General features: G+C 31.3%; 10 protein-coding genes, 1 non-coding gene and 1 pseudogene across 12 annotated transcripts; 9 read left to right on the top strand and 3 right to left on the bottom strand.

Moving 5' to 3' along the window:
• Positions 1 to 1,641: 1,641 nt before the first annotated feature.
• On the top strand, positions 1,642 to 6,594 carry LOC124822731 (protein-tyrosine-phosphatase PTP1-like). The gene is made up of 9 exons (XM_088095827.1): positions 1,642 to 1,990; positions 2,072 to 2,168; positions 2,250 to 2,332; positions 2,463 to 2,603; positions 2,705 to 2,839; positions 4,014 to 4,162; positions 4,264 to 4,405; positions 5,959 to 6,028; positions 6,214 to 6,594. The coding sequence occupies exons 1-8, from the start codon at positions 1,802 to 1,804 to the stop codon at positions 6,022 to 6,024; spliced, it is 1,002 nt and encodes a 333-aa protein (XP_087951953.1). The 5' UTR covers positions 1,642 to 1,801; the 3' UTR covers positions 6,025 to 6,028; positions 6,214 to 6,594.
• Positions 6,595 to 7,603: 1,009 nt separating this feature from the next.
• LOC148194676 (oil body-associated protein 2B-like) lies at positions 7,604 to 8,777 on the top strand. The gene is made up of 4 exons (XM_088096156.1): positions 7,604 to 7,945; positions 8,031 to 8,113; positions 8,211 to 8,325; positions 8,399 to 8,777. Exons 1-4 carry the CDS (start codon positions 7,663 to 7,665, stop codon positions 8,653 to 8,655), a joined length of 738 nt encoding a protein of 245 aa, XP_087952282.1. The 5' UTR covers positions 7,604 to 7,662; the 3' UTR covers positions 8,656 to 8,777.
• Positions 8,778 to 23,130: 14,353 nt separating this feature from the next.
• LOC124847484 (protein PSK SIMULATOR 1) lies at positions 23,131 to 35,117 on the top strand. Its single transcript, XM_047324992.2, has 13 exons — positions 23,131 to 23,554; positions 23,756 to 24,287; positions 26,822 to 27,147; positions 27,251 to 27,343; positions 27,484 to 27,574; positions 29,451 to 29,544; positions 30,351 to 30,448; positions 30,758 to 30,827; positions 31,374 to 31,477; positions 33,059 to 33,175; positions 33,879 to 33,955; positions 34,217 to 34,261; positions 34,338 to 35,117. The coding sequence occupies exons 2-13, from the start codon at positions 23,955 to 23,957 to the stop codon at positions 34,849 to 34,851; spliced, it is 1,962 nt and encodes a 653-aa protein (XP_047180948.1). The 5' UTR covers positions 23,131 to 23,554; positions 23,756 to 23,954; the 3' UTR covers positions 34,852 to 35,117.
• A 21,595-nt stretch (positions 35,118 to 56,712) lies between these two features.
• On the top strand, positions 56,713 to 59,446 carry LOC148194674 (uncharacterized; annotated as a pseudogene).
• On the bottom strand, positions 57,247 to 57,353 carry LOC148194675 (small nucleolar RNA R71). Its single transcript, XR_015781811.1, has one exon. It is a non-coding gene; the product is annotated as a small nucleolar RNA R71 (small nucleolar RNA).
• Positions 59,447 to 64,592: 5,146 nt separating the features above from the next.
• LOC124849185 (sucrose transport protein-like) lies at positions 64,593 to 67,585 on the top strand. The gene is made up of 4 exons (XM_047327075.2): positions 64,593 to 65,915; positions 66,735 to 66,798; positions 66,886 to 66,929; positions 67,019 to 67,585. The coding sequence occupies exons 1-4, from the start codon at positions 64,638 to 64,640 to the stop codon at positions 67,196 to 67,198; spliced, it is 1,566 nt and encodes a 521-aa protein (XP_047183031.1). The 5' UTR covers positions 64,593 to 64,637; the 3' UTR covers positions 67,199 to 67,585.
• Positions 67,586 to 74,172: 6,587 nt separating this feature from the next.
• FUT13 (fucosyltransferase 13) lies at positions 74,173 to 77,789 on the top strand. Its single transcript, XM_088095721.1, has 3 exons — positions 74,173 to 74,787; positions 76,787 to 76,960; positions 77,047 to 77,789. The coding sequence occupies exons 1-3, from the start codon at positions 74,323 to 74,325 to the stop codon at positions 77,611 to 77,613; spliced, it is 1,206 nt and encodes a 401-aa protein (XP_087951847.1). The 5' UTR covers positions 74,173 to 74,322; the 3' UTR covers positions 77,614 to 77,789.
• Positions 77,790 to 78,431: 642 nt separating this feature from the next.
• On the top strand, positions 78,432 to 86,504 carry LOC124835371 (Polynucleotide adenylyltransferase family protein). 2 transcript variants are annotated; one of them, XM_088097483.1, is made up of 15 exons: positions 78,432 to 78,816; positions 78,898 to 79,028; positions 79,566 to 79,683; positions 80,063 to 80,118; positions 80,368 to 80,417; positions 80,499 to 80,597; positions 80,714 to 80,823; positions 80,985 to 81,112; positions 82,621 to 82,687; positions 83,113 to 83,196; positions 84,019 to 84,081; positions 84,217 to 84,361; positions 85,121 to 85,270; positions 85,830 to 85,930; positions 86,004 to 86,504. In XM_088097483.1, the coding sequence occupies exons 1-15, from the start codon at positions 78,484 to 78,486 to the stop codon at positions 86,106 to 86,108; spliced, it is 1,740 nt and encodes a 579-aa protein (XP_087953609.1). In that variant the 5' UTR covers positions 78,432 to 78,483; the 3' UTR covers positions 86,109 to 86,504. The 2 variants fall into 2 exon arrangements, with proteins under 2 accessions (XP_087953609.1, XP_087953608.1); XM_088097482.1 differs by having other exon boundaries at positions 78,447 to 78,816; positions 85,833 to 85,930.
• Positions 86,505 to 90,102: 3,598 nt separating this feature from the next.
• PDIL5-2 (PDI-like 5-2) lies at positions 90,103 to 94,881 on the top strand. The gene is made up of 5 exons (XM_088095665.1): positions 90,103 to 90,490; positions 91,138 to 91,241; positions 91,399 to 91,769; positions 92,476 to 92,777; positions 94,346 to 94,881. Exons 1-5 carry the CDS (start codon positions 90,290 to 90,292, stop codon positions 94,661 to 94,663), a joined length of 1,296 nt encoding a protein of 431 aa, XP_087951791.1. The 5' UTR covers positions 90,103 to 90,289; the 3' UTR covers positions 94,664 to 94,881.
• Positions 94,882 to 97,758: 2,877 nt separating this feature from the next.
• LOC124832502 (Protease-associated (PA) RING/U-box zinc finger family protein) lies at positions 97,759 to 102,531 on the top strand. Its single transcript, XM_047306722.2, has 4 exons — positions 97,759 to 98,135; positions 98,740 to 98,970; positions 99,654 to 100,058; positions 101,499 to 102,531. The coding sequence occupies exons 1-4, from the start codon at positions 98,012 to 98,014 to the stop codon at positions 102,074 to 102,076; spliced, it is 1,338 nt and encodes a 445-aa protein (XP_047162678.1). The 5' UTR covers positions 97,759 to 98,011; the 3' UTR covers positions 102,077 to 102,531.
• Positions 102,532 to 111,990: 9,459 nt separating this feature from the next.
• Positions 111,991 to 112,988, bottom strand: LOC124832491 (uncharacterized). The gene has a single exon (XM_047306710.2). The coding sequence runs from the start codon at positions 112,833 to 112,835 to the stop codon at positions 112,221 to 112,223; it is 615 nt and encodes a 204-aa protein (XP_047162666.1). The 5' UTR covers positions 112,836 to 112,988; the 3' UTR covers positions 111,991 to 112,220.
• A 5,790-nt stretch (positions 112,989 to 118,778) lies between these two features.
• Positions 118,779 to 125,536, bottom strand: ABCG25 (ATP-binding cassette family G25). The gene is made up of 3 exons (XM_047306720.2): positions 125,313 to 125,536; positions 124,307 to 125,156; positions 118,779 to 120,157 (listed from the first exon to the last, which is right to left on the bottom strand). Exons 1-3 carry the CDS (start codon positions 125,421 to 125,423, stop codon positions 119,145 to 119,147), a joined length of 1,974 nt encoding a protein of 657 aa, XP_047162676.1. The 5' UTR covers positions 125,424 to 125,536; the 3' UTR covers positions 118,779 to 119,144.
• Positions 125,537 to 136,419: the final 10,883 nt, after the last annotated feature.

Genomic DNA, 136,419 nt, shown 5'->3' with positions numbered 1-136,419 from the left:
TAAGCAAAATGTGAATTTTAGGTTTGATTAGATATGACGTTAGACGAAGGATTATTTTGTCTCGTTATTAAAAAAGAAATAGAAAAAAATTAAAATTTAAGTTGAATTAATTTTAAGTTTTAGATTATTTTTAAAAAAAATAAAATTATAACACATTTATATGTTTCATTGAAATAATATTTTTAAAAAATTTAAAAATATAATTATTACTTTAAAAAGTAGATAAGTTCATTAGCTTGGTCTAATCATAGAAGCTACAACAAGTAAGCGAAGTTAAACATGCTCAGACAAAATTTAAGCTATATTGTTTTTCTTTGATGGTGTTTATTTTGTAAAAGTTTTAAACTGATTTATTAGATAATATTTATAATTAGGTTTAATCATTCACTAAGTCCCTATTTTCGCATGAAATCTCAATTTAGTCACTTTCTTTCTGGAAATATCAATTGGGTCCCAAATTTATGAAAATTGCAACAAATGGATCCTTTCCGTTAAATTGTGTCCAACGACGTTAGGGTGTGTTTGACGTGGCACGCTGTTGTGAACTTCTTATCTGACATGGTTGATTCAAGCAGTAGCAGTGAAACACGTAGATATTTACAATTTTTTAAGTAAAAAGAAAAGAATTGTTTTAAAAGGGGATTCAAGTTTTGTGTGGATCGAATTAGGGATCACTTTCAAAACTGCAGCAAACAAGAGAAAGGCTTAAACTTTGCAACAATGGAAGCTTACGAGAACGAATCGAAGAAGGGGTTCTAGAATGCGGAGGAAGACTCGTTTAATTTGTTCTGATTTTGATTGTAGGGTTGAAGAGAAGCGGCAAAAGTTGCAGACTGAGATGGATGAATTATCTGAGGGTGATTGCAAAAGCGGCAAAAGCGGCAAGAAGCTTGGTGTTGATAAGAAGGGAAAGAGAAAAGCTTGTGTGACTGCAAAATATATCCCTGGAGTTGAAGCTAAGGGTGATTGCAACAGTGCATCATCAATGGAGAGGAGTGGCGAAGGTGAGAAGCTTGTCCATGAATAATCCCAATCCCTAATTCCTAATAGTGTGTTTAATCTGTGCACTTCTCCTTACTGCACTCAGAATAATCCCATTTTGGTTTAAAACAATTATTTTCTTTTTATTTAAAAAATTTAAATATCCATGTGCTTCACTGCTATTGCTTGAATCAACCACGTCAGATAAGAAGTTCACAACAGCGTGCCACGTCAAATACACCCTAACGCCGTTGGACACAATTTAACGGAAAGGATCCATTTGTTGCAATTTTCATAAATTTGGGACCCAATTGATATTTCCAGAAAGAAAGGGACTAAATTGAGATTCCATACGAAAATAGAGACTTAGTGAATGATTAAACCTTATAATTACAGTTCTTATCACATACATTTGGTCTCGGACAAAGAAGCTGTTTATAATTAAATTTACGTAATTCAATAATTTATTTAATTATTCGACGGATGGCTTCCTAATCCAGCTTCTAGACAGGAATATGTGAGACATGAAAACAAAGATTATCTAGAAACTAACACGAAATACATATGTTAAAGTTTCAAGATTTTTTTCTCTCTTAATTTAGTCTTTTTCAGAAATCAAATTAGAGAGGCAATATAAATTCAATAACGGCATTAACTTTTCAGTCTAATAAAAATGAAAAAACGAATCGCAAAGTGCGCATTCTGTTATTGCGTCAGGTCAACTCCACTGCACTGATAGCAACAGTGAAGTGAGAATCCACCGTAGCTGGAGCTGGGGAACCTCGTCGGTACTCGCTCTCGTCCCCGCCGGAGAGCCACCATGGACGGCAACCCCACCACCACTTCCTCCTCCGCACCACCTCCCGAGAATTTCAATTTCTCGCCCGATAGCCCCTCCCCGATCACGCTCACTGCGGATCAGGTCAGCCACTGCACCCAAGCCATCAACCTTTTGAAGGACAAACTCCAGGCTCCTCACACCATCAGTCGGGAGTTTGCACACTTGCAGGTTCGCACCTTAACCTAATCCATTATTCTCATATCTCAAACACACAAAGATTCACCGTACCGGGTTGTGTTGCGGTTTCAGGCAAACAGAATAACGCCGAGTGAGATGAGGAGAAGATGCACCGTCGCTCTTGACGGCGTCAATTTGAACAAAAACCGATACACGGACGTTTTGCCATGTAAATTTGTTGCCGAGGGTTTATTGGATTGTTGTGTTATTTCCGGGAAAAGAAATTGAATTTTGTCACTTCTTGTTTCAGTTGACAATAACAGGGTTGTTCTCAGATCGAGTTCGGATTATAGACCTGCAGCACAGGGGTATATCAATGCAAGCTTGGTCTCGGTATAAACTTACTTCTTCTGTTTGTTTATTTAATTTGCTTTTAATTAAATAACTGTTGTGCAAGGAGATTTGGTGGGAATAGATAGATTGTTAAATTGGCTTGCATGTGCCTCTTCAATGTATTATGTAGACCTCCTCCTCTGGAAACGTGTCACAGTTTGTTGCCACACAAGGTCCACTTCCGCATACTTATGAAGATTTCTGGGAGATGATTATCCAATATCGCTGCCCTGCAATTATCATGCTAACAAGGTTGGTGGATAATTATAAGGTACTTGTCACTTGGCCCTTTCGAGCCTACTCACTAACATATTGAGTTTTTTCTTCCTTGTTGTATTTTTTTTATCACGTTTTCTTTTACTTTCTTTATAGATGGTAAAGTGTGGAGATTATTTTCAAGCGGAGGATGGACCTAGGGAAGTTGGTAATATTTCTGTTATTGGTAAATGGGTGAACACTACTGAAACTTCACTGGTGCTGCGCCTTTTAGAGGTGAACCATAGAGAGGTCAGATTATTTTCCTCTTGTAATGGTTGTGACGTTCAGGCTTTATATCTTTCTTTACAGACTGTCATGTGTAATAGTTTGTAGATGGGAGGATGTGAGATTCGGGAAGAGGTCCCCTTCTCTTGAAAACCATTCATTTAACTCTTGGCCTTTTGTAGTTGTAATGCTTAAACTGAATTCTTTCCTTAATGATAATATATCTCTCAACTATGTTAACACTAGAACCCGAGAGGCCACTCCAAATTTAACTATGGAAGCTTAATGAAATGATGGAATGTGCTCATGCTTTCCCGGGGGTGGTGGTTCTAGAACTAGTCATGGCTAAAATATAGCAGTTGATTCTTAGTCTTGTTTTTTGAAGTTTGGGGGGTTCTTTTGTATACTCTTCAAATATTATAAGAAAAATAACGATGGGAACTTTTATCAACATGAAATAAATGACACCCTTCAAAGTGATTACTTCTAACTATAATAACACATAGCTTTGGAAAGTTTTCTGGATGAGTTCCTAGTTATTCCGCTAATATAATCTTCCATATATAGGTGATTTGAATTAAACGTTGAGGAAGGAGAAATAACATAACTATAAAAAATAAACCTTCCTTGATTTGTTAGTTTCTTTTAATTTGGAGTTTTTTTTCCTGTCCTTGGTTGTATATTCTTCTATTTTTTTCAAATTAAATTTCTTTTGCACCAAGATAAAAATTCCATATAATAACCTTTCATCTTTTTGCTTTTTAAATGTTCTGCATATCAAGCAAAGTTGTGTGGAGGGTATCTATTTTGTTTTATTAATATTTTATTTTCGTGGTCTTAAGATGGCAATTTGTTGTTGAGTTAGATAGACACAAGAAACTTGAAACAAACCATTGATGGAAACCCAACTGGCATTGATTGATGGAAAACTATTTTTTAGTTAAGTTGGTGTTTAGGTTGATGGGGACAATTGCATCTATGCATACTAACCTGAAATATTATTCATCCCAAGCTATATATCTGGGGTTTACCTTATTGCAATATATCATATTTTCCCCCTTGTAAACTTTCCTTTTCTATAAAAAGGAGAAAAAAACATAACAATTTTTTTGTTATAATTTTGAAATGCACTCAATTTCTCTTTATCATCAAGGTGTATTGCATCCTGTTTCATGCTAATCTTTATCTATTGTTTCAGGTAGAAGATGCTCCAATATCTGTTTTGCATATTCAGTATCCGGAATGGCCTGACCACGGAGTTCCCAAAGATACATTAGCTGTGCGTGAAATTTTGAAAAGATTATACCATTTACCACCAAACCTTGGTCCAATAGTGGTCCACTGCAGGTTCATCTTGTTCCTTCCTTTTTTGTGTTTATTCACTTTATAGCAGTGATGATGACAATATATCACGTGTACGTATGTCTGAGACAAACTCTATCACTCAGTGCAGGTATTGGTAGAACTGGAACATATTGCACAATTCACAACACAATTCAGAGAATACTTGCTGGTGATATGTCTGCTGTAGATATTGCTAACACAGTAGCTGTGTTCAGGGCCCAGCGTGTTGGAATGGTTCAGACCCAGGTATCAAGATTTGTTGATTTAATATTTAAGTACGATTAATGAATATACGGATTTTTTTATGAAATGGCAAGATTTAGGTGGGCTGCTTGTTTGTCAAGTTCCATTTCTTAACTAAATAAAAAGACAAGAGCTTTTGAAATATAAAATAGTGATGATATGGTATATTATTTTGTTTGATGGTAAAGAAGGCAGATTGTTGCGACGAACTAGGCTGGCTGGTTAGGCAAGGATGTATAAATTAGAAGTTTCAAAGAACATCATTCCTTCAGTGGAGAATCTATGAATTCCTTTATGTTGAGAAAAAAAGGAATATTGTGTTGCCCAGATTGGAACTCCTAATAATAATAACATTTTGATGACAATGAAGGCAGATTATTGCGAGGAACTAGGCCAGATAGGATGTAATCAAACTCTCTGTTGAGGAACCGTGTCCTCCTTTGAAAGTATCCATCCCTGTTTTTTTAATTACACGAGAAGTGTGTTCTATCAACTAGTTTATTACTGGGATCATGCTCCTATTACTACTTTTCACGTGGAATATAGAGGTAATTAAGGTAAAAAATAAATAAACATGTGGAGGCTCTACCAATCGACATAAGTACTCTAAGAAATAAGATGGGGTACGACTTGCTCTCAAACTAAAAATAAAAAGAAGGGAAATAAACTTGGAAAATTAATTTCCATGGTCTTGCACACACTGAGCAAAAACATGTTTTCATCAAATAAAAAAACTAGTGTTGAATGGACAATCGAGATAGAAGCACTCGACAATTAAGATACGGTTGACACTATCAGCAACTGATGTACTGTCTTTGAGTTCAAGTTATGACAATTAATCCACCAAAAAGTGCCATTGAACTTATGGAATTGAGACTATCTTTTTGAGCCTAATCACCCAACACTATTGTGATTCTTCATACACAATTGTATTCAGTACTTCTAGCACAAATTTTTGTGCAAAGTTTTTTTTTTTAATCTTGAGCTTAGGGGCATTGGAAATCTTTTTGAGCCTAATCACCCAACACTATTGTGATTCTTCATACACAATTGTATTCAGTACTTCTAGCACAAATATTTTGTGCAATTATTTTTTTAATCTTTGAGCTTAGGGGCATTGGAAATTCATTTCTAGCTTTCTGTCAGAAATTAAATGACCTGTTTCAAATTCTTATCAGATAAATACCCTCCGACTAAAGTTTTGTATAGACATGTACCCTCCTAACAGACCAAAAATCAAAGATAAGGAAAATTTCTATAATTTTTAAGAACAAGAAAGGAGGTTAATGTAATTGAGGAAAATCTTAAGGAAGATGACATGGTAGTCTTCCGTCCAGTAGGCTTTTTGGCTGAGGTAACCTCAGTTTACCAGACACTTGGGAATCGGTCCTAGTTGGGAGCTTATTGTACAGATCTGGCTCCTTATCTTAACCTGATATTCCTTCTCTCCATCCCCGTAATTTGTAATCATAAACCATTAGTATTGTTATTATTGTCTGGGCCTTTTCTTCTATATGCTTACTAGTTGACCCTTTTGGTGACTCTGCAATTATCAGGATCAGTACATTTTCTGCTATAAAGCTATCATAGATGAACTGGAAGACCTTGTATCTCAGCAGTAGAAGGGTACGTACTTCTGCTTCCTTTTCTAGTTTTTCATATAGTATAAATATTTTACCTCCTCAAATTCTTTTTATACTGGATAGGATTTGTTTGAGTTTTCCTTTATTATGTAATTCTGCTATACCCTTTTCAAAGTTTTTATCTTGCTAGCTTGACGAATTGCTGTGTTTTGTGTGATGTAAATCCAGAGCTCGAAGGATGTTAGGCTGTTTGCCTCATTTTGAAGCTAACTTCCCATTCTTCGACCTTTTGTTTGGTTCATGCAATGCTCATGTCTCCCGGCAGCTGACACTGAAACATTAGCATTCTGGATATTTTATGAATTTGACTCTGTTATTCTCTAGCTTTTCATGTATAATGGCAGGAGGGGAAAGCTCACTGATATTAGCATCCTTTTGGTTATATTGTTAGAATTACATTGGGGAACAGAATGGCATAATTATTAATGGCTGCAATAATCAAATGTCCATTGCCCTACTGAAGTTATGTAATCCCATTTTATGTGCTTAGGTCTCAAGGTTAATCAACTTGGGCCAAGATCAAAGAATATTATCAAATTTATCGCGTTATTTATTGGTGCATATTTTATATTTAGTTAACCTTTAAGAAAACAAAAATATTAGAAAAATAAAGCATGCGTTGACCGCATAAAGAAGTCGTACAATTATTCTATTGTAAAAAGTTAAATATATTTTTAATCCATTTTATTATGAAATTGAAATTATTTTGAAATTTTAATCTATTTTTGTTCTTAAGCTTTAAAAATAAATATATATTTTTTAATCTAATTACGTCAAATGATATTGAAGTGAAAACGTATTAAGTAGTATAAATAATTTAAATACTAATTTGAAATGTGTTTTACATATAAAAAATATAAAAAATTTGAATGTAATTAGGTTGTAAAAATTATATTTATTTATTTTTTAAATTTAAAAATTAAAATATATTAATTTCAATTTTATATAAAAATTAAGGGTTACAAACATATTTAATTTTATTATATATTATAACTTTATTTTTTAACAAGTATTGTCTTAGAATTCTTATTAAAGATGATTAGTGATTAATTGGCCGTGTAAAGACAAGTTGCAGTGAATTTAGGGTTAGGATTCTTTTTGTTAGAGTTTAAGGTTAGGATTTATGATTGGGTTTTATTGTTTAGTATATCCTAGTATCAAATCAAACTCAATGAAAGAAAGTAGCGGAGAGTTTGTGAATTCAGACCACTATTTTGAAAAATCCACTTACAGTGAATCCAGTTTCGAGATGATATAGCGAGGAAAGTGGGACTTTAGTAATCCCCTTAACAAAATATACTCAATAACATATTAATGTTTTAGAATGCCATATTTTTGTGATAGTAAATGTTTTCGCGAGTCTCTCTAAATTCAGCCACGTAATCATCGCAGCAGGTCTACGTGAAACCAAAACCTCGACTATCAGCCACGCATTCATCGCTGCATGTCCACGTGGAACCAAAACCTCTACAATCAGCCACGTTACCATCGCTGCATGTCTGCGTGGAACCAAAGCCTCAACCCACGTTTTCCATCTTCGGCTTATATATACGAGTCACGAGGGTATGATATTCCACACGCTCTAGAGAGGAGACTGAGTTAAACTTGCAATAGTTAATGGCCTCCACGGACAAGTCATCCGAACCAACTTCGGCGAAGGGTCCGGAACCAACTCCGGGAAAGGCGATGGGAGTGGGACAGCACATGATCGACAAGGGTGCAATGATGATACAGTCACTGGAACCCATAAAGCAGATTAGTCACCACGCGTGTTCCTTCGCCATCTATAGCCACGACATGTCTCGCCAGATAGAGACTCACCACTACTGCTCCAGACTCCACCAAAATTTCATCCAATGCGCCGTCTACGATTCCGACGAATCCGATGCTCGTCTTCTTGGTCTTCTTGTTTTCTCTCTTTTTGTTTCAACTTTCTCAAAACTCAATATCTGATTTGTTTAATGTTTTGGTTGTGTGCTGGATAGGTGTGGAGTATATTGTGTCTGATGATATCTTTGAAACTATGCCACCGGAGGAACAGAAACTTTGGCATTCTCATGCTTATGAGGTTTTTATTCTGATCTTTTGCTTTGCTTGTCATGTGTTTTGTTTTTTTTTTTCTATTTGGAATTGAAAATTTCTGAATGATGATTTGGACCGTGCAGGTCAAATCGGGTCTCTGGGTGAACCCTAGAGTTCCAGAGCTTATTGGGAAACCGGAGCTCGAAAACCTAGCCAAAACCTACGGCAAATTCTGGTGTACGTGGCAGGCTGACAGAGGTACGCATAGATGGAAAGAATTTGATCCTCTTTTGAGTTTCTTTTTTTGTAAAGTATTTAATTACAAATGCAGGGGACAGGCTTCCTATGGGTGCACCTGCGCTGATGATGTCTCCACAAGCAGTAAGTCCTGGTTTGGTGAGGGGAGAGCTGGTGCATGAGAGGGATGCCAAGTACAGTATTTCCTCAGAGAGCCTGAAAAGCTCAAGGGTGGAGATTCCTGAACCAGAGATGATCAACCCCTTGGCTGACTACTGGAAGCAGCATGGCAAAGGATTTGCCATTGACATCCACGAGACTCAGATCAAGTTGAGGGCACCTTTTCCTTGATTCACTCAATATCCCAACTCTTTCTCTCATTTTCTCAGCTAATAAATGAATTGTATCTAAAGCTTAATGACATAAGCTGTTTTTAAGGATAAATTATAATTTATTATAACCATTTCACTGGCCATCAATCTTCGTATTACAAGCAATCCAATCAATCGTCGTTCTTCATTTTTCTTTCTTTCTGGTTTAAGGTTGGAAATTAATCCAATTAATTTTCGTCGTTCTTTCTTGTTGTTCTTTCTTTACGGACAATTAATCTTCATTATTTGTTCTTTGCTTGCTCTTTCTTTAAAGTCTTTCCTTACGGGTTTAGGGTTGACAATTAATCTTCATTATTTCTTGTTCTTTGCTTACTCTTTCTTTAATTTCTTTCTTTCTTTCTTTAATTTAAGTCTTTCTTTCTTTCTTTCTTTAATTTAAGTCAGTCTTTCTCTTTCTTTCTTTAATTTAAGTCAGTCTTTCTTTCTTTTTAATTTAAGTCTTTCTTTCTTTCTTTTTAATTTAAGTCTTTCTTTCTTTCTTTCTTTAATTTAAGTCTTTCTTTCTTTCTTTAATTTAAGTCTTTCTTTCTTTCTTTAATTTAAGTCTTTCTTAATTTAAGTCTTTCTTTCTTTAATTTAAGTCAGTCTTTCTTTCTTTTTAATTTAAGTCAGTCTTTCTTTCTTTTTAATTTAAGTCTTTCTTTCTTTCTTTCTTTAATTTAAGTCTTTCTTTCTTTCTTTAATTTAAGTCTTTCTTTCTTTCTTTCTTTAATTTAAGTCTTTCTTAATTTAAGTCTTTCTTAATTTAAGTCTTTCTTAATTTAAGTCTTTCTTAATTTAAGTCTTTCTTTTTCTTAATTTAAGTCCTTTTTCTTAATTTAAGTCTTTCTTTTAGGGTTTAGGGTTTAGGGTTTAGGGTTTAGGGGTTTAGGGTTTAGGGTTTAGGGTTTAGGGTTTAGGGTTTAGGGTTTAGGGTTTAGGGTTTAGGGTTTAGGGTTTAGGGTTTAGGGTTTAGGGTTTAGGGTTTAGGGTTTAGGGTTTAGGGTTTAGGGTTTAGGGTTTAGGGTTTAGGGTTTAGGGTTTAGGGTTTAGGGTTTAGGGTTTAGGGTTTAGGGTTTAGGGTTTAGGGTTTAGGGTTTAGGGTTTAGGGTTTAGGGTTTAGGGTTTAGGGTTTAGGGTTTAGGGTTTAGGGTTTAGGGTTTAGGGTTTAGGGTTTAGGGTTTAGGGTTTAGGGTTTAGGGTTTAGGGTTTAGGGTTTAGGGTTTAGGGTTTAGGGTTTAGGGTTTAGGGTTTAGGGTTTAGGGTTTAGGGTTTAGGGTTTAGGGTTTAGGGTTTAGGGTTTAGGGTTTAGGGTTTAGGGTTTAGGGTTTAGGGTTTAGGGTTTAGGGTTTAGGGTTTAGGGTTTAGGGTTTAGGGTTTAGGGTTTAGGGTTTAGGTTTAGGGTTTAGGGTTTAGGGTTTAGGGTTTAGGGTTTAGGGTTTAGGGTTTAGGGTTTAGGGTTTAGGGTTTAGGGTTTAGGGTTTAGGGTTTAGGGTTTAGGGTTTAGGGTTTAGGGTTTAGGGTTTAGGGTTTAGGGTTTAGGGTTTAGGGTTTAGGGTTTAGGGTTTAGGTTTAGGGTTTAGGGTTTAGGGTTTAGGGTTTAGGGTTTAGGTTTAGGGTTTAGGGTTTAGGGTTTAGGGTTTAGGGTTTAGGGTTTAGGGTTTAGGGTTTAGGGTTTAGGGTTTAGGGTTTAGGGTTTAGGGTTTAGGGTTTAGGGTTTAGGTTTAGGGTTTAGGGTTTAGGGTTTAGGGTTTAGGGTTTAGGGTTTAGGGTTTAGGGTTTAGGGTTTAGGGTTTAGGGTTTAGGGTTTAGGGTTAGGGTTTAGGGTTTAGGGTTTAGGGTTTAGGGTTTAGGGTTTAGGGTTTAGGGTTTAGGGTTTAGGGTTTAGGGTTTAGGGTTTAGGGTTTAGGGTTTAGGGTTTAGGGTTTAGGGTTTAGGGTTTAGGGTTTAGGTTTAGGGTTTAGGGTTTAGGGTTTAGGGTTTAGGGTTTAGGGTTTAGGGTTTAGGGTTTAGGGTTTAGGGTTTAGGGTTTAGATTCATGGTGGTGTCCTTAGTATTTAGAATGATTTGCATGCTAGCTCAGTCTTGGGGTTATCCTGAAATTACTGAAATTACAATGATCAATTATTCTCAAGTACCAGGAGGTCCTAGTCTTGGTGGGTGCTTTCAGTATGGTCCAAGTGCATGGTGAGTGATAACGGTCAAACCTCGTGAGTGTGGTAGGGTGAAACTGCAATAGCTTTGCAAAGCAGTAGAAGCCACCACGAGTGCATGACCTGCCATATAGCTCGGCAATCATTCTAAGTCCGGACGAGTCAAGTTTAAGTGCAACAAGTCATGTTTGTGTAGTGTGTAGTGTATCGGTCCTTACTTGCATGTTTCGTGTGACTATTATAACATGATTTTTACATCTAGTTCACCTTTGCTTTGCTTGGGTATGTTTTTTTCTTTTGCAATGATCATTCACTTGGATGTGAGGAGAGATGGATGAGGTGCCTCTAGAGCAGGCTTTGGAGGAAGACAAATGTTGCTGCTGCTACTTAGTTTTGTTAGGATTCTCAGTTATCCATATTATTTTGAAATACTTTAAGTTTTAAATTATAAGTCAAATTTAGGATGACTGTATGCTGAACCACACTTTATTTAAAATCTACTCTAACTGTTCTCTTTTATTAAAATATAAACTTACTATATTATATGTTTCTCTATAATCTGGGATATTATTACATTTATGATCTTGATCTTTTGGGTCTCTCGAGTTTTTGGTCTCTCGAGTCTAGGGAAGAAAGATAATGTAAAAAAAAAGGAAAAAGAAGGAAACAAAGGCGAGAGAAGAAATAAAAAACAAAAAACTATGGGAAGAAAGATAATGTAAAAAAAAGGAAAAAGAAGGAAACAAAAGCGAGAGAAGAAATAAAAAACAAAAAACTATGAATATATATATATAAACAAGAATCAACTATGAAAGAAAATGAAAAAAATCAGAAAAGGGAATATATAAAAAAGAAAGAAAAAGAATAAATAAACAAAACAGTATATCAAGAAAGAAAAGAGGAATGAAAGAAAGAAACGAAAAAAACAAAGAAGAAAGAAAGACAGAAACTATGATAGAAAAAAGAATACAGGAATGAACACTTGTGACAGCATTGATTGATCCTCTTTGGTCTGTGTAAGAATGCAAGACCTTCTCCACTCTCTCCCTTTTGCTATCCTTCTTGTTCATTGTCTCCTCTGTTTTTTCTACCATGAAAAACACACAATTTCTATGTAATCTACTGAGAATAAGGAAATCCAGTACAACAAAAAGAAAGAAGTTTACCTCCAACTCATGCTTCAGTTTTCTTTTTGAGTGAAAGTATGGAAGAAAATCTAAATTGGGTAAAAGAAGGAGATTTGGTGCTTTTTCACAAGGGAGAAGAAACCATGAAAGAAGAATGAAAGTGATAAAGGTCTATGTTCAGATTGACATAAAAGAAGATTTCGCATTACATATCCCTCTTTCCTCTAAGTTTCATTTTCTTTTTTATTATTTTTTTAAACCAATAACTGATTTAGCTCACATAAAGCCCAATTAATATTATAAAGACTCACTCTATATGCTAACTACACCCTTCTTTTCACACATACAACTGAATGAATTAAAAATCACTTTTAAAACAAATTTAATTTAAACAAATCTTATTTAAACTCACCCGCTTATTAATCATATAAAAAAAAATTAGATACATATGTAATTATAAATGTCATCTTATATAGAATATTTCATTACTTAAAAATTATTAGATACAACAAACTTTTAAAAAATGTAATTGTTTAAATATTTATACTTTTTAAACATTTTACATTACTATACACGTGTTATTGTCTATTTTATTTTATTAATATAGCTCATTTTATTATTTTATCTTTTAAAATTTATAGTTAATCTTTTAAAACTCAATTATTTATAATAAAAATTATCCATGGCAAAAATATTTATTTTATAATTATTTTTTTGAACATATTTCATTTAAAATCTAATACTATTTTTATTTTAATAATATGAAAAATAAATTTTGTTATCATAATGAAAAAATGAATATACATATACACATATATTTTTCCACCACTTATATAGATAATGATAGTGAAAACCTTAGTAATTAATGTTAGGTGACCAATTTAAAATCCAATTAGTCACTGATTATAATTTTTTTATTCATAATAATAAATATCTTAGAAACCAATAATCTCTATTTTATAAATTAGTGCGTGACAAATTATTTTTTATAATTTTTTATTCATACTAATGATCTTTATTTTATAAATTAGTGTGACAAATTATGTTTTATAATTTTTTATTCATACCAATGATCTTTATTTTATAAATTAGTGTGACAAATTATTTTTTATCTCTAAATCTAATTGTTATTTAAAAAATTTCTTGTAATGACATTGCAGTCAAAATTAGCTCAATGTATCCCAAAAAGATAGAAGAGAATAATTTTTTTATGTACTTCAAAAAATACCAAAACAATACAATCACATAAAATACCACAATTAACAATTATCAGTAATGAAAATATAAGGTTTTTTTTTAAAGGGAAAATATCACCAACAAAGTTAATAAAACAAGAAACAACAAATTTTTCAATGGTAAGGCGAAAGTAATCCAAAAAGTTAAAACAGATGATAGTGTTTAGAGAACAACGAAAGAAGATTTCGACTCAAAGAGCTCAATGGAATGCAACATAAAATTTACACCTATACTAGACCAATACGAATAAACCTATTTGGCAAAAAAGAAATTTTGACGATAAATACATTTAAATAAGACAATAAATAAATAAATTGTATTTTTACTCTAATACTCTATAGTAATTTTCAAAATTTCCTTTTATTGAAAAAAATTATTTACAAAAAATAGACAGGTTCACCAATTAGTCATGAAATGATCATATATACTACATCGCTGATGCTTCCACTAAAATTAAAATTGATAATCTCAGAATTAGCTATGCAATTTTTTTATAAATTTGAAAACATATTATTAATTAAAATTAAGAACTTAAATGAAAAATAGAAAATATTTTGAAAATATCAATTTATTTGTTCTTAATTTAACATTTAAATATTTACTTAATTCTTATTAGAATTTTTCACCTGCATTTGATTTAATTTAATGGACAAAGATTAATTGCTAATTAGATACTTAAAGTAAAAGAAAACTACAAATAAAGATAGAAAGTAACTTTTTTAAGTTGTTCTTAAAATAGCTTCATCTTTTCTCTTTTCTATATCATTATAATTAGTGGTAACTAATGATAGTAATTTTTATAATGATTCCTTCCTTCGTAAAAATATAAAATATTTTAATGAAATTTTATTATGACGTTATTTTTATTGTTTCTTACATTTAAAGTTTCACATAACTTAAAAATTGAGATAAATAGTAATTTAAATATATTTTTCTCTTTTAATATTTTCGAGGTGTTTAACGAATGTGTAACATAACTTTAAATTACAAAATTTTAATGAATTTTGAGTCGAACTATTTGTAATGTATATGAAGACAAACTTGAGGTTCAAAATGTGAATCCTTATTAAAAATGAATGAAAAAATGGTTTCAAGATGATTTTTTTTTTTCATTATTACTCCATTGGAGGATGAATCCTGTTTCCCTTAGACATTAACAGTAGAGTTTGTTTCCTTACATCCAAAAGTTATACATTGATTAATGACAATTTAAATATATTTTTTTCCTTCAACACCCTAAAACACCTTTTTAGAAAACAAAATCATAACTGAGCTACAAAGTTTAAAATAAATAATACCTCAAATACTATATTTTAACTATGCTATCTCAGTATACTTGAATTAAAAACATAATCTATATTTTTACTTTAATTTTAATATATTGTATTAAAAATGTTCAATAAATAAAATAGTCTTATATGATGTATAGATTATTCGTTATGAATTTAAAATATAACTTATACGTTAAATTTTTTTATTACAAATATAATTTATATCTTTAAAATATTTATTTATAATTAGTTTTAATTATAAAAATATTTATCTAATACGTTGCTAGTACCAAAAATCTATTTTCCCTTCTAAGCAAATTGGAAAACCTCTTGAATTCTCCTTATAATAATTGTATTTCTTTTTTTTTCAAAAGTTACTATTATCTTTTTGATTTTAGATCCTTCAAAGGTGCCAAGACTAATCCATCAACGCATTCCAGTCAAACACAAACAATCCATGCTAGAATTAGGGTTCATACTTAATACACGAACTTCGATCATTTTATGGCTTAAAGTAATGTGCCATTAAAATAACTTTGTTATTTTATACTAAATCGATTTTAAGGTTTAGAATTTAAAAATTTGCAAATAAAAATTTGATTAAAAAAACAGATTCTATTAAAAATATTCAGTCAATTTTTCAATAAAAAAATCTATAGATAAAAAGAAAAACATTTTTTAACGTATTTCTTTACATTTTTATCTTCTCTAAATACACGTTAGGGTTAGAAGGTGGTTTCAAAACGTCTAATCCATTTGCACGGTATTTTCTTTGTTTCACAATTTCAAATAACTTATTATAGTTTTTTGTCATATGCAACATTACCACGAAGTTTCCTTTTATAATAGATTTTTCAGGTTCGTCATTTATACAATTCCACAATTTTTTTTAGTAAATTTGGATTTAAGCTATTTTAAGTTAAGTGTAACTGGAATTTTGTACCCGATAAAAAAAATATAAACTAAGTAAAAAATATTATTACAAGTGATTGATTTTATATTCTTAAGACAGATTGATAAATAATTCATATTGTAATATGATTATGGAAAAATTGAAAACTAGTTATTTTTTTTCTGTTGATTTTTCCTACCAAAACGTGTTCCCTTTATTATCATCATACATTGACCAATTTTTCTGTAGGAAATTTCATTGAAAGTTGAAAGAGAAGAAAAATTTTGGTTTGGTAACTATGAAACAGAAGTTATATATTAATTGGGCTTAGGTTTCTGCATTGAACAGACATAAATTGAGGATGACTAGGACAACTATTTCTTTTAAGTCTTTGTCTTTCTGTATTCTCTTCATGATCACCTTCACTTTGTTCATCCAACCAATTCCAGTTAAAGCAGGTTTATCTTTATCATTAAATCATCCAATTTACAATTTAATATCATGTGTCATTTATATCAGGTTTTTTCCTTTATATTTTTAGTCTTATGAAAGTAGAAATTAAGTAATAAAACTATCATATTAATTATATATTATTATTTGATCACCCATCCTCATTTACCATGATAGTTATAAATGCATAGTGTAATATAAAAGGATTTGTAAGTGTAGTAATTAAATTTGGTTGAAATATATCGAGATGATGAAAAATTGTTTTAATTTGTAGATTTGAAGATGAGAAAGTTGGGTGTTCGACCAAGCCCACCTCCTCCACCCCGTTCAGGCCCACAAACACATGTTAAACCAGTTTTTCCTTCACCTCCACCTCCAATTTCCATGGCATAAGATCTACTTTCTTTCTATCATTTCTTTCACTGCTTTATTTTATACACTATCGAGTTTAATGTTAAAATAACATTATTATGTCAAAATTTCATTCCAAACATTCAGAAGAGAAAAGACACTATTTAGTGTATACATTTCCTGCCAGTTGATAAACTGTACTTCCTCCTCGTTCAAATAAAAGTATAATTATTTAATTTAAAAATACTTAATATTTTTAATTTTATCGTCTCCATCCGATAATAAGTACACACACACACATATATATATATATATATATATATATATATATATATATATATATGTTTCGATATCAAGTATTATCAAATATTTTTAAAAAATTATAAATTTATAAATTTATAAATTTCGAATTAAAATATGAAATAATAATTAGATAAAATGAAATAATTATAAAATACTACACATTAATATCATTTTATGACAATTGTTAATTATGCAACTATTAATAAAAGAAAGTCGATGAAGTTAAAAAATAATTTTGAAAAATTATAAAAAAAATATTCAAGTTTAAAAATACTTCAAATATGTTTTTTTAAAATTCAAATAAAATATATATTTTTTTTATACACTAATAAAGAAATCAACGTTTACCTATCTCATTAATATATTATCTGAGTATTCTCTATATGATTTTTATTATGCAATGAATATTATATCTCAAAAGTTAATTTAAATTAACTCTTTACATCATGAAATTTTGAGGTTCTATTTAAACAAATGATTTTTAAAACTATATATCAAAATATAATTTTTCCTTGAGTTTGTTTCAATTAATCATTTTAAAGATATTGTTTAGAGATATTGGATTGTTTTGATCCAAAACAAATTTAGAAAATGTTTTCAATTGAAAATCAAGATGTGTTCTAGTGAAAAGAAAAATGTAACAATACGCCCATCTTAATATGCCATTTTATTTTGTTACAAGAACAAACAAATATCTATGCATTGAATGAGTATGAGATAATTCAAAAAAATTAAAATAAAATGTACATAGCCTAATTAAACATTTATAGGATAAATAGTTAATTATAAACAATTACCGAATACCTGTTTATTTATAAGCACCTATATGAGTTGTATTTTAATAGACGGAAAAATAAGGCTAAATTGTGAGTTATGAGCCATTTTTATAGTGTCTTAAAGTGGCTATTAAAATAGGTTGAGAATAGCATTTGAAAGAGTTATTGAAAATAACTTTAGAATCTGTCAGAGTTATTTTTTATTTTAAATTTATCGTAATAAGGTTTCTACAATGATTTATAAAAGTAGTAAATAATTATATTTTGATTATAAAAAACTTGGTAGTTTTAGCTGAGTCTGAAGCATTAGCATTTTTTATTATATTTATGAATTTGGCAGAACTCAATGCTATTCTTAAACTTTAATCTACAGTGCTTGGGTTCTTTTATTGCTCAATATTAATAGGTAAGCAATCAGCTCTATATATTGTCACTGTCTTCTTTTCATATAATTATACCTTACAATAACTATGTTAAAATTTAATAACAATTACGTACCTAACTTTTTAATATTTAATGAATTTTTAATTTTATATTATGTTTCATCTTCTCATTTCTATTTAATCTGAAACTTAAACTCATATATAAAATTCTAACAATGTTTTCCTAGCAGATAAGTCTATTCCTCGTTGTGAAAACATTATATCCATTTTTGTAGTGTTCATTTTAACTGGACCACTTTTTTGGAATCCTTTGCTAATGTTTCCGCTGTACTATTTCTCTAAACTGAATTTTCCAAGAAAAAGAAATTGTTAAAATTTTAAGTGAATTTAAGTCTCACGTTAAATAAAAATAGATATCATATAAGGTTGAAGATTCATTACTTTTTATTTTAAAATTTTAGATAAAGAGTAATGTCAATCTCTTATAAAGTTAAACTCAAATCAAATTGATATTTTTTATTGACGTTGTCTACCTAAACCTCCTTCTCCGTTCAAACAAGATGTGATACATGGTTAATCAGCTATCTAACTTCTTTGCAACCCTTAATTTATTGTTTGTGAACTCTTCTCCTATTCAGATGTGCTTGCACTGTGCGTGAGGGTAATGATTATACGCATGTGAAAGCTTAATAGCTTAATCAATGAATCCTTGTTTGTTTGCATTTCCTAAGTTGGCCAACCGCAATTTATAGGATCGATTCCTTAGGCAACGATGCTTTCAGGGGTTTCCCAGTTTTTTTAACTATATAAAGAACTACAAACCATTTTGGAAAACTTCTTTTATGGAAAAACTGCCATATTATTTAAAAGAATCTGTTTGAATAAGTAGTTCAAACAAGTTTTGAAACTTCTAAATCAATGATATTCATGTACCTCTTGGGTGTTTGTCAATGGCTATGTATGAAAATAAACAAATATTAGCACCCATCAGTCAAGACTAAAGTAGCATGTAAGCCCTGACAAGGAAAAATCTGAAGCCATTTGGGATTTTACAAACTGACAAAAAATAATTGAGAAATAGTTTTTCTTTGTTGTGTTTTTCATTGATGCTTAAGAAATTTCCTTGAAATTTCAGCAAGCTTTCTCACAAAAAAGTATCGAACATGTTGCTTTAATACGTTGGAATATCAGTAGTTATAGTTTTCAGAAAATTTAACGTGTTTGTTTAAGACAACTGAGAGCTTAACCAGCCGAAAGTTTAACCGTGCATTTGGATTGTCCTTTGTTTTGTACGGAAAACCAAACCAAACCAAACCAAACGTAGGCTCATTGTTTCAGCAGGTGGAGCCAAACACTTTTTAGAATCCAAGGATCCAAAAGTGAGTTCAAAGAGCCAGGTTGAGAAAAATGAAAAAAAAAAATCCACAAATTCATGATTGTGCCAAGATTAAGTTGCACTGTACCTTCTGTACATGTTTGTGTGTTTTAGATGTGAGTTAGGTTAAAAAAAGTTTAGCTGTTTTTCTATTTAGATCAAATTATTTACCCTATTTTATCATACAACAATAAATTAAACTTATATTTAACAACAATAACATTTGAAGATTTATTTAAAATGAAGGAAAGGTAGAAGATGAAAACTAAAGTAAAGACTATTATTTTTTTAATTATTCATATTTAGTGACTTGCTTGAAATGGAGTATTTATGTGTTGTTGTTAATGTAATAAAATATAATATAAATGTTTTGATGTTTTTTTTTGTATAAGTTGTTTTAATTTATTTTATAGAAGTTTGTTTTCTTTTAGTGTATGTTTGATGATTTATTGTGCAACGAGGTGAATTTGCGGGTGACGAGGTTACTATGTTATATCAAGATTTGCAAGAAGTGTCGTCAAAATGGGTTGAAATCCGTGAGTCAACCGGGCTCATCAAAGGGTTTGAGCCGGGTTGGGTTGGAAAAATATGTAAAATTTTTATGCGAGTCAATTTTGACTCAGCTCACTAAAAACCCGGCTCACATGGGTTGAACCCGTGGTGGGTCAGGTTGGCTCACCAACCCACCTATTTTTTTTAATTAAATTAAATTAATTATTCAAATATTATTTTTTTATTGAAATCAAATTAATTAAATTAATTATTCAAAATGCACAACCTGATAAGGAAGGAGATACTTTTCAAGAGAGTTTAGGGTTTAGGGTTTTGTGGATTTATCCATTCAGGACTCCAACTTAATAGATGGATAATATTATAAATTGGATAATTCAGGAATATATGATTTGTTTTATCTTGTTTTTAGACCTATCTATAAGCATGACAGTTTTATCTTGTGCTATATATTTTTGTTAACGGCTATATGTAATTTCTTGGTCAAACGGTTGTGTATGTCTCATTAAATTAAATTGGCAAAATTGTATGTTTGATAGCTTAGAATATATATAACAATATATTTCTTTTGTTTCGTTTTCTTTTATATCAATTGGTCCAATTATTACTGTTTCAATTTGATCGATCAAAATAACATGTTATAAGAATCTCACGAAAAAAAAGTTAATTAAGTGAGCTAACCCGTTTAACCCACCAACTCGTGTGGGTCGGGTCGGGTTCGAATTTTTTTGGCTCCCTAATAAATGAGCCGGGTTGGATTGGCTCACTAAGTGGCCAACCCGTGGTGGGTCGGGTCAGACCGGGCCGGATTACCCGTTTTGACAACTCTATTTGCAAGTATTTACTCTATATATAACGTGAAATGACTATTCTACCCTTGGGAATTGATTCCTCACTCGTTTAATTCATTCTTTCATAGATTCGATTCCCCCATAATTCCATATGTAAGAACATACGGCTGTGAAAGGCTCACAACATAATATTATTTATTTTATTTACCTTAATTATAAATAACAACTTCATTTCATTTTAATATAATTTCCATAATTTACGTTAAATTTATATCATATTTATTTTCAATGATAATATAATAATCTAATTTTATCAATTAAAACATTTTTAATTTATCATAGTCATCATATCACACAAAGTTTGTGAAACTTTCTTTACAAATTCACTTAAATCACATAATCTTCTCTTTAAAACAAACAATATTATAATTCTTTTTCTATTTCTTCGAATCTATCTACTCATCTTCTTTCAAATCCTTTCTTCAATTTAAACATATCATTGAAATGTGTTTTCTTAAGATGATGAATTTAAGAAAAAGTGAAAAAAATAATTTGAAGATAAATTGTTTTGTTTTTTTAAGGAATTTGAGAGTGTAAGTAAATAGATTTGAATGTAAAATTTAGAAATGATTGTGAAAAATTTGATGAATGTGATCGAATAAAAAAATATTTTAATAAAGTAAAATGTAAAATTACTATTTTGCAACCTATTTCCCAATTTTATAATTATTTATACATGTATGGAATAGACATGCAATCGATTTTCACCTCCGTGGAATTGATTCTCATCTTATAAAATTATTTCACATCATCCATATTGCGTATTATTTAACCATTTAACCAAAGACGTTATTGTAAAAACATATTTCACACTTACCAATTTCCTCCTCCCTCAAACGAGATTGCATATTATTATAATTCCGCAAATATGCATTTCTAATTCCTTGGATAAACACAACACGTTTTACTCGTATATTCATTTTTATTAATAGCTAATGACATACATTGTCATAAAAAACAGTGATATAAATTTCAGCCATCAATAAATATTTATATATAATCATTATAAATTATATAGATACATTATTAACGTACAGGTTACGGAAGACAAATACCACTACATAATATGATTTTTTTTTCATGAAAACATATTAAGATTTGTAACTAAATTATATACTTGCATAACGTATAAATGAATATTTAACATGTAACTAATTAATATCTGTTGTAAAAAAAACGGTCATAGTATAACCATGGAAATATTTCAAAACTGTATGAACATGTAACATTAAAAAGAAAACACGAATAGAACATGAATAATTAATGTAAAAATCTCCTATGGTCTTACTTAACTTGCCAATATTGGTATCTAATATATCTGCTTACTTTTATAATTATTTTTAAAATCAGATCTGTTTCGGATGTGTAGGGCTGTGCTATTCCTGATCTCCCAATTCTCCTGCGCTCTTGTCTTGGTTGCTGATCTTCCTTCCAAGTCTTAGCTCTCCCTTTAATCCTAGGGGGCGGAGACCTGCAAAAGACTCTCCGATGCCAAAGTCAGTTTCGGAACAATGGCTTTTCTTAAGGACAGCAATAAATGTGCATTCAATGTAACCTATCTACCACTCACCATGGACCTGTATTTATAGTTTTCGCTATGGGCTTGGGATTAGTGAAAAGTTAATCACAGCCCAAAGTAGCCCAATAGCTTTTAATCCCCACTTACCTCTAAGCCAGGTTAATTTACCTAAGCCACGATGATTAGTGATTTGGGCGGTCAATGACGTGTGGGCGTCCGCCCATGTGATATGGGCGTCTGCCTCCAATGTCACGGAAGGCGGACGGTGGTTGGTCCTTCGGCATTAAAATGCGCTAACGGTCATTCCTGGTACAAGATCAAAAGTAATCTTCTATCAATAGACAATATATACAAACTTTTTTTCGCTGACAGTGCATGCTTCTTAAATTTAGAAACATGCTAATAATTAGTAAATTTTATAAATATTTAAATTATAAAATATAACTATACCATTTTTCAAGATTGAATATTTTATATAAAAACATAATAATACATAAAGTCGCTATAACTATTCAGATGGAAAATCCACATTAATATAATTATTTAAACAGTTAAATTTATATCTTTATTAGAATTATTTATTTCTATATAAAAAATTATATACTCATTTTTTAATTAAATTTTGAAAAGTTATTTAATTTTCGTACCTTTTATATTCGTAACCTACATAAGTTAATATAACACGTGGAGACAGGCTTTAACATTATATAGAATTAAATTAAAAATAACTGAACATTTTAATAGCACATTGATATAATTTTGATGCAGAATTAATAAATATTTTAGTATATTTTTCTTTTTTGTTAGTATCTTTTATTTCAATTAATAGAGTAAATTTTAACTATTAGGAGTTGATCTGATATTGTTTCATCGATAGTTTCTATGTAATGAAATATGATTTCCATCACAATATGTATACATGCAATAAAGTCAACATTTAAATACCGTTTCCTATCGCTTCATGACCCTCAACATCACTAGCTAGTAACATTTGACATGTTTTTTCTTTTTCTGTAAAAAACATGTTTTTTCTTTCTGAAAGATTTTTTATTCAAACTTGTGACACGTGTAATGTAATTTGATCTGGGAAGTGGAGAATGTTATGTTTTCTGAATCTTGGAACGAAATAAGAAATTTCAGGTTTGACAAGAAAAATGTTTTTATTACACAAAGGTGATTGTTGTCATTAAGAGATAGGAAGGCAGTGAAAAAGACGAAGGCAACCCCATGAATGGATGCGTTTCATTGGTAGTTGGGAGAACATTTTGATCTTCATTTTCACCCACGGTCAAAATAAAACAAAACAACAGTTAGTGGGGTTGTGCTGTGTTGTGATGCGTGTGTGAACTCTGCGTTTTGACCATCGCTGAAAATGGAACAACACAGCAGAGTGGAGAGAGAAAGATAGAGAGAGAATAGCTGATTCACTGAGTCTGCCTCTGTGCCTTTGTGTTGCGTGTGCCAGCTGCTCCTGTTTCACTTCGGGGGCAGAGGACTCTGTGTATGTGAAACAGAGGGAGGGAGAGAGAGAGAGAGAGGGCAAAAAAAAGCTCACTCAACTTCTCTTTGCTTCTCTTGGATCCCTTTGACCCTCCATTGCCATTCACCTTCTCTTGCACCCCTTTTGCTTCTCTTCCTCTCAGAATGGCACACTTGCTACTTCTCACAGATCTCTTCTTCTGGTATCTCTCTACCCTGTCGATTACCTTTATTTGATCCACTACTCTATTGGGTTTCTGTAGAATAGCTTTGATTCATGGGTTGGGGTGTTCCGTTTTTCTCTCTTTAATTAGTTAATTGGGTCTCTCCTGTTTTCCTCTGGATTTTTTTTTTACTATGTTAGATTTTATGGATTTTTAATTTATTTTTCTAATTTAGAAAAGATTTTGTGACTTGAACAGAGTTGATGGAGTGGAGCAGTAAGGGTGATCAAAACTGGTATCATCAAATTTTGTGCCTTGATTATACCATTCCTGTGAATTGAAGGCTCTGTGTTGAGGTTTTGTTTGAGTTATAGGGTGTTTTGTATGGGCATTGTGTACAGAGAGTAAAACTATAGAGTCACGAGCAATTAGACATAATATGGGTGGTATTTGCTCGAGGTCATGGAAAGGCACTGTTGATGGTGTAGCTGTGGATAATGCACTCAGTGGAAGCTCGAGGCATGCTAATGGTCATGCTAATAGTGAGGCTGGAATGGCTTATCAGTCTATTGGACCTCCCAGAAGTATAGATAGCAATTCAAACGCGCTTCCTGATGATGATGACTTGGATAAACATCAACGGGAGTCGTTTTCTTTTACTGGATTGGAAAATGTTTCCTATGGGTCAATGGCAGATGATATCAATGATGGGATTCCTCGCCTGTCCAGGGCTTTATCGCATAAATCTAAGTCCAAACAAGCTGCTGTTAAGTTGAGTTACCTTTCTCATGTTTGATCTTTTTATTCTTCTAGGTTGGATTAGCTTATTTTGTATTTGGAAGTTCTTATAATCAATATGCTGCAAAGATGCCCCTGGCTGGAAAGCTGTTTTTTTTGTGTGAATATGAAGGAAAACCAAGAAGTTTTATAATAGAAAAAGCTATTTCATTAGAGAGAAAAGAGGGGAGGTACAGTTGAGGGGACAAGATACTATTCAGAGAAAGAAAACAAACTGTCTTCAGATTAGAAACGGAAACTCTCTTGAAAAAGCCATGGGTAGAGAGCACTTAGGTGGAGCCATGAACCAAAATCTCAAAGCATATTTAGCTAAAATGGTATACCCTTAAAAATTTACGTACTTCACTCTGACAAAGATAAAAGTCTCCCAAAAGCTTAACCTATTCTGTGGGAACTCAGGCATTTTTTTTGCCTTGCTAACACGCCAATTCACATTTATTTAGAATAGTGGCATCAAGCATCAAACTTGTGAGCTCTTGTATATTGACGCTTTGATACAATATCAAGATTATCTCTCCAAAAAGCTTAAGCTATTAGGTCAGAGCTCCTGATAGTATACACTGATGAAATTCACTAAAGAGCCGCCAAATTTGCATAGAGTGACAACATATTATTTTTGGGCAGACTGCATCTCCAATTTCTACCACATAAAGCAGTTTCATGCTTGGAATTCCTGTAAAACCAACCTTATAGCTTTTAATCCAACTGACATGGGGAAATTTTTCCAGTGATCCCAAGTCATCTGTACCATTGTTATTAAAATCGTGATTTACCTCATAGGATCATATGATCTGCCAATCGAACATGCCTTGGCAAGCTGAATTGTTGTTGGGATTGCCAAGGAGTAAGGTTGGAGCTGGATTGCGACATTCCATGTGCAATTGTGGGATCGTTGGTCCCCAGCAAGGCAGAGCAAGTAAAAAAAGCTGGTTTGTGTTTGACCAGGTTCCAAAATCCCTAAAATCTCTTCTCATTTACCAAATCCTTGCCTACCCATTTGCAATCTTCTTTGTTCCGTACCCATTTGCAATCTTCTTTGTTCCGTACCCATTTGCAAATCTCTTTATGCAAACACCACTGGACCTCTCCTTTATTCACAATGGTCACCATGCGCTATTTGCACTGCTGCCCTGGGCTATGGCCTTCTATGTCATTGCATGACCGATTCTGCATCTTGTTATATCATCATGGGAACGAAGGTCACTCTTAGTATCTACCACTTCTCTCAATCTCACTCCAGTTATCTCCTCTTGTAGTTTCATACTCAATCTATGTGATTTAATTTTTCTCTCATGTCTCATACGTATAGTTTGTGCCAGGTTGCACTCCTCACCCTGCATTGACAAGACTGCTGCTGGGCAATGGGAGCGTATTCCACATTTTTTGCAATTTTTCACGAAGTATAGTGTGTATTTATGTAAAACAATAGCCATAAAAAATTCCAATATTTACAAAACTATGCTAATTTTAATTATTAACGGGATATTTCTCATTATTTTGTGTATTTAATTATCTAAATTGGTTCAATGAATCTTCTTCAGAGTTAAGAGAATACTCTTCTCTTTTGTATTTTGTATTGAGCAGTATCTGTTAGGAGTTTTGACTGACTCCTGATAGGCCTGTAAATTAGAGACTCGGTCACTTTTGTATTCATTTAACATTAATACAAATTCTCTTTTATCTTTCTCTGGAAATGTGATTAAAATTCATCACTAGCTAAGGCCAATACAACAAAATTTAGTGTATCAAAGCGAAGGTAAAACCAAATCACATTTGAACCTACAGTGAGCATTGAAGATACTTATGAAATGATTTCATGCATTCTCATTGCAGAAAAGATCGGTACAAGGTGCTGTATAGAAAACTGTACCTAACCAACAAGAAAGAGAATAACAAGGATGTTTGCCAAGTGTCCTAACAAACAAGGGAGAGAATGGGAGGGATGTGTGACAAGTGTCTCACTACAAATAATGCATAAGCAATCTATGAATTGGAGAAAATAATAACAAATTTCAGCTGCCATATTCCCCTTCATGCTGGACTGTGGATGTGCAAGAGTCCCAGCTTGGCAACACATTGTGAGGTTTATAGGGAGGAGAGTTATAGTGAATGTCAGCCAATTGATTGGAAGGTGCAACAGGAAGGTCCTTCCTTTTTTTCTTTCTAATCGATATCGTGTGGTTAGATGTCTAGATAATTTCTGTTCTTTGTCATAAGAAGGCTGGAGTTTGTACTACAAGATATGTGAGTTTACAGAGAAGTGCTTACATATGTTGTGCTTTTAATTATATTAGTTAGACTTCATTTTTCTAATGAGCTAATACCTCCATGGTGCCAAACATTGGTCTTAAAGAAGAACTTGTTCTTGATCTCATGGGTTAGATTGGATCTATATTCTTTACCATTTCCTTTCTCTCCCCCTTCCCCATTTTCAGGTCTTTAAGGCTTCCCATATATGCAAACAAGGGATTAGATTGGCTTGTTGTCTTATCTTTTGCTGTATTACAGGTATCAGAAGTGAGTTCACTTTTAGGAAGAGCTGGTACAGCTGGGCTTGGCAAGGCAGTAGAAGTTTTGGACACACTAGGTAGTAGTATGACAAATTTGAATCTCAGTAGTGGTTTTACATCGGGTGTGTCAACAAAAGGAAATAAAATTTCAATTTTGGCCTTCGAAGTTGCAAACACAATTGTTAAGGGTGCCAATCTGATGCAATCTCTTTCAAAAGAGAACATCAGACATTTAAAAGAGGTGGTTCTGCCATCTGAAGGAGTGAAAAATTTGATATCCAGAGATATGGATGAACTCCTAAGAATTGCTGCAGCAGACAAGAGGTAGACTATAATGGATATTTTCATGATCAACATAGTAGAACTCTTATTCTAGTTTTGGAGCTTATTTTCTTAAAGTTTTCACTTTCTTATTCTTTTTTGACAGAGAAGAGTTGAAAATATTTTCGGGAGAAGTTGTGCGTTTTGGAAATCGTTGTAAAGATCCTCAGTGGCACAATCTAGATCGCTATTTTGAGAAGTAATTGTAGTTGAATTGATTTAATCTTATATTTCTTAAGAACAAATATAGCTGAATGGATTTAGTCTTTATTTATATATTTTCTTGTAACATCTAACATTGTGTTTGTTATGGTTTTCTTTGCCTTTGTTGATGTTTAGGTTATGTTCAGAGCTTACACCACAAAAACAATTGAAAGAGGAGGCAGAAATTGTGGTGCAACAACTAATGACCTTTGTTCAATATACAGCTGTGAGTAAGCCTGTTAAAAGGCACAGTGCATATCCCTGTCATCTTCGGATTTGTATGCTGAACTCATAACACTTTATATCTTTGTCAAAGTGTGTATTTGAGTATTGTATCTAAGGAATGTGTTCAACATACAGTTTGCACAAAACTAATGGGAAACTGTGTTTTGGGGTCTCTTTGAGTAAACTTCTCTATTAACACTTTTAGGAGAAGAAAGCAAGAAAAAAAAAAGGAAATAAACTTCTCCATAAACTTAAATTAACTTATGCAAGAGTATAAAAACATATTTTGGAGAAGCTATTATATAATAGCTCGCAGAGAGATTTGTTTCACTTTTTAATTTATTTTTTTCTTTTAAAAGTGTTTATGAAGAATTTTATTCAAACAAACCTCTGTTGTAGTTTGAAATTCTTTTATCACCCTCATTCCCTTTGCCAAGAATATCACTTAAAACACAACTACATTCATATGAAGAAAATAAAGCTGTCTCAATTGCTTGGTAATTGCATGTTCTTAGTTGAATTCACTTTTGTTTTATGCTGCAGCCATGTTGTGTAAAGGTATCTTATTTAAGAGATTCACTGTCACCGTCCATTTTTAATTAGATATAAACTTTCATTTCAGAGATTGATAATTTACTGTCTAGTATATTTCCACTTTATATCTGAAACTTTAATCTTAGCTATCTATGTTATTGCACTTATTATAAGAAAGAATGTGTATTAACAGGTTATACATTTGCACATTTAGATTGAGAGATACTTAGATGGACCTTTCTCCTGTGCTTTCTGGGTTTACTGTCTTGAATTTACGGATTGTTTCTCAATGAAATTGCCACTTTCTTTCATCTGTCATGTTATGCATATTAAGAATCCTATGAACAATTTTTTAACACTTGTATAATTTAAGTTAAGCTTGATTTCCAAACATTCTTGTTTAATTATGAAAAAAAAGTTTGATATGGGTAATCATGAATAATTAAATTATATAGTGGTTAAGTAGTCTGAGATAAATATTCCCCCGTTTTATTTTGTCCATTATTTAAGGTTCTTTTGTAGAAATCAAGAAACACAATAATTTTGTAGATCTTAATAAAATAGTTATGAACTTTTTTATTTCACATTACAATAAAAGCTTATAATTAAAGATTAGGTGAAGAGTAAGGTTATAATTGACAGAAGAGTAATTAATGTTATATTAGACTTTTTTTGTAAGAAATTATCCTTACAAACTAAGCTTTGACAATTTTACGTACCTTTACAATTTTACATACCTTTAGCTAGATTAATGTGGCATTTATTACCTTTTCATTTTAATTTTCAACTTTGAACTCAACAAACACAAGCAACATCTGTGCTACTAATTGGATATCAAATTTTCATTTGTGGGTAAATAGCTTGTCAATTTAATATTTTTGAATTATTTGCATTCCTTTTTTATCATACACACGCATATACACATACATATATTACATATATTTTAGTTATATGCATGTGAGACATCAGAGTCAATAATAAAGGAATGTAAGCTTCTTGAAGATCATTTTTATTATATTCTTTTGAGAAGGAAAGAAATTCACAAGACCAAGAGAAAAATTATGAAGGGGAGGGTTGAATTCATCAACTAAAGAACAAAACAGAAAACAATAAAGCAAAGCAGAACGATAATAACTTGGAGAGCAAAGAAGGGTTCGAAGTTTCTTCTTTTTTTAATTGAAAAATGAGTCATGATCTGATTCCAATTCATCTCCTCCCTTTACTTTGTGAAATAAGAGAAAAAATAGACATCCGAAAGGAAAGTTGGTTCTTATTTCTTTATGCTGCACAGCTGATTTTGTTAACTTGACATAATTTAGTTAGACCTTTTTCTTTGAGTGCAGGAATTATATCATGAATTGCATGCTTTAGATAGATTTGATCAAGATTATCGGCGCAAGCTTCAAGAAGAGGACAATTCAAATGCCACACAAAGAGGTACATGTTGGCCTGGATTTACTTGTCCAATTGTCATTAAATACTCTTGAGACATGAGGAAAAATCAATATTATTTCTGATAATTGAAAACTGTACAATGCAAGTTACGATGTATACAGATTTGGTTATAAAGGCTATCCCAGAACCATGATTACTTCAAGTACAAATAAGGAAAACTGTAGTAGTTACATTACATATAGTGAGGAAGCATGTGTAATTAAATCTGAAAAAAATAAATAAAATAAATAATGAATAATAACATACGAGCTACAACAGATTCCATGTTCTTGTATTGAGCATTTGAAAATTTATTTGTTTCTGAGTCAATGTCTTGTTTACAGTAGTTTTGACCAAAATATATGTCGATTCATCCTCTAGTGGCATTCTTTGCCTGTATTCAAACTAACTCAACCAATTTTCTCCATTTCTTTCTCAATTGGTATCCGGCCAATATATCCTTATATATAATATTAAAATTATTTTGTGTTGTCTTTTGTGTGGCTACACATTCATCTTAACATATTCATTTGTGCGGCTCTCACCTTTTTCTCGTGATATCTATTTAAACATTCACTACCATATAACAATATGAGAAAGCTTTCTTTTTAGTTTGGTTGGTACTTTGTTGTCACAAATAACCTCTGATGCTCTTCTCCATCTTAACTACTGAGCTTGTATGCTGTGTGTGACATCTTAGTTCATTTACCTCCAAGTCATATTTCTCTTGTTGTTATATAACTATGTTTGTCTTTGTTATCACAATAATACTCATATTTTTAAGTGATCAATGATTACAAACTGTGTAGGAGACAGCCTTGCAATTTTAAGAGCAGAACTGAAGAGTCAAAAGAAGCATGTAAGAAATCTGAAGAAAAAATCATTATGGTCCAAGATTTTAGAAGAGGTAAACAGTGTTATTTCTACAAATATTTTAGGTTAAATCGATTATTATAATAGAAGGTTATCTTAGATTTAGTATTTTGTATTTGTTTAGTTTTGTAGTATTGATGATTTGGCATCTGAAATGTGCTTTCTCTGAAATCCTTGAATTATTTTTACTGAATTTTGTTGTTGTTTCAGTTTAACTACATTCATTTCCCCCTTTTGTTCCTCTTTTTCCCTAATAAAATTTACTTTTCCAATTCTTTCAGCCTCCTTTTCTTGAGCATTTTTCTTATCATACAAGTATAAATTCTAATTGTTGTATTTGCAGGTGATGGAAAAGCTTGTAGACATCGTCCATTTTCTATACTTGGAGATCCATGAAGCATTTGGTAGTTCTGGTACGCTTTCAAGAATTCCCAGTATTTTTTATTGTGTTTAGCAAGTTTGTGATATTCTTTATTTTTGTTCCGAGTATGGACCAATTAGTTACGGTGGACCTGACATCTATTTATTTCCCAGTCATTATTTGTCAAACTTGCTGGAGTTTTATTTGTAGGAAGAGTATTTGATTTATTGACGAAAGAAACTCTTTGCTATAGCATTGACCTATAGTCTGGATATGGTATTCAACAAGGGCAAAAGGGCCCATTCATTTGTATGGTTATAGTTGCAAAGCTTATGTGCTTTCAATGGTTTGATGTGAAGTTGTGTGCATCAATTTGATGCAATAATAATGTTTCTCATAATTTCTTTTTAACTTGTCCCATGTTTTTTGTGAATGAATTTTCTGATCTGTTGACCTTGTCCTGACCTATTTTGTTCTTAATCCCGCTCAATTTAGTTTCTCCTCCTTTCATTTTACTGACAAAATGTAGACTATCCATTGCCATTGCTAAAATACCAGGTAAATAAAACATTTGTTTTATACCTCTTCCTCCTTGCAGATACTGATAAGCAAGCCAATGATTCTCAAAGTAACCACAAGAAGTTGGGATCTGCGGGTCTTGCTCTGCATTATGCGAACATTATCACTCAAATTGACACTCTTGTGAGTTTAGGATTCTACTTAAATTACATAATCTCTACTATTTGCCATGGTCTTGGAAGTTCAATTATCTTTCTTTGTCTTTTTTGGCTGTAAAATATTATTTTAATAACAAAATTGGAGAAGGAAAGAATAGAAGGGAAGTAATGCATTTACACAGGTCTCAAACAAGCATAATAGTGTGTTAAAAAAAAATCACCTCAAACTCAGCTTCCTATTCATGATAATGTTGGGATATGGTGATAGCATTGGTTCTTTCAACTTATCTTTTTATATTATTTTCATGAAATGAAACAGTTCTCTCGTTTTCTCCTCTCTCCATATTTGTCACAATGGTATGAATGACTGTTAGTATAATTAGTATTAGACTATTCTTAACATTGAGCCACCTGTAGTTCTAGTAGGACAGCTGGAGTTTGTTGTAGACAGTTAGAACTTAATTGACAATCTTGCAGCTCAAGGTATCTGATTTTATAAATACTTTAGTATAACTCAATCATTATTAATACAAGAAATTTTATATATTGCAAAATTCCTATTTTCTGAATTCTTTAATGACTTTCTGTTATTTGGCCTAATCTGTTATTGTGTTCACTTTATTTAAAAAAATGTTACCAAAAGGAAGACCACTACCCCTCTAATGTAAAAAGAAACAGATCAGTTGGATACTGTAGGAACATTTTGGGTTTTCCTACCTCATTTTAAAGTCAGTTTGATTCTATGGCTATCTGGGTTCTGATAATTTGTCTATCCAAGTGAAGTTTTAATAACTAAAAGCAGTTAATAAAATGGGTGATATTTTTTGTTTGTTTTGAATATTTTAAGTTAAGCTTGTCCATTATTAGGAAACTTTGAAAGTTAATCAAAATTGATGGGCCACTTCTAGTTTCTTTTGATACACACACCAGGAAGCAAAGCCTGTCAAACAGGAGATGCAATTCTTTTTCATTTCTTGTTTTGCGTATTACGTACTTCTCTTGAGAAGTAAGATGAACACAGAAGTTCTTTCTTATATTTTTGCACGAATAAGATGATGATTTACTTAATGAGTAACCATGCTCCAATAAACGAGTGACATCTGACATGCAAGGAAAAAAATAAAGCAAAAATAAAATGCTTGAGATTTTCTGTCCAAATCTTGAGGTTCTGGAGTCCGTTTGCTGTCTTCTTTTTTGCCTGTTCTGTCTGCTGGTCCTTTGTTCATTAAGCTTGATCCAGTCTAAAACTTGTCTAGTGAAGTGACAATGTAGTACAAGTGTATCTTCATTTTTGGGCTGGCTTAAATTTTTTGGGCATTATGATTCTGACTACTGTGATTCTGATATTATTAGGACTGATCAGGATAAAGAACATACATCATGGAAAGATTATGGCCATCTTTTTAATCGTTTCATATATTTTATTGAATAGAAAAATGGCACCAACTCTATAAGGCGAAAAGGATGTGTTATAGTTTTATATATAATGCTACTCAAGCTGTTAGAGACACAAATGGTCACAACTGCCCTATTATTTGTTTCTAAAAAAAAATGATAGCACGACTATTAGGAAGGTAGCCCTGAGTTTACATTTTAATTTAACCAGGTGTCTCGATCAAGTTCTGTGCCTCCTAATACAAGGGATGCCTTATATCAAGGGCTTCCGCCTAATGTAAAATCAGCATTGCGCTCAAGGTTACAGTCATTTCAGGTTAAAGAAGAGGTGCATATTCCATTCCCATCATACATTTTATTAGCTGGGTATCCATACCATAAATACTTGATTAATTATTGATGTGCCCCTTTAATTTTTCATTTAGAAAGTTTGAATCTAATTGGAATTTTTATCTCACTTTCTTCCAAGTAAGATCATTTAATTTATTAAGATTATAAAATGCACTATTCTCGCATGTATTCCGGTTAATATATTTTGAATATATAAATCCATTCTCCCTCTTTTTATATTAGTCGTATGCATGGAAGAATTTAATTGACTTAAGCAAGGGGAAGAACTCAATACTGATTTTTGTTGTATGTGTCAAGCAATGTTTTCTTGTTATATGTACTTCAAACTTACATGCTGGTCTATGCTTTTGCAACAGTGAGCACTTATTAAATTAATATTTAGTTTTTCTTTCTAATATTCTCTTAATATATTCCACATAATGATTTACTCAGAAAATTTTTGCCTTTAAAAAATTTAACGTTTACTTCAGAATTTTCAATTTTCTTGTAACCCATACTTGACGAGAAAGGTTTTATTTTAAATTTATTAAATGCTTGTTAATGACTTTACCAGTTCCATCTTTTAATGATTTTTATTGAATTTATCTCTGCCGAAAGAGTTGTACTAATAAAGCTTATACTACATTCCCAATATTGATTGTGACCAAATCTTTGAATCTAAATCTAAAACATTCTTGCAGCTTACTGTCCCACAAATCAAAGCTGAAATGGAGAAAATATTGCAGTGGCTTGTCCCTATTGCTGCAAACACAACGAAGTATATTTGCTAATCCCTACTAAGCAATTACTAGATGTCCTAGTACTGCATTTGGTACAACAAATCTGTTTAAATTTTTTTCCATTGTGATCATTAAATAACAATGCTCATCATTCTATTTTTGAATAGCAATTTGGGATGCCCAAAAGACACTATTGCTTTAACCGTGTTACTATTAGGCATCAGCTTTAATAAATTATGTTCTACTACATGTTCTGCTCTCAAATTTAACTATCTCCTTTTCACCTTGGATTAATTCAGAGCTCATCATGGCTTTGGATGGGTTGGAGAATGGGCAAATACTGGGTGAGGACAGATGGCTGAATTCTATTCCTTTATGTTTGTATGTTCTACCTATTTTTTCTAATGTCAGCTTGTATAGGTCTGAGATCAACCGGAAACCAGCTGGTCAGACCGATTTATTGAGAATTGAAACACTACACCATGCTGATAAAGACAAAACAGAAGCTTATATACTTGAACTTGTTATCTGGCTTCATCATCTTGTCAGCCAAGTAAGAGTTGGAAATGGAGGAATAAGGTCCCCAGTTAAATCACCAATCCGTTCTCCTACCCAAAAGACAGGGCAGTTATTTACACAGAAAACCTGTTCTTCCCCCATGCTAACAGTTGAAGATCAACAAATGCTCCGAGATGTCAGCAAGAGGAAGCTAACACCGGGCATTAGTAAGAGCCAAGAATTTGACACTACCAAGACCAGGTTGAGCAAACAGAATAGGCTAAGCAAGAGTAGCAGTCACTCCCCAATCAGTGAAAGCAAAAATGATATATTCTCAACAAGGAGGCTACCTTCTGTTCCTGTCATTGACTTTGATAATCATCGAATGAAGGCCTTGGATGTCATTGATAGGGTGGATAACATTGGAAGTTCATAGTTGTGTGTCATATCTTGGTCTTTAAGCCAGAGGGGATGCTTGAATTAAATGAGCCTGTTTCCCTTCTTCAAGTTAAGTGGTCCCCTATGTTTCTTGTGAGCCATGAGAAATGTTTGTTGATTTCCTTGGCAAGAGTGCTATGATGTGAGCCATAGTCTTTTTGAGATTGTTGTAGATGATTATGGAGCGGGGACAAAGGGGGTCACCGTTTTTCATTAGATGTATATGTACAGATTACATGATCATATAATAATTGTTCTTCTATATATTTTCTCTTCTGTCAATCTTTTGTCTGTGTATATATACACATATAAGAAACAACACAGAATGAACTAACTTAAGAATATAGAGAAGGTAATAGCAGATGAAGGGAAGGGAGCTTTCTAAGCAAATTTTTATAGATAGCGTTATAGATGTTTCTTGCATAAACAGAACGCAAAAATGATATATCGTTTTTTTTTATCTAATTAAATACTGATACATAACATGTTTCCTATTGACACCCCACTCATTCTTATCTCCACTTGCAACTAAATAAAGGGTTTTCCATATTTTCTTCTTTACTCTCATACAATGTAGAAAATTATTAATATATCTTTGCAATAACATTCGAAACTACATTCTTTAAAACATATAATAATGGAGAAAATATGTCACTGATAAATTTAAAGCTACATAATCATGCTTTAGATTCCACAATTTTATGTGACTGATAAATTCAAAAATCATATTTTAAGCTTAATTCAATCTTACAAATTTAAATATTGTAATATATTATCTCTTTTCATTATATATTTTTTCTCTAGATTATAAGTCTTAATTATTTTTGTTGATAAAATAAGATTTATATTCACTTAGGATGACTTTGATAAAGCCTTAAGAGGTGAATTATAAGTTTATTTCAACCTCACAAAATAAATATAAGATTTGTATCCATTTATATATTATAAAATCGTCTTATTTTTAATCAATGTGAGACTTTCAACTATTTTGAAATCTACCATCTAAAATTATATTTTAACTTACATAACCTAACTTTTTATGTTATGGAGATATGAAAAGAAGGTATGGAAGTTGAAGAAGAAATAGCCAAAAATAAATTGCATCCAATCCAAGAATGCTCCAAGAACCTAATAAGAACATAAGAACCTGATGCCAAACAAGCTAATGCCCAGACATAATTCCAGTCATAGTTGGGACATGGCAGAGATTCTTCTCTTCTGTACGTATAAAATGCTCACTAATATATATATATATATATATATATATATATATATATATATATATATATATATATATATATATATATATATGTATATAGATTCCATTTGCAAGAAATCGCAGATGCTATACGATTTCATCTAAGCCATAGTATATACATAGATCCTATATGGCGACAACTGGATGAGCATAAAGGATGTAATAATGGTATATATCATCCTTGCATCGCAGCCCATGTTTCCTCTCCAAAAAAATTTATTCTATTATCTATATATGAACATTTTAAATAATGCTTCTATTTTTAAACTTAGCTAGATTATTCTTGCAATTGATAAAACAAACAAAAAAATTTGCTAGCTTGTTGTGGGACTGAGTGACTATCAAGTGAGAGAGGGTCCACAATTCCCATAATCGTTCTTGGACAAATAGAAGAAATTTTGGAAACCTTAACCCAAGATATTTGAACCTATTGGATAGAATTACGAGTCATAAATTATAAGGTCCGTATTTTTTATATACTAATTTTCATGAAGATAATCTAAACAAATATATAAAAATGGCATTTATATGCATGCTATATAACATTATGGTGAAAGTTTGCCTCTATATATGGTTTGCCTAATAAAGATTATGATAAAGTTAATCCATAGAAGGTGTGAGATTAAGTTTTATGAAATTGAAAGAGATGATGATAAAATGTTAAAAGATGCGTGTTGTTGGTGTGTAGGTATATAGAAACAAATTCATAGCATGAGAGTAACATTAGCCAAAGTGATGAAAAGCATATTATGTAATGAAGTTAACTATCCACCTAATTCGCAAGACATTATTCCCACGTAATTTTTTTCTGTTTTTGTGGCTTTGACAGCATATCAAGCGTAATTTCAGGTTCTGTGGCATTCTCAACATAAACACATTGAATTTTTTTTAGATGCCATGCTCCGCAAGCAAGATATTCTGTTACTGTATTTTCTTAAATGTTAATTACTATGATACCTTTGACATTAAAAATATAACTGAAGGATTAACAATTATAATCAAAATAGAGAACTGTTTAGGTGGCTTCATTTATGAAAATTTATTGACTTAACATGAACAATAATGGTGCACTTAGAAATTGTTCTCCTTTGACTTTTAGATGCTACTACTTTTAGAAGAAATCAGGATGAATATGTGGGATAATTTTTTCATACGGCTAGGAAGTTAAACACACGTTTAATAAAACAATAATAAGAAGAAAAATGTTGGGGTTTTTAATTCACCAAACGTATACCTCTCATGCACTCACTCTATAACCTATAATACTAGCATTTCATCCCTTTTCTCGAGAAATTAATTAAGTACTTTGTATAAAGATTAGAGGTTAAAGATGGTAATAAACCAAGCTTTTATCTATAGATACATTAGATTTATTGGGAATTTAACTTCAGTTTTAGGTTTATAACGACCCAAGGCCTTTAAAAACCCTAAAGGGAGGCCCAAACCAATCACACTTTGGACCTCAAACTCCTATCCACACCTACCTTCCATCACTACTCTTGTTTCTTTTTATTTTACTTCCTTTCTCATACATAAAATTTCATTTTTTCTTTTTGTTCAATTTGATTCCACTTCTATTAATAAAAGCTTTAAGTAGTTTTTTATTTTAATTTTAAACTTGTAATAATGAGATGAATTTTAATAAAATCATTTAATAAATATTGACCATATTAATTTGCAAATAATATATTTCATAACTGACGCATATGAAATCGTAAAATTATAATATTCTTACATTTTTCAAATTGATAAAAAAATACAAAAAGAAATTATTATTGGAAACGTGATACAGTGTTATTATTATAGGTAAAAATGGAAATGCATTTAAAAAAACGCGAATTTTATTAAATAAGAAAAATCTGAAGTTGGATTCGTATCCTTCAATACAACAGAAGATGAGTCATCTCCAAACTATGCCTAACGCCTGACAAAGGGGAATCAAATAACAAAGATCAAACAAAAATATATCAGACCAAACCAAGAATAACAAAATATTAAGACAGTTAATGTCAACAAATCAGAATAGTTAATTACTAACATTATGGTATGGTGTTTTTTTTAATACACACAAAGATATATATTTTTTCATGGAGGGATCTATTCTCGAATATTAGCTGTTGACTTAACCCTGAGTTTTTTTTTTAAATTATGAAGACTATATTACTGGTCTATGAAATCTGAATGATAGCCTGGGATCTAGGTTTTGAAAATAGAGTGTCGATGTCATAAATTGCATTTATTGTTAGTTTTAGCGTTTTTTCTTGATAATAAATAATGGAAAATTTGTAAGGTTAATAATTATGGAGACATAAGTAAAGAGAAAGAAGAGAAGCTGAAGCGGAAGAGGTTCCATGTAGATTTTAAAGGTTGCTTGTTTGAATCGGTGTATATATCTAGCTAGACGTTATTCCCTTGTCACATGCATTTGAGAAGCAGAATAGGAAAGTTTCGTAGAAGTGGTTAATCAAATAGAATTTATTTTATGTTACGGTAGGGAATCAAATAATCTGTATACTATTTTTTCACGAAGAAGCAGAGGGAATAGATATTAAATGACAGAGGAAAGAAGAAAACGATAGATTACTAAAAGGATCACTCATTCTATTTCTGCCATTCACTCTAATAGAAAACCAATAAAGTTCAATGGATGTATTTCATATATATAATTCTTCATTCATTTTCTTCCACTCGTCTCCCCTTTTCAACTCTCAGTATATATCATAATGTGGATCGCTCTCTCATTTATCTTACTTTATATTCAACCCGTACAAAAATGGAGACTCATTTTTTTTAATTCGTTGCGTATAACATTTGGCCTATAGGTTTCTGAGTTGGTCCACAGCTCAAATAAAAAATTATTTATTTTTTGTAATTTTTTTCTTTTATAAATATTAGGGTATGAGATTTTAATATTTTTATTTTTATTTAATTAAATTACTAGAAATTATAAATTCTATAAGTCTATTTTTTAAAATATAATATTTATAATTTGTTAATTTTTAATTTTTATGTATAAGCGTTGATAATAGAAATCACTTTAAACTAAACTGAAACAATGGTAAAAATGTGAATGAAGGAACTATTTTTAGATGGATAAAAGAATACAAATGAACGAGTTACTTAAAAAAACACACACGATTTACTATTATAGTATGGTTAAATTTTAGAATTAAACAAGGACAATGTGAACCAAATATGGGTTAAGTCATTATTAGCCGGTATAAACTACAAGTTATGTGGGACAAGTTCAAGCAATTGACTAAAATACTCAATCCATCACGGACAATGTGGACCAAATATGGATTAACTCATTATTGGCCTATACAGACTACAAGTTATGTGAAACAAGTTCAAGCAGTTAGTTGACTAAAATACTCAATCCATCTCAAATTTTATTGCACGCATAAATCAACCCACATGACCCATCCCACATTGTCATTCGTAATGGTAAGCCATGAAAAATTTATATATTCAATCTATATATTCATTTAAATGAACATAACAAACTTTTTGTCCTTGAAAAGAAAAAAGTTATATCAAAATTGATCAATTATTAAGTTTTCCAATTTTAATGCAAACTTCATTTGATTTATTGACAAAATTTTTAACACACATTACCCTAAGGAGTGAAATTAGAAAACCTTCTTCATAATATTAGTTTATACTTTTTATCTAGTTATTTAATGATAATTTATTACTTATCAGGAAATTTTAAACATAACTCAAACTTATAAAATTATCACGACCAATTCAATGACTTTTTTTTTTTAGAAAAAGGCACGTAAATTTAGTTAACTTTTATATATTGAATGGTCAACTTAAATTTTCCAAAATAAAAAAAAAAACAGTTAAAAATTGTGCAAAAAATTAACTAAAATTTAGTGGTTTTAATAAAACTGCATCTTCTTATTAAAACGAGATTTGATTCACTGCAAATTAATCTCATTTTTTATTTATGTGAGTTTTCGATACAATCTCTCTCTTATGAATATCTATGTCACATAAATGATATCAAATATAAAAATTGAGAGAAATCCAATTACAAATAACAAATAAATTCAAATATTGAAATTATGATGTTGTAAATAGAAATTGATGTATGTATACATATATATTCATATATTTAACCGTATTTCCTCGTTAATAAAAAATGTTTTTATTAAAATAGTTATTCAAAATTTTGGAGGACTATAAATATATAAATTTACACTTTTATAATGAATATTATTATTTAGTAATAACTTGTTGGATCTTAAATCTAAACCCTCACCATGATCAATTCTACTTATCCTTCATTCTAGGTAAAATTGACTTTACCTTCAATTTTAAAGGTTGAGTTAAACATATTTGAGTAAAAAAGTTGAGCCAAATCAAGAGAAAGGTTAAGCCAAGTTAAAGTTATATATATCTAAGTAAAAAAGTTGAGCCAAATCAAGAAAAAGGTTAAGTAAAGTTAACTCAGATGAAAGTTATACATATCTGAATAAAAAATTGAGCCAAATCAAAAGAAAAATTAAGCCAAATGAAAGTTATAGTCAAGTAGTCGTGGCCAATGATTTCTCTTGATCATAGGCCTACTGCATTATGACTATCCATTATAACATTATCAGTTACCTTACTGTACTTTACTGTGACTTATCAATAAGGTAAATGATATAAATATATCTGATACACAATAGCAGGTATCTGAAGAAACGTGCAGTGGTAGAGTTAGCGGTGGTTGTTAGTGTTTCTAATGTTTATATATAAGGTTGTTTATGTCCTGTAATAATTCATTGACGTAATAATACATGAAAAATTATCTTCTCTCTTGTTTCTTTTACTATGACAAAAGTGGCCATGGGAAGGGAGATGAGATAAGTGATACAGAGTGGCCCAAGTCATCCTTCAAAAATACCTCACTTACATCTTAAGATATCAATGCTGAACCCTTCATATAGAAGCCACATAGGTTGGCAACAGTGCGCTGTGACCACTCCTGACTCAGAACCTGATACCAAACAAACAAAATAAACCCCACAAACCCATTCTCTTCTATGTTCTTAATCACCTGTCAACGTAAGACAGATTCTTAATTGCCTACCACGTATACCACACATGAAGGCCCTATGTATAAATGTTCTGTCACAAGATCAGATATGCTACCATTTCGTCTCCACGATAGACATGCAGTATATACAAGTATTGTACCAAAATTAATGTCATGTCAACGTGGAAACTACGTGCACCACCTTCTCCTGCCTTCTCAATTTCACTACTTGATCGCATCAGATCTGTAATGGCATCTATATGCATATCTTCCTGCAATTTGCAATTTGCAGATCATCCACGTCTCTCTCATCCTCTCTAAGATCATTTTATTCCATCCCTTCATTATGAACATATACGATACCAAAAGGGCTCCGTACCTCACAAATGTCACCTATATGTTATATATTTTCACCATACTTTTCACATGCAATTTCTGTAAGAGCACTTCAACGTATATAACTCAATTTGCAATGTCAAAAATCTGCCTCAGACTTTTCAGATCTATTTGAATACACTCTATATCGAGAAATAACCCACCATTGTTAGTAATATACGCACAGAGAGACCCTTTTACACAAATATTAAGTTTCACCGTGTTATTTGATTAAGTTTAGTTTACTATATTATTTGGTTATGTTTGAAAATTTATTAATTAATGAGATATTATTTAGTTATGTTATTAAAGATTATTGTATATGTTTTTATTAATTTTGTTTAGTTATAAAGCTGGTGAAATCCTTCATGAAAAGTTTGTTTATGTTATTAGTTGAACTTTATTCATGTATATCTCATGAAAGAAAATACTCAATTATATGTATTATTTTTCACAAAAAATAAAATATAAAGAAATTTCAAGAAATCTAACAAAACAATGTTACACCCATAAATTTGTTTCAAGAATATATGTTTTGTTTTAGAAAAAAAAATAGGAGAAAAGAAAGGAAAAAAAAAATCTTCTCTGGGAAATTATTGCTCCACACATCTTATCATAAATGAAAGTTGACGATTTTCACAAATTAAATATTAGGGATCATATATAAAGGGATTCAATATAAAATTGTAAGTTCATTATTAGTTTATTTTTGAAGTTATAAGTTTTTATGATATATTATTATTAATTTTAAACATTTTTTGTTTATAAGATATGATTAAAGCTCACAAACATATTTTTTCTGTTGTGGTTTCAAGACATATTGACTGTGCATTATTGTCTCGCGATGAAACTTCATCTATGTTTTAATTTACGTATATACATAGAAATAGATTTTATGTGTATATATTTTGTTTTAATTTAAGTTTTAGTATTTTTTAAATTAAAATAATTATTTAAGTTATCTTTTTAAAATTTAACTGTTTTTTTCAATTTGATTATTTTATTCTAAAATTTTAAATATTCTTTCAAATTAAAATAACTCTTTAAAATAAAAAATTTATTTACAATAAAATTATAAAAAATCATTTACTTTAAAATATTAAATATTTTTATAAAAGTTCAAAATTGAAAATGTAATCATCTAATAAACAAGAAGAGAAATATATGAAAAATGCACCTTTGGTCTTTTTATCATAGAAGGGTTGTCTCTGTTCAACAAACATATAAGAAATCCATCTCTCAGAAAGAATTAATCAACACGTAAGGTGTTTGCTTATGTAAAATTTCATTTAAAGACAAAATTCTACTTATATAAGTTTATGTATACGATGGGTTAAACTTAAACTCAATTTACTGGTTCCAAAGGATCTACGAGAAGACGAGATCGACCAATTATTTATCATGCAGAGGTTGCTAGCATAAATGATTCGATTACAATTTACAAAGTTGTTGAGATGTGACTTAGAGCAATTCTCGTCATCTAATAACGTTGATATATGATCTGATCCTATCGGTAAATAAGATAATAAAGTTGTGGTGACAACCCATGATATGTCAACGTTTTATTATTCATAGTTCGGTTTATTCCTTAATATAATAATTACGCAGGTTAAGTGGGTATGTGAGTGTTGAACCATAATTGGATTAATGCAAATATTATTGATAATGAGTCAATGTCAATTTAAGATCCACAAAATATTTAGGGTGTTACTCCCTCCACCACCACAACTTGCTTCCTCCACCACCTCATTCCCCTTTTACCATTTTCTTTATTTTTTCATTCCTATTTTACCCTTACTAAAATTTTAGGGTTAATATTATTTAAAATTTCATGTGGACATTCATTCTCTTTATCATTCTTTCCCCTTTCTCTTTATTATTTTTCCCAATTTGTCTCTTACCTTTCACTATCCTTGGGTTGTCTCTCATGTTCCACTTCTTCTTCTCTTTTATAGAATTGTGACGTAAGAGTATGGTGGACTTTGTGTTTAGTAAGATTGAAAGTGAGGAAAACAATTCATCTTCAGTCGTGAGTGTGGTGGTGCTTCAAGGTGCTGGTTCAGAGGCGTGAGAGGTTTAGAGGCGTGAAGGTGCGTAATAAAACCCTAAAATATAAACCCTATAATCTTTAAACGGATGTGAGCATCCGTCAACGGATGTCAACATCCGTTTAAGGGGAAACGAATGTCGACATCCGTTTTCCCTTAAACGGATGTTGACATCTGTTGACGGATGCTCACATCCGTTTAAAGATTATACGGTTTATATTTTACAGTTTTTTTATATTAATTTTGAAGATATTTAAATAATATAATTTATATTTTTTGATATATTATTTTTGAATATATTTTGATGTATTTTAATAATGTATTTTTGAGGAGGAGGCATATCAGGCCTATGGAGGAAAAATGGAAGATGAGAAACGAATGTGATGGAGTTTGGGTGAGAATCTGAGAAGGTTGGGAGGTGGGTGAGAAGGGGTAGAAAGATAGATTTTAGGGTTAAAGTAAATAATTAGGATTAAAAAGTAAAAAGGTTATTTTTGTAATTATAGAAGGTTAGTTTTGTAATTCAAAAAATATGTAATAGAATTAGGGAGGTGGATGGAGAAAATGTGGTAATGGATGGAGTAACACCCAAATATTTAAGTTGTTGAACCAATATTAATTTAAGGTCTACCAAATACATATAATTGGACTAATGCGATTATTACTGATAATGGGCCAATGTCCGTTTTGGACTAAGTCCTCACGGATTTGTTTTTGATACCATTTCAAAAAGTCTCTTATTAAAAAAAGTATGTTATGTGTATATAAATCCACTCATGTGTATTTTGTATTTTATTGAACGTGGGACTTTGTTTAAACCCAACATTATACTCATTTTTCATTAAAAACAATACTGTTCCCAACACGGTTCCCTCATGCTTAATCTTTCTAAACTTAACTTCACGGGAGTACTAACCATAATAAACGTGCATTTATACGCTTTCTTGCAAGATAAGATTATTTTTCTGGGGCTTTCGTCACTAACATACTTTAATTATAGGCATAGAAGGTTTCGAATTAGATATAAAATTTACCGACAATAGGTTAACTACAATTAATTATCCATCGTACTTTTCAAGAACCAAACATTCAAAGCAAAAGGATAAGTTTATTATACCAAGGCGAAATTACGTAAAGCACTGCTCTTACAATGAATGTTGTGTGATGATAGTGCAATAAACTACGTTATCTCCGACACAGTCTTCGACTCCTCATAATTAATAGCCGTTGACAATAAAAAGTATTCATTGACTCCATCTTCCACGTATGTATAGTATTAATTTCTTCATTCATAGATTAAAGTAAAGTACGTATAGCATTGTAGGACCATATGTTGGTATAGATTCTGAGTTTTCTTCTTCTTCTATTAAAGTCTGCCTAATGAATATGAGTGTCACCAAAACTCAGAAAACTTGTGAGATTAATCTCTTATCCCCTTTCCACCGACCATTATCATAATCTGGCCAAAAGATGGTGGTGACGAGCTTCTCATTCTCCACATCAATTTTCATGATGAATTGTTTGGGAGATTACCAGATTGAGGAATCACCTTGAAAACAAGGTATAACTGTCATCAACAGCAGACATTAATTAACTTTCCAAGACCCTTCCAGATAAACCATAATCACACGTAACTAACAACTTTTTAATTATGTGCCATTCACCACACTTATACCTTATTATACACATCATTCCTCATTCATATGTACGTGATTATTCACTCTGTCTGATACCTAAATGCTTTATTTAACGAGTTTAAACCTTAGTTTAAATCTTATCAATCCTTGAGAAAATATAAATTTTGGTAAGGAAGGTATAACTAATTAAACGCGTATGAACCTACTTACGGAGAACAAAATTTCAATTTGAAATTCATCGTATACATACAGGTTCTGGTTGTTCGATTGTTCAGCAGTTTCTTTGTTTGGTAAATTTTATCTGATAAGGATATGTGCTGAGTTTCAAAACACACGATTGTAGCATGACATTAGAGCGATTTAATTCAAATTGAGAAGGAATATATAAGTTGTTAATTGCCTGAACCTTTTTAAAAGTGGATTGTTATATATATATATATATATACCTATGCTTCTGTAGGAAGAAGATATTCTTCCCTATCACGTCTTTCTCGCATCCATACAAAAAGTGGCTTAGCAATACCATTTTGTTTTCCAACACATAGGAATCGGATTCATAAATTATATATTTATATCGCACAAAATTAACTAAATTTCATATAAATAAATAAAAAATTATTAACACTCCAAGCGTTTTTCATTTTTTGTTTGGAATAAAAATACAACACGAATTGTTGTTTCTACATAAATATTAAAAAATGGGTTGTTATGTTTCTTTAATTTAATAATTAAATAAAATATATTATTGAAGTATATTTTTCAAGTTAAACTGATCAAAAGTTAAAATTTATTATACGAACGGTACTTAATTTGTCCAAATCTAAATTAGGAAAGTCATAAATTCACGCAGCTACAGTAGCGCTTTTAGTAATGTTCGCGGAGGTATTCGATATCCATCTCAAAATCAATGTTAAAAGAGGTGAAGTTGAAAGTAAACCTTTTTAAAATTTATTTTCCTTGTATGTATAGATTTCAATTCGTAACACAAATTGAAAGTAGTACGTACCTCAGTTAAATAATAATTTTAAAATTTTAAAATATGTGTAAACAACAATTTTATATTAATTTATGATAATAAATTAAGTGAACAATTTTTTATATTGATTATTGCAATAATCAATTAATATATATATATATATATATATATATATATATATATATATATATATATATATATATATATATATATATATATATATATATATATATATATATATATATAAAGAGAGACTGCTTTCAGATAACCTTAATCTATAAAAGTAAAAACAATCTTGTGAAGACATTATACTTAATAACATGAAAAAATAAATATGTAATTATATTATTTAAAATACATAGAAACTAAAATCTGTTTCTAAAATTACAAGGAAACAAGTTATAATATTTATATATTTCTAACTTATAGGAATTGTTTTCATGAATAATGATTTTTTTTCTAAATATCTAAAACATAATAATTGCCCGATGTACATATTACTTAAGATTATACATGTAAGTTGTTAAACTGTTAAAGTATTAATAAAAATCTCATAATTTAATTTTAATATTAAGTTGATGAAAATAATATATTCTAAAAAAATGTCACATATTACTTAAGATTACACATTTAAGTTGTTAAAGTATTAATAAAAATCTCCTCATTTAATATATAATATTGAGTTCATGAAAATAATATATCTTAAAAAAAATGTCACATGAGATAAAAATAAAGTAAAATTAGATGATAATAGTTATATAATAAATTTAAAGTTAATAATATTTTCACATCCCAGTAAAAACCATTCATTATATAAAGGACACAAGTCCTTCTTGCCTGTAACGTAGACATATGCGATCTAAACTAAATCTATTTGTTTATTTTATTGCAGCATATGATAAAATATTACGTATAAAATTTAAATCAAATGAAAAAGTTATCCTCATATTTTCTTTACCTTTTTTTCCTGTTTGCATGCTCAACATCAGAGTTTAGATAGAGAAATTACTTTTACGATTTGTTCCATGATTTATCTTCGTGATATACGCAAGGCTAAATACATTTAAATGAGGTGAAGATATTCTAGAATTAATAATTTCCTTATTTTAAGTAAATTCATCAATTTCTTAATGTTAACTTTAGTAGAGTAATTTAATATAAAAATTATGATTAAAGCATAAAACATTTCAATATTAAGTAAATATATGTATGAATATTAACTTCTAAACACAAACTTAAATGTGATCGTATTAACTAACGTATTTATATATATTATCATGAATAAAATTTTATATTCAATTATTCTAATTATTAGTTAGATAAAATCTTAAATACATAATATTTTAAAAAATTTAATGCGTTGAATATTTTACTTTCGTTAATATTAAAATACATTTGTCTGAAAACTTTTGAACGTCTAATTTTCAGTGATTTGAGCTTTTATCGTAACAATTTTTAATTTTTTTTATTAAAAAAATTTGTTGGTTTAGGTTTCTTTCCTTAGGTAGGTATGAAACATTTTTTTTTATTTCAATTTCATCACATTTTCCAGCTTACATTAAAAAAATTAAATGGTGTGATCAATTCATATACTTTAACTGTTGTTTTCAACTACCAAAAAAAATCCATATAACTTAATTCGGTAAGATATCATGGTTTCAACCGGCCAAAACTTTATCTATTCCCACCCAGAAAATAAAATAAATTCACTCCGGTTGCAAACATTTTTGAGCAACTGATTTTTGTTAATAAAAAATTTAACAAATAAATAAATATAGTTAACTAATATTCAAACAATAGTTCAAATTAATTTTTATAGTGAAAAGCTAATTGGGTGTGCCTAATTGCACCCACCAACCACCTTTATATAGTTAAGTAATAACTATTATTTATGTTAATATATAGCAATTATTAAAACCAGTGATTTTGTAACACGTGAGTGATCCGGTCACCACAATTCATATTCATGAACACACTCAAGCTTCTATATGAGCTTTTTTGATGTTGGCACTCGCGCCACGTGTGAGCCTACTCAAAAGTTTATGTATAGGAGCCATCAATTTCAAACCAAAGTTTTGATTTTTTCTTTTTCTTTTTTTTAACTTTCCTTTTTTTCTTCCTTTTCCACACTTTTCTATGGGAAACAAAAATGTCTATCTTTTGGTCCCACGAAGCTTCGATCCTAATTACGATTTCTCATAACTTCTCAGTGCAAATGTGACTTCATGTCATTCTTGTCTGGTTTTGCAGGTCAATTTCTTCTAGAACATGAAGCTGTAGTTATGGAAGTGCTTAGCGAATAATTAGTACTAATTGATAGAATATCACTTTAGTGCTTGTATATTAATTTTTTAAATATAAAACTTCTGATTTGAAGTTAAATATACATATAATAATGTTACATTATTGTGCTCGTATCATTTCTAGTAGGATTGGGATTTTGTTGTCTCGTATAAACGAAAAGTGAGAATCATATTGTTAAAGTAATTAACTTTTTTATTATTACCTTAACGTGTGTGCACCTCTTCTATCTCAAACATGTCACAGCAAATTAACCCTCTGCATATGTATAACGGCATGCTTTTAGACGAATATACTGTAAAATCAACTTTAAACCCTAAACCTAATTCTCAATTGAGTGACAAAGCAGCACGTAGTTTCTTTAAGTGAATTTGAGTTTAGTTTTTCAAGTAATGTTTTATATTCCAATTTTTAAGATGGAAAAAAATGTTATTACTTAAGAAAGATGAATTCGTCAAAGATAATAAACCAAATTTTCTGCAAAAATTATTAATTCACAAGTTGATTAATGTTTCAAATAAATAGCACAGTGATAATGTGTCAATTCCTAGAATCACTATAAAATGATGAAGTCTAAATGAACATAAGTACATAGAATACAAGGAGGAGAGTTCACAAAAAAGTAACTTCCATATAAAAATAATAGGAAAAATATATAACTATATACATGTTTTAGTTAATAATCTCTTCCTTTGCTTATATATTTATTATGTTTCACTTTAATTCTGAATTATTATGCATTGTTTATGATCCTTGTTCTATACTTTTATTTAAATTTACATTAAAACATTATTTGTTGAAATACATTTAAGTCAATTTTAATTAATTTTAATTCCAGCACGTACACAAAATAGTATTTATCAGAATTAAATCAATTTATCAATCTCCTAGTTTTTAATATAAAACAACTAAACAAGCAAGTGTACATTATCTTTCCTATTTATATTTACAGTTTTTATTGATTTCGAAAATACTAATTACATCGTCTATAAATCCGGTACATCAAGATCTAGCATATAGTATCTAGCGACAACATACTGTAGCCGTACGTACCTTAGAAATATACTAGTAATTGTCAAAAATAAAGAGATCCTAAATAATCAACAACTATTTGTGGAATTAAACTAATATAACTAAATTCTGGATTCCAAATTATTTTCCGGGGTTGATTAGGTTACAAAATGACACGTTATTAGGTTATCGAATTTGGTCATTTGGTCGTGTCGTTGCTAAATGCCAATACACAGTTCTGAAGCTTTGATGTGTGAGATATGGAGTCCCCTTCCCAACCCTAACACCTTCACCAGTTACAACCTTTTCTATTTAATTACTCACCCTAAAAACAAAACGTAAATTCCCACCAACTTTCTCAAATTTCATGCACATTTTCCTAACTTATCATTTATTACACAAAACTTGTAAAAAGTTCAAAAGGAATAAGATTGACTCAGTGAGATTTCTTACTTGGTGATGACCCAAATTCTCCAATTCCATTGTTTGCTGTGTTTCAAAGTAGAAATTAACGACTGGTTATAACTGCTGTTCATTTTAATTCAATGGTCTAATTTTATGCATATGGAAAAAAGTTTTTTTTTAATTGATGTGAAAAGGGGATGTGACACATCTAAAACAAACGTATAAATGAATAAAAAGTAATTTGAATGATTGATAAGAAGATTAAACATTTGAAGACATTTCAAATTTATATATATATGTACTATCCATATTTTTATTAATGATTGAGTTTACTAATTTATCTTAAAAAGTAATGTCCATTATGGAGGAAGATATATATTATTTGTGAATGGTATATTAGGAATAAATAAGAGAAAGAATATTAAAGATTATTTAAAATTGTGAGGAAGCATCTTAATTATTTTGTTTTAAGCGAATTATGAGTGGAATTTTGCATAGAGAATATAGAATCGAGCAGGAGTCATTTTCTGGCAACAAGTTGGAGTTATTGTTGATATTGCAGAAGTGGGTCACTCTTATTTGTCGTTATCCAAAACCTGACTAGGGCACATATGCCTTACTTCATTCATGTATTCTCTGTCCAAAAAGTGAAAAGGACTCCATGTTGGGTGACCCTGACCTTCTGGGATATAGTTTCTTTAATCACATCTGTATCCACAAGCACACCATTTTCTCTCTCAATCTACCTTGCAAAATAAATAAATAAATATATATTATCATTATTATTATAATGTATACCAGTGGATTTTTTAGTGAGGATTTGAGGGACAGAATAATAATATTAATGAGATATGACATGAATCTATAAATAAACTATTGATACTATCTCTTAATGTGAGATTGAAATTTATACCATTTCCTCTTCAAGCAAGGACGGACCTTACGTGTGTTCTATTCTACTGATTTACTGTGCAAGAGGATGGTGCTATTTACAAAAGGAGGCCTTGTCCCTTTTCCTTTCTCTGATTTTTTTTTTATATTTTAGTATAAATATATTTTTTAAGACTAATGTATAACTATTTTATCTTATTTATATTTGTATTTTTTATTTTATAGTATGATTGATATTATAATATTAGAGAATGATTAAAATTTTTTATTATATGGCCATCATGCAAGTCAGGGAACAGAGATTACATTACAAAAATATGAATAAATGTTATAAATTAACTTCATAAACAGCCAACTTTAGTTTAGCGGTCGGATGGAAATGAACAATCAAACAGAGAATAATGTAACAATTATACAAAAACAAATAATTTATCTGATTATTAAAAAGCTGTTAGATTCCATTAATGTACCTATACTCATTTCAAATTGATGATTAATTACTATTATAGTTTGAATATTTAATAAAGTGACAGAATTTAAGGAAGGAAAGTCAATCCTGCCAAAAAAAAGAGGCCAAAAGACATGTCGTATTTATTTTGCTTGCTACGGTGTGTTTGGTCCATCACTCCAATTATTACCATTATGTACCATTGGTCCCGCTGAGAGAAGAGAAGTTATGTATGATCGAAAAAATTGAAAAAACAAAAATAAAATGTTTTTTTTTTCTGTTGGTATATTTTTTTTCAACAGAAATACATGAACTAATGAAATAAAAATCATGTTTGGAAAATCTTATTTTAATTTTTTTTTTATGATTTTGGGACTTAGAGTATAATTTACTTGAGCTAAATTAAGAAAAGAAATTCCCAATTCAATCCTGAATTCTTTAAAACAATATATTTATATGTGATTGAATACTTTTATTTTTATTTATTATGAGACTCATGTTCACTATAATTTTTAATACTAGACATGGAGTATAAGAGATTTTACATTAATTAAAAATAAGAATAAATTTATAATATATAAATGGATAAAAGAATATTTTACAAATTTATAAAGTTAAATTAAATTTAAAGTTTAATTCTTAATATAATATAAAAATTATTTAAAATATATCTGAACAATAATTATTATTTGATTATTATTATCAAATAATTATTAAATCACTTATTATTTGATTTCACATTCTCTCTATATATATATATTAATTATACGAGTTGTTGTAAAATTTATATAAAATAAAAATAAGATAAAATTTATATTATATAACTAAATACAAATCTTATTTACAAATCGTTTAGAAACTTAATCCGAAGAGTTAAAGTGGGTATATTAACCTTAGGTGTAGAAGAAGCAAATCTAATTAAGCAAGTGTGTGTAGCAGCTTAGAGTTGTAGCACATTGAAAGAGAATGATGAAGCAAAATTGGGGAAGAAAAGGTGAAGGTGGGCATAATTGTATGTGCAAGAGGAAAACCTTAAGTTGGTATATGGAAAAGCATTGCAGGCAGAGAGAATCAAGCTCCATAGAATTTGCACTGTGGACCTGAGATTTGTTCTCGTGGCTCGAGGTTGCTGTTACAAAATGGAATTGGAAGGTAAACACCCGTGACGGATACGGCTAAAGTCTTTGCTTATTTGTCCACACTGCATTTGTTTTTAACAACAATGTACCGATATTCTTCTATCTCAAAAGAATATTGAAAACACCTTGTTAAGCCATATGTAGATGGTTATTATTATTATAAAAGATACAACTTTCAAAAGGAGGACACATGCATAATAACAGGTTAAGGTAACAGTAGGTTCCTATAGTTTACTTCAAATGCTGCTATTGCTACTATTTAGGATCACTTGATTAGCACCAATCATGACCCAACAAAAGGGTAACTTGATCTAAAATTATACTGTCAGAATAATCTGTTTTCTCTTTTAGCTTCGAATTAGATACTATAAATGCGTGTATGAGGTGAAAAGTCAGATCAAAATATGCACTTAATGGGATACAAGTAATTGCAATGGCAGAGGTACAGACAGAAAAGGTCAAATAGAACATTAATTGAGTACCGAAAAGATTGAGAATTTATAGATATTTCCCTCTCTAATCTATTTCGTTCTTTTGAGTCATTCTGCACATTGTAACGAAATAGAAATCTAAGAAATAGCCGATGGTGTGACCACGAAAAAATATTCTATAAATTTTAATGGGAACCGAGAGGTGTGGCAGCAATATATAGAGGATATATATTTATATTTAGTTATATGGCAAAGAACATATCTTATCTACCTGTGTGGATAGAAAAGAGTGGCACAAAGAGTTTTTTTAAATATATCTGTGGCTTGAATTCTAATGCGAATATAATGGTTTGGCGCATGATGAAATGCATGCCGATACAAAGGTGAAAACAGTGAAGAAAACAGAAAGAAAGATTTTTAGAAGGAGTGAAAATTTGTGTATGGAATAGGTAGAACAATGAAACGGATCGATGTGGAATGGAGAACATTAAAAGCCTGAAAGAATGTGAATTAAGTTCTTCTCTCCCGGGATCTATTGTCTTTAATATTTTTATGTCATTTCACTTTTGGTATTTCCACTAACATGACTAAAACCTTATCATTTCGCATAAAGCGCTGGATTCTGCGGTAGTTTATTTAACATACATATTCTTCTTCCACTTTCTTAATTCCTTTTTTTGAATTATGGGTTTACTTAAATTAACTTCATTTGTCCTATCTATGTATTCCTCACTGTCAGAATGGATGCTTCTTTGTTTTTCTTATGAAAAATATTAAAGTATGTTCTGTTTTGAAAACAAATTAGGTGATTAATAATTAATTACGTCCAGAAGTGAATTACAACATGATAAAAATGGTCCCAAATGAAAAATAGTTAACACTGTGAAGTGAAAGAGAAATAGAGAATCGGATTTGTGTTTGCGTTGCACTTTGTCCCACTTCAGACAAGGGTTTTCTCTAGTCAACACACATGCCAATTCTGAATAATTAGATCAACTAGAAAAGGCACGTCCTTTCACAATGGGTCACAAGCACTACCCTTGTATCTCTCTAATATTGACCTCGCATGGCTTCCCTAGCTAGCTGGTCCCCATTAACAGTTAGGTTATGTTTCGTTTCGACTCCTGTGTCTTCCAGTTCTTTCCATTTGGCTCTTTCTCGGCTTCATATAGTGCACATCACAAAATCAACACTATAATTACTGTTCCAAAATATCCAATCTAAGAAACTTTTCTTTTTAAAATCATAAGCAAAGTTAATTCAGTACTGTGTCTCAACAAAGGAATGGTGCATGTGTCATGCATCGAGAAGGGTGATGTTTCGGTTTACGTACGGTGAAAACAAAAACGTTAACCAAACATGCTGTAGTTTGTATTGAGTTTCCTTATTTTAATTCGAAAAGACTGACATCTTTTTCACTTGTATTCTAAGTGTTGTTAACGTGAAAATACGAAGAGGAAATATAAAATAAAGGCTGCTTGGTGGAATATGACACCGCTAATTCCAACATCAATATCATAATGTTTGCGACACTCATCAGCTACCTTAAACCTAATCATGGTTGTTTCCCTCCACCCCATTCTCCCTTCTCTTGTAGCCATATATTCTTCTCGCAATCATCAGCTTCATCATTGTTCAAATTCTCATTTCATAATGCCACCACATGTCATACATAATTCCGTCGCAATATAATATCCATTCATTCCTTATTCGCATAAACTAATTAAAATAAAATTATTTTCATCTTCAATATGAAATTCAGTGAGAACTTTGTTGTCTATAACTTTGTACGAATATTGAACTAAAGAAAGATTTGTCAGTCATACATATTTATTTTGAATACAAGCAGTACTCTGTGAACTGTCAGAATCATAGTTTAAACTGACGCAAATTCTGATAGTTTCTCTTTACATAATCACGTGTAGGGGAATGTAAATGTCTGAATTCGATTTATTTACATAAATGTACTCCGTATTGTAGGTCTGATGTTTTGGTTGGGTAATCTATTTCATGTCTGCTTAACGAGTCCATTAATTCTTGAGAGTTTCATTCTATATAGTGGGTGTAAACCATGAGTTCCTATAACTCTTATTCTCTTGTCACTTAGTGCTACCATGAGCTGTTCTTGTTTGCCCGAATGTGATCATGCCAGGCAGCAGTATTAGTTTTTATATCATCAAATTTGTTCAAGAAAAAAATTGTTTAATTTTATTGAACATTCAAGTATAATTTAAAGTCTTATAATAAATAAATGTAAAAAATTTAAACATTGAGATAAAAAAAATTATAAACACATTATTTTAAGATTTTATATTGAAACTAATGTTAATCTTTTATAAATTAAACTCGGATGTTATTAGGATTCTCTCTCTCGTATCACATAACCTAATAAGTTTTAGACAATCTTTCTGTAAATAAATTATCTGTGCCATTTTTATAAACAAAAGTAAACTTTTTATATGAATTTAGGATGAATTTTTTTTATATTACTTTATAATATGTTAATATTTAAGATTTGAACTAAAAAGTTTACATTGGAGTGTAACTAAATCTACCACCCTAGCAACTCTCAATAATAACAAAATTAACTAGAATAAGATCTCGTTTTTTTATGGATGCAAGTTTGTCTGTGAGCGATCCATTCACTTTCAAATAATAATAAGAATCACTGTCATAGAAAACACTATTTTACATGAGTTGTATTACTAATCTAGACAGCATAAAAATGAAAGACTATTTTACTTTGATTCATAGCAACTAGGGTAAAAAAAATCACTTTTCCATTTTAGTTAATTTTCTTCCTTCAATAATAGACACGAGTAATCTGTGGATTCACGAAAGAAAACAAATTAAAGCAAGAAGAACACAAGCAGAGTGGGGAATTTTCCATGGGCTGTGAAAGTTTCCAGGAGCAGTTATTGAGCAGTTAGTGATCTCTTTTATGACTGATTTAAAGAGATTAAATTAAAGAAAAATTGGAGGAAGTTAGGGAAAAGGAAAACCACTCTCCTAAAAAAGAGGAATTTGTGGAAATGATGGGGGAGGATGAAAACACGTGGAAGGGTGAGACAAAAAGGGGGAATTCACGCACAACAGAGGACTTCTGGCTGCTTCGTCTTCTTCTGTAGCTTTTTGAGACTTTTGCTTTTAGGATTTCTCTTACATTATGCAGAACTAATTTTCCATTTTGTTAGTGGATTGATGTAGTGCTTTGGATTATATTTTCTGAACCTTTTTCAATTGATGTTAAGTTCATTATAATTATCCCAGTGTTCTATTTATGTTTTAATGTCTATTCTATGAGCAGTTTCACAGTTGGGAGATTGGGAATTGCTTGCGTTTATAAATAGAACAGATTAGATGCTGTCTCAATTGGGAAATTGGGCAGGACTAGTTAGTTTGAATTGAGATATGATTGTTCTTCATGATCTTGTTGAATTTGTAATTGGCCTAAGGGATTGGGGATTCAAATTCAAGGGATACGTTTGCCTACTAAGGGATTAGGGGTAAACAAGCTCTAAATAAACTCAAGTGGATAATTATAATTTACACATCGATTGAAAAGGGGAGGAAATTATATGAAAAGGTATGAAATCAATTCTCTAACATTGTTTATACTATTTGAATTTCCATCACTTGTTTATGTTCATCATTCTACTTGACAATCTTTGTTGCTTAAAATTAAGTAAATTAGTAAACTAGTACTCAACTCATTCAATCCCAGAGGACGATATTTTGTTACTACAATTACGATTGGTACACTTGCCAAACGTACATCAAGTTTCTGGCGCCGTTGCCGGGGATTGATTTTAGTTGATATTAGTGATCTAATTAGCTTAAGATTTGAGTTGTTATTTGTTTTTAGTAACGTATAATTTTTGTGCAGTGTTTTTGTGTCTTTAAGTTGTTTATGCGAGGTACTGTTGCTCCGGAAGATCTACTTTTTGATTCAGAAATTGAACGCACAGCACGAAGCAACAGAAGTAGTGCAAGAAGAAGAAAGCGAGAAAGAAGAAAGGAACAGAGACGAATTGAGCAAGAAGAGGAGACATCAACAATGGCAGAAGAACAAAATCCGAGAAAGACTATACGTGATTATTCTATGCCAGATCCTAATGGTTATCAAGGAAGCATTGTGAGACCTCCTATTCAAGCCAATAATTTTGAAATCAAGCCTGCCTTGTTACAAGTCATTCAACAGAATCAATTTGGAGGTGCAGTTTCAGAAGATCCTAATTCTCACCTGGAGAATTTTCTGGCAATCTGTGATACTTTGAAGTATAATGGAGTTTCAGATGATGCAATTCGTTTGAGGCTTTTTCCGTTTTCACTACGGGATAAAGCTAAAAGCTGGCTTCAATCACTACCTCAAGGAAGTATTTCTACATGGGAGGATATGGCTACAAAATTTGTAATCAAATACTTCCCTCCTTCCAAATCAGCGAAAATGAGGAATGAGATCACCTCCTTCGTGCAGCAAGACAATGAATCCTTATATGAGGCATGGGAAAGATATAAGGAACTAATGAGGAAATGTCCACATCATGCTCTACCGGAATGGTTGCAAGTGCAGATTTTCTATAATGGTCTTTCACCATCTTTTAAGGCAATTTTGGATGCAGCAAGTGGAGGATCATTTAATCTGAAAACACCAGAGGAAGCTTTGGAGACTCTTGAATTAATGGCAAACAACACAGTGAATATGCAGTTTGATCGTCAAAATAGAAAGCTGGAGTGTTGGAGGTTAATACTTTGGATGCTATCCTAGCCAAAACAAGTTATTAACACAACAGATCACTGATTTGACTCAGAAGTTGGGAAATATGCAAGCAAATAATGTGAATACAAGATCTCCAGGGTGTGATTTTTGCGAAGGAATGCATCAAAATGGTGAATGTCAGGCCACTCACCAAGAGGTACAAGTAAATGCAGTGGGACAACAACAAAATCAATTTTCTACCAACTTTAATGCAAATTGGAGGCCCCAACAACCTAGACCTTGGAGTAATCCAATCCAATCTAACCTGCCAAGGCCTCCATATCAATATCAAGCTCAACCCAGCAATCAAGGGAACAAGATGTCTACGTTGGAAAATGCATTAGAGAAGTTAACAATGCAAACTTCTACCTTTGTGGACCAGACTTCAAATTTCATGAATGAGACAAGGACTAATTTCAAGAACCAGGAAGCTTCAATCAGAAATTTGGAGAACCAGATTGGACAACTTTCAAGACAACTCTCAGAGAGATCTCCTGGCACATTCCCTAGTGACACAATACCAAACCCAAGGGAACAATGCAAGGCAATTCAATTGAGGAGTGGAAGAGTGTTAGAGAATGAAAAAAGGAGTGAGATGGAGAGAGAGAAAAAGAAAAGAGTTGATGAAATAGTAGAAGAGAGTGTTGAAAAAGAAATTGAGAGAAAATGTGAGGAGAAGGAAGAGGGAGAAAAAAATCAAGAGAGTGAGAAAAAGATGCGTGAGTATGTCCCTACAATTCCATTCCCTCAAAGGTTGAAGAAGCAAGAACAAGCCAAGCAATTTGCAAGATTTCTTGATGTTTTTAAGAAGCTCCACATTAATATTCCATTTGCCGAAGCATTAGAGCAAATGCCAAGTTATGCTAAATTCATGAAAGACTTGCTGTTAAAGAAAAGGAAGCTTCAAGAAGATGAAACAATTATGCTCACAGAGGAGTGCAGTGCAATAATTCAACAAAAATTGCCTCCAAAGTTGAAAGACCCAGGAAGCTTTGTCATTCCATGTGAGATTGGAAACATAACTGTGGGTAAAGCATTATGTGACCTTGGAGCAAGTATCAATTTGATGCCTTTGTCCATTTTTAAAAGGCTGGGTATTGGTGAAGTAAAGCCCACTATGATAACTTTACAATTGGCAGACCGATCAATGACTTATCCTTATGGAATTGTGGAAGATGTTCTAGTGAAGGTGGATAAATTCTATTTCCCAGCTGATTTTGTGGTTCTTGACATGGAAGAAGATGCTAAAGTCCCAATTATATTGGGAAGACCATTCTTAGCAACAGGAAGAGCATTGATAGATGTAGAACAAGGACAATTGATGTTAAGAGTGGCAGATGAAAAAGTCACATTTTCTATGACTGAAGCAGTGAAGCACAAACTTGACAGAGAGGACTGTTTCAAAGCTGAAATACTTGAGTCTCTTGTGTTGGAGGAGATAAATTTCCATGTAAAGCAGAATCCATTAGAGAGAACACTACTGTCAGGAATGGAAGCAAAGGAGTTGAAAAGAGAAATTAATGAAGAGGTGGTGAAGTGTGCTCATCAATTGGAAGTGCTGGAGCCAATATTCAATTCCACTAGAGGAATAGAAGATTTACACAAGAGTGAAGATGGAGGACCAGTGTCTCATTCATGGCATCACAGTGTGCCGATGAAACTAAATTTCCTTGATTTATTCTTCCAAAACAAAAAAAAAAAAAAAAAAAAAAGAGCGGTTGACATTAATGCTCATATCCAGCAGTCCCTTACTGAACTCGAAGCACAACAACTCCTACATTATCAGGAGTTCATCCAACTTAGGGACAATCAAATTCTTCATCAGCAGAAGGTGGAACAACTCTTACAAGAAGTTCTCACCAAGCTCAACTCTAGTCATCACTAATCTTGTGAGTTCTAACCCCCTGTATTTTTTTTTTACTTTCCATACATTGGGGACTTTGTAAATATGTGGGCTTAGGGTGTTTGTATGTATGACATCTTACATTTTGTATTTGCATGTGCATTTAACGTTTATATGGAAATGTATCATTTTAGCTTTGAGTTCTATGTTTTGAACAATGATATTTTCTAAGCACATTGTGAATAGATTTCTGATTGCTTGTTGGGGAACTTCACACACTACACAGTGCGATTTGACACTAAGATACTAATGGAAGATACTATTTGGGGAAAAGATAGAAAATATTTTCTGTTAGGTTTCTATGGTGACACTCACTACACTTGGTTACTGGAGAATTGTCTGTCAAAGTTTATATATATAAAAAAAATAAAAAAAAAATAAAAAAAAAACAAAAAAAAAACAAAAACAAAAACAAAACAATAAATTGAAGGAATAAATTGACACCCCTTTGAGACTATATGTTACTGGGGAAGAGACACTCCTTTGAGACTGAGTGTGGCAAGTGGAAGACCCATGCTTAGTTGACAGGTAAGTGTTTTCTAAGTGAGGAACCTAATAGAAAATCTTTTTCAGGACACTTCAATGTCAAATATTATCTGCCTTAATGTCTTGTGTCATACCTCAATTCAGTGATTGCACTTAGGGTCCCAATAAGTTACTTTGAAGATTTAAAAGTTCAAAATAGCAAATGAAATAAAATTAAAACTTAAAATAACAAACCAAATTCAATTTATGTTTTTAAAAACAAATAAAATAAACTAAATGAAGTATTAATCTAACTTATTGAAAATTGCATTATATTATCCCTTTTCATAAATCCATAATGTCTATAGTGAGAAATATAGATTGCAATGCTAAAAGAAAATATACATAGTGTGATATATGATTAACAATATAATATTATATATATATATATATATATATATATATATATATATATATATATAAAGGACAATGATGGTGGTGGTGGAAGACGTGGTGTAAAGGGAAGAAGCCACACAAGAGAAGAAGAGCGTAGAAAAGGAATTACATAGTGGATGGGCCAGTGGGAAGAATCGTCACACTTAGGAATGAAAAATATTTAATAAAAATTTTGCATTGCAAATGTGAGTATAATAACAGAAAAAACATGCAGAATAAAATTTTTGATTTTATAATTAACTCCTTTTACATTAATCATAAAACCAACTGATACTCCTTGTAATTTATCTATTAAGAATTTGGTTATTTAAATTGTAAATATTATTGTAGTTCCAGAGTTGTAGTGTTAGTTTGGTAGTTACAGATGTATATATGTTAGTAGGTGCATTTCATAGTACAAATTAAATATATAATGATTCAATTGTATATCATCTTCGAGCAGTCCTCATTTTAAATATTCTATTATAGTTGTAGCCCCTTTTTTTATCTTTAACTAATATTTAATTGTTTTTGTAATTTTATATACAAGTAGTTATACTTATTGTGGCTAACGTTATAATAAAGTATCTTTGTGTGTTATTTGTTTAATAAATGAGACTATTATCTATAATTATTTTATTTTGTCTATTATTAATTCATGTCATTTATTAACGTGGTTTTTTAATATTGTGTTTTTTTTTCTTGTTCTTTGATTTGTTAATGCACTATGTGCACACCAATACTTTTTACTAATATTGGTGAACAATATTTTTAATAGTCATCTTTACCTATTTATTTTTGCTTTTCATTTATCTTCACTTTGCCTATATCTTTTTTTATTAAGAAAAGACGAGTAGGGATGAGAGTAAATCAAACTGAACTTTATATAAATGAGATGATAGTATATGAGAAATGTTTTTTGTTTTTACAATTAACTTATTTTGAAAGCTGAATTTAGTGCATTACATGGCTTTTTTTTTCACAACAAATTTAAGTAGACTAATAATCTAAAATTTAAAGAGTGTAATAGTAAGTTAAGAGACTAAATAGAACTTATCATGAACTATAAACTTAATAATAAAGACTACTTTATTCATATTTTTTTTATCTTGAATATTTATTTTATTTATAATAAGATATTTTTAAATTAAAAATATCACATATGAAATTCTAAAATATATACTTTTTTTTGTCATGTAAATAAATAAACATATAACCAATAATATATTATAGGAATAATAATGTAAAGCGAGTCATGTAGATTAGTTTGTAATCGATAAGAAAAAAGTACTATATAGATTAAGTATTTTATCTTATTATTTTGTTTAGGTTCGTTCCACATAACTCGTAGTTTATACGAACCAACAAATGAGACGGGATGGAATGAACCATATGTGAATTTGTCTAAAAAAATGTGTTCATAGTTTATCATGTGACCTGAGATATAATTATTATGTGTATTCGTCATTAGTTAAGTTTGCTTTCAATAGTATTTTTTTTACTAATTCTTAATTTTCATCAATTAAGTTTACTTTTAGAATCTTTTATTTATTATCAATTTTATTAAGTTATTTAAAATTTAATTTTTATAATTATTTTAGATATATGTATCTAACAGAATTATATTTAAAAAATAAAAGTTATGAAACTATAAATATAATTTATTTAAAAAAATAAACTTATAAAATTTATTATCTTACTAATTTAATTAAATAAAAATAAAAAATTTAGAAAATAAAAAATTTAGAAAATAAAAAATTTATTATGGAGATGACCCAGAAAAATGTAGTAAAAAAACTAAACCATAAACTTAAGGAAGACGTATGACTGAAGCCGTTGTGGCGGATTAATGCGAGACGAGGCAAAATGAAACCGGCTAACTGACATCCCTAGCAGATTTTGTCATGCCTCCAAACTTAATCTATTTAATTAATAAATTAAAGTTAAAATTTAATATTAAATAAGTAGGATCTAATAAATCACTAAACCAGTGGTCGAATTGACAGGACTCAGCTATGGATGATCACACATTAAAACTTAGAGGTCCCATTACCAAGGCATTATCTGATATCTGATGCTCATGTTACCAAAGAGGTAACCCAAATTCAATGTGCATTCTGCATGCAATCAAAATTAAATGCACTGCACCAAGTCAATGACCCTTACTTATTGTTATTACTTCTCACCATTCAACAACATCAAATACATTTATTGTGCACACTCTACAATATTTCAATAAAAGCTTTCATAAACTCTTCCTCGAGTATACAAATCCATCTTCTTCTTTCTTCGATACTAACGTTATCTTCCAAAATCTTTCGTCGAGTATTCTTGTTAATGCTCCTACGCCATCAAACTACGACTTTCTCATAATCTTCTTTCCTCTTCAATTTATTCTCAGCAAACTACGTGTCAATGTAGTAAAATTAAGAACAAGAATCTAAACGCAGAGAAAATGGATTTATATTCAATTTTATGACAAACTCAATTCTGATTTTTCTTTCTTTTCTATCTCTATGTAATCATTATCGTTATATATAATACGCGGAGAATATTATCTTTTTAAAAAAAGTGTATGAAATATGAAACTCTTATTTTGAAGGAAGGATGACGCCATCGCACTAATACGTCGTCGTCGTGTTTGGCACAGTTTCTTCATCGTAAACGGTTGCTGGGTCCACCAGTCAAAGGGTGTCGGTGGTTTAAGATCAACTTTCCATACCAAAGCTTTCAATTTTTTTTTTCTTTTACTTTTTCGAATCTGATTCTTTTTTTAGATTTCCTACAAAATATGAGAAAGTGAGGAACCCTTTTTTTTTTCTTTATCTGATTTATTTTATGAAAAGTTAAAAGAAAAAATTAAGACGCATGCACTTTAACCGTTATCAGTTACTTGATTTGAAACCGTTCTAAACTTTATTTATTAGTGTTATGGATTATGAAATCATTGTTTACGATGAATTACATGATTCGGTTCTCTAGGACCTTGGTAATCCAAAGTTCCTAACATCCTTCATCCATTTGTGATTGAGAAGAGAGGGAACTTAACAGTTTTTTATAGGTATCAGTATCCTAAACTAGATATAATTTCCTAGGATTTACAACTTCTATCCAACAATAAAAGATAATCATGTGGGAACACAACTTATATTATTTTGTTGTGGTTATAAATAGGTAGAAATGCTACTATCTAGTTTTCTGTATCAAATCTTAGTTTATACATGTTGGAATTTGTAGCATTATTAATATATGTGTGCAATATTTTATACTAGTATAATAATTGACACTCAATCTAACTTGGCTTTCAGTTTAGAGGTATATGATTTATGTTTTGTTCTGATCAACTTAATTAGACATGAAGCATTGATTATACGCGCACCTAATTTGCTCAAATATTAATCCTAGATCACATATATTAATTACACCATAATTTTGTTATCTTCAAGCTGTAAAACCCACCAATTTTTGTTTATACGGTTTACAACAAACTATCAGTATATACAGTGTTTGAATGTGGAGTTGACTTTGCTAACTCTGTCCACTAGCATTGAATATATATTAAATATATGTGACTTCCGTACAAAATATATGTTATAGAGCTCAAAGTTTCAGTTCAAAGTTTCAATTCAAGTTCAAGCTACATGTATCATTTTTCAGACAAATATTTATAAATTATAATGAGTTTATCATCTGACTCATTGACAATATTAATTGTCAATAAATAACAATTATTTTTATTAACTTTCCAACAATTATTATTATTAATTACCTTAACGGCTGATTTTACGGATTGGTTCATTAACTTGAGAGGTACCATCAGTCGAGCTGATTTTACCGATCGGTACATTGATCTGAGAGGTATTATCGATCGGTCGACTCTTGTACACCTTTACCGAGTATGAGTCCATAATAACAAAATATATATATATATAAACTAGTTAAAGACGAGTGGATGATAAAAAAATTAGTATTGTGTTTAACTTCAAAATAACTGCTAAATAGAAAATAATCTTTGAAATATTAAATTTAAAAAAAGATAAGATAAAAGAAAAGCGTGAGTTATGTTTTTACTTTTAACCAAACGGATAAGGCAACAGGGTTGTAATTACCATATCCATCCAGAAACGGTAACACAGATAGAGTTATCGAATTTCAAAGCCAGCAGATTCTCCGTTATATTACATGCAACTCCCCTCTCCCTCAATTATAAAACCCCTCGACACTCTCGCAAACCACACATCACAAAACTAAACAACACACACTCTCTTCCAACATGGACTCTCTCTCTGCCACCAAACACCACAACAATCTCCCCAAGCCTTCCTCCCTCCACATGGAGGCTCCGCCGCCGGAGCCCAGTCCTCTCCGGAAGATCATGGTTGTCGCATCCATTGCCGCAGGGGTGCAGTTCGGCTGGGCCCTTCAGCTCTCCCTCCTCACCCCATACGTCCAGCTCTTGGGAATTCCCCACACTTGGGCCTCATTCATCTGGCTCTGCGGCCCAATCTCCGGCATGCTGGTCCAGCCCATCGTCGGCTACCACAGCGACCGCTGCACTTCCCGCTTCGGCCGCCGTCGCCCCTTCATCGCCGCCGGAGCTCTGGCCGTTGCCATCGCCGTCTTTCTCATAGGCTACGCTGCCGACCTCGGCCACATTTTCGGCGACTCCCTCGCCAAGAAAACCCGCCCACGCGCCATCGCCATCTTCGTCGTTGGCTTCTGGATCCTGGACGTGGCCAATAACATGCTCCAGGGCCCCTGCCGTGCCCTCCTCGCCGACCTCTCCGCCGGCGACCACCGCAAGACGCGCAACGCAAACGCCTTCTTCTCCTTCTTCATGGCCGTGGGCAACGTCCTGGGGTACGCCGCGGGGTCCTACAGCGGCCTCCACCACGTCTTCCCCTTCACCAAAACTAAAGCCTGCGACGTCTACTGCGCCAATCTGAAAAGCTGCTTCTTCCTATCCATAGCGCTCCTCCTCAGTCTGGCCACCATCGCCCTCATTTACGTGAAGGAGAACACGGTGCCGTCGGAAAAAAGCACCGCGAGCGTTGCGGAAGAAGATGGGTCCCACGGGGGCATGCCCTGTTTTGGGCAGTTATTCGGTGCGTTTCGGGAACTGAAGCGTCCCATGTGGATCCTTCTCTTGGTGACGTGTCTCAACTGGATTGCGTGGTTCCCCTTCCTTCTCTTCGACACCGACTGGATGGGCCATGAGGTCTACGGTGGAACCGTCGGAGAAGGAAAGGCCTACGATAGAGGCGTGCGCGCCGGTGCGTTAGGTCTCATGTTGAACTCTCTGGTCCTCGGAGCCACTTCCTTGGGCGTCGATGTCCTCGCGCGTGGAGTCGGGGGCGTCAAGAGGCTCTGGGGAATTGTCAACTTCCTTCTCGCTGTCTGTTTGGCCATGACCGTTTTGGTCACCAAGATGGCCCAGCATTCTCGCCAGTACACTGACCTCCCCGGCGGCATCCACGAGCCCCTCCCTCCTCCCTCCGGCGTCAAAGCCGGCGCGTTGGCCCTCTTTTCCGTCCTCGGAATCCCTCTCGCGGTAAACCTCATTACCTAACTTCCACTTCCTCTCACGTTTTTCTTCACTCAATTAAATAATTTTTTTTCAAAAGTTGTAAAAATTATTCACGACAGGGAGAATAAAGTAGGAGTAATTTCCCATTGCAGCAAATTCACGAGGAAGGGTTAAAACACTTTTTTTACCTGCTTCTCTTTGTTTATTTTATTTTTTTTAAATTTTAGAAGGGGGTTGTTATCTCGCCATGCACGAAGGAGTTTTTTTTTCAAATATTTTTGTGGGAGACCCCTGGGGCCCGCCTTGTGAATACAAAACGAGGGCTATGAATTTTTTTCAAAAACTTTTGTTCTAAAATTTATTTGGACTCTACTCTGATATAAAAATTGTTTACTTGGCTCTTTTCTTTCTTTGAGCTGCAAAAGACAATACTCAAAGGCTTTTCAAGTATTTTTTGATTGCGATGGCCGGTTTTATTGCTTACAAACCAGTAGATTAATTTGGCATGAAAGTGCTGTTTAAAAAGAAAAGAAATAGATAGAGTTTAAAAAATAAGGTTATAAAAGCACTGGTATTTTTATTTTTATCCAAAGTTTGAGGTCCCTTGTTCATGCATCGTGATTGCATTGAATGCATTTAGGTATTGCGTTGTAACTTGCAAACGCAGCGTAGCTAGTTTTCCCGTGACACTCTTTGAGCAAGGAAACTTCTTTACTTGTCTTTATTTATCTATTATTTTTATGTTGGAAGAGAAAAGTGATTTATAACGAAGAAGCTAGAAAAAGAAAGAGTGAAAGATTTGAAAGTGGGAACCTAACAATTTTTGTTTGTGCATGTGTTCAGATTACTTACAGCATACCCTTTGCTCTGGCGTCAATATTCTCCACCACCTCAGGGGCAGGACAAGGTAAGACCACAATCATAATCCACCTAGTTAAGCAACGCCTGCCTAATCAGTCCATGTTTAACGCCTTGTGTTGCATTCAAATTTCAGGGTTATCTCTCGGAGTCCTCAATCTTGCAATCGTCATACCACAGGTTACAATTAATTCATTTCATCTAATTACTCCATTCTGTTGTCAATTATTACTGTTACTAACTGAGCACGTCCACGTGTATGTGTATAGATGGTGGTGTCTGTGATCAGTGGACCATGGGATGATCTATTTGGCGGCGGTAACTTGCCGGCGTTCGTGGTGGGTGCGGTGGCGGCTGCGGCCAGTGGCATTCTATCCCTGATCCTGCTGCCATCTCCACCGCCGGATTTGGCGAAAACTGCAACCGCAGCAGGGGGAGGGTTCCATTAATGAGTTGATGATGTTTGTGTTTTTGTCCAAAAAGGAGCACGCACGTTTTTTTTTGTTTGTTTGAAGCCCAAGAAATGCTACAATTGCCACTGGCATGAATGACTAATAACAGTCATTTTAATTGTAAAGCTTGAGGTGGGTGTACATAACCCTGTTGAAGCAGGAGGCAGCCCTGTCCTAATTTATATGGGTTGTGAGGGGAATGTAGTGATTCCAGTTACCATGCATGGATGTTAGTCCAGTAATAACATATATATACATATATATATATGTATGTGGGCTACACTACTTTCCTCTTTCCCCACTTACTTTCCATTCTCTTCTTCTCCACCCATTAGTATACTACTACTACTATGATAATAACATTCTCTCTTATCTCCATCACAACCCAATGGATCACTTCTGTTTCTCTTACAATCTCTCTCTCTCTCTCTCTCTTCCTTAAATTTTATGAATAACACTGCACCCATTTTATGGCTTCTGTACAACTTACTATCAATTATTTCTGCCATCCGTTCCTTTACTCCCCTTTCTCTAATTTGTAAACTTTTTGGATTTACAGTTAAAACAAAATGCTCAAAATTTAAGATCTATATCAGTTAATTAAGCTTGTTATTTTACAGCAATTAATTTCGCCCATCTCAATTAGCCATGGATAAAATTTTATTTGGAAATGGTTAACTCGCAGGCTTCTTTGATTACCAAATATGGGATAAGCTTCTAAAAATAAATCGTGGAGGCAAACATTCTAACTTAGTCTGCAAATATACTTATTTTCCAAAATGTTGTGGTTTTGGCATTTTGAGAACACGTCTAGCTGTCTCACCCGAAATTACTTTGATTACAACATGGAGTGCATGAGAATCACTTCCATGTTTTTAAGTTGGGGGGACGTAGCAAAGGACCAACCACTACCACATTAATTTTGTTCTAGCAGCAGCGATCGAGTTTCTAAATTAGGTGTGATGATTGGTGAGAATAAAAAAAATTGTTAACCAAGCAAGACCGAAAATAAAGGTTTCTACTTCCATCTCACGGCAGTGATGATGCCTGAACTTGACAGAACAAGAGAGATTAACCAATATTTCTCCAACTCCGACATAGTAATTGATGTTAGTTCAAGGACTCCAACTTGCGTAAAATCTTTTTCTATCATCACTTTCTGTTTATCAAAGTCACATAGGAAAACTATTAGTAAATAACACCTTCGGCCAACTTTCGTATCATCACTTTCCAGCATTCCATAAATCAAATTTACTTTAACTGTTTACTGTAAGTTCAAATATTGAAATTTAAATTTTTTTACTTTAATCTAGGAAGCCAGTGCATGAAACTTATCCAAGAATTTCTCCATTGATATTTTTTCACCCTCCTGGTTTGCTTCACGTTTTCTCCTTTTGTCTATCCTTTTCGGTTAAAACAGTTCCATGACAGGATTTGAGATTCAACTCCCTACTATAAACCCTAAAGAAAATGAAAAGTTATAGACTCTTGGAAAAATTAATGATACTTGTCTTCACGCACGCTTTATGAAAACTAACGCTCTCTGCCAAATTAAGGTAATAATTCTGTTCAATGAATGTACATGCCAACCATAAATAGTTTCGTTTTTAGCTTACTTCAATTTGGTAATTAAGTTTAAAATAAACTAGTATTACATCCTTCAATCCTAATTTAATTCAAAATCTCAAGTTCACATCCATTTTAGTGGCTGTTATTTTCATAATCGTCTCTTTTACTATATTAACAAGTTACGAATTCGTTTAACATATCATGTTAGAATTGACCATCTTCTGTAACTCTTTTGAAATGTAATACCAGCTTAGTAGTCTCATTCACTCTGGTTGATTTCGTGGCATTGACCACAGTCCGATAATTTAATAACTTTAAACTATATCCATGGATATAATATTGGAATTTGACACTTGTACCGAAAAGATAAAAAGTAGAAGATAAAACAATATAAATTAGTTTGTAAGTCTAAATAGGATCTTACACACAATGTCAAACATTTAAATAGTGCAGTTTACAACCACACATCTGCCAAAAGAGCCAGCGTGACAACGTTGTGGTCCCAAAAGTTACCACTATAGTGATTTTATTTCAATCATAAAAGTGATATAGTATAGATAATAAGTAAAAAAGTTAATATTTTGTCGGTGACTTAATAACTTTTTTTAATAATTTTTTTATAATAAATTATGTATTATTATTTATTGGTGAGTATATTTAAAACAAATCAATCATAAACTATCACATAGATTAATGTAAAAAAATTATTAAAAAATATTTTTGTTTTTTAGAAATGAAAGTCAAAAAACGAAAAACTAATATATATATATATATATATATATATATATATATATATATATATATATATATATATATATATATATATATATTGTTCTAAAACAGATCACACAGAAAAGGAAGTTGCTATGTATGTGTCTTGAAACTTCTGGGTGTCTCGTCTTTTTGAATTGCAAAAGTGTAGATTGTCAACACTTTATTTATATAAGCATGGTGAATGAACTACCAGATTAAGGTGAACCCCCACAATAGCATCTGATTCCATTTTTAACTCTTCTTTGTTGTTCAATTTCTTCCACCCCTCTTTTTTTCAAGAAGTATTCCTTTCATAGGTAAAAGAAAAAGAAAAAACTTTCAGCTTGAATAATTTGTTATGGTAGAAGTAAAATGACTTTCGAATTGTACCATTCAAAAGATTTATTTTTGGATTTTTTTTATTGCATAAATTGGAAGTTATTATTAACTTCCGGATTGCTATAAAAGTTATTTTTTTTATTTTCAAATTGTATAATACGAAAGATTTTCAGATTATACAATTTAAAAGTTAATTTTAAAAATTTTTCAACTACATAATTTAAAAATAAGGCAAAATGAGAAATTTCTTTAAAATGGGGTTGCGGGGAAAAAGTATATGGAGGTACAGAAGAAACTGCCTAGCATGAGTTACATTTCTTACCTCACATTCTTCTTGGGCCTGTTGTTTTATCGTGATTGAATTTCGAACCATATTAACTTTGGGGTGTTGCTCCCTCCACCTCCAGAGCCTTCTCCCTCTACCTCCTCAATTATCTTTAATTCCAATTATATCCTTAAAGTTAAAATTTTTTATTTTTATTATTTTATTATTTTAATATTTAAATATAAACTAATATAAATATACATTATTAAAATACATTAAAAAGATATTCAAAAATAATAAATCAAAATATTAAAATATCTAATAAAATAATAACAAACATAAAATTAAAACAAAGTTTAAACGGATGACATCCTTCAACGGATGTCAACATCCGTTTAAGGCGAAACGGATGTCGACATCCGTTTTGCCTTAAACGGATGTTGACATCCGTTGAAGGATGTCATCCGTGCTTCGTTTTCATTTTACGTTTTAGGGTTAAAGGATTATTGGAAAGATTATTGGAAGGATTATTGGAAGGGTTTAGGGTTTAAGGTTTAGGATTATTGGAAGGATTATGACTACGTACCTGGAGAGGAACCACGACAAGCACATTACACCACAAACGCACTGCACCACGTACTGCACCGAAAGCAAGAGGAAGATTGCTTGATAATTCTTTTCACGATCACTGAGCTTTGCAGAAAAATATTTTACTCATACAAGGAACTACGTAGGTTATCAATGAAATATGTTATAAATGAGTAAAATTAAAAAACAATAATTCTAAAAATAAAATTTTACTGAGGGGCAAAATAGTAAAGGGGAGGTGGAGGGAGAAGGCTGTGGTGGTGGAGGAAGCAACACACTTAACTTTGATATGTCATTTGTTGCATTTGGACTATTATGTTATTTTTTATGAATTTTAAAAATTGAAATAGATGTGTTAAGAATTTGTAAATACAATATTAAGGATTAGACATTTTCTTACAGTAACTTACCTTTTATAATTGGGTTTAAGAATTTGATTAGAATTTATATTAAGTCTAGAATTAACTTTAAGTTTCAAATGTAATATAAGACCTTTAATGTATTAAAAACTGTATAGGCAAAAAAATATTTGCAAAATTTTGAAATTTTAGTTTATTTCTTTTATCTTTCTTCTATCTTTTCTTTTTATTTTAGTTTTTGATTTTTCATATGTTTTGTTTTATTACAACATTCACATTTTTACAATTATTTGAGGATCAACTCACAATATCAAAATTATAAACTTTTAGATTGTTTTGTTATTGAATTTATGATTCATCTGTTTACATTTTTAGCACTTTCTTTATTATTCTTGCAATTTAAGTTTTTTTTAATATTTTTGCACTTTAATTTTATTGTAGGAAAATTATTAAATAATAGTCAATTTTAAAGATAAAAGTAATTAGTCACGACTATTTACTTTTTTATTTTTGTAATTGATTATTATTTAATATTTTTTTTAATGTTTTCTTGAAATTATAATTCTTTGCAATTTCATTTTTAACACTTTAATACATTTGATTTATTGATTCCAAAATTTGATATTGAATACATTGAATATATAGCATCCGAAATCAACTTAAATTGTACTCTATATTGTTAGATTCAAAGAAATTTTGTATGGAATCACCTATGTTAGTTTTATTTTCTTTTCCGAGTTTATTACTTTGTTTGCTTCATTGTCATGTAGTTGTGAAGTCATAGATGGTATTTATATTCAATATTTTGTTCATAAAAGAATATCTCTCTCAATATCAAAACATAATATTCTTTTAAATTATACATCATTTTCTTTTTCAAAATTGTTATCTAATTTAGTAAAAAAATATATCCATGTAAATATTTGAACTACTTTATGATATGACTTCACGTCATAAGACTCTTCATACCTACTTTATCACTATGATTCAATTTCCTAAAAATCTTAACTAACTCTTCATAATATTTAAATAATGTTTTATTTATTTTATTTTTTCTTTTGATAAAGAACAAACGCATATGACTTATTATTTACTTCACATAATGTTTTTGACAAAACATTTCAAATATAAATGACAATGGGTAAGAAAAGATATATTTTCATGATTTCTATCTATCTTTTGAATTGTGATAGTTTTTCTCTCATGTTCAACTTCTGCGACATTAAATTCATTTATAATAACACTTACGTTAAACACACGTTTAGATTTAATTATCATTAAGAAAGATTTTTCTATCATGTCAGACAACTAAGATTTCATTAATTCATAAAAAAATATCTTGAATTATCACCCGAGAAATGTAATTCATTTTCTAACTTTTCACTCATATATATTTTTATCATGATTAAATTAAAAATATTATAATAATATAATTTTTTTAATAATAAGTTTTAAGTTTAAAAATCTAAATCTAAGATAATTTAAATATTATTGTTTTCTTCTGCTGAAGTATTTTTTAAGAATCTCAAAATAGACAATATTTTCGGTGTGGTCATTAATTTTAATCTTAATAATTAGGATCAATACAATATACAATGTTACTAGTATATGTTAAATTAAGGACTAGTTATGTTTTTAGATTTTATATTTAACACAAAATTGAAATTGTTTTTATTCTAAATTTTAATATATTTTTACTTTTAAATATTAAAAATTAATAGATACAGTCCTTTTAATTAAATTATGTTAAAAATTTTATGTGTTATGTAGTTTAATAAATCTAAAAAAATAACATTATTATATTAAAAAATTATATTTATTTATTTTTAAAGTTAAAAACCAACTATTTATATATGAATAAATTTTAATTTTGTATTGAAATATGAGCTGGAATCATAATTAACTTTTAAATTAAACATCTATGGTCACTAAGTTATCCATGTTCCTGTGCAAGAAAACTTTCTAAAATTTGAAACTTATTCTTATAATAAAAGTATAGAAAGAGTGAATTTCATAGACTCCTAATACTAGAAAAGAAGTCCTAAACTTTAGAAAAGAGACAAACTTTACCGTGAACAAAAATATAAATCACACAATAAATGACAGCAGCACAAAAGAAGAAAAAACATGTTATTAGATATATGCATAAATTATTATTGGAATTCAAAATACTTTAAAAAATAGTGGCAATCCCAACCTTTAATCACCGCAAAATGATATAAATACAGCCTTTTTATGCATAAATAATATATATCTTTTAAAAGAGGCCATTAACAATTTTATTTAAATAAAATAAAAGTATTCCAAAACCATCAATTAAACAGTATTAATAGATCCTGAGTGTTCAGTGGAAAACATAACCAAAAAACAAACCCTTGTTATTTTTAAAAAAATATTTTTTCACACACCTAAATATTTTATATTATGTGTCTGAATATAAAAATATGTCTTTGAACCATTTTTTTTTATCTTCAAGCTTTTGTTTACAATACAACGCACGCACTCAGGGGTTACATGAGTCAAGATCAAATACTGTAAAATAAATCACAATAAAGAACAAAAAAAACAACGGGCGTGTACAGAAAAAGTTACAATACCATATTTTTAACTTTTTTTTTGAAGCATGATTTTTAATAATTAATAAATTTTATTTAGTTGGTAAAAAATATTTTTTGAGACATTTATATATATTTAATCAGTTACCATATCAAATGATTTAGAAAAGTAACATATTTCTGCTTGTGAAAGTTAATTTTTCATCTCTTGTACTACAATGTTTATGTAAAATGCCTAGCTTAACATTGCTTTTAAAATTTATTGATAGTGTTTGTTTTTAAAAGGTAAACCAATCAGAAGAAACCCACTCTTCCAATTTTAAATTACAGAAAAACTAAGATATTCTTTTGCTAAAGTACAAAAATTATGAGAATTTAATAATAATTAATAACAATAGTGTCACTTTGAAAGGGATCTCTCCTAAATCAATTCACACAGAGCATGAATTATCCATTTCACCCATTTCTGAATGTGCAAGTGAAAATGTAAAAAACTCTCCAGACCTACTAAAAGGACAGAAATCAGTTTGAAAAGTAGTATAATACTATTACCACAGCGACTGAAAAATTCACCAAACTGATTCGTAGAAACGTGAGACTTAAGAAGAAGAAGAAACAACTGATATGTGATCGTTTACTTCGACCCAGTCATTCTAATGTCTTCTCTCTCTCCAAAAGAGGGATAGAACCACCATGCCAGTTCCTCCCAAACCCATCAACACCTTCACCATAACCATCATGGTCACCTTCGCCTTTTTCATCCTCTTCTTCTCCGGCTTCCTCCAATTCCCCTCCGTCTCCTCCTCTTTCCCTCCCATCAGTCGCTCCATCTCGCCGCAGGCCGCTGAACCCTTCACTGATCTTGTGGGGGCCTTCAGGAAATGGGACTCGCAAGTGGGTTGCGCACGCTTCAAAGATAAACCAAACGGGTTGCCCTTAAACCAGTCAAAGGTCGCATCTTTGCAGGAGATTGGAAACTGTGCGGGGTTGAAACTGAACCATGTCAGTGTCTTGGTTAAAGGGTGGACTTGGATTCCTGATAACTTGGATAACTTGTATTCGTGCACTTGTGGGTTGAGCTGCTTGTGGACCAAATCGCCTGTTCTCGCCGACAAGCCTGATGCCTTGCTGTTTGAAACAACCACGCCTCCGGTTCAGGTGAGCGTTTGCTACTAATGGTTGTTTGGAATGGGTGGGAATGCAAGTGGATGTGTTAGTTTTGTTTGCAAAATCGCATTTTTGATTGGAAAGTGATAAATGTACTAAGGACATGAATGGTGTTTTATCTGGGTGATAATACCCTGCCATTGCTGAGTGTTCGATTTATGATCCCTGCTTTGTGGTTGCCTCTTTTGAAGCTTGGTTGTCATTTATTATTTCAGTTTTCACGAGTGGATCAATAGATAGGGATAATTTCCTACGATCTATCTTGGATTGCTGTTGAAGTTTCGATATTGGAGTAGATCTATGACATTTGGTGTGTTACTATGCTTACATAGAAGGACATGTTAACAAATCACGACTGAATTTTGTAGCTTCGCAAACCGCATTGACTGTCACTTAAATTGATCTGATTTTTAGATAGTTATGGAAACATACGAGGAACAGTGGTTCATTCTTATTATTGGGAGAAAGTGATTACATTACAACTACAACTAATTATGATTTGAAATATATTGCCTTGGTGTCTCGTGTACGAGTGGAAGTCATGGGAAGCCGTGGGAAGCAATAAGGATATTTATCCTTTTCAGGAGATACTAAAACCATGTCTTGGACTCTTTCTCCCAATTTTAATCTTTGGTCAATAACTAGGAGGAAATAACATTGCAATTTGAAAGGTCCTTTCCTTATTGGTGCCTTCTTACCTTGGAAGGCAGATTATTTTACTAAGCCTGTTTGTTTTGGTGTTAGAATATCAAGTATGGCACTTTCCAATGAAAATCTAAGACTGAGCATCTGAGATTAATCAGAGCACACATCCCAATTATGTTCACTGTTCAAAATTAATTCTATCAAAATCAACTCTACCCTACTTTAAAACAAACAAGCCTAAGCATTTCTGTTATCAGCTTTTCTGGGCAGTTCATCTGGAAGTATGACGTGGTCTTTGTATGTAGATTAGGTTAATAGATCTTGAATTGGAGATTTTGTGTGAAGCATCAAAAACTGAGTTAAAGTCTTTTTTGTTGAACTTAGGCTAGTCGTACCATATAATAGATATCTGGCAAAATGATTTCATGGCAAGAACAATTTGCTAGGGTAGGATCTGGGGACATCATTTATTCATCATGATTTGGTGTAGTTTTTCAAGAATTTTTTTTAATTGATTGCTATGTGTTGGAATGCATTCTATTTGGGAATGTTGGATAGAGGTAAAAGCCGCTAATAATAGCAAAATAGCTCCTTTTCTTGTATGCAAAACGGCTACATTTTCATTTTTGTTCCTTTGTATCTCTACCATTCAGGGGTTAATGATAGCAAGGAGAAGTTCTTCTTGATTACTTGTACAACTTAACTAACTGCAGCTATAGTTGATGGAAAATTATTTTGGTGATTATATTTCCCTTTTATCAATTTGGGCTGTGGCTGGGTCCATTTTTCTTCGATATTTTTAACTGAGCTTGGTTTTAACTTATAGTTCTATTGTTCTGTTCTCAGTGATGGGATTTAAGTAAGTCAACAACTAAAATGCCTTTTGATTGAGTTGTTTTAAAAGTATTCTAATTCATAAAACGAGATCCTTCCGCTCAAAATACAAAGTATAAACAAATCATAATATACACGAAACCAGGCATAATTTATTTGGTGGTATCATGGTATGAATGGGTTAATTATCTACACTGCCATATATAAATGAAGTCATGTATTCCTTTGAGCCTTTAGGTGTTTAAAATCTGGTTGAAACATGCTTAAAGTTTCAACTATCTGTTCTGAGTTCTTAGCTTGATACAATTATCTTTGTGGAAGATTTTAATAAGCACTTGTTTAAGCAGTTCAAAATCACACGAGGAAACCATTTCTGTTGTATACCGTTTCTTGCTCAAATGCTTCTCAGGCGCTGTTGTCTTGCATGGTTTTCTGGATTGTTTTGGCTGAGGTAGCATATACTTTGATATTGCATATTTCTTACTTTGTTACGGTTTATTTTTTATTTCAGAGACGCACGGGAGAACCACTTCGTGTATATATGGATCTTGAAGCTGGCAGAAGAAGATCAGGTCAAGAGGATATATATATTAGTTATCATGCTGAAGATGATGTACAATCAACCTATGCTGGTGCACTCTTTCACAGTGGTCGAAACTACCACGTCTCCAGTGATAAAAACAGAGTAAGTAATTGATCAAGAATATATTATTAAATGACAGATAACAAAAGAGTGATCCATAGCAACATAACCTCATTTATCATTTGTAGGATATACTGGTTTATTGGTCTTCATCACGGTGTCTTTCTCAAAGGAATGAACTTGCCAAGAAGCTCCTGAGCTTATTGCCGCATCATTCATTTGGCAAGTGCCTAAATAATGTTGGTGGTCTAGACGCTGCTCTTTCTCTTTATCCCGAATGTGCAAACGATGCCAATGTTACCCCAAAATGGTGGGATCATTTACATTGTGCCATGTCTCACTACAAGTTTGTTCTTGCCATTGAGAACACTTTTACTGAGAGTTATGTAACAGAGAAGTTATTCTATGCCTTGGACTCTGGTGCAGTTCCAATCTATTTTGGTGCACCAAATGTCATGGATTTCGTTCCTCCACATTCAATCATAGATGGTAGAAAGTTCAAGTCATTGGAAGAGTTGGCCTCGTACGTGAAGGCAGTTGCTAACGACCCAGTTGCCTATGCGGAATACCATGCATGGAGAAGGTGTGGTGTGCTGGGAAACTATGGAAAAACCCGAGCCATGAGCCTTGACACATTGCCTTGCCGATTGTGTGAGGTTGTTAGCAGAAGAGGTGGAAGAAATGCAAGAAGATAGGTTAACTGCTTCAGAGAAATAGATACATTGGATTTAGGCTTGCGACTTGTATAGAGGCACATTGCTTGTTTCTCTGAGCTAAGTAACATTGAACTATAAAGGAAACAAAATCAGAAAGGCTTAGCACACATGATGATGACAAATAGTATGAATTATATTCCATTTGTTTTGTTCCATCCCCTTTTTCTGATAAATAGAAAGTGGTTGATGCCACCACCTAGCTTACCATAAAGTGAAGTGTTCCAGTTTTTGTTCCAGCTTCAGGACCAAATGTATACAAAACACACTCCCACTTTTCTCTACTAATGCCATAACTGGGACTTGTATAAATGAAAATGTATTTTTCTTACAAATAAAATGGAAAATGATATTTTGACACATATAATACACTATTTTTTCTTATTTTTTACATTTTCATTTCTTGTAAAAATACAAAAATTTACTTTTTATAACTATTTTATTCTTATACTGCATATCAAATGAATATAAAAATATATTATTATACCATTAATCAAATAAAATATACCTAAAGATATTTTTTTAATATACCTAAAGATATTTTTTATAACCTTCTAATATATATATATATAAATAAATATTATCACTATCATATTATTGTTTTAAAAAAAATTCATTGAAAATATAATGTTACGAAGCAATGGGTAATTTTGTTTTAAAACGAAAAAAATTGATAACCTTTAAATTAATTTTAGAAAAAGAAAAAAGCAGAGAGAATGGGAGGAGGTGACGTGGATGGAGTGACATGTTGAAAAAGAGATGAAGAACCCACCGGAACGCATGCCATTATATAAGACTGAGAAGCGAATGTGAAGTGTTTTCAGAGTATTTAAACACACGAAAGCCCATTTGATGAGAGTGGCTTTGAAAACTGCCACAAGGCTTCTTGTGGCGCATCCCGTATCCAATTTGAGTGTGAGGGGTTTTTCATTCTCACAGTCGCTTAAATTAACTCCAACGGTTTTTCTTCCTCTCCACTCTCACCGTCCCGCCAAAACCCTCGTTCGAACCGCCACGCCGTCGTTTCGGAGTTGCGGTTGCGCACCAATGTCTACGGTTCAGGTCCGTGACAGAATCGACATATCTGATACCGAGAGAAGCATCTTTGATAGGCTTCTTGCCACTCTTCGCCACTTTCACCTCCAAACTCAGCTCCGTGTCGCGGGTGGCTGGGTTCGCGACAAGGTCACACACTCCATTCATTTTTAGCCCTAATTCCTTCCTTGTTATTCTTTTTGTCCTCTTTTTATTTGTTCTGTTCTGTAGCTTCTAGGAAAAGAGTGCTATGACATCGATATCGCTCTGGACAATATGATGGGAACTGAGTTTGTCGACAAGGTTAGGGAGTACTTGTTGTCCATCGGCGAAGATGCACAGGGAGTTTGTGTCATCGAGAGGTATCTTTTTTTTTTCTTTTTAGTTTCTTTTTCTTTTTTCTTTACAGGTCTTGTTGCTGAACAAGGTTGCGATTGTCAAATACTAACTACTAACTGCTTGTTCAATACTCGTTACTGAAGATTATACGGATGAATTGCGAAGAATGATGTGTTTAGATGTAATATTAGATAATTGAGCACGGTTTTCAATTTTTTTTTCTTCCAAACTATTTCGCAGTATGCATAATTAATTAAGTCCTAACATTCTAATTGAGAAAGTTGAGTTTAATATTCAGATTTTTAATTTATTGTGTATGGAGGTGATTAACTGGAGTACAAGTCAGGAAGCAACTTTTCACATTTTTTGTGCAAGCTTGACAACTTCTCTCTCTCTCTCTCTCTCTCTCTCTCTCTCTCTCTCTATATATATATATATATATATATATATATATATATATATATATATATATATATATATATATATATATCATTAAGTGTTTACTTTTAGTTACCTTTTTTTGTAAAGTTTTTTTTTATCATTATCCTTTCTTTTTGCAGCAATCCTGACCAGTCCAAACATTTGGAAACAGCCAGGATGCGTTTGTTTGATATGTGGATTGATTTTGTTAACCTACGTAGTGAAGAATACACTGAGAATAGCCGCATTCCTTCCAAGGTATATAATTGCCTAGTCTTTTGTTTCGATACAAATTTATCTGTTTTGCTGTGGTTGCATATTTGCACTTTTTGTTTTGTTTTTGTTCTAAATTTCTTTATTAGTTTTTTTTTTGGTTCAGTTTGATCATTTAAAACAGACCTTTTTCCAATTTCTTTTTATGTTGGAATCGCATACATGCATTCTCATAGTTAAATTGCTTTAAAAAGAAGACAAATGATTATTGTCAAGGTACAATTAATCTATATGTTGCACTTTTATTGATATTTAAGAAAATTTTATGCTAAGATGAACATTTATTTGCCATTTGGAGTGTTTGGTTGCCCTTTCCATATCCTTGTTAAATTCAACGGAATAAAGAATGCTTCGCGTGTAACAGCAAAGAATTGGAACAGCAGAAGAGGATGCATATAGGAGAGATTTGACAATTAACAGGTATTTCTATGCACTTTTTTAATAAAACCTATCATTAGATAAAACAGAGTAAGAAGTACAAAACTGGGAGAAATTAAAAAAAATAAAAAATCTGCTTAGCATTTGAGCATATTTGTGTCTGTGTAATGATACAGTTAATAATTATGCTGGTAAATTTTTTCTTTTTTCCATGTCTTGGTTTCAGTTTTCTTCTCCTTTTGTACTTATTTACAAGATAGTTTCATTAATTAATTCAGTTGTGCATGGCAGCTTATTCTACAATATCAACACTGACTCAGTTGAAGATTTCACTAAGAGAGGTTAGAATGGATCTTTACTGAACAAGGATTTTTTGGGCGCTACTTGTTTGCCCATCTAATAATCTGTTTGGCACTTTGCAGGGATCCTGGATCTTAAGTCCGGAAAGATTGTGACACCTTTACCCCCAAAAGCCACATTTCTTGATGACCCATTACGAGTTCTTCGAGCCATTAGATTTGGTATTTTCTCATGATCAATTTGTTTTTGTATATCCAGTGAATCTTTTTTCCCTTGCTTTTTGGAATTAAGAACTTGTTCTCCTGTTATATTGAAGAGACATTTTCATTATTTTTAGGTGCTAGATTTGAATTCACCCTAGACGAAGATCTGAAAGTAGCTGCTTCATGTGATGATGTGAAAGATGCTCTGGCCGCTAAAATTAGCAGAGAGCGCATTGGAACTGAGGTATGTTCTAACTCTTCTATTACTCTTGTGTACGTGCCTTAGAATCTTATTTTAAAATCTGGAATGCAATTGGTGCTTCATATTATAAGGATGTACTTTTTCTTTTTCGTTAGCATTGAAAATATTGCCATTCATTCTCTGATGTCTATCTGTGTTTGTAGATTGATCTTATGATATCCGGAAATCAGCCTGTCAAAGCAATGACTTACATTTATGATCTGACACTATTTCGGATTGTATTCAGTCTTCCTCCTGAATTTGAACCTGCTATTTCAGATGGATGTGAAAGGTATTGCTTGTAGATAGATTCAAAAAATTGTTTTTTGCCGGTTGAAAGTGTGTAAAGATTGCAAATCCATTAAATAATTACTATTTCATTTACATCTTCCGTACAGAGTAAGAATTAGCTTGATATTGTTGCCCCTTTGTCCGAAAACAAAGAAGCAGTTAATAGAAAGATAAGAATGATCGATATTTGTGATGAATTTCACAATTGAAACAGTATACCTTTTGAGATGTGCACAAGTGTATCTATAGTTACGTACGCACTGAAGATATAATTATTTTTTCTATCCAAGTAGTTATTGAATCCTATGGATATTTCTATTTAGCCAATATATATAGAAAGGCTTGGGCAAACCTCACTTCATGAGATAGCTATGACTCCTTGGCCCCAAGGGCTGCAGGTTCCCCAATGCAATATGTAAATAAATCTTCCATTAAAAGAAATGTACAGAGAGGGCAATAGACTAACCACCAAATTAACTCTGCAGAAAGAGATATAAAGGAAATGACAATGTAATGTAAATGTGAACACATGTTAAACACTAATGCTGTGTTCACATGGGATGATTTACTGTTACTAGAGATGGGGGAGCAAGAATTTGTGAAGATTTGCTATGTTCACTTCTATTGAATTGCATAGATTTGCAAAGATGGATTAGCTATGTTCACTTCTATTGAATTGCATAGATTTGCAAAGATGGATTAGCAGAATCCATCCATTTGCGTATCGTTCCCTGAGGAGGGAATTTGAGGGTATTGTCTATGCTTTTACTTATGTATCCTCCATTTTCACAAGCTGTCCCTTGCAGTTGGTGCGTTTTCCGTGTTCCAACTAATTTTCTCTCTCATTAATTAATAATAATAATAAATAATAATAATAATAAATAAATAATAATTATTTATCTAAACAAAAAAATTTCAATATCCTAAAAAAATGTATTGTATTAATTATTTATTACTTCTTTTTAATTCTACTATTTCAAATAATTTTTACTCAAAAATATCATTTCATATTATTTTTACTTTCAAATCCACTCTTAATCATCTCCAAATCCTTTCAAAAAAACAACACATACTTTACTTTCAAATCTCGTCAAATCCATTCACTCGCTCACTCTCTGTGAAATCCTTCCATTCAAATGAACACACCCTAAGTGAATATCTCTGGTAATGTCCAATCCTGGTGTGAGGGGGAGTGAGGGAGGGGGCGGGCTCTGAGATCTTATATCAACTATAGATATGGCTAAAATAAAGCTTATTAAACCTTGTTGAGCTTAGCTAGTATTGGCAATATACAACTAATAGTTGACCTAATTATTTGTATGAAGTAAGTGACTCCGGGTATATTATGTATTATCTAGACCTTATATCAATATGGTATTATTGAGAACATACTTTCTCTCATTTCTTACTTCTCAATGGAAACCTTATGATTATGCCGTTTTTTTAACTATTCTCTTGCATGATATTTCGGTGGTCATGCTGATCAATCATTTTTTAAATTTTTTCCAGGCTTTGCATTTCTTGCTTGGATACTGCTTGGAACCTTGTCCAGTTACTTGGAGAGTCAACTTTCACTGTAAGTAATAAATGGAAGAGTAATTTTTGCCTTGTATTCTTTTGTTCCATTTATTCTTTTCGTAGTCAGAGTTACATGGCTATTCCTGTATCACTTTGTGTTCGTTTAGCAGTGTACTACCCCTAGACTCAAATATAAGCAGAATTAATCATTTTCACTCTGATTAAGAAGAATAAAAGTTGGGTTAATTTAATATTCTTGTTTAATACGATAAAGAGGTACTTTTCTAAACTACCCTCCTTTCCTCCTTTGTATTTATTGAAAAGGATGTTTAGGTTTAAAGATAACGGTAATTTTTAATAGTAGTATTCAATAGGACTTTGGGAATTGCATTTTTTTTTTATATTTAAGTCCACCAAACATTTGCTTATGTCTGAGTCCAGAGGAAGTATCTGATATGCTGTACAATTTTCTCTGTATTTTAGGCTGAACAAAAAAGGTTAGCACTTTATGCTGCTTTGTTTCTTCCTCTTAGAAATACCACTTACAGAGAAAAAAAAGCAAAAACGGTACGTACCCATTACTTTTTCTATATGCTAGTACTATTTCTGATTTGTCAATATTAAGCTGCAAGTAACTCTGGGATTTCAATTTATTAGTTGAAACATCTAGGACAATATCTTGTTTTGTGAAGGAGTTATTTGTATGCCAGTTATCAAAGCTTAATGGAGGAGTTGCTTGTATGCCATCTGTCCCAACTTCCAAACAGTTGGCAGACATTCTAACCAGTTGACTAATTTAACCTGATTCTGAATTTCTTGTAAGCAAGTTGAGGGAGAAGGTTGTGGAAGTTGTTAAGATATTTCAGAATAAAGGAATCCTAGAACCCTTACAATAGATAAGATTAGTTTTTTTAGTGATTTTATCATTGTCTTTTCTGTTTAGTTGTTCCGGATGTACCTATATATATTTTTTATTTAATTTGAATTTTAATCTGACTGGTTTGAAAATCTCTAACCAACTTTCCCTATAAATCTCAATCTCTGTGAATCTGAATGAATATGAAATAAAATTATCTTTCTTCTAAACTAGAAAATAAGACAATATAGTGCCTACATTGCAGTTTGGAGGCACTTCTAACTTGAAAAAACATTTAAAAATAATTGTTTGAGTTGAACTTAGCCAGTCAAGCCTTGATCTAAAATTTAGTTACTGTGTTGGAGCTCGTCAACTTGGACAATTGTCTTGCACTCTTGTCCCAACTCCTCATCTCTTGGAGAGTAGACTAATATATCAGTTGCAACTGATCATTGTACCATGTGTCTATTCTTGCGATGGTATTTCAAATAAAATGTTGCTTCAATAGCCTAATATTGGATTCTAAATTGTAGGTTCCTGTTGTCAATCATATTATCCGGGAGTCACTTAAACGAAAAGCTAAGGATGCGGAAGTGGTCAGCTTTCATTCCTTTTAGCTTTCTTAAGATCCAAAGGATGCATTATAACTTCTATACTTTAAATTATTTTTTGTGTTATTGACTCTTGATGATAATTTGTATTGATATTTGCATTTGCTCCTCAAAATACAGGTGCTTAATTTACACCAAGCATCACATAAATTCTTGTCGTTGTTCCCTTGTCTTACATCTGGTAAGGATGACCAAGTTGTCGATCATGATTGGATGGGAGACTTGGTTGATGTCCCTGTCTATTCTAGAGTCAGGGTACTGACAGGTATAATTTTCTTGCTTTGCCACCAAGGTTTTTCATCTGCTGTATGATGTTTTTGGATTGTTAGAAATCTAATATAGAACCTCTTGTGGACCTTCACCTAACAGCTTAAGTGTTTTGGAATTGTTTGTCCATGACATGACTTGGTAATCAGAGTGAGCCTCTATGACCAAATGGTCTAGATTTTAATATTTTCTTTTCCCATTCTTCTAATAAAAAAGTTAAATTCCAGAACATGGTAGCTAGGTCTAGGAATTGTCCATGATTGAAGCCCAAATGGATCTTTAGTAAAGGGACATGCTAAACATTGAAACAGTAACTTAAGTTTTTGGCATAGTTGTTTCATGACAAATAGCTGTTGTCCTTAATCTTCATTTATAGTCTTTTCATGTTTACATATTGTGCTGCTGACTGTAGTTTTTCATGTTTCCGTATGCTGCAGTTTCAATTTTACTATTGGCTTTGCAGTAGAAAGCAGCTAAAGCCTACAACCCATATTTCCTTATATTTATTTGCAGTCGTACTTCTGTACCTTTTTAAGACTTGAAAAGTTTTTAAGCACTTGACTAAATTGTGTCAATAAAAGAAGGAAATAGAAGATTACGGTTTTCCTTAAAATATCATGGCTGAGTTCAATGTTGTGATATTGCATTTGTGATTCTTGCCTGCTCTTCCATGTGTTTGTATAGGAAGTTAATGTGAGCTATTGTGCTTTATGAATTGTATCTTTTATAGCTGAACCTTTTATATTTATTCATTTAGGGTTTCTCTTAAGAGAGCTTAAAGATTTTTGGCGAGTTGCACTGTTGATATCTACTATACTACATCCTATTGACATTGAGGATGAGCCCTCCCAGCTGGACATAAGAAGAGATCTGTTTAATACTGTGGAGAATGCTATAACCAAACTCGGTGAACATAGCTCTTTTGTTATTTTGTGTTGTCTTTAACTTTTAGTTTCAGTACCTTGTTCTTGTGATTTATATCATTCGAAGAAGTCAACTACTTGTTTTCTCAACTATATTCATACAAATTATTCTGTCATTGTAGAGCTTTTGTATTCTATTTTTGCATCATATCTAAACTTGTCAATGTGTTACTTTCATCTGAATAGTTGAATGTTCATTTGGGTAATGATCCTTTTCTTATTTTTCCTTTGGATTTGGCATTTGGAAGCTTTCTTCCAGCGTAGAAAGCTTTGCACTTGCCCTGATGCTGCAGGCTTGCAGCAGTTTGAACCAGTGACTGTGTGTTTCAATGAGAATGCCAATGAAACTATATTGTGGTAGAAAGTATATTTTACGCTAGAAGATTATAAATAAAGAGAAGCTAGGGTAATAGGGGAAAAAAGACAATAACTATTTGCATACCATGTCCCACAATAGAGTGTGTTTGACGAGAGGTGTGTATATTTGTATGCTGGATACTCAAGCAGTTTTTTATTCCTCAAATTACTCTTTTTCGTGGATAGCAGGCCTTGAGAGGATATGGGACGTAAAACAATTGATCAATGGCAAAGATGTTATGAATACCTTAGGGCTTAAAGGAGGAGGGCCTCTTGTAAAAGAGTCGGTAAGTCATTTGTTTGGTTTAATGCAGTTTCACTCACTGCCATGAAATTTGAGGTTTTCATTTTCACTTGCAGCTGGATAAAGCAATGGCTTGGCAACTTGCCCATCCATCTGGAACCGCGGAGGATTGCGTTGAATGGTTGAGAGAAACCAATTCTAAGCGTGTTAAGTTGCAATGAGATTGATTGCCTTGATTGATTGTTTATTCTCTCATTGTTTCGGATTGAGAGAAGCTGCTTCGCTGAAGGAAACTAACCCAGCTTGCTGTGTTTTGAGATGATACAAGGTACTTCAAACATTCTTTCCTTGAAGTTGCTATGCCACTCGCAACTTTTATAAAGTCTGAAGTAATTCCTGCTGACTTTTGGGATGTAAATTTATACCCTGGTAAAATGTAATTATTATTTTTTTTCCGTAATTGCTAGAATGGGTGAAAATATGATAGTTGTTCCATGGTATTTATATTCCTATCAGGAGTCAAGTAACCATTGTATCGTGATAACACTAGCCCGAAAGGCTACATTTTGGGGAGAACATAATCCCCCACTTTAAGTGCAATCATTTGAATGACGTAAGTTACTTTGGGTGGTGGATGAATATTGATTATAGCTGTGGCGGAAGGAAAAGTAATTTCATTTTTCTTATTTATAAAAAAAGTTATAAAAACAGGAATGAAACATGAACGATGAGTCATACATTTTTTATTTCCTTCTCTTGTTTGTTTAATATTGATTTTCTCCTCTTCCAATTTGGAATGTATATCATATAACAAATACAATTCTTTTACTTACTAGTTTATATTTGCAAATTTTATCATGATAAATGACCTTTTAAGGGCAATGTATAAAAATAAGTATTGTTTATTTCAGTTAATTCTGTTCTGTCCTCTTTTCAGATGATAGAGTGAAATTATTCTCGTGTACTTTTGTAAAAAATATGTAAATAATTTTATTCTATTTCACGTATTCTCCATGGTCTTGGAGATCAGAATTTTATTTCACGTATCGTATAATTTGTATCTACATTTTTGTATATTTACACAAGTACGAATTTAAGAATTATTAGCATTTTGGATCCAACTTCCACCTTACAAGCGACGACATCTTTCATCTATTCTCAAATATGCTTTTTACATTCCAATACGACCCAACCCACTTTAACACCTTTTTATAAATAGGAAATTTATTCATTATCAACTTGTTAATAGTTATTTAGTATGTGTAAATTTATCTGAAAACAATAGTAATATCAGTGAAAATAAATGTTTCTTTTTCCTCCATTTACACTAGTGTCCTAAAATTTTGCACTTAAATCTTAACTCCGATGTGAGATAAGTTAGGATCGTTTCCGCTAAGAATGAAACTTGAATAGGAATATGATTTCTCTTTTTTTTTTCTCCATCACAAATATAATGGACACTTTTGTTTAAATGAAGAATATTACTTTGATACTAAAATGAGTCTGTTTAATAGAATTTTGTTTTCTTACATAAAACTTTAATGTAATATTCTATTAAAATACGATAAATATGCACTATCTGATTCGGTTACATGTTAGTAACCTCTTTAATCAAACATGTTATCTAAGTCTCCAATTCTTTGTTGTAAAAAAGAAAATCTCTTATAGAATGACATTGCAATACAAATTTAAAATGTTAAATATTCAGCTTCTTTGTTTTGTTCATGAGAAATATAAAATAACATGTTAGGTGGAGAGTTTGTTATTTTATTTTACTCATTTACTTTATATATAAAGCAATGATATAATATTAATTATTAATCTTCTATAAATCTTAATTTTTTAAATCTAAATAATAATTAAAAATATTTTTATCTTTATATAAAATATATTTCTAAAATTGAAAGATTTTCTAAATACTAATTTAAATAAAAAGAATAGTAAGTAAATATTCTCAACATTTTATTTAATATTTGTTTACTAGAATTTCAAATCTCAAATTTGATTATCCTACGCTTGATTTTTCTTTTTTTATTAGTTTTTTTTCTTTCACTTCATGGTAATGATATTTAACTTTGATAGATGTTAGAATTGGATTCTTCATCTATTTTTTTCTATTGAGCATCAAACTTCTCAATAAAATACCTATCTTATTTTGATCTTTAACCTTTTTTCTATATTTTCTTTGTTTGTAATCAACTCATTTTTTTTTATCAAATTCAAAACAAAGTTTTTATTTATGTGAACTTTGAATGTTGATAAGTTGTTTACATCTTTAGTTAAAAAGTTTATTTTCAAATGACACTTTATAAACTTTCTTTACATTAGTCACAAAAAGTTTATTTTCAAATAAAACCTTATAAACTTTCTTTCTTAGAGTTGAGCAACATTTAATAGATTTTTATGCATAACAAATTTAATTGACACCTAAATAAGTTTTAATTGTAATTATTCATCTATCTTCACAAAAAGTTGTCCTTTATTTTTAACTTTTACTTTAAAAATATCTAATTTGTTGAACTTATTAAAAAGTTATCGATCATGGGTCATATAATTTATACAATCGCTATTTACAAATCAATCTTTTATAGATTTGTTGGTTGTAAAGCATGATGTTACAAGAAGTAATTCCTCTTCTGATTTATTTTTTACAATCTTAACATCTTGAGGATGTTGAGATTTGCATATATTTTTTACATGTCTCAATTAATCATATTTCATTCTATGTTTTATTTCCACCAACACTTTGTGTTAATGATTATTTTTCTTGTAATAGAAACAATATGAAAAAATTGAGTTTTTCGTTTGGCCATATTTTCTCCTTTTGTAGTTATTGTATTTTCAACCTCATTATCTTTTGTCATTAATATATGTTGTTATTATATTTATAAGACATGTATCACTTTTGTCAAACTATAACCAAATTTTATGTTTTTTTGTGAAGCATTAAATGTTTTATATTTATTTGGTACTATTCTCGGAAATTAGAATTTGAATTTTTTTTTCCAACAACTTTATCTTATGAACAATATCTAATAATTTATTTGCATATTTCTTAATTGTATCATATTCTTTCATCTTTTGCTACACAAACTCTTTTGTCAAATTTATATTTTCATGCCCCCAACTTTTTTTTCTTTCATATTCTCGTTTCAAATAATTCTTTTTGGTGATTTTAGAGTCAAGATTCTCGTAAAGAGAGATTGTAAGACAGCGATAAAGAAGGATGACTTTACCTTTGACATATTTTGTCCTTTATTACTTTTGCATTTTGATTTTTTGATTTTTTTTCATGGTGAAATTTTCATACGATGAATCAAAGTATTATTGTCTTTCACAACTTTTCATAATTTAGCCTTTTTAGATCAATTTAGATTGTCGCAACCCATAAATCACAACTTTCACTGTCAAATAATGGAATGACAATTTATGAAAAGTTTCCTTCAATTCTCACGGTTAGAACTTTTAAAAATTATAGAAACATGAAAGATAGAAAAAAATATGTTATATGAAAGAATTGTTATTTTATTTTATTCATATAATCTATAAAAATGTAATACAATACCAAATATTAACAATATCTTAATCTTAATTTTTTATATTTAAATAATTACTAAATATATTTTTATTTTTATATAAAATACATTTTAAAACTGAACGAATATTTAAAAAGTGGATGGATTTAAAAGAAAAACTACAGTTTTTAACCTTCCAATATTTTGGTGTTAAAAATATGAAGAATAATTTATATGCCTATAGAAGGTATTTCTTTCTGAATTAAGAAAAAGGAAAAAATGCAAAAGATAACAAATACTTTTATTTATATTACATATTATTTTCTATTTAAACTGTTTGGTGTTTCATAGACATTTTTTTTCCTTTCACCTTCTATTAACACGCCCCCTTTTATAAGACGGTATTTTCTTTATACGCGAATAAAGAAAAATGTGTGGAAGTATATTGAACCTTACGTTTGGAAGAAAAAAAACAGAATTTCTTATCATGAACTATTATATTTTGCATATTTTCTATCAATATAATTTTATTTTATTAAAAAGTATATATTATAAAACACCTGTTAGTTTTAATTAATTTATTATTTGTATAACTTAATTGAATACAGAATATCTAAATTTAATAGAAATACCGAGTCAACTTAATTTAGTCATATTATTCCTGTACTGAACCAGCCATGGTAAGGTCGTAATTTGCATAGTAAAGTGAAATTAAGTTTTAGTTTTAATCTAATCCCACTTTGTGATCCGATCTGATCCATGAGTAATGAAAATTAAGCATGCAAAGTAGGAAATAGAGGTTAGGAGGTTGAAAGGCGGAAAACAGAGTTTTAAGTGTTGTGTTGGGTCGTGTCGTGTTGGGATCCGACACAAACAAACGATAGAAGATGACGATGAGGGTTTCGGTTGTTTTAAGTGTTCTGTTCTTGATCCAGTTTTGGCCTGGGGAAGCTGAGAAATTTTCGGTGGATGGAAAGGTTTTGATTTTGGACGACTCCAACTTCGATTCCGCCATAGCTTCCTTTGATCACATCTTGGTTGACTTTTACGCTCCCTGGTGTGGTCACTGCAAGCGTCTTGCTCCCGAGGTGTGCCCCCTTTATACCCTTCTTTCTTGGGTCTCTTCAAGTTTTCCTTTTGATTTCAAATTCTCTTTTTATTTGCCTTTGCTTCATGGGTCATGCTTTGCAGTTCGTTGCTTTGACAATATAGTATGTAATGAATTCATGGAAGCATATGTGTCTTGATAAGAGAAATGCTAGCAGAACACCCTCTGAACTACTGTTTCTAACACTCTGATGTTGATTGAAATCTACCGGAAATTGCAAAATTTTGTGGGTTTCACTCCTTATTTAATGTGTGGGAATGAACTTCACTCATGGTTTTATAGTTTCTTGTGTGTTGTTAGGGCTCCTTGTTTTGATGTTGGTTGGACAGTGCATCTCAAACATGATGCTCGTTTTTTTTTCTTGAGTGGTTTGCTTGATGAGCATTGGTTTCACATGTTGCGGCAGTGCTTCTTGTTTCTATTAGGTGTGAACTTTGTCAAAGGTCTCTGAGATAAAACTGATTTGTGATGTGAGTTTTATAATGCCTTGCACTTCATGTTTAGTTTTGCTCGACGAGAGATTAACGAGTGTCATTTTATGTTGCACTTATTTTTAATACCTTCCCAGTGGGATAAGTCTTTGTTGTTGTTTGTGTGAGATAATAGCTGTGCTTTTCTTCCTTGCAGTTAGATGCAGCTGCGCCTGTACTTGCAACCTTGAACAAACCCATTGTCATTGCAAAAGTAGATGCAGACAAACATACCAGCCTTGCAAAAAAATATGATGTGAAGTATGTTTCTGCGGCCATACCGTTATATGGCTTGCTTAAACTGTCTTTGTTTCTTAATAACTATGATATATACGTGTTACTTTTTGGTTCAGCAATTAAGGAGACAAATGCTTTTATTTCATGAATAAACTCACCATACTTCTATTCTGGTTTGTAGAGCATATCCAACCATTTTGCTGTTTAATCATGGCATCCCCACCGAATACCGTGGACCAAGGAAGGCAGATTTACTCGTTAGATATCTGAAGAAGTTTGCTGCTTCTGATGTTTCCATTCTTGATTCAGATTCTGCCGTGAATACATTCGTTGCAGAAGCTGGACCTTTTTTCCCCATTTTTATAGGTTTCGGTTTGAAAAACACGATAATAGAAAAGTTTGGCATAAAGTACAAGAAAAATGCATGGTTTTCTGTGGCAAAGGACTTTTCAGAGGATCTCATGGTATTGTATGACTTTGATAAGATTCCTGCATTGGTTTCCCTGAATCCACAGTACAATGAGCGGAACACATTCTACGGACCCTTTGAAGGTTAGTTGATATTAGATAATCAAGGTTATCGCTTATACTTATTTTATGTGCTAGTTAGTCCATCTGTACTTCTCCTAAAGATTCATGCATTTGCATTGAACTTGACACATCCAAGAAATGTTGAATCAGCTAACAGAGAATTGAACTTTTAGACATTTTTCATATTTCCAAGTCTCAAGTGTTTTAAGATGTTTGCATTTTACTTGAGTGGAATGCTAATAAAACTTGAAGCTGTGTCTTCATCTTTGCAATTTTGGTGGTATATGGTAACTTTTATGGCATCCGTTTGTATTTCTGCCTAGACAGTGAATGAAATAAGTTTCGAAGAAATTACCAAGGGAATTAGACTGAAGTTGAAATCTAAGCTTAACAGAATGATTTCATTTGAGAGGCCCTCTTTTTGTTTCATGGTAGGAATTGAAGTTTGAATGCAAATACTTCAGTGAATTTGTTTTTTCTTAATAAATCGGAGCTTGAATGTTAGCTATTAATCCAGAATTCCTTTCCTGTGAGTCACTAGGAGTTCCTACAATGTTCTAAGCTCATAGCACTTCTTGATTATGTGTTATACATTTTTGCTTTTTCTTCTCACGCATTCTGTTATGCTGGAATGTATTTATTTTTGTTTGTATACTATTTAAATGGTAAAGTTTGATACATCATTACAGGAATCATTTGATGAATAATGTTTGTTTTCATAAAGCAGATGAATTTTTGGAAGATTTTGTTAAACAAAACCTGATGCCTCTGGTCGTGCCGATATCCTACGAAACACTTAAGTTGGTGAAAGCAGATGGTAGGAAAGTAGTTTTGACCATTGTTGAAGATGAAGATGAAGAAAGATCAAGAGAATTGACTAAGTTATTGAAGGCTGCTGCATCTGCTAATCGTGACTTAGTATTTGGTTATGTTGGAGTCAAACAGATGGAAGAATTTGCTGAGCAGTTTGATATTAGTACTAAACTACCAAAAATGGTGGTTTGGGATAAAAGTGATGATTACCTTTCAGTAAGTCTATGGTCTTTACTTTTAAATGTTATTTTAGTATATCCAAATTCCAATTCTCTAAATGATCTGTAGCATGGACTATCCTTGTCTTGTACTCTTATTTACATGCCTAGTTTTAAGTTTTTCTTCTCGTGCTGATACTATTCTCTTGCATGTTTTGATTGTTTTAGTAATTTGAACCTATATTTATATACTTGTGTATTTTCAAGATGAGTTGTGAAGCTGGAGAAAACATTGAATCTAAAATAGAAGAGCGAATTGAGACTACCTGTTGTTAAATACCCGGAACTTAATATCCCAATGTTAATTTGGCTTAAAATTTATAACTGGGATACACTAGAACAAGATTATGGATTGCCTGTAGTCATGTATCACACATTCCTACAAACCCAGCATTTCAAAACTAGTGTCCTAAAAATATGGGGTGTCTTGCTTTTTTGGTTAGGATTTGTGAGCATACTAAATGCCCCTGTTTACTGCTGTAAATATGTCTCTCCTTTGATCATCAGATATTTCACCTGAATGCCTTGACCTAGCCAATATTGGTTCTTCATTTAAGGTTGATGGTGTTGATGACATTTTCCATACTTCTACTATCTGTTTTTTAAAAAGATAAGGACTCAAACCTATTTGGGTAAGTGATTGTTGTAAAATTTGTGAAAATATGGTAAGTAGGTAACTCATACCTATTTGGGATGTTGAAGTGTATCAACCTTGTTATATGTTCATAATGGGTTTTAACACCATTTTGGGGCAAGTGATTGTTGGAAAATTTGTTCAAATGAATAAAATATCTTCTCCACATCTTGTCTTTCTTCCTCTCTAGATTTTTGTACATGTGATACATTTCTTTCAGTAAAGAAATCAATCTCACTCGCACTTCGCACTCACACATACAGATAACTGGAAAAAAAGTGTCTGTATATTGCTCTGGTAAACAAGATTACACTGTACACGTCCCGAAACAAACAAGGGAACACTTTCCCTTCACAGGATACAAGATCCTGACTGTACACAAAGAATTCACAAAAGCTCCCCTGACACAAGACCTTCCTGCATTTTTATAAAGGCCCTCCAACCAACTAACTAACTACCTACTAATTCCTAATCTGTTTCCTTCTGTCCTGCACACACTATATCCTATCAACTTGTCTTAGGGGAAATGTTCCGTTTATACTGTCAAAGGGAGCTTTTATTGAATCTCAATGTACTAGTACTCACCGTTATGTTTTAGTCACTTCAGTTGCTTTTAAAAAATCTTTTACATGATGTATGTCTTCGAGATAAACTATGACCTGTGCTCCTCAGTCATAAAGAATTGAAAGGCATTATTTGTCTATGATATATTTTCAATGTCATTGTTTCATTTGGAATTTCAGATACATCTTTCCACCTTTAAATTAATGCACTTGATTAGTTTACTAGACTTCCATAGTGTTGATCTTGCTATCAAAGCTTAACTATCTTGGTAACATGAATTATTTGTTGATATCATGGTCATATAGATTTCAATCTGCTGATTTTGTGTACATTTGTATTTAATGCCATTGTTTTTAAATGATTTTCAGGTTGTTGATTCAGAAAGTATTGAGGGGGAGGATCAGGCATCTCAAATCACTAAATTTCTGGAAGGATACAGGGAAGGAAGAACCATAAACAAAACATTCAGTGGACCTTCGCTGATGCAATTCATTCATCGGTCTTTTGACATTAGAATGGTATACATAATTGTTTTTGTTGTGGCATTACTGATACTTATTCAGAGCTTCAGTAAAGGAGGTGATGAGTACCATGCTGTACCAAATCAAGTTCAAGTTGATCGTGCAAGCAGTTCTGTTTCAGAAGCTGAAATCAAAGAGTATAAACCAGGTGACAAGGAAGACTAAATTAGCATGTAGAATGATAATCGGTGCACGTGAGCTTCTAGAAACTAGCACCATACCTATTGGTATGTGTAAATATTAATGAGTGTTAATCTCCATATTTTTTTAGTGCTGTTCAGACTGTTGCCTTTTTCTTTTACACTTTTTCATTTTGTTAACATGAACCAAAAATGCCTATTTATTACATTAAACATGACAATGATGTGTTAGCTTTGTTATTACTTTCATCCTTCCTAGATATTAGTATTTATGCTCTTCATTTCACATTAATTTTACTTGAAAATTAATATATATATCCTTCTTTTTGTTCCTTCTTTCTAACCAAACATTTTCCTAACCCAATATCACTGTTCTTCCAATTTCAAATTCTAATCTTCCCAATAATAGACCAGCAATATAACCAACTTCATGTAACGAAATCGCATCACCATCCACCACCAATATGCAAAAAGAATGGCAAAATACCATTCTTTATTTTATGAGAGATGATAAACCCTTCAAGTCTCCTAGTTGATTTTTTTTATCACTTTTCAGTTCCATGTTTTCTTTTTGAAAGCTTCACTTGACATTTGCAATCATCACAAGGATTGAAATAAAAGACGAGGAAGAGTTAAAGTGAGAGATCAAACTTTTATGTCCTAAGATTTTACCACGGATCATACTTTTCTGTTTTCAACATTCAAATCATGTTTGTGTTAGAAATAGAAAACAATACACATAAAATTTATTGTCAATTTCTATAATAAAGAAAACGGTGTTCTTCACATGGTTCCGGATAGATGTTCTCCCAAGAAAATATTTACGAGTAACTTGTTTTTGGTGCAATAAATAAAATTTGTAATTGATCCATTAAAATATTCAAGTTAATTAAATATCTTAATGCTAAAATTAAGAACATGTGATTCATCCACAAATTTTCTTTTATATTAATTTCTGAAATACCCAGTTTCTGTTTTAAGTTTCCTTAACTCGCTGAATTTTGTCCTGTTTTAAGTTTCCTTAAATCGCTGAATTTTGTCAAGGAGATTGAAAAGCAAAAGTCATACTCCAAAATAAAAATATAGTTATATCTTATTATCATTTAGTGTAAGAACGAAATAAAACACTGAGAAAACATAAAGGTAAACAATCTTGTAAACACCTGAAAATTAACACAAACTCTCTCTTATTTTATTTTATTTTTGGAGAGTATACAAGTTATTTTTAATTATTTTCCTTTTATAATTTTCTATGGAGTAACTTAGGATACATTTAAGTTAAAAAAACATAAATTTAGTTGCTTAGTTGATCTTGTGATTGAGTAAATTTTACTCTTAGTTCTTACTCAAAAATAAATTTAATTCTTAATATCTTTTAGTTTCTCTACGTTTTTAAGTAAAGAAAACAGAAAGAAATTAAGATAAAATATCAAACAGATAAAAAAAATTAAGAAAATCATACTGAATTAGATTTTAAAATTGTTAAAAATAATAATATTTAACCAAGACTCTAACTAAAATGTTATAAACAAGTCTTTAATATAATTAATATTTTTAAGGACTCAATAAGATTTGATAGTATTTAATTAAAATTTTGTATAACTTAGAAAATAAATATCATAATTTTGAATAAATAGATGAATATTCATCTTTAAAATTGTTGGATACTGAATACCGTAATTTTGAGTCGGTTATTTAAATTCAAATTAGATGTTAACACAGAAAAAGTACACGAGGACATAAAAAAATAAAAGTAGTTAGTTGTAAAAAAATTGTAAAATTATATTAAGTTTGTCTTTTTATCAAAACAATATTACTTATTTTATAATTACTTAGTCAATAAATACAAGAAATAGTAAATATCAGAATTACAAAAATATTAATTAATACTTTTATATCTATTGATAAATGATGAGAATTACACATCAATATGTGTATAGTAATACACCTAAGACGAGCGGTTATCATCTATATCATCGTTCTATTCACTGAGTGATAAACGCTAACATCCGCCATCAAGTAGCGACTCTATCCGTTGATTTAGATGCGCTCGTCAACTCAGATCAAACATGCCTCGTGCACGTTATGATCGCTCTATCCACTGGTTTAGAAGCGCTCAGTCAAGATAAACGATGTTGGGTTGTGGCTCAACATTTAAGTAAACGGACCGATAGTTCACTAGAAGTTAAAATAGTAAAAAAAGATCCGATTAAAAATATGAATGATGTGAATTATGAACAACTAATCGGATTTTAAGATAAACTGTTTAAGGTAAGTCTGTTACATATTTTATTAAGAATAAATAAAAGAAAGAGCGGAAAGTCCACTATTGAAACTGAAAAATAACTTATTGTGATAAAATCATTTTTCTCCAGAGTCGAAGAAGGAGCATGGACGACTTTCAGAAAAGAAGACAAGCGACGTCAATCAAGGAAGAAGCCAGCGTCCTAAACATTTAAAAGTAGCTAAGAGACACCAGCAAGATCAAAATCCTGACCCGAATATACCGAAACAATATGTAATAGAAAACCAATGATGAACTACATGGTACTTTGTTTTTCCCATCCTCGAATATTCCAGTCTATGAATACTTTAAACTGTTACTAGTTTACAAATAAATAAATAAATATTTGAGATTGGAGTGGACTGATCTAGAGAATAACAGAGAGTCTGGGGACTAAATTTTGACTATACGATAATATTAATAAGTTTTTGACACTACACAATTTTTTATTTGCTAAAAGATAATAATACGAAAGCGATAACTAAGAGTATCAAACTTTAATATCTGATTGCATGATTCAATTTTTATTTTGATTATACATGTCTCATTTTCTTTAGGTAACTTTATAATTTAAATTTTGTATACCTAATAAGAAATTCTGTTAAGAAAATTACCGCTATTATATATGTTGTAGAACATTTTGGGTTTAAGGAGAAAGATCACTCATAAAATATTATTATTTATTGTTTATTCTGATATAACAAACAAACAACAATTTGCAAAGTTTAGAATATTTTTAATTTTTCAGTGCGTTATTTATTTATTTATTTATGTATTTCCAGTATAATATTGGTATTGATTAGTTTTTAGAATATCTTCTGCTATTAAATTTCCATTTTGCTGTCATAACAATATTATTAGCGAACAGATTGAAATCGAAAAAGAGTATAACAGACAGCATCGAGGAAAAGAGGATCAGAACTTTCAGTTTTTATTTTTTCTGGAGATGGAAGCTGATGTTTCCATTATTTTTTATGCGTTTTCCAAACCCTAAATTGCAAAAATCCCAATTTATTATTCTCTATCTTTCCCTCGGATGATTTCCAACCAAAAATCTGTGTTTTTTTTCTTAACGGATCTTTTGCTCTGATGGGTACGTTGAATCTACTCTTGTTCTTCTCTTTGGTGAGTCTGTGTGCTATGGCTGCTGCAAAGGTGGTGCTTATTGGGAACAATATTACTGTGTCCTTCGATGATATTGAAGCTAATTTTGGTGAGTTTTCTAGGCTATTTCTTCTACCAGGTTAGGATTTAGTTTGTATAAACTGTTCTGATCGAGGGAGGATGTAGTTTTGGTCTTTGCGCCGTATTGAGTATTGAAAATTTCAATTTGGGTGATGAGTACTGCTTTGGGGTAGCTTTGTCAGGGGGAAACTAGTTAAACTTTTCGATCTAGGATCATGAAGGCAAGCTTGTCGAGCTAGGAATTTAGTTCTGCTGGAACTTTTTGTCATGTTAGAAATTTAAAATACCATCTGAAGGAAAGGGGGGGGGGGGGGGGGGGGGGGGGGGGGGATAGAGACGACATATTTACTGTGGATAGGAGGAGAAAGAGTGAAAAGAAAAGCAAATTTATGAAATGATTTTGAGGGGTGGGGGGGTATGTATCAAACAGTAGATGCTGATATGTGGTATGCTGATATGATATGCCTACCATTGAATAGTGAATTCAAGATTTTTGTAATTATAAAAAAGTAGTGGTGAAGAACTGATGAAGAATGTAAATGTGGTGTAATGTTGTTGGTTTGCTTGTGATAGCGTGTGGGTGTTATTTTTATCAATTCTTTTTTGTTGACATGAGTGTCTTTTTCTTTCAGCTCCAACAGTCAAAGGTTCTGGAGAGTATGGGGTCTTATATTTGGCAGAGCCACTTGATGCGTGTACAGACCTGACAAATAAAGTTGAACGACTTCCCAATGTGAGTTCACCTTTTACTTTGGTCGTTAGAGGGGGATGTAGCTTTGAGGAGAAAGTCAGAAGGGCACAAAAGGCTGGCTTCCAAGCTGTAATTGTCTATGATAATGAAGAAGACGGTGTCTTGGTTGCAAGTAATGATCAATTCTTATATACAAGAGACATTTGTTCATCATCCTCTCTCACATGCAATTGCTATTAAATTTGTTTTTTCTCCAATCATCAAAGATAACACAAGTGGTAATGCACATTCATTGGTTGTTGCTAAATGGGTTTTTTATAGATTAGAGATTCATGTTAGATTGTGTTAGCTGTTAGTTTTACATTAGTTATAAATTTTGTAACCTAGAGGAGCTTATAATGTTTCCTGTACAAGTTTCTGTGAAAGGAATTGATTAATACAATGTAATTTGGAAGACATGTATTAGGGATTGTTGGTTGCTGTTCTTCTTTTTCTATGTTAAATGGAAGGTTAGAGAAATAATTTCGTTCAATCTTGGAGTAGATTTTTTTTATAACCATTGAAATTGGGGTGTCACCAGTAATTGCATGGCAGTCTGAGATTTTGGATGTTTGGGGCTTTATATGTTGTTGATGGATTATATTATCAAGGAAGAACATATTGGAAAGGATTACAAATATGTATGGTCTGAAAAAATTGACACCAGTGATGCATATGAATTCTATTGTCAAATAATGGATATTCAAGATGACTTACCATTGGGCGGATTTCTTGTTTTCGTGCACATATTGTATTTGTTTTCATACACGTACATCATATGTTGGGGATTTCTAATTCACAATTTTTGAGTTTCAGTGGCAGGAAATTCTGCTGGGATAAGAATACATGCAGTATTTGTATCTAAAGCTTCGGGTGAAATACTAAAGAAATATGCTGGGTGGCCTAATGTGGAAATATGGTTAATTCCAACTTTTGAAAACTCGGCATGGTCTATCATGGCAATTTCATTTATCTCCCTACTCGCAATGTCTGCAGTGCTGGCCACTTGTTTCTTTGTCCGCAGACATCGCATAAGAAGAGAAAGGCCTCGGGGTTCTCTTGTCCGTGAATTTCATGGTATGAGTAGCCGCCTAGTGAAAGCAATGCCAAGTTTGATATTTACTGCTGTTTTGGAAGACAACTGTACATCAAGGACATGTGCTATATGCCTTGAAGACTATTGTGTTGGCGAGAAGATCAGGATTCTTCCGTGCTGTCACAGTAAGTGTTCCCATAACATTTTTTTTTTAAAATCCAGTATATTATTCTGTTGGTTTATAGACCTTTAATGTATGATTATGTACTAGGGCATTGTTCAGCTTGAATGTCCTGCTACTTTGTGCAGTTCATCATTGGATCTAATGTTGATCCTATGTTAAGATATTTAATATCCACAACATGTTTTAAACTTCTGGTGTAATATCAGTTAACATTACCTGGCAAATGAGTATGTTGTTAAGCATGAGGCAGGTTTTGCCTAGTTTCCCAGCCATCTTCTTAAGGTTTATTGGAAATAAGCATACAATGAAACTTGTTAATTTTGAGGTGATAATAAGTTATAAACTAAACTTTTTGCATTGCCTGCTCGGAAGCCTCAAGCAGGATGTTTACTTGGAGGCTTACACTCACGTTCTAGCTTCTCCCACCCCTATGTTCCTCGACAAACTATGGTTAAGTATTTAGTAACTTTTGATGTTTGTCTTTGCCTTTATCCAAACACTTTCAATTTGACTATACTGTCGCATTGATGTTGATCACAACATAATCCTTACTGAAATGGAAAGTGCAATCACATACTTGTTGCAACATATAAACTATAATAAAAAAGAAGTCTTCTAATGAGATTTTTTAAAATGGAAAACTGGGAGCAATTCTACTTTCTGGGTTCTACCTACTTTTTAAACAACAACCAGTGACTCTCTTGGACAATCCTGTTGTTTCCTAACCTCCAATCTAAAACAGACATTTACAAGGATTGTTAGAAAATGTCCATTCCATCTTAATCTTGAAATTTTTTAAGCATGCCAATTTTGAAGTAGCTATAATAAAGAACTGGCACCCAATGTGTTTTTTCAGTAGAATAATGTGACAATTTAGTTTGATGTTTAATTTAATCTCCATACTCCTCACGAGTCATTAAATACTGCAATTTTAACAAATTACTTAATTTATATGAAATTTTGGTCTGACTTACTTGTGGTATATGAAAATCGATTGTTATGGATGATTCTATAAAATTCTCATAACATGACCTGGGAGGCAAAATAATCTAGGAAGTTTTCTAAATTGCAGCCCTTTATCTCAATCTCGAAATAGTCAACCCAGTGGGTTGGAAGGTACAGATTTGACCTGGGATACAATGGAAGTCCTAGAATTATCTGGACCTTATGTGTGGCTCTATGAATTCTAAAATTGCATATGTGAGGCATAATGCATCAGATTAAAACTGGTCGTCATCCAAAATCACACCTTTTAAAAAAATAGAAGCTAATTACATCACCTACTTCTGTTCTTTGTATTTTGGTTTTTAGACCATGTTCTTGACTCCTGTTAGTCTGAGCCTACTGAAGGTATTACTTACATATTTGCATAATGTGCATGCTAAGTTTTGATTGTTACACATATTATATTAATTTGTTTCTCCTGTTTATTTATTGGCAGAGTTTCATGCTGCATGTGTGGATTCTTGGCTTACTTCATGGAGAACCTTTTGTCCAGTTTGCAAGCGTGATGCAAGAACTGGCTTAACTGATCCACCTCCTTCAGAATCCACACCCTTGCTCTCATCAAGCCCAGCATCTATGGCATCCTCTGTCTTATCTTCTGTGAGATCATCACTAGCTTCATCTTCAGCAATACAAATTGCCCGGACAGCTTCACAGACCACATCTGTTTCCCGTAACCACTCTATTGCCAGTACACCTTATGTTCATCCATCAACATCACTTAGGTCATCCTACCATCAATCCCCCTCCCTAAGCATGAGCCGAAGCTCAGTAGATCTTAGGAATGCATCCCAAAGATCTCTAGCTTCTCACTTGAATTCACCACATTCCATGGGATATCCTTCTATGCCATCCCTTAACTCAAGGTACATGTCCCCGTATATTCCAAGTCCAAGCAATGCTTCAGTGAGTTATTTGGGTTCATCCAGTCATCAACAACATCCTCTCCGTTATAGTGAGTCGGCTGCAAGCTTCTCACCATTTGCATCGACACACTCCCTTCCGGAATGTTAAATTGTTCAATTTCATTATATCATATGATTGAGGTGTCCATGCACTTGAACCAGTAATTGCCGAGTCTTGAACTAAAAGGTGCCATTGATGACTGATGCTCTAGTGGACTACTCCTATGCGACACTACGGCATTCTTAACCTGTCTCCTTTGGCATTTGACTTCCTCATTGGCACCTGGTGTACATTGTAGCTTCTCTTGTGATGTTCAGTTTCATTTACATGTTCTGGTTGAGGTTCTTACGTTTTTAGGCTGGTGAGCTTGCGTACAGTCAATCGTGTGTATTGTTTTTGCTTTGAATTTGATGTTTTCATGGCTGCTTTGATTTCAAAGTACAGTCAACTACTAACAAGAAAATGTTGGGCTGTAGATTGAAGTCATAGAGTTCTTTATGTTGTTTTATGGATTTGTCCAACTGAATGATGAGAGATCATGTGATACTCTGTTGTTACCTGTACTTGATTATCTAATTGCAACAATATTATCAATTATGCACGTAAAATTTTCGTAGGGTGTGTAATAATGGATATGCTATTGTTGGCAAAAATCAACATATAGGTCTTACCCAAATGTAAACTTTTCTGGTTTCTTGATACAGAGAAAATCCATAATCTAGACATGTTAAATACCTTCAGTGGCATCTTCGATTAATAGTAAATTGGAATTTCTGTGCGTGAAATTTTAGTAGTACTCTCCATTTAGGATTACAAAAGTTGAAAAACTCGTGAGACACCCTCTTTGAATTAGGGGCCTTAAAATGGTTCTTAACTTTGCTTCCCTTCTTCCTAAACAAGACCGTAGTCTGGATTCTATGGAATCCTATAGAATTATTTTTGGTATCTATTTAATGTGGTAAAAATTATATATGAAATTAATTTTCTTGTGTTGAATATACATAAAATATTTTATTTATAATAAAAATAAATATGATATTAAGTTTAAAACATAAATAAAAAAATAATAAACTAATTAAAGAAAAAAAATAAAAGTAAAATATTTAATAATTTTTTTCGAATTGATATATACAAATGGTATCAAAAATATTTTTCTAATAACTTTGACAAATGTAGTGGATGAGAAAAAAAAAAGTAACTCTAACTACTATGTTTAATATAATAAATTTTTTAATTAGTTTATTATTATTCTTTATTTAAATTTTAATTCATTTTTATATTATAAATAAAAGACACCGGATATTCTTTATTTTCTATTTATAATATAAAAAATAGATTAAATCTAAAATTTAAATAAAAATAATAATAAATTAATTAAAAATATATTTAATAATCTAATATATGTAATCATTATTTTTATGATTTTTTATAGATTGTATATACAGTTGTATGTTTGGAGTTAGATGATGGAAACAAACATACATTGATTAGAAGAAATAATATATGGATTTTTTTGGCCTAACTTGTAATGAGGAAGATGATAGTGATACTTGTGGGTGTTAGGCTGCGACAAATAAAAGACGGGACAGGAGTAGACAACAATGAATGAAGGTTTGATTTAGAGAGAAAAATGTGAGTTTTAGAATCATTTTGTTTTACGTTATTGAGTAAGAATATTCTTTTTCTATAATAAATAAGATAATAAAATGTTTAAGACTATTTTGATACTTTTTTTCCTGCTAATTTTACTGACTTGCTTGGTAATCAATATAAAATGTAAAATATAATATAAAAATAAGATAAGAATATGATATAATAAGAGTAAGATAAATATTATTAATACCTTCTGTGTTTGATGCAAATTATTTTTATAATAATATATGCTACCAATGATGATATTCAATTTTGTAACAGTAACATAAAATAAAACCAAACAATTATTGTAACATGATAAGATAATAAATCAAATTTAATGTTAAACCAAACAATTATTGTAACATGATAGAATTATTGTTAATTACATCATAATTAACTATCAAACATGATAATACATGTTGAGATTGTTGATAACATAAATAACTTTCTCCTGCCATTATTAAATTTAACGATACAAATGAGAAGAAAGTTTAGGAAAAAAAAATCACATTTTAAAAGTTGATGTACTATAAGAAAGAAGACTTAATTGAATTTTCAGGGCATAAAACATCACTTCAGTACAGTTTTAGTTTTTCTTTTCAATTTTGTTGTGTGAATTAAGTTCTCATATTTTTTTCTCAATTGAAATTTTTTTAATTTTATTTTATTTTATCATATATTTATAGTTGATGATATTATGGGAAAAAATAATTTATTAATTAAAAAAATTCATCGATAATTACTAATTAATTGATAAATCAAAATTATTGGTGGCATACCAAGAATAAAATGTTCATAAATAAAATGTTTAGCAATAAATTTTATTTACAGATAGGAAAGTTCATGGGTAACTATTGATGATCAAAATACGTCGTTAGTTACAATAATCACCGGTTGATAAATATTTATTGGTAATCATCAATAATTTTGGTCACTAGTAATGATTTGTTGATAAATATCATAATTTGGTCTTTTACTTCTTTCTTTTTTTATTTTTTCTCTTCTTCTTCTTTCTCATCTTTTGTTGTTGCCTTGTCTATCGTCATTGTTGTGTCCATTGAATTTGATTTCTCTTCTTCGTTATCCTCCTCTTCTTTCCTTTCTTATCCTTCGTCATTATTGTCACCTCTTCCTCTTTTTTCTTTTCCTCTTATTTTTTTCATTATCATACTCATATCCAATCATTTATAGGAAAATTTTTCTAGCATTTTTGAGAAAAATCAAAACCTATTTTATTGATGAATTTATTAGCAAATTTTAAAAATTTGAATAATCAACATATTTACCAACAATTTTCAAAAAAATTCAATTACTAACATACTTTCAAAAAAATCCACTATTGACATACAAACAAATTTAAAATAAAAATCAATTACTAACAAATTTATCATGTTCAAAGCTTATAGCGGAAACTTTGGTTTACGTTTTACCTACAAAAATATAAATTTTTTTAAGGTTTTCTTTAAACATAATTTTATAATTAATTTAATAAAAAAATATTACTATTAAAAAATCGAAAGACTTTTTTCTAGACGCCTAAAAGAAGTATTTTTTGTGCTTGACCCTAGATTGGCCTGGGACATTCCTTAAGAAAAACGTTTGTGTTTGTGCAGCCTATGGGTAATGTCTTTGGACACAAGATATCTCATAATTATTTATTTACTACTGAAGATGACAGCACAATCCCAGTAAATGATGTTTTCTTAATTCTGCCATTAAGTCAATGGATTCAACCCAACACTTCCAACACTAACGTATGCGTCACACTCAGGTCATTGCATCAAAATTTCCAAATTATCATTTAAACACTTCTCATGCTTCGCTAATTGCATTTTGTTTCCCTCTCTTTCTTCTTTTTTATTCATTGCATTGACTCAAACTTATTGCATATATTATACCTATCACTCTTTCTTGCAATCGTGTATGATTCTCATCAATACTGTTTGATTCTCTTTTTTCAATAGATATATCTGCATATATACTCTTTAATAATATGTACTCTTTCATGTTACAAAAATTATGTGCTCTTTGACATGCATTGGAAAACCGATACAAAATTTGCATTATTTTCATTGGGAAGTCAATCCTATTGTTTCAGAAAAAATGTTAGTAATGTTTTGAGAACTATTAAAAATATTGTGTAACTTGTTAAACTGTAACGCATTGGGAATATAAGTTGTTGTTAGAATTTGAACATCAGGACCCTTACACTATACGCAACTCAAAAGATAAATAAACAAGCCACACTATACTCTATTAATATTTATCGCACTTTGAGTCTTGGACACCGTTTGACCACTTTTATTTTATATATTTGAATTTCTTAGAGACAAACGTTATCTTATATATTACCTTCTTTTCTAATAATTCAGAATCTTTTAACTCTAACTTAATATCGTAAAACTAGTTTGTAACTAAGATTTTCACCTACCGTAAATTAGTTTTATGTAGATCTTTAATACAATCTTTTCATATAAAAATATATACATTTTAAATATAAAACTAAAAATTAATATACGATTCGATAATATTTAATAACAAATAACACAATAGTTCAACAAGTATGATTTTTTATTTAAATAAATTTTAAATGAATGTAATATTATTTTAAAAAATGTATTTTGAAGGCAGTTAGTGGTAGAATGGTAGATATCATTCTGGGAAGTGTTCTCTGAGCAGGCATGGTTGTTTTGGGGAGGATTTTCCAAAGAGTGAAAGAGCCATTGTCTTGGGAGTCTTGAAGACGAAGCACCTAATATTTACTTGTGCAAATTCTGTCGGTGTGAGAAGCTATTTTTGCAACTTCGTATTACCATGACCATCATGATGGAAAATAAATAAATCATCGTGTACCTTTTATTGGACTACAAAATTATTCTCATTTCCAAATTAAAAACAAAACAGATCTTCCACTTTATCATTATTATGTTTCAACCATCATTTCTGCATTTATAGGTATACGGTGGCCCATATGTACCACTGCACAATAATTAGAATATGTAATAGTTGGAATTTGAGGCAATGATAGAGTTGTGTTATGGAAAAACAAGAAACAAATATATTTATGATGAAGGGAGGTTGTATTATTTATTCACCAAAATAGCGTTGGAAGAGAAAGAAGAAATTGTTCATCTGACAGAATAAGTTTCTGATATTCTGTCTCTCTTACTTTCCCACGTTCCCCGACAATCATCAATTATCAACTTTCACACATATTCACAAAATATGCAATATTTTCAATATCTTTTTTATTATTTTTCGAACCTTCTTCTGCTTTTGTTTTTTCGTTTTTCACAAAAACAAAACACAAACTACACGTATAAATTTTTCTGAAGGTAGAGAATCTCCATCCATGTGTTGGTGACCTGTTATTTTCTAATATTTAGTGCCATGAAACTAACTCTCGATTTTTGGTCAACTTTTTATAATTTTCTTTTTTTAATATATTTAAATATCTTATCTTAGGTCAGAATCATCTAACACCCTTGTTGCTGTTTAGTAATATATCCAAATGGTTAAAAGTTATTTAATGTTCGTTGAGCAACACTCGCAAGAAGGCATGTGATATGAATAAGTATCAAATGTGACATCAAGACAATATATAATTCATTTGATTAAAAGCTTTAAGAACTAGTGTACACTTTAAATATTTATATATTGTGATTTTTTTTATTAAAAATATCAAAATTACATGTTTACGCTTCGTTATTTTAAATTTAGAATCGCATAAAAAGATAATTATTGAAAAAATTAATTTACAAAAAACTTCATGTAGCTTTAAAAAATTAGTTATTCGTCACACTACTTATTTTAACATTAAAATATAAAGCTAATAGCTAATAATATATTATATAAACATTAATATAAATTATTATTAAGATGTTGGGTGGTAAGATATTATATTAATAAATTATTATAATATAAACACATATCCATATATCTCCACATTGGTAAGATATTGTCCGCTTTGGACTAAGTCCTCACGGATTTGTTTTTGGTATCATTCCAAAAGGCCTCTTACTAAGAGAGATATCGTATGTATATATAAACCCTAGACGTGAGACTTTGTTTGTATCCAACAATAATATAATATGATTAAATGATAAGCGTCAATTAATCCTGTTTTGTTAAACAAAGTTTAAAAGTCACTAACAAAACAACTTATGTTGTTATTATTGTATATGTATAGAACTTTCATAAAATATCCTAAAGGAAATGAGAAAGTAGTTTTAATAAAATTTATTCCGCAGAATTTCCAAAAATTAGAGAACGTAATTAATTAGTAAAATTTTAAAAGAAGTTGTTTGTGCAAAATAAAAGCTATCTTGTATAATGCAGTGTTAAGCCATATTAATTTCTTCCTTAAAACAGAATAGATTAAATATGTGTGGTTGGAGACTGTCACAAAGTCTATTTGTATGAAAAAAAACACACTTTAAAAGAAAGAAAAAACACTTCATTACATAGTCTCAATACTTGAGGAATTTTGACTAAAATTACAAGCAAATTTCATTAAAAATAATCTTGGAACTACTTGAAAAGAACACATTTTACACTTGACTGAACGAACAGGGTTTGAAGAAATAAAAAAAATAGAAAATGAAAACTTTCATTCAATATGAGATTAATGTTAGGTTTAAATCCTTACTTCGTCCTTATGTTAAGAGGTGAATTTCTGTTTAGTATCCGATTTTTTAAAAATATAAACATTTGGTCTCTATGTTATCAAAATTGTGTAACTTTAGTTCCCGTTAACTTGTAGGAACGGCCTTAACTCCGTGGTGCATTTTAATTAAAATTTAAATTAACTTTAGTCATATCAAAATTGTATGATTAAAATTGTATGATTAAAGTAATTAATCATACATTTAATTAAAATCGTGAAAGGATTAAATAAAGTTTTGAACAACTTTCCCAAAACTAGAATTACGCCAAAGTAGTGCAAAAATTAAACGACTTATACCACAAAAATGAAATGCACACTGATAACGTGCATGGAGATGACAACTACAAACTCTTTTTTTTTTTTTTTTAATTTTACTTCTAAGAATTCGTGAAGTTATTACACCACTTTTTCAATTTTTCCAAATTAGACTTTTGCCTTTTTTCTGATTCTTTTTTTTTTAATTTTTATATTAGTTTGATTGATTAATGTTTATCTTGCTTTTAACGCTTTCCAATTTTTATATAATTATGTTTTTCCCATTTTTAAATATTTATTTAAATAATTTATTTTTTCAATTTTGCTTATTTTAAATTATTATTTTTGAATAATTCTATTAATAATTTTTTAAAATTTGTGTAAACATTTTTTTTGTTTTAATATATATTTTTAACATTTTACTAGTAAATAAAAATTAAAATTTTATAACTATTTTTTACTTTTTTTCTTTTTAAAACTTTTTTATACAAATATTTTTATATATAAATTTAAAAAACATTAAAAAGATTTAAAAAAACTATTAATGAAACTGATGTAAATATTTAAAAACAAAACAAAATTAAAAAGGGTAAAACAATATTTTAGAAGCCCTAAAGTAAAAATACGCCCTCTTCTAATTTTTCACAATTTTTTTTTCTGAAATATGATTAGTTTTTTTATTTAAAAACTCTAACAATTTCAAAAATGAAATTAATAAGAAAGGACGAAATTAAAAAATAAAAAGGTAAAACAATATTTTAGAAGCCGTGAAGTAATAAAATTTTCTTTTTTAAGCTTGTTTTGTTTTTAAATATTTTCATCAATTTGGTTAATGAATTTTTAATCTTTTTAATGTTGTGAAAAATATATATTAGACAAAAAAGATGTTTGCACAAATTTTAAAAAAATTATTAATAAAATTATTCAAAAAATAGTAATATAAAATAAGCAAAATTTAAAAAATTAAATTACTTAAATAAACATTTATAAATGGAAAAAAAATTATATCAAAATTGAAAAGCATTAAAATAAATAAACATTGATTAATGAAAACTAGAAGGAAAAAATGAAAAAAAAATAAAGAAAGCATCAGAAAAAGAAAAATAGAAAGATAATTTAGAAAAATGAAAGAAGTCGTGTGTAATAACTTCACGACTTCTGAGTAAAATTAAAAAAGTAAAAAATTCTTTATGCAAAAAGTTGTTATTTTCTTGTAGGATTCAGTGTATGTGATTTTTTTTCTTAAAAGTTGTCTAATTTTTGCATAACTTCAATGTTATTTTGGTTTTGGAGGAAGTCAGGAAACCAATGCATGACTAAATAGAAATTCTTCAACCCTTTTACGATTTTGATTAAGTGTATGATTAATTACATTAATTTTTATGAAAATTGTGTTTAAACTTTACGACTTCTTTACAAACCCTGTTCATAATTTAAAAAAGAAAATCCAGATACGAAATTTAAAAAGCAAAATGAAGCCATAATGTTATCATGAAAACCATGGTTGGTAGGACTAACTATCATCCCATTTTTCTGTTTTCCAGAGTAGCCCACTACCACTTAATTGCAACTGTTAAATTGGTTGAAGCGTTTAATGCACAATATATAGTTAATTACATTTAAAAAGCCTTTTTCTTATCAGTATAATATATCTCAATGAGGAGCACATTTATTCCCGTGAGGATAACAGTATACACCTCATCAAGTAGCAATTTAATGTGTAATCCAATTGAAAAACTGGTTACATATCTGATGCTAAAATGTTGCCTACCTGTACATCATGTACTTCCCATTCAACATTAGCATCTGCTACTGCAAGTAACTTCTTCCAATTTCCAGTTTCTGTAGATTTGTTTTTATTTTGTTTCAAGTACATTATTAGTGACACCATAGCTTACCTCATCATCCTTTTTCAATAATAAAACCAACCTACATTGCACTCTCATTCACTTTCACTCCCTTTTTTTAGTGCTCTTTTCAGCATATCAGTTATGATAACCAAGAGATAATGCTATTTCACAAGGCAGATGGGCCTATTGTTCATTATACACTCTCAGCTTTCAGCACATCCACTACCGTAAAACATGACATAAAGATAAAAGGGGTTTTTGGCTTTGACCTTTACACCAACACACACCCTTAAAACATCAACATAATGCTCTTATTTTCTATCAATATCCATGTATTTAACTAGGTAGTAGATCTGTCATCACAAATGCATTGAATATATTGAAACCATGTGGGGGAAAACCAGATGGACCCATTTACATTACTTTAGCTCTAAGATTGTCTAAATCAATTATGATGTAGTTGAATCATCATACTCGGTGCTTCCACCCTTGTCTCTTCTTTTTCCTCTAAAATACGATATCTTTTTCCCGTAACGGAGGTTACGTAGAGTAATGTATCAGATAAATGTGTTTCTACAAATAGTTAAACTCCACTTAGTCAATAGTAAACTTAACTAGGAGTAGGTTGGTTTATTAGAAAAAAAAAACATTTTACTCCACATTCTTATATCTGTCCCACACGTGTAATTTTGGGTATTATAAATGCACGTTAAAACCTACAAGTACACCATTATAATAATCTAAAAACATTTTCTCACTTTTGGTTGTTAAAAATCTACACGCAAGTGTCACTAAATGCTAAAACCAAACGGAGCATGTGAACTTAAATTGATTGTACTGTGATATGTACAAAACAAATCAGTGAAGGTTTTATTTTTGTTTCAGCGCAATCCCAGAGATGATGAAAAAAACACACTATTCAGGATCCATATCTTTGAAAAATTCTTAAGGACCTGAAATGCGATCTCTCACCTTATTAGAAAAAGGAAAATACGTAGGAAGATGCACTCTTTTTTATATATCTTACACTGCAGAACAATAAAAGGGTGCACTCAATTTGTGAAAAGATATCCAAAATTTTAATATATTCTAGGAATCAGAATGATAGGGAGAGATATATCATCTCGGGTGGTCATGGTCATGATTTCTTTCACCACTAACTATGATCTTATAAAAATATTTAAAAAGGTGTACTAATTCTACAGCCAGCTCATTAGTATAGCATGATTTAGATAGAGTCTATCTCAAGCCTTACATGTTTGTTTAGGGTAGTTTTGTACAGATAGACTACAGAGTTTACGTACTTGTGTTGGTTTCAAAGAAAGAGAAGGCTCTGAAATCTTTGAGAATCACATTCATACGTACATACGATATACATACTTAGAAAATACAAAATGTGCACAAAAGAAAATAATATGTCAGTCTCTTCCACTGTGGTCCAGTGCACTGTTTCCGCATGGGATCATGTAATTTTCAGCATCATGTGTTTTTGTCACATGAAATACAGCAAAGAGAGTATATTTTGTATTTAGAGATTTAGATGTTTGGTACCCAAAAAACAAAAAGCAGTGATAAAAATAAACGAAGAAAAATACGAGTCATGAGTGATCGCTGAATTAACAGAAGGAGACAAAGCACTACTTCCTATAGTTGTATTAACATATTACAATAAGTTGGGTTTCCAAAGACAGACTTGTCTTCACATACCATATTTTAGAAGCTAAAAAACAAAGATCAAGGTTTAAAAAAATTAAGAAAAGAGGGAAAGAAATACCTCTTTCTGGGTTTTCTTACAACAACATGAACAAGGACAATTAACAGCTAGGCATCATCACAATTCACAAGCTCAGAGGGACCTGGGACTAACATCTGCACATGTGCTTCTTCTTGAGCTTGGAAGGTAGACTAAAGACTCAGAAACAGCACAAGTACTCTTGCAAGAACCATAAAGGCTGATGAATCCAAAACGATCACTCACACTCCTTGGCACCTTAGCTCCACTCCACAAATTGCTACTTGTTTCTTCACTATCATCCTTTGAGCATTCCACCAGTGCAGCAAAGAAAGGATCCCTTTGGAATACACTTTGTACTGAGTTCTTCTTCCTCACCCTTGTTTCTTCATGACTGAGCTTCTTAGAAGAGCGTGTGGTGGTGGGTGGGGGCAATGGTAATAGTTTCAACGATGACTCCTGCAGCTTCTTTTTGGAATTCTGTTTCTTGGGAATTCCAGGCAAGTGTTCCCAAGAAAACGGAACACCCGAGAATCTAATAAGTGGAGATGCAGGACTAAGAAGAGGATCCTCCGGGAAATAGAATGATTCAAAGGAGGAAGATGAGGATGAGGAATGAGTCCTGCGAGATGAATGGTACTTTCCTGCATGGAAGATGTCACATTGTTTTGGAACAACCTTCGCATGCTCACTAACACTTGCTCCTGATGATGATGAAGAAGAATCCATTGTGTTCCTTTCAGCAAGAGAAAAGATGTCTCACAAAACTCTCTCTCTTTCTCTCTCTCTCTCTCTCTCTCTCTCTCTCTTTCTCTACCTCTCATTGCACATTTTATTATATAGGCACACAGACAGATACATATGTACCACTCCTATTTTAACACCACTTTATTTTGTTTATGCACTTCAACTTAAACTAATGAAAATCATATATATAGCTATACTTTTTAAACAACTATTATAAAACTTCAATATTGATAACTCAAGTATACAATCTTTAATATATTGGATAACAGTACTGGCTATAACCATTACTGATACGATCAATTTTTACATTTTATTACCACTAATTAACTTTTTAAGATGATACACAAGATTTTTTTCTCTGATTAGAAAAGAAAAAAGTAATTTATATATTAAATGAGGTTGGTGGAAAAATGTGGTTTGTGGGATGAGAAGGAAAAAGAAGAATGATAAAAAAAAGACATAGCATTGATGGAGGGGAGAAGTGGAAAAGATGGGGATGATAAAGGCATGTTTTAAATAGGGAGGTTACCATAAAGAGTGGTTAGAAAGCAATCACATGGATGGATGGCCAAAAATGAGGAATTGCATTTGCAGAGTGCAGTGTAGGTTTGATTCAATTCGCTTGTCTGTGTTCGTTTCGAAGAGTAGCTCGTCAATTTCTTCTAAAAAATCTACATATCAAACCATAAATGCACACAGCATATGTTTCTATGTCTCCTTCACTCTCATTTTGTTTACTTCCATTTCTAAAACCTCACCTTCTCCCATCCCTTACAGATTTTCACTTTCAACATTCTCTCAGTAAGTCACGATTGTCTCTCCTCCAATTTCTTCTGCCACTCTAAAACAACATCATCGGGTAAAGTTTTTCCCCACTTGTTCCGACCAAAACTATTTTTTTATAGAATAAAACTTACGGTGGAGTTTGTTCACATTTATGTTTTCTTAATAATTCAATGTTTTCTGAATATATAATAAAATCTTTTTTATTTTTTTATGATTGTCTCCAAACTAAGATATAAGACTTTGATGATCATGTACTTATCAAAATAGTAAATTTTCAGTTCCGGGCAGGTTGCTTATGGTAATTGAATATATTTTGATTTGATCACCTAACTCAAAAACAGACAGAGGATACCTTTCCCATTTTAAATTTTTGTTACACAATATTGGAGTTGCTGTTTTGGATTGTGAAGTAAAACAAATTAATAAAATAGGTCAAGTAGACACGATTTTTCTTAGTTAAATCTTGACTTTCAATTTTATTTTTTTATCAAAATAATATGGAAAATTTTCATTGACGAGTTTCCATAAATTACCCAAAGATTCCAAAAATTCTACACAACTTTTTAATTTTGTTTTGAAATTGTATTTCTTTTTATATGCATACCTTCCTTAAATTGTTTAAATAATTACATATAGAAATGGATGGAAAATGATGAATAGACATGCACGTTGTTTTTATCTAAATTAAGAAAGAGATAAATGATAGAAGAGAAGAAATGTAAGTGACGTGATAATATAAAAAGATATGAAAACGATTATTGTGAATAGATTATTTATTTATTTATTTTTGTAATTAAAGTTTGCTCATACATCGTTATTCTTATTTGAAAATGAGTCCAGGTCGTGTACGTGTGGGTTTTATAACCTTTGATTAATCCGTAATAATCACACATTTTATACGATCGTAAAATATTAGAATTCAAGTGTGAGTTTAAGTCCCACGTTGGATATAAATAAAAAAGTAGACTCATTAATCCATTGTCTTAAGGTTTTAAGTAAAGAATGGTGTCAATCCCTTACATAATTGACTCAGATGCTATTAGTGTTTGTGTAACGCGACAGGGAACATCTCCTCGATAGACCCAACAAGCTCCATTTTTATATAAGAATGGAAGTAATAAATATTAATTATTAAATTTTGTTATAAATAGTGAAAAAAAAACTAATTTTATTAAAATTTGTAATTTTTTTAAAAAAACTTTATTGGTTTTCTTTTCGTAAAAGGATTGATATCCTTTACTGAATTAGGCATGACTAGAATTGTTTCAATGATATAATCAAATTATAAAAATAAATAAATACAAATAAACAAATATAAAAGATAAAATATAATATATATGATATATTTAACCCATTTTCTCAAACTTGTATATAAATTATATGTATCAAGTTTATTACAAATATAATCAATTATTGATCACCGAAAAAACTTAGTGAAAATATCTATTAACTGATCATTTGAGTTAACTAATATTATCTTTATGTTTCCAGATACAATCTTGACAATCAATGTGTTTGGTCACGAAAGACAAAATTAAAATTAATATGAATAGCAGTTTGATTGTTACACATAAATGACATCTTCAAATTGTAACTTCTTAAGCAATTGTTTAAGCAAAACAAGTTTACAAGCCATATAGCTCTATATTTTGCTTCTCCACTTGATCTTGACATAACACTTTGTTTTTTGCTCTTTTAAAATATCAAGCTACCACCAATAGAGACACAATATATGAAAGTAGATATTCTATTAGAGGAGATCCTGTCAAAACAGTATTTGATTAACAAACAAATCTTGTATGGTTATTGGAACCCATAACAAACATTTTCCCGAAGATCCACTACTTTAATATGCAGATGATTGTATTCCAATGATTTTCATATGAGAAACTAAGAAATTGACTCACCACACTAACTCCAAAAGAAATGTCAGGATGAGTAACATAATTCAATTTTCCAACTAATCTTCTATATTACTCAAGATCTGAAATTGACTCTCTTAATTTGGTAAGAGTTTGATATTAGGATCCATGAGTGTGTCAACATATTTTGAATTCGCCAACCCAATTAAGGCTCAAACTCATTGCTTTGATACTATGTTAAATATAATGAAAAACTAGGTATAAAATTAATCTCTCTTGTGTAAAAAATACACATAGGATATTGTATTTATAATAAAAAGAATGATTTTACAAAATCATGATAGAAAAAACGATAATAACATATAAATAGAAGATATAAGATAAGATATAAGATATTTAATATATCTAACATATAATACTACAAGAAGAAGAAACTAAATGAACCAAGAATTTAACTTGTTAGACAAAGTCATCATAATATAACATAAAAACTCCAAATTCAGAGAAAAATCATAGTCGTTGTCTAAAGATAATGAGAGAATAACAATATATAAAAATTTGTATAACATAGACAATACTCTTAAACTCTTTGATCCCAAGTACTTCCACGATTTCTTGAGCAAAAATTTAACTATATCTCACAACACTATTATTAGAGTATATAAAAAATCAAACACAAGCTCAAAGTGTCTTGAACTAATTAAAATCATAAATTTATTGTCCATTATATAGCGACTAACATTCAGTCCTTTATTATCTTAGATAACGTGAGATTTTCCAAGATACATTAAATTTTATCATGCTCAACATTTAATATGTGACATATTATTATTCAATGAAAATCTTATAACATGATGATTTTCTCCTCATGAATCTTAAGTACTTCTATTTTTCTAACAAGGTGTAATGAATGATACTCTCATAATATCTCTTTCGAGAAATAATAATTCTCTCTCTGTTTTTTTAAGTATGAAATGCATGCAAGAATGAGAGAACATCTTTTTTAAAAGAGTTTTGATATTACTAATTGATATTGTACTATACGAAATATACACTGATTAGAGTTAATGATCATTTATGGGTAGTTAGCAGGTATATTAGCACGTATTAATGAGTTACATTACCTTACGCTTTACAAATATACCGTGTTAATAATTGATTATTGGTTCTAAAAATATAATGCGTTAATGGTTAATCAATGTGTTGGGCTGCCACTAGCTCTATAAATATATACAATTGATGTCCAGGTAAAATAATCTTGATCTATCCTAATGAAATAGAGACCTCTCTATGAAACATATCTTGAGCGTCACAGTGTCTTCTGCAGCTCAACGACTCATCGAAGTGAATTACATTCTCAGAGAGGATTAGACGATCAAAAGAGAGCAGAGCAAAAAAGAACGACCGACCATCGGACCAAATCAACCAAAACAGATATGAAATACACTTTTATTATTATATTTTCGTGTAATATATAAACCATTTTGAATTAATAATCAATTGTTATTAAACATATTCCATCTCAAATGATTTTTTTTCTAAAGGCCTAACATAATTACACTACTATCAGAATTATTTATAAATAATTACATAAGGATTAAAATCCATATATAAATTATGTATTACATATAAATTATACATACATAGGTAAAATCTCGTTGTATATGATTTTTTTTTGTACGTAACAACAAATTAGTTTCTTTCCTTTTTTTTTTCCAGTATGTAAATGAAGGTATACCTTTCATACAAAATTTACATACAAATTAATAAAAAATATATTAAAAAATGATTTCTTTTGTAGTATTAATTATTGTATAAAATAATTATTTTTAAACATGTAAAAACCACTATAATTTATTATTGTTAAAAAGAACAAAAAATCAAATTTTCAATAGAAATTTTTTCAATTATATTAAAAAATATTCATGCTTTATATTTAAATCAAATTAAATTAAGATGATAAATCATGAAGTGAGTAACCTAATATAAGTAGAATCATCATGAAATTAACACATGCTTTGCTAACACATATGTGATTTATGTAGCTTGTTAGAAGTGTAGAATTGATAAATTTTTAGTTGTTGCCAATGTTTTCTGTAGTCATGGTGTCAATTTGAAATTACTAATTAAATCTTAATATATATTTAATTATATTTAAAACTATTAAAATATATTTTTGAAATTATAATTTTAAGAAAAAGTTGTATATGTGTGTGTTTTCTAAATCAGATATAAATTAGTAATTTTAATTTTATTAATTTTAGTTATTGAAAAATATTAACATAAAGTTTTGTTGAAAATTTGAAGTTCTAAAAACTGTCATAAATAGTTTCTTTAATTGGAATAGGATTGTTGAATGGGTGAAAATTGCAACATCATTTCCAACAACTTGTACTGCTGTATGAAACTAACAGTAGTCCAATTTAAAGCTGTTGTATGCAAATAGACCAATTCAAAGCTTTGATAGCATGAAAATTTATCTCAATCGTGACAAGGATATTTGGTCGAAAGATTCAACAAATACTATAAGAGTGACTTTTTGTCTATGGAGGGAGTTTACGGGGAGGACTCTTCCCTACCCAACATCTTAAGATAATGAATTAATGAGTTTTTCGTTTTTATACAGTGTTCTATTTCCCAGAAGAACTCCCCATTTGAATAAAAAAAAGCTTTTCTTCAATGACAAACCCATGAAGAAGATGCTCCAGATTGTGGTTACAGAAAAACATTCTTAATCCAACGGGATGAACATTGTGATGCAGGGGAAGATCAACATAATTTGTATCACATTTATTGAATGTTCCAAACCTGCTGGTGCACGGCAGACACGTCGTAAATGGTGGGAAATTGAACTTTTGTTTATCAATTTTTCGGGCCTATTGGAAGGAGTTGGGTATTAACAATCAAAACTTAGGCACGATATGGATAATATAGACTCATCTTTTCGTTTAAAACTTATAACTGCGAAACACTACAATATCAATATATTATTTATTTCTTGGTAGCAAAATCACATACTAATCTTTAAAAAATGATATAACATATATATAGTAAATTTATATATTTAAATTTATTTTATTTGTGCATGACACTATGAAATGAATGGTGAGTGACTTCCTCCCAACTCTGTACTCCGAGCCCTCTGCTACATAACAACAGGCTGGGAAGCTTCCAAATTCCGAGAATAGTGGGTGGACGTGTTTTGGACTATTAATAATGTTTCTGATACTTTCCATTACCAATTTCCAATGAAAAGAAATAGAAGAGCTAGGAGCCGTAAAAAAACCTGAAGATTATATTATTTATACATATATATATATATATATATATATATTCCATTAGGAAGAAATGTCTTTATTTCTTCCTTACATTCCGAATACAGAATGAACTTAGAGAGAGCGATTTGAAATCCAAATCTACAATTACACTTCTTTTCTCTCTTTCACTTCAATGTTGCTTGTTAATGATTCTCTAACTTTACAATTACAACAGAAAATCTCTCATTCATATTACAGTTAGTACGAATCAACTAGCCAGACCGGCCCAGTGTAAAAGTGGTCACTGCTGCACTAGGAGCCAACAAATTGATCCATCCTTCTCTGCATTAATTCAAGCATTCCCAAAAGAACCGAATCAGAAATTTTCAACTCTTGATACGCCTCAATGCAAGGTAAGCCAATAATCTGTAGAACACAAACATGAAAAGCAGCACCCCAATGCAGCCCAGAGTGCCAATTTGCCCCACCACATCCTCTTCAACAAACCTGCAGCCACCCTTATCACCATGATCGCAGCCTAATAGATAAGATATCTTCTTGCCATCCTCATATTGGATTCTAGTCAGCAGCCTATAACAGTAGAAGGTTGTGGATATATATTTGATCCAAGCCATGCAAGATGGCACCTGATGGACATAGTATCCACCGGTCAACACAAATGCAAGCATTGTCACTGCTGCCACTGTGGAAGCCTGTTTCGCATCCATTATTGCTGCACCTAAAGCAAGTCCAAGACCCTGTGACACCATCACGTATCCAAGCACAACCAACAAAGTCAACACAAAAGCCCAAAAATCTGGCTTTAATCCACCCATCCAATATGTAATAACTAGGAAAATCGTGGGAAGGATAAGCTCCATGGGCAGGTCTCCAACAATTCGAGCCATGAAATAGGAGGACAATTTGTACATGCCAGAAGCTCGCTCTTTCATAAAGATGGCACGTTCTTGAGGGAATGCAAATACTGAGTTAAATGACGGGAAGACTCCCCAGAAGATGGAAATGAAGAAGAGTAGGCCAAGCCTATCTTGAATGTTCCTGTAATCTGAATGCCACCACATTAAACCAGCTAATAGTGCTGCAGCAATAACTTGAGAGACTCTCAGAGTGTTGAAGGATTCGTGTTTTCTTTCTTTGAGGCTCCTCTGGAGTAGGATACTGAATTGGTAAAACCAATCAAAGAAGCTAACCCTGTTGCTACGTCTACATTCTTTCGAACAGCTGCTTCTCAAAGGATTTGTGCTTTTTGTAGGAATACTAGCAGTGTCCATGCAGGCAGCTTTTACCTTGGGACCCAGTATTGTGTTGTATGAATGGATTAGGTTTTGTTTTATGTTTGGTCTATCTTTTTCACTTTGACCATCGACGTGGCTAACACCTGCAGGATTCAAGGGTAAACTTGATTAATATCGTAGAATTCCCCACTCGTAAAACTATATAAAGTTCATTCTATCGTTATGCATTCCAATTGTGGAGATAAGAACTATTATGTGAATAAACCAACTGGACAGGCGAAAAATAACCAAAAAAATAAAAGCACGGTAATTGTCTAGTGATAATATTTATATAAATAATAATAGTTTGACAACATTTTAACACTATCTACTTGTTATTATGTGATTGGTCCATGTTGGTGTTTATGATTATTATTATTGATTATAAAGTAATTTTGCAATCAAATGATGTTAAAATGTTATCAAAGTATTGTTATCCTGTATATATCAAACAAATTTCAAATTTTGTTAAAAGACATATATTTCCAACAAATAAGTTTGGGTTTTTTCAGAACAAGCTTCATATTGCTAGTTGGCTAAAATTATATATTATTCAACTTCCCAATTCAGTAAGAAAAAGCGTATAGTATACCACCACAGACAAAGTAGGAATGGATAATCCACAATAAAACGAGAGATTGAAGACTTCAACCAAAAGTCCTTATCTAAAGGAACATAAGTTATATTATTCATATAATAATTAAATTTATATAAGATTTTATGATTTTTTTTGGATTTTTTTTCTATAACATTAATCATCTTATCTCATTCTTCTGTCTCGTTGCTATACATTTTATTATATTAGAAATAAAATTTATATATGGAAATACAATTTCTCCACCGACAGTGGAATAAACTACCGTAAAAGTGAAGATGCACAGCACCAAGGCGATGCCTTATGGGAAAATATTGTAAAAAGCGTTGCGTATTGCATAAAAAAAATAGTGAAGCAGAAGAAGCTACAAAGTATAGGATAGGTGGAACCAGGGATAAAGTGAATGAAAATATGTTTGAATTAATTGAACAAGTACTTGAGTATTCAAAAAGAGCTGATTAGAGGGATGAACGTGCTTAAATAGGGCAGTGGGACTCGTAAAAGCTGACTTATGTTAGTGTTATGGTGAGTCTCCACTAAGATTGGTGCTGGCACTGCTGACTGGGCCACCAGCTCCCACTTTGATTTGCATAATATCAATGTAGCTATTTACTTTCATTTCATTACACCTTTCTGCCATCAGACTTCACTTTTCGGGAGAAATGTTTTTATGGATGTAAAGCTACCCAACACGTGTATCTCTCTAACACATCCTAAGACAAGAGATTCTAAAAAAGTGGGAGGAAAAGAGAAAAAGAAACAAAGTGAACGGAAAAGAGAATCAGTGCAAAATTGGCCAGATCATTGTCAAAGAAGTGAAGGTCAAGTTTTTTTCCCAGATATAATGATGAACAGGGAACAGCCCCAAGACCATATGCTCGAGTAACTCAAGGGCACTGATTAAAACATTAGGGGAGTAAACGTGCAACAATACAAAATATCAAGATGACATACTACTGGTAAAGATAAATCCTCTAAACCCCAATTTAATACCTCTTATACCCCTAAAGTTTATGAGAGGGGTAAATTACTTGAGAATTTTATCACAATTGTTTAAGGGTAGACAGGGATTTAGTGTGCCACCTTTCCCAGGTGCTCTTTGTATTATTTTTCCTTTTAACAGCGGTTGATGGTTTCTCACGCTATCAATGGCGTCATGAACCTTAATATCGACATTATCATCATGGTCCCAAGAATCAACGAAAAAGGTTAAGAGAGGCACATATCCTATAACAATACTTTAGTGCCAAAGGTGTTGAACTCCATATTAGATAAAAATACCTAGTCAAAGAGCACTTACCACAGAGCTACTAATTTATGAAATAATAAATAATAGATTGTGGTTAGTGATATCACCAACCAAAATCTAGCCATACTAAAAGAAGCAAACAGAAGCACCAATAAAAAGGCCAATTATCTACAACTCAAAGACTCCGGTCCACTACCTAAGTATTTCCAACTTTATGCCATATGCACGTTCTCTTTTGACAGCCCACAAATAACTTTAGTCCACATGGCATGCCGTTTTCAAAGACTATTACACTCATCCAATTACACCTGTCCTTCAACAGACGCTAAAAGTTGAAAATTATTGAGGGGCTTATACTTACTTCATATCTTGTGAAACCAATTGCATAACAATCTCTGCTACGTTTGAACTTGACAAAAGGAACTAAAAACAAAGACGTTTAGTTGAAAAAGAAAAGAGAAAAATGCAAAATTATCCTGTTTAAATTTGGAGACAGTCTGATTTTGTGAATTATATCTGCACGAAAATGTTACTTTCTACTCTAATAATTTTTTTGTCCTCTTACAAACTCAACCCAAATGCCTATTTTGGACATCACAACAAAAGTATTGTCGATTTTGATGTTATTCTTTCTAAAGGATATCAGATCAACTTGTTCCTATATTGAAAGGATATGGTTGATGGTTATGGTAACAAAGGGCCACACTGCATACGTCCATGAGCTCATGATATGCATCCTGCTATTTTCTTCTAAATTTAGAATATATCTGGACCCACATGAAAATTGACACGATACTGAATTTGATCGGGAATTGGAAACTCCAAGCTACTTTCTTTGTTTCATAAAAGACACTCTTCTGAGGTGATCTATCTAATCACTTGATTTCCCATCATGCATCTCCTGTTTCCTCTTCTCCTTCCTGTTTCCACTCCATTATCAACACGCCCCTAATTCCCTCCACATCCTATAAAATTCATTATTTAAAATCTTAAACGCCCAGCTTAATTCTAAAATGCCTGGTGAAACTAGACATTGAAAAATTTACTTATCAAACTGCTAGTTTTAGAGAGGGAAAATCGCATGCCTTGTTGGAAGAGGCAATGGCAGAAATTTGGTTTGGCCAAGAAGAAACAGTATTGGCCCTATAGGGATGAAAAAATTTGGACTGAGAAAAGAGAGGGAAAACTAGAAGTATAAGGAGTCAAATCAGGTTGTCCCTGAAAAGAGAAAACTAAAGCAGGAAAAAGTAGACCAACGACATACAGTTCCAAAAAAAGAGGACACGTGGTAAGCATCAGCAAATTGTTTATGTAAAGCATCCCAATATTGATACAAAATCAAAACCCATTACGTATCTAATCGATTCGTTCCACTCAGAGAGAAATCTTTATCTTTCTCTCCTAGCTTATACCTAAAATATACCTTTATTAAATGAAAAATTATTACACGGGCGAAAAACAGAAAGAAAAGTGAAATTATATAATAAGAGATGTTATGTTATAATAAATTTAAAAATCATCTTTATTATTACAAAATATTCTTTACACTAATAAACGACATCACCACTACCAAAGTTCGAATGGCCAACTCATTTAAAATAAAAAAGGTGATTTACAAGATTTTTTTAACTACATCTTATTTCTTTCTAGGAGTGATCCGAATATTAGAGTGATCGCTATTAAATTTCCACTAAAGAGACCCAACAAAGGAAAAGGGATCGGCAAGAAATGAAAAAGTAGTTTGATAAGTCTTATTCGAATCCCCTGAGTATTAATTTCAGAAATAGAACCCTAATATATTTTTCTCAATACTTATAGTAAGAAACATCAACGAATGTTAATATTTTATTTGTATTTTAACATAAACCAAGTGAAAGTGAGTGTGTATAAAAGCAGGATGTAGATAGTATTAACTAAATAGAAAAATGGATTTTAATGAGGAAGAAGGGCCAAAATGGGTGAGAAAAGGAGTTGAGTCGAGGACCATAATATCACGCAATCATAGCAAGAAGGAACAGAGAGTTACATAACAACATGATGTCCGCCACTGTTGTTCAACTTATTGCCCTTTAGCCCCGAATGACGTTCATTAATTCGTTTTACGAACACACGCTCACCCATCATGCCCATATACCAAACATTCTACCCCACACCATCACACTACACACATTACCATAAGTCTTACAATAACCACTAGAAAGATAGATACATATCATATCAACTTATCAACCTCAATCACAAACACACACAAAAACACTTCCTTGGAAGCCAACATCACTCACCACTAATAATTCACACCAATCAAAAACACACACAGCAAAAACAATTGAAACCGACACACCACAAGCAGTTGTAACAAGTTAAACTGTAATTCGTTAAGAAATAGAAACGATTGAAACTGTGACGTACCGTTTGCGAGATCGAGTAGAAAATCCGCCGGATTCATCGGAAATGACGGCGCGAAACCAACCGACTGAAAGTACCGCATGGCGTCGCTTCCTTTGCCGAAGTACAAACACTGTCCTTCAGAAAGCAACACAACTTTATCGAACATCTGGTACACACGGCTGGAAGGTTGGTGCACCGATGTGATTACACTTTTGCCCTTCTTCGCCAGTGACCCAAGCGTCACCACGAGGCGGTGCGCCGCCGTCGAGTCCAGACCGGAGGTGGGCTCGTCCAGGATCAGCAGCGAGGGGTCCACCAGCATCTCGTGCGCGATGCTCACGCGCTTCCGCTCCCCGCCGGAGACGCCGCGGATGAAGCTGTTTCCTATTATCGTGTGCTCGCACTTCCTCAGCCCCAGCTCCGCGATGGTCGACTCCGCCGCCGCAACCTTCGCCGCGCGCGGAAGCGCGCGAGGGAGGCGCAGCATAGCGCAGAACACCAGCGTCTCCCGAACCGTGAGATGCGGGTAGAGGATGTCGTCCTGTGTAACGAAGCCGGTTCTCCGAAGAACCGATTTGTTGAGTTTGCTGGAGTTGGCCAGGATTGTTCCGGCGAGGCCGTTCCCATGGAGCCTCCCTGCGAGCGCGTTTAGGAGCGTCGATTTTCCGCTTCCCGATGGGCCTAGTACCGCTAAGATCTCCCCGGGGTGTACTATTCCCGTGACGCCTTTTAAAATAACTCGCTCCTGCGGCACGGCTGGGCTTGATCCTTGATGAGATGGCGATGATTCGGAGGGCGTGAAGAAGGTCTTGATGGTCCCTCCGGTCTTTTTTTTGTCCTCTATCTTCAAGCGGTATTCGACGTCCATGAACTGCGTTGCATGAAAACATTAACTCATGACAATAAATAGGTATTAAATTTTTTCCACAAAAGGAGGAAAAAGGAACAGTCAAAGTGATGACTAGTGAGTGAAAGGAAGATTAATACGTATAGTTATTATGGGTAGCAATAATGTAATGATAAATACCTTAAGGGTGATGGGATAAGAAGAAGAGAAAAAAGGAGGGATATCACGGGATTGTTGAGGGGTGTGATTGGGAGGGAGATTGGAGTCTCCATTTGGGGTTGGTGATGGCATTATGGTTTTTGTTACTTTGATGGGTTTTCCTTTGTCTCTCTGAAGTTTTGGAAAGTTGAAAAAAGATGAAGAGAAGTGTGTTAGGAGTGAATGAATGAAGTGAGAGGAAGAAGGGATAGGAATACAAGGGGTATTTATGGAGGGATCAGAACCCATGGCACTGCCACGTTAAAGTAGAACTACCAATTTCGAATTGATACGTGGCGATCATATACATCGTTTGGCATGGTGCAATGTTTCGTGGAATGGTCCACTTTCTCTTCCTCATACTTTTTTCTTCTTTTATCTCTTCCCTTTTTTTTTTCTTTTTTAAATGCAAAAAGAAATATTAGGTGTTTCAGAATCTTAAATACTGCTCAGAACTTGAAAAACGTACTGGTATGGTAGGAGCAGACACTGCAGCTGCTGTTGTTACCCATTGCCTTGGCAACAGGAGGCGTATTCATGAGTTGTTCAGGATTTTTTTCGATCTTCATCGGGAAATAATAAGGTAGTTGGAACACCTGCCACCACCATCACATACCCAACACATCTATCCATCTTCTTCTTCACATTCTTACTACAATTACTCAACCTAACATCCCCTTATCCTCTGCCATTTTTTTTCTGGTTTTCGTCACAAACTGTCATCATGCTTTCAAATTACGAACCCATCTTACCAATTTTAAAATATAATTTTTTTTCATACTTTGATTATTTCTTCTTCTTCCCAAATATGTACAATGTGCTTTACTTACCATCAATAATTCTCAAAGCAAATTTATTACATTTAACTTTCTCTTTCAATGGCTCAACATTTATTACTTGAAATATTTGTGGGAATGTGAAATGAATCTCAAACGTGCATTCATTTGAGTTGTGCATATATCTGGAAACAGTCGTATTTTCCTTTTAGATTCTTGCTCTCTTTCAAAACAGGGAATACATGTGATGTTTTAATAAGAAATTACTATTTTTTTACTTCTTTTTAAATGTCTTTTTCAACGAAAATTATTCCTTTTATTTGTTATTAAAAAAAATTAAGTTAATATACTTTTTATTATTTATTTAATTAATATAGGGATAAAAAAAATAAAAACGGAAAAAATACAATAATATCTAAATATATGTTAAATTAAAAGTAAAAAATAATAATAATAAATAACTCATTTAAAATTATATAAAAGTACAACATTAATTTTTTAATTTAGTAAACAAATCTACTATAAAACGTATTAATTTTAGATACAAATTGTATTCAGTCACACAGGTTTAAAAGTGCTCTATCTATATATTAATGCACGTTAATTAATTTGATCTGTTATATTTAAACTCCTTATTCTGTTATACTTCTAATACAAGATCCTGTAATGGATCAGTAATATTTCTGAGTCGCTCTAAATTGAGTGATCGAGAAATCTGATCTATATATAGAAATGATTATGAAAAAAAAAATATTTAAAAAAATGGATTTCCGATTGCGTGCTTATTATATTTTTTTCACTGTATTGAAAGGGTGTGTGTTAGCACTTTTCTTCCGGTCATACAATGACTTTCACGTTTTCAAACATTTTGGATGGATATTTACTTTGAAAATTAGTTCCATTCCTTTCACGTTTAGTTTTCGTAATACAAAATATGCCTGGGTAATTATTTATTTTGCATACAATGAATTAAAGTGAGAATGAAAATTGTAAAGCTTCTGATGGTGTAGGGTCCATTTTTATTTAGTTAGATATTCGCATATTAAAGAAAATTACAATTTTCTTTTATCTTATATAACTTTCTCTCAAACTTAAAAAATACACTTTTTAAGAGATTAAATATTTGTTTTAGTTGTAAAAAAATTAAATATGATTTTACGTTTTTCAAATTAAAAAATTATATCATATTTGAGTCGGTTACAACTTAATCTTTAAAAGTTAAATTTATATTTTTTTAATAAACATTATTATCTTGCCCTAGATTTATCACGAACAAAGCTACTAAATAGAGTACATTACTAAACTATATTTTAGCCTTGAGTAAATTTTTTCTCCTTTACTCACTTTCATTTTTTCTTTTGTTTTTTTTTTCTTTAAAAGCTTGTATGCATGGATGGTTAGGGGAAATGATTTTTCAGTAAGTTTCAATTTATTAATAGGGTTGAACTACAAAAGGATTTTTCTTTTAGTGTTCTAATTTCTCCTCCTTGAATTTCTTTCAACCTCACGATACTAATGTAAAGAGAGCTACCCTAATTCTAAACTTTTATTTAAGTATATTTAAAATTTAAATTGTGGATTTTGGTTAGATTTTTGCATGGGTAAAATTTTGGAGTAAAAGATTTGAATATGTAGATAATTAGTGTAATTTTATATATTGATATATACGTGTCATGTAAGGAATATTGTAGGTAATGATAGATTTGGAAAACAATAGATGGACAACTCAACCTTTTAATTTTTTCTTTTAATAAATAATGAATTCTAAGTAGGGGTATGTTAAGCTTTTAAAACCTTGTTTGTGCTAAGTTTCAAGGTATGAATTCTTAGTACGGGTGTGTTAACTTTTTAAAACCTGGTGTCAAAGTTTAAAAGATTGATTTAGAGATTGAGTTATTCTTAATTGCTAAATGATTTGAAATATTTTTGGTGAGTTTTAAATTAAATTGAGACAAAATTGTAAAAATACAAAGTTGCACTAATTATGTATGGGTTAAGAGCAAGACTTTGAAATTCGAATTTTTTTGCTTGAGAAATCAAACGATAGCATGTTTTATTTGTTTTAGTTTAGTATTTATATGCTTACATGTATTATAATCCTAGTTCGTTATAAGTATTTTATTTTATATGTAATAGCTTAATTGATTTCTTATTAGGAAATTTTAGGCTTAACTCAATCATACACAATTGACTTGTAATAAAATGAGTTTGCACTCACTTATATATTATTTATAGTTTAAGTGTGAGACTAAACATTAATAAGTGATCTCAGAGCAGGTTAAAAAATATGTCCAACAAACAAAAATTATCGCTACGATATATTTTAATAACGACTTTGATATTATGTTAAGAACTAGACTTCAAGTCTAATTCAATCCTACAAAACCAGCTTGTAAGATTAAATTTGCCCTCACATATATACTCTAAATTCATCTTATCTCTAGTCAATATGAAACTTCCAACATACTTATTCACAACGAGGTATATATATTTTGTGCGTGAGACTAGACATTAATATGTGATATGATAGCATGTGGAAGAATAGCCCAACAAATATCAAATTTTGTTATGATAAACTCTAACCTATGACTCTGATATTATATTAAAAAGTGGACTTTAAGTCTAACTCTCATAAAATCGATTTATAAGGTGAGATTTGCACCTACTTAAATATTATAAACTCGTTTTATCTTTTCTCAATATTACTTTATACAAATGATTGATTTCTAGTCAATTAGTCAATATAGCGTTCTCCAATGTGAAATAGAGGAAAGTGTTAATGTGAAATAGAGGAAAGTGTTAGTGATTTGTCATGGGATCAATAATGTTAATCTCTTTTTATTTTATAATTATGATAATTAATTATGTAATGATACCTCCGCAAATGATGTATAAGGTGAAAAGTAATAGCGGTGTCTTTATTTTAAGCATCTCTCATCGAATATTGTAGAAATAATATGTTTTGCATTTTTATACTGCTACACTCACGAAAATTTTATACCTAATTACTTTTATTTTAAAAAAATGAATTCCATTTACTTTGTAACTATAGGAAAATAATATTAATTAACAAAACAAAAGAATAACATTTTTTTTTCGTGACATTATCTTGGGCAGCAACTTGAATTTTCAATCATGTTAATGAAGAAACAAGGAGTTATATCATAATCAGAGAGTTATGTGGCACGTAACATTGAAAGGGCACAAAATATAAGGATTTGTTTATTTGGGAGTGATAGTGAGTTCAACGTTGGAATGCATGGCCTACCTCTGCATGAATATGACTTCAGAGGCAACCTTCAAACCAAACCTTTCAAGAGTTGAAATGATAAAGTTTATTCTAAAAAATGTCCTTTTTTTACGTGTAATCAGAGTAATACAGTTTGAGGGATTCTTATCATCAGATGGATTCAATCCAAGTGTTGAATCCTGCTTTAAAGAAAGAATAAGATTGACGTCACTACGTTAAACCTTCGCCATAAATAGTGTGCAGCTAAAGCTTTCAATTTCATATCTACTCTTTTTGTTTGTGCATATGGCTTTGAAGTCAGTGTTGGTGGAAACACAGAAAAATGAATCCATTTGATGTGTCCAAAGCTTTTCTTCATTTGGGGGGTTTGTTTTTGTGGCGGTGATGGTTTTTTGAGGCGGCCAGACATCAATATGAAGCGCTTTATGTGCCAAATCTAATACCTTCCACTCTACCATCTTATTAGCTTTTCAGGGTTATTGCGTTATTGGAGTATTATTTATGATTAAATATGTTTTTCGTCTCTTAAGTATCACACGATTTTGGATTCAGTATCTACTCGAAACTTTTTTTTATTTTAGTCCTCTTAATTTTGAAACTATTACAATTAGTCCTAAAATTGAAAGGCGTTAGATTTTGACTAACGACGAGCTAAGTGTGATATCATCTTTCTTCGTGATTGTGTTTCACGTTGTGCTTTTGTTTTTTCTAAAATGAGCAACTACAAACCGGTAACCGTACTCACCGACGCCAATCAGTTGCAAGCGGTCGAAAAAGAAGAAAAAAGTGAAACATAAATAATTTCAAAGTGTTTCGGGAGATAGCAAATACAATGACAGTCTGAATGCAACTCCCGAATTTCAATTTTATTAGTTTCAGTTTTTTAGATAACTCGCTCTCTGTCGTTGCTCGTGCCTGAAAAATATGTAATACAATAATGGTAACTGTCAGTTGCCATTTAACTCTAGAATCTCAGTTTTTTTAATTGAATCTTGTCATTAGTACAATCTCTCATCTCTTGGATTTTTTTTTCGCACAGTTCTTCAAAGCTTGTTTTCAAGAAGAAAAAAAATAGTTTCTTGTCATCCTCCTAACACAGTCTCTCTTTTTATTTGTGTGAAATTTTAATGTTTTAAATGATAAAAAGATAATGATATTATGAAATAATAACACAAGATTGATGTTCAATCATTTAAAAATCTAGTCAATTAAGATACTGATTGTGCATAATTTAAAATTCTGGCTATTATAAGATGAAACAATTCTAATCACTTTTAGCAAACTACGTTTAGTTATGTAAATTCAAGCAAACTATATAAATATGTCTATTTTCCCACATAACTCATATTTTCTAGTAAAAAGCTAATTAACACCCACCAAAATATACAGTGATGACTAAAGAGGATAGAAGAGCATTTAAAACTATAATAAAATCGAGTTAGATCGAAAGTGCTCGAAGCGTTCGGGGATTAAAGAATTGCGTTTGCTAAATATTGAAAAAAAAAAGATAAAAACTATTTATTCATAAATTAAAACTAATTTTTGTATAAATTTAAAATATAGTTTTTGATAAGTTTAACTTTTTATGAAATAATTCATCGAAATGTGCAAATTAAGATGCGATAGAGACTAAAATAATGTATCTGAAATATTTTTAAACACGCTGACGTAACTGAAAAGTTTAAAGCAAAAATGGTTTAGTGATTATTATTTTTATATTATACTAAAGGATATATATTTACTTTAAATTAAAACGCTTAAATAATATATATCATTATTCTTCTAAATTTAAACTTTATCTATTGAATATGAAAATAATTTGTTTAGTCACTACTAACATTTTATGTTCAATGTTGTTTGAATAAATGCTTCCTAAAAGATCATATATGTGATGAAATGTTTGATAATTAATATATATTATAATATAACTAATTTATGAACTAAGCTCCAGTTCAGAAGTCAAACGACTAAAATGATGGTGAGGAAATTTGATAAGAAAGAATATAATTTTTATTTTTATGGAAACTTTAACAGAATATTAGTCTTCCAATTATTATTGTTATTGTTATTAAATTATTTTTATGGAAACTTTAACAGAATATTAAAGATTTCAGGATAAAAGTAAAGTAATTTTTGTAATTATTATTACCTAATTTTAATCTTTAAATTTTTTTTAAACGTGTGAATACTCTCAACTCCAAAGACAAGGACGCGCGGTGGAGAAAGCTGTGGTTACGAGGCTTGGCAAACATGGACGAAAGATGCTATTCATTTGTCTGATTCTAGTAAGCGAAGTGATTTATCGTTAAGTAAGCCAATAAAAAATAACTTATTTTAAGGAATTTGGTGTTTTAAAGCATTTCTTTTTTTCCCAAAGTGTAGTCACTTTTTCCTTTCCGTTTCCTGGCTGCAGCAGCTGAAAGGAGTTTTGCTAACCTAACCTAGCGTTGAATGGTTTGTGAGGGAGGAAGTTCAATGAACAAGAAGTAAGAGAGAAATATGGAAAAAGATGAGGCACGTGTCATGTGTCATGTGTCACGTGCTGTCCACTAAGTATATAAAGTTTTAGAGTGTTTGTGTGATATAGGCATAGTGATAGATAGAAAGATAGGTTAGGTTAACGCAGAAAATGTGTTGAGTCCACTTGGTTTTGTTTTGTGTGTGATAGTTGTGAGGTTGTGATTGGACCACATAATGCACTCAAAATCAACCAATCATTCTCGTTTTTCAAATTGTTAGGTACATCCACACCACCTTTCACAGTTTTCTTCTTACATCTTTTATTTTTCTTTCCACAATATTTCTACTTCTATTCACTCTTTATCCAACAAAGGTTGTGTTTTTTTCTTTTCATATGTATATATATATATATAAAAGCATAGTTCGTACTTTTATAATCAGTAGAAAATCATTATTATAATGAGATGAGTTGCTCTTTAGTTCAATGTTAAAATATTTTGTCATTTAAATGCCAAACTTTTCTTTGATTTTCAAAAACAAATAAATCCCTCAAAGTCCTGAACATGGATGAATGAAATTACATTTTTGTGTAAAGTTACAAATTATTATTATAGTAATTCTGTTCATTAACTATTTTATTAAACCTAATTTTCAACTAGTTCATTTATACATAAAAATAAAATAAATATATAATATATAAGCCAGTGTGAATCTCATTTTAATTTTATAAAATTAAATTAAATTTAAAATATAGTTTTTAATACGATATGAAGTTATTTAAAGTTTATCATAATCATATTTATTATTTGTTGAATTTATTATGTCATTAATTATTGAATCACTCTTATTAATTTTTAGTGCAAAACTTAATATGTATATACGTAGTAGTGTCAAAATGGGTCATCGATTTGTCACTGGTTGACCACTTAGGGAATCAACCCTCATTTATCAAAATTTGAACTCAGTTAGACCCATCACAGGTTGATGGATTAAATGCGTTGACTCATTAGCTCACTTAACTTTTTTTCACCCTCATCTTCTAAGATTCTTATAACAGGTTATTTTGATCGATCAAAATGAAACAATGATAATTGGACCAATTGATATAAAGAAGGGTTTTGCATAAACAAAATAAAGGTTTGAGTTGCAATATTTTTTGTTTCATTAAATAATTAATTCATTTCATTTCATTAAAAGAAATTAAAAAATAGGTGTGTTGGCTCACCAACCCAGCTCACCACGGATTTAACCCAGGTGAGCCCGTGGTGAGTTGAGTTCTTAGTGAGTTGGGTCAAATTTAACTCACATTAAAATTTCACATTTTTTTTCAATCTAACTTAGTCCAAAGCTGTTAGCTCACAAGTTTTAATAATTTTGACAATATTATATATATGCTTTGACTTAAAAATAAAAATAATATAAAATATAGAATAGATATAAACTTAAACTTACATAGTATTTGTGTATTGAAAATTTCATCTCAACTAAATATTTACTTTACTATATATAAGTGAATATAGACATAATTTTACAAGTCAATTTGAAAAGTTAAGTTAAACTTAAAATTTATTTTTAAAAATAAAATTTAAAATAATATCATATATTTATTAAACATTTGATGAATATTTTAATCTTATTTATTTATATTATTTGTGAAAAGTACTTTTTTTTTTTAAGTTAGGATACTCAATTATTTGAATAGTGTGACAAAAAAGAATCGAACTGTTGTGAATTAATATACACTTTTACTAAAGGTGATATAAATTTGTTTAATTAACATATCTATATTTGAACTAATTTTAATCTATGTTTGAACATGAATATACTATGAGGGATGAATGTTTTGCCCCGTGTAAGAAAGTTAAAGTGTTTATTGACTTATAAATGAAATAAAGCAATGGTTGACATATCGATCAAAGTCTTCAAATTGCTTTAGAACAAGTAGCGTATTTTTACCATGACTTTTTTTTTTCTTGCTTTTTCTTAGAGTAGGATAAGATTTATTCCTAGAGTATTCATATTAATCTTTTCAAACAAACTTTACAAGCTACTTTTATTCATCAACAAATGAGCAACTATGTATAAGGAGTGTTAGGATATATAAAACTAATAAAAATCTAAGTCTAATTGAAGATTAACATTCTTCTTTATTTAAAACTTAAAAAAAATAGATTAATAAATTTTTATCTTTATTTTTTTTTTATTTAATGTGAGATTTAGAAAACTTTAGAATTCAAATGATAGATTTAAAATTGAAGCTTATAAGCATTTTGGTGTTACCTACTTAGTTGAAAATATATATATATATTGAAGGAACAAATTGGTTCAATATCTTTTAATATCTTGATGAATTCCTCTTTTAATAGAGAAATATTTTAAGTTTATTAAACAAAAGCAGTGTGTGGCAACTAAAAGAATTTTTATGTTTGAAGAGAGGGAGAGAGAGAAAGAGTTATCTTAAGTTACTTAGGGGCCAATATGAGATTTTTTTTGGGGTGTTTGGTAATAAAGCTGAAGAAAAAGGACAGTATGAAAATTAAACCGAATAATGAGAAAGAATACTGTTACAAGAAAGTCACAGCTTAATCCCTTGTACAATTTTTAACACAAATTATATTAGTATAAAGTTGGTCGAATTATCTACAGACTAGTCTACACATCATATTTTGTTCAAAGGACTCAAAATGTTAATTTTTTTTATTATCATTATTAATGTTCTTCTTAATATCTTGATGTAGAATTGGATGTATGTTGATACCAAATGTTTAATTTTTAAACTTACATTATCTGATAGTTTCTTTCATGAAATATGAAAATAATCAATATTATAAATGTCAGTTTCTAATTTAAATAAAAATAAATGGATAATAATTTCATTAAAATATAAAATTAAATGACATGTCAATATTATAAAAGTAAAGAATATTATTATAATACTTTTTTACACATTTGTAGTTTTTAACAAATGAAAAAAAAATCTAAAAAATATATTTTACTAACAGTTTATTATCACTGTTGTGTTGCCAAGGTAGGTGTAGTGTAAAAGTTTAAGTGTTGACTAAATGATAAAAGATATGGAAAAAACAAAACAAAACTTGTCCTCTTGTTTTTTAATGATATATTAATAATTTTTTTTAACAACTTTTTTATAATAGATTATGTGTCACTATTTTATTGATCACATATTTAAAATGGATCCATCACAAGATATCATATAGATTATTATAAAAAAGTTTTTAAAAAAATTGTTAAAAAACATTTTTTTTTATGCATAGATTTATTTATAGTAGCAGTAATATTGTGTCGGCACTAACTAATTGTACTTAAGAATGTAACGTGTTGAAAACAGAAGTAAAATGCTACGCCATAATTCCTCGTTACACATTGAATATAGTGTGTGTCATGTTTTCTCCATTTCATTTGCTGCATAAATTTTGTCATTATTCCTACTTGGCGTCCATACACACCATGGCTTTCTAAAAGACTTCCATTAAATTTCAAGTTCTGTGAAAGTTGTGTCCAACAACGTTATTTTATATTTCAAGGAGCATGACACATTGCATTTAAAACAAAAGAAATAATAATAATCAAGCAGAGAAAGAAGTGTCACTTGATATATGTCACGACTATGAAGGATTTGAAGATCCATGCATTCTTTTTTTACAATACATCTTTGTTTTTTTTTACTATCTTTATTAAACCTTTTGGACCAACACAGTTTTATTTAACTTTTTCTCTTTGTTTCAAAGAAAAATAATGTGTGACTTTTTCTCTTTCTTCTTTCTTGTTATTTTTTTTTTCCATTTTCTCTAACAATCTTTTTCAAGAGCAGATCATACCGAGTAATAGTGAGATAAAGAACACGTTTGCATGACTAAATTTTGAAACAAAATAAGTTAATTTTTAATCTATAATTGGATTTTCATTTTTTTTCTTAGTTGTTGTGACACCCGGGCACTGACGAGGGCGGGGAGTGACGCCGGTGCAGGGAGCATGGTGCAGGGGGCACAGACAATGAGCGGCTCCTGGCAAGGCTTCCGGTGGAAGGGGTACATGAATGAATCGAACATACACCGGAATGAGAGGGATCTGGAGACTGTATAGGTATGGGACTATACGGTTGAAGGATAGCTTAAAGGAATTGATTTGACTACTCATATCACCAAAATGCATTTGCTTTTCGGTAGCCTGACTCATAAGAACTCCATGGTTAAGCGTGCTTAGCCTGGAGCAATTCTGGGATGGGTGACCTTCTGGGAAGTTTTCCCGAAAAGTGTGCGAGTGAGGACAAAGCACACTGGAAAGCCTGGTGGTGGTCTGTGGGGGCAGTCAACGGTCCCTGTGAGTTGCCGGGACGTTACAGATGGTATCAGAGCCTAGCCTCTCCCAGTACGGTGTGGTTCGAGGACGAACCATTCGGAAGTTGGTGGGCACTGACGAGGGCGGGGAGTGACGCCGGTGCAGGGAGCATGGTGCAGGGGGCACAGACAATGAGCGGCTCCTGGCAAGGCTTCCGGTGGAAGGGGTACATGAATGAATCGAACATACACCGGAATGAGAGGGATCTGGAGACTATATAGGTATGGGACTATGGGACTATACG

Source organism: Vigna umbellata, chromosome 8 (genome assembly GCF_029865625.1).
Source record: "Vigna umbellata cultivar VRB3 chromosome 8, Vumbellata_1.0, whole genome shotgun sequence".
Classification (NCBI taxonomy): Eukaryota; Viridiplantae; Streptophyta; class Magnoliopsida; order Fabales; family Fabaceae; genus Vigna; species Vigna umbellata.
The sequence above is the reverse complement of the archived record's forward strand: the minus strand, read 5'-3'. Positions and strand labels throughout refer to the sequence as shown.

Bases quoted from the DNA above. Each gene is read 5' to 3' on its own strand.
- LOC124822731 (XM_088095827.1), top strand. From the start codon at position 1,802: ATGGACGGCAACCCCACCACCACTTCCTCCTCCGCACCACCTCCCGAG. The intron at 1,991-2,071 runs GTTCGCACCTTA...TTGCGGTTTCAG, and splicing joins GGGAGTTTGCACACTTGCAG to GCAAACAGAATAACGCCGAG. The intron at 2,169-2,249 runs GTAAATTTGTTG...TTCTTGTTTCAG, and splicing joins ATACACGGACGTTTTGCCAT to TTGACAATAACAGGGTTGTT.
- LOC148194676 (XM_088096156.1), top strand. From the start codon at position 7,663: ATGGCCTCCACGGACAAGTCATCCGAACCAACTTCGGCGAAGGGTCCG. The intron at 7,946-8,030 runs GTCTTCTTGTTT...TGTGCTGGATAG, and splicing joins ATCCGATGCTCGTCTTCTTG to GTGTGGAGTATATTGTGTCT. The intron at 8,326-8,398 runs GTACGCATAGAT...TTACAAATGCAG, and splicing joins TACGTGGCAGGCTGACAGAG to GGGACAGGCTTCCTATGGGT.
- LOC124847484 (XM_047324992.2), top strand. From the start codon at position 23,955: ATGGGTGGTATTTGCTCGAGGTCATGGAAAGGCACTGTTGATGGTGTA. The intron at 27,344-27,483 runs GTAATTGTAGTT...GTTGATGTTTAG, and splicing joins CTAGATCGCTATTTTGAGAA to GTTATGTTCAGAGCTTACAC. The intron at 31,478-33,058 runs GTGAGTTTAGGA...TAATTTAACCAG, and splicing joins TCACTCAAATTGACACTCTT to GTGTCTCGATCAAGTTCTGT.
- LOC124849185 (XM_047327075.2), top strand. From the start codon at position 64,638: ATGGACTCTCTCTCTGCCACCAAACACCACAACAATCTCCCCAAGCCT. The intron at 65,916-66,734 runs GTAAACCTCATT...GCATGTGTTCAG, and splicing joins TCCTCGGAATCCCTCTCGCG to ATTACTTACAGCATACCCTT. The intron at 66,799-66,885 runs GTAAGACCACAA...TTCAAATTTCAG, and splicing joins CACCTCAGGGGCAGGACAAG to GGTTATCTCTCGGAGTCCTC.
- FUT13 (XM_088095721.1), top strand. From the start codon at position 74,323: ATGCCAGTTCCTCCCAAACCCATCAACACCTTCACCATAACCATCATG. The intron at 74,788-76,786 runs GTGAGCGTTTGC...TTTTTATTTCAG, and splicing joins CAACCACGCCTCCGGTTCAG to AGACGCACGGGAGAACCACT. The intron at 76,961-77,046 runs GTAAGTAATTGA...TATCATTTGTAG, and splicing joins TCTCCAGTGATAAAAACAGA to GATATACTGGTTTATTGGTC.
- LOC124835371 (XM_088097483.1), top strand. From the start codon at position 78,484: ATGAGAGTGGCTTTGAAAACTGCCACAAGGCTTCTTGTGGCGCATCCC. The intron at 79,684-80,062 runs GTATATAATTGC...CGCGTGTAACAG, and splicing joins ATAGCCGCATTCCTTCCAAG to CAAAGAATTGGAACAGCAGA. The intron at 84,362-85,120 runs GTATAATTTTCT...TTATTCATTTAG, and splicing joins TAGAGTCAGGGTACTGACAG to GGTTTCTCTTAAGAGAGCTT.
- PDIL5-2 (XM_088095665.1), top strand. From the start codon at position 90,290: ATGACGATGAGGGTTTCGGTTGTTTTAAGTGTTCTGTTCTTGATCCAG. The intron at 90,491-91,137 runs GTGTGCCCCCTT...TCTTCCTTGCAG, and splicing joins GCAAGCGTCTTGCTCCCGAG to TTAGATGCAGCTGCGCCTGT. The intron at 91,242-91,398 runs GTATGTTTCTGC...TCTGGTTTGTAG, and splicing joins GCAAAAAAATATGATGTGAA to AGCATATCCAACCATTTTGC.
- LOC124832502 (XM_047306722.2), top strand. From the start codon at position 98,012: ATGGGTACGTTGAATCTACTCTTGTTCTTCTCTTTGGTGAGTCTGTGT. The intron at 98,136-98,739 runs GTGAGTTTTCTA...TTTTTCTTTCAG, and splicing joins TGATATTGAAGCTAATTTTG to CTCCAACAGTCAAAGGTTCT. The intron at 98,971-99,653 runs GTAATGATCAAT...TTTGAGTTTCAG, and splicing joins AGACGGTGTCTTGGTTGCAA to TGGCAGGAAATTCTGCTGGG.
- LOC124832491 (XM_047306710.2), bottom strand. From the start codon at position 112,835: ATGGATTCTTCTTCATCATCATCAGGAGCAAGTGTTAGTGAGCATGCG.
- ABCG25 (XM_047306720.2), bottom strand. From the start codon at position 125,423: ATGCCATCACCAACCCCAAATGGAGACTCCAATCTCCCTCCCAATCAC. The intron at 125,157-125,312 runs GTATTTATCATT...CATGCAACGCAG, and splicing joins CTTATCCCATCACCCTTAAG to TTCATGGACGTCGAATACCG. The intron at 120,158-124,306 runs GTACGTCACAGT...TGAATCCTGCAG, and splicing joins TCTACTCGATCTCGCAAACG to GTGTTAGCCACGTCGATGGT.